General features: G+C 35.2%; 1 protein-coding gene across 3 annotated transcripts; it reads left to right on the top strand.

Annotated features, from left to right (window-relative positions):
• The first annotated feature begins 46,623 nt into the window (after positions 1 to 46,623).
• Hapln1 (hyaluronan and proteoglycan link protein 1) lies at positions 46,624 to 124,454 on the top strand. Of its 3 annotated transcripts, none has more exons than XM_047556078.1 (5): positions 46,624 to 46,721; positions 94,506 to 94,631; positions 112,806 to 113,174; positions 118,671 to 118,973; positions 120,925 to 124,454. In XM_047556078.1, the coding sequence occupies exons 2-5, from the start codon at positions 94,532 to 94,534 to the stop codon at positions 121,212 to 121,214; spliced, it is 1,062 nt and encodes a 353-aa protein (XP_047412034.1). In that variant the 5' UTR covers positions 46,624 to 46,721; positions 94,506 to 94,531; the 3' UTR covers positions 121,215 to 124,454. The 3 variants fall into 3 exon arrangements, with proteins under 3 accessions (XP_047412034.1, XP_047412032.1, XP_047412033.1); XM_047556076.1 differs by having other exon boundaries at positions 112,803 to 113,174; XM_047556077.1 differs by lacking the exon at positions 46,624 to 46,721 and having other exon boundaries at positions 94,472 to 94,631; positions 112,803 to 113,174.
• Positions 124,455 to 144,179: the final 19,725 nt, after the last annotated feature.

The raw sequence follows: 144,179 nt of genomic DNA, 5'->3' as shown, positions 1-144,179 counted from the left end.
AACAAATCTGAATATGGTTATTCATATGAATCATTTCTTAGGAAGGTGAGTACCCTCAAATTAGTTGATATTTATGAGTCAATATTTCTATTTATAATCTAAAACATACATGGATTTTCTAAAAGCTCTCTTGTCATACTTCATTGCTCAGTTACAGAATGTGCATTGACAATGCCTGAATCAATGAGTTGTGCTGGACAATTTTATTGCCACATTAAACTGATAAACAGTACATTTCACCAATTGCCTTGTTTCCTTATAATCATATCCCTTTCTCTATTAAACAGAGTCTGGTTAAATCTAATTATTACAAAATGATTCATCTTATATTTTCACTGGAATTTCTACACAAATTAAGAATAATTAGACACTTTATGGCATGCATCTGAAGATTACTGTGCTTGGATAAAGTTTATTAGTAAAAAGAATAAATAGTTCATTAAGTTATTATTTTGACTACTATATCTAAATATGACAAAATGGAAAATGATTTTTAAATGTTTATGAAATATTAATTAAACCTAACAAGACAACTAATTAATTGATAATTGAGTTGCATTGTTCCTGGAGATAAGTATTAGTTTCTTTACCAAATTTCTGGATATCATTTCCTTCTATTCCAACAATTTTACCCCACACTATTTTCTAGTTTGTTACTCATTTTCTTTCCCAAAGCAGTAACAAACACAGGTGTAGAAAACATTTGTGGGAGACATGCCAAGCATCTTCACTTTGCTACAGAAACAGCTAGCTCCTCTCTTTCCTATACATGAGTAACCTAAGAAAAGACACTGTGTTCAATCAAACCTTTATGGGGCCTTGACCACAGAGGTGGGTTCCTGATCCCAGGTGGTTTTGAACTTGGATCCAAAAGAATAATCAGGCAGTCTCTCTCTAAGAAATTGAACTTATAAGAGGTAAAGTTAGTAAGGTATCTGTAGCAACAGAAAGAGTCTAAAGGCAAAAACACAGGATGTTACTTGTGGCAAAAGTCAGAAGGTAAGGAAGAGAAGAGGCAGCATTTTTAGGCAGATGTGTCAGGATGACTTGTTGAAGAAAGGGACATGGGAGCAGTGAGTGCATGCCAGAGGGTACTCTGCTGTAACTTATTTTAATATTTTATTGGTACATTCTAATTATACATGATAGTGAAATTCATTGTGACACATTCGTACATTCACATAACATAACTTGATCAGTTTCATTCCCCAGTACCTCCTCTTTCCCTTCCCTCCCTCATCCTGATCCCCTTCTTCTACTCTTCTGTTCTCCTATTTCCATGAGATTCCCCCTCCTCCACCTTTTTTCTCTCTAGCTTCCACATAGGAAAGAAAACATACAACTCTTGACATTCTGGGTCTGGTTTATTTTGCTTAACAATGATACTCTCCAGGTCCATCCATTTTCCTACAAATGAGGTAATTCCGTGCTTCTTTAGGGCTGAATAAAACTCCACTGTGTAAATATGCCACACTTTCTTTATCCATTCTTCCTTCAATGGACACCTACACTGGTTCCATACTTAGCTGTTGTGAATTGAGATACTACTAAAATGGGTATGCATGTATCACTGTAGTGTGTTTACTTTAATTATTTTGGATAAATGCCAAGGAGTGTTATAGCTAGGTTATATGGCAGTTCTACTCCTAGGGTTCTCCATGCCGACTTCCATAGTAGTTGTACTAATTTATAATCCCACTAACAGTGCATGAGTGTTCCTTTCTGCCAACCATCAGCAGTACTTACTATTATTTGCATTCTTCATGATAGTCATTCTAACTGGAATTTCTTCTCTTGAAAAATTTGTGCAATTCATTTGCCTGTTTATTGATTGCATTGTTTTTCAGTGTTTTTGTTTTTAGTTCTTGATATATTTGCACATTAATATGCTATTTATAGACTAACTGGGAAAGATTTATCCCATTCTATATGTTCTCTCTTTACCCTCTTAACTGATTCCTTTGCTATACAGAAACTTCATGATTTGATGCCATTCCATTTGTTAATTCTTGTTAATATTTTCTGAGCTTAAGGTGTTCTACTGAGTAAGCAGTTTCCTATGCCTGTATAGTGGAGTGTTGCCCCTATGTGTTCTTACAGAAGTTGTCTCTGGTCTTATTCCAAGGTCTTTGATCCATTTTTAGTTGACTTTTGTGCAGGAGTATAAATAGGGATCTACTATAATTCTTCTACATATGGATATCTGGTTTCCCCAACATCATTTGTAAAGAAGCTATCTTTTCTTCAATATATGTTTTTGTTACCTTTGTCAGGGATCAGATGACTGTATCTATGTGGATTCAGATGACTGTATCTATGTGGATTCATCACTGGGTCTTCTGTTTCATTCTGTTTGTCTGTGTCTACTTTTATGCCAGTCTCTATTGTTTTTGTTACTGGAGGTTCACAGTATAGTTTGAAATCTGGTATAGTGATGCCTCTGACATTGTTTTCCTCAGCTGAGATTGCTTTGGCTATTCTGAGTCTTTTAATCTTCCATATTAATTTAAGGACAGTTTTTTCTAATTTTATGAAGAATGTTCTTGGTAATTTGATAGTAATTGCATTGAATCTTTGGGTTGCTTTTTGGAATATGGCCATTTTAACTATATTAATTCTGCCAACCCATGCATATGGGAGGTCTTCCAACCTTCTAGTGTTTTCTATTTCTTTTTTAAGTGTTCTATAATTTTCATTGTAGAGGACTTTCACATCTTTAGTTAAGTTTATTCTTATGTATTTTTGAGGCTATTATGAATTTAATTGTTTTTCAAATTTCTTTTTCAGGGGATTTTTAATTGTTGTGTATAAAAGATGTTGACTTTAATGTGCTAATTTTATATCCTGCTCCATTGCCGAATTAGTTTATCAGCTTTAGACAAGTTTGGTGTAGGTTTTTGGATCTTTTAAATATGAAATCATGTCATCTGAAAACAGCCATAACTTGACTTTTTCCTTTCATGTTTGCATCCCTTTTGTATTTTTCTCTTTCCTAATTCCTCTAGCCAAATTTCAAGTCCTATATTGAATAAAGGTGATCAGAGTGCATGTCTTGTTCCTGATTTTGCAGGAAACACTTTCAGTTTTTCCCCATTCAGTATGATGTTGACTTTGGATCATGTATAGCCTTTATGATATTGAGGCAAGTTCTTTGTATCCCATGTTTCTTCAGTGTTTTTATCTGAATGGGTACTGAATTTTGTCAATGTTTTTTCTGCAATCATTGAGATGATCTATTTATGTGGTGAATTACATTTATTTATGGGCATATGTTGAACTAATTTTGCATCCCTGGGATTAAACCAACTTCATTATGAGGTTCAATCTTCTTAATTGTTGAATATGATCTGTTAATATTTTACTAAGGATTTTAATATCTATGATCAATAAGGATATTGTTCTATACTTTTCTTCATGTGCCCTTATCTGCTTTTGATATTTAAGTGATACTGACTTTGAACAATTAATTTGCTTTCTATTTCATGGAATAATTTAATAAGAATTGGCATTAGTTATTCATAAAGGCATGGTAGGCTTCAGCTGAGAATACATCTGGTCCTGATTTTTAACTTGTTGGAAGGCTTATTATTGCTGCTTCAATCTCATGGTTTATTGTTTGTCTGTTTAAGCTTTCTGTGGACTCCTGTTTCAATTGTGATAGTCTGAATATGTCTTGAAATTTGTACTTTTTTCCTGAATTTTCCTTTATTGGAATATAAGTTTTCAAAGTAGTCAATAATGATTCTTTGAGTTTCAGTGATATCTGTGATGTTATCACTTTTTGATCTTTTATTTTATTAATTTGGATCGTCTCTCTTTTTATTTTGGTTGGTTTGACTAAGGGTTTATCAATCTTGTTTATCTTTTTGAAGAACCAACTCTTTGATACATTGATCCTTTGTGTTTATGCTTTTATTCTCAATTTCAATTTTCACTGTAATCTTAATTGTTTTCTTAATTCTACTGGTTTGTTCTTCTTTTTCTGTGAACTTGAGATGCATTATTATGTTGTTCATTTCAGGCTTTTCTGATTTTTTGATGTCGGCACTATAAGTTTTCCTCTTGAATTGCTTTCATAATGTCTTAGAGATTCTGATATGTTATAATTCCATTCCTGTTTGATTCTAAGAATTTTTAAATCTCCCATTATTTCTTCTTGACCCTTTCATTGTTCAAAAGTATATTATTCAATCTCCATGTGTTTATATAACTTTCATAGTTTTTCTTGCTATTGATTTCCAATTTCCTAATATGTTCTGATAAGGTACAAGAAATTATATTAACCTTTTGTATTTGCTAAGACTCACATCATGACAGAAAATAAGTTTCATTTTGGAGAAAGTTCTATAAGCAACTGAGCAGAGAGTGTACTGTATAGTGATCTGTAAGGTCCATCTGATTTATAGTATTCTTTAGGTATACTAGTTTTATGTCTGGATGAGCTATGTATTGGTAAAAGAGATATTTTGGAATTGCCCAGTATTATTGTACTATGAGCTGACTGAGACTTTATGTCAAGTAGTGTTTGTTTTATATAATTGGGTATACTGAAGTTTGGGGGATAAACATTTGCCATCATTATATCTTGTTGAATTGTTCCTTTTACCAGTAATAATGTTCTTTGTATCTTCTGATTAATTTTGGCTTCAAGTATGCTTTGTGGGATATGAAAGTGCCTATTCCTGATTGCTTTGGGTCTCCATTTTCATGAAATATATTTTTAAATTTTTTCTTCGCTTTTGAGATGCATCTCTTGCAAACTACTTATAAGTGGTTGTTATTTTTTAATCTAATATACCATTTTATGCCTTTTAATAGAAAGTTGAGATCATTTACACTCAGTGTTATTATAGACAGGTGCTTTTATTTTCTGCCATTTGACTAATTTCTAATGTTTAATTCATTAAACATCATAAAAATATCTCCTAATTTTCACTTGCTTAACAATCCTTATAATGAGATTTACCCTGTCTTAACTATTTTGTTTTTTAATCTATTTTCTGTTTTATGCAAAGTATCTGGCTTAATAATTATGAATTCTTTCAGTATTTCCTGGTATTTTCTCCACTTTAATATCTATGGGATCTGTTATTAAAGTGTTTTAAATTTGGGGGGCATCTTATTACCTCATTACCTCATATTTCCTGTAGTTTTATGTTGAATTTTTGCATCTGCTGATATAATTGGTATAATTATAATTTTTACTGTTGTGCAAAAGACTTTTTAGTGAACTGCTTTCTCTTTACTATGAGTTCTAGGGTGAGCATATATCTCAGTGTCGAACCCACTTAATGTGAACACACTGCTATGCTCACTCTCTAGAACCACTTTGGGAGGAAATAATAATCACCAGTAACTGCAAACACTTCAGAGCAAAGCCATATATTATACTAATAAACCTTTAAAAAATCATATTGAAAATAGAAGGGAGATCAGTGGAGTGGAGAATGGAGAGTCAAAGGAATGGTGCAGGGATAGCAAAAGGGAGAAACTATGGAAGGAAATAATCAAATTTTGCTATATACAGACACGAATACACCACAGTGAATTTTACCTGTGTATATATATGTGTAAATATATAAACTGAGCATTCTACTGTGCTTGGTGGTGACTGGAATCTATCTATCTATCTATCTATCTATCTATATATATATATATATATATCTATATCTATATTGATATATAAATATATATATCACCAATTTGAAAAAAAAATATATAGAAGGAAGACCAATAGAGGATGAAGAACAGGAGGGAGGAGGGGAGGAAAAGTGGAAGTACTAAGAATTGAAATGGAGCAAAATATATTCCACACATGTATTATTATGTCAAAGTGAACTCTATTACAGATAACTATAATGCACTAAAAAACATTTTAAAATGTACTGGAAATGCACTCCACATTTCCACTAATCCAAAAGTGGAAAAGTAGAGTAATGCTCTAGAATAGACTGAAAATTAAGTATTAAATAAAGTAAAATTACTATTAAACTATATCGGGCATGAAAAGGAAATAGAAAAAAAAAGAAAAAATGGGGACTGGAGACAGGAGCAGATAATGCAAGGATAAAAAGACAAAAGAAGAGAGTATAAACAAGAGCAAAGAGGAAAAAAATAGGGTATTAGCAGTTTAAAACATTAAAAGAAATACACAAAATTGAGTTAAGCAATGCAATGTCAAATAATAGGGGAAATATATCAAATCAATACTAAAGATAGTGTCTGTAAAAATCAAAAACTGGCATTAAAGAACCTTAAGTTATTCCACACCATGCTGTTTGAGATGGAGAGATTTCCTATTGGGTCTTCCTGATTTGGATTGCATCAGATAATGGGAGGCTTATTAAATACCCCCACCTCAAAAGTGGTGTCAGTGGGCCCACATCTGGGCATGCTGGGTGGCTGCCATTATCTCTGTGAAGTGCATTTGTGGGCTGCCTCATTGGCACATGCGGCAATGCTGTTGCACAGGTGGACCCTGCACGCTACTGTGCTCGGTGGTGACTGGTATCTGTATTGTCTGCAGCCCTGCTGGGACCTAGGAAGCTTCTGCCATCTGCTGTGGCTCACACAGCTGTGGTCAGCAGCTGGGACACTTGCTGCTCCCCAGAATCTGCACTCTCTTAGAGTGACTTGCTCTTTGTTCTGCTCTACCTCACTTTGCTTGTCAGCAGTGGCAGGGGAAAGGGATTCTTTGACCTTCAGCTAGCAGTGATCCCATTATACAGATTATTTGGACAGCTTGTTTCAAATGTGTTCCCTGTGAGAGTATTTGCTGCTCTTTGTAGGTACAATGAAGTTATAGGTATTTAAATTCTAAAGATGCAGATTTCGGCATGGTCTCCCCCAAATGGCTGCCCATCAGTTTTCCACCAACAATTTAAGATTAGCTGTGCACTTCTCAGTGAATGACTTTGCAGCTCCTGCACTTGCTTAGGTCAGTCTGACATCTGTTTCTATCATTATTTCCGAAGTAAGATTTCAGCTTTGCTTCTCTCTCTTTTTTTTTTTTTAATAAGTTTTGATTTGTTCTAATTTGTTGTACACGACAGTAGAATGCATTTATCCATTTCGATAGATCCTTTTTCTTCCTTTCCTACCCCTCCTTCTTCCCTGCCTAGTAGGGATTGGGAGGGGTTAATGAATCCTTTCCTGTTTTCTATTCCAACAGCCGGAATACCCCTCCAAATCTCAGACTGTCTAATATTGTCTCTTGGTGCATTCCCTCCAACACCACCCTCCCTCATCAGCTGTCCTCACACTGCTTTGGCTCCTGAGGACATCGGAGGAGAGATTTGTTGTTACCTAGTACCACTCCAACATCTTGCCTCTCCTTCCTTCAAAACATGTTGAATCATGCGTTACCTTCATTTTCATTTTTAATTTGGTTACTTTCATGAAAGTTATAAATGAACAGTTTAGAGTAAATAGCTCTTATTTTCTAAAAAAAAAGCAGCATGTCTCTGACCTCCCATATGTTGCAACTTCCTGGTATGCAGCAGCCGCCACTCTCCAATTCTTTAATCATTTTTCTACTAATGTCTATTAATCTGAGTAATCTATGCAAGTCACCTCCTCTTGACCTTTCAGTTTTAGACACTATTGATTTTCTGCTGTGAAGAGGAGGCTCTTTTCACATCCATTCACATCATTCATCTCCCATTTCTCCAGTATAAACAAATCATAATTTTTATTAGATAAATGTTCATTTTTCAGCTGTAATTTACTGCAAGGTATATTATGATTTTTTCACTATTGTACAATTTGTTTTTCCCCTCTTGTTAGTAAACCTCTTTTTTCTATGTGCTTTTTCCATAATAATTTTTTAATTTAAAATCAATTTTCCCACACATTTCTTAAATCTCCTCTAAATTGATCCAAACATGCTAGATATTCAAACACACTTTCCAGAAAGAATTTCTCCAAGAGTTTTCTAATGTACCTCAAGAAAGACTAAATATCCCTTTGAGCTTTTCCTAGGGATTCCTTTTGCTTCTCTCTTATGTTAGATGTCTTTCTTGGACCCTGTGTTTGAGATTTCTATTTCAAAAAATATCCTCCATCTATTCTCAAGCTTGAGTGACAGTTTGGCTGGACATGGATTTCTATGTTAGAAGCCATGCTCTCCCACAGACTTTTCTGAAGGTAGTTTTAGCTTATTTTCCTTTTTCACTAATGTGAAATTTCAAAAAAGTGCCTCTAGGTCTGAGGTTTCTTTTTTCCAGTCTTTGTGTCAGACACATTATAGGCATTTTTAAATACAGAAATGTAATTTTCAGTGCTAACAATTTCACTAAATAATCTCTTCCAATTTTTGTTGTTGTTTCTTCAAATCTTTGATGCTAAACTTCCTATATTGGTCTTCTAATGTTATCTTTTCATTCTTTTTCTTTTTCTTTTTGCATTAAATGCATTTTCTGGAAGTTTCAACCTTTCCAACTCTTCTACTAAATATCTTGAGTCTGTTCTTGTGTTTTTATTTATTTATTTTTTTAATTTCCAAGAACTCTTCTATATTCTATGAATGCATGTGGTTTATTTTACTTACAATCTCTTTTTATTTTACAGGCACATACATTTTCTCATTTCTGAGTATATTAGCAATACTTAGTTGCTCGAATTTTTGACTGAGCCATAAAGCGTGTCTAGAAAATATTTTTGTGCTAGATAGAGGCAGACAATTGTATCAAGTGTGTTCCTTTTACTGTCTACCTGAATGCATCTTTAGAGGAACAGAATATTTACTCGGGAAACTAGTCAGATCCCCACGGGTGGTACCTTCAATCTCCTGCTTGAAGAGATTCAAACCAACAGCCAGGTTTGGAAGTCAACATAGAGTATGTAAATCTTCACTTTCTTTTGCTGGTAACAGTAAGCATTCTGTTCTTGAAAACAGAGACCATCCACAGTGAACAACAGGCCAGCAGGGAGCCAGAGAAGCACCTGGGTAGAGGGGAGAACTGGAGGACTGACTTTGTCAGAGACTTTAAGGAAAAGGTGTTTTCAGTTCACCTTCATTCCCACTTAACAGCAGTATCTAGCACTTCTTGAGCCTTTCAGAGGTTCCAAGGTGTAAATCAGCTCGCTTCCTTGGTGTCTTCCCTTGGCTTTTTAGAATTTGCTAAGTCACTACTCTTCCATCTGTCAAGATTCTAACATTTCATCATTTCTTTACTGATGTCTCCTTCTCCAATATCCTTTTTCTTGTTTATTTATAACCTTAAAAAAAATACCTTTATTGTCATTTTATTGCAGTTTCAGGAGGGAGAAGATGCTAATGCATATTCAAATTACCATGTTTAACTTTCCAATTTGCATTTTACTATGTTCCATTGTTTTTAAAAGCCTTTAAAATTGTACTAAACTTGTGATATCTGTGTATTCATTGTAATCCCCAAACACTAGAGTTTGTAATAACAGAGAAGAGATATATTTATTTTTAAAAAACTAAATAAAATAGGAATGGAGGCAATACAAAGCTACTTAAAATAATCTTGATAAAATATTTAACTCATCCTCTGGCCTGAAATTTGGGAAGCTGAGTTTAAAAATGACTGTCCTAATAAATACTGAGAACTTGAATTCTAACTTTGTTAATTGGTATACTAAAGGTTTTCTTTCTGCTTTGAAGTGAATAAAACAAACAAACAAAAAACTCCAAAAAATAAAACAATACCTTGAACATCTATGAGACTCAAACATCTACTGTACAAAACTTCTCAGTGTGTTCACTAAATCATTTCTCATTGTGTCCATGTAAATTATTAAACACTGCACACTATACCGATTAATTATTAAGAGACTTAAATTTCAGGAAAACAATGAAGATGATTCTCTTTACCTCTAGAACCATACATTGTATCTCAACACTAAATTCTTTTATTAATCTGAAGAAATTTTAGCACAAGTTTTGGGATATCCGTAATTGAAAAGGATTCCTATAATTGCTCTGGTCTTGATCAAAGGTGACATACCTAGTGGTCCATGAATATTTACCAAACTATAGGATTTCATTAAATGCCTCAGACATCAAAGAAGCAGCATTCCCCTGGTTCCATTATCTGCGCCTTCCAAGCAGAGACCTCTTCCTAGCTGGGTCATCAAAACACAGTGGGAGGAGGGGATGGCTAGAGCGGAAAAACAGCCCCAGCCTGGTCTGTGAAACTGCAACGTGAAGAGAGTCTGTCTTAGGAGAGGATGGCGACCAAAATCCAGGGATTTTCCCAACTGTTCCCATCAACTGGTATTAGATGATATTGACTATTTGTGCTGCAGTACATCAGGATTTATAACCAGTGCAAGCCAATATTGATAGAAGTAAAAGAGCGAAACATTTTCGCTTACCAAGATTAAAATAAGCAAGCATTCTTTAAGACTGTCTTAACAAAAACAAATGATATGTGCTAAATCTGTTGGGCTGTAACCACCTTTATCATTTTGTAGATGTACAAAAACCTCTTGGGGGAAAAAATGGTTTGTACCAAGAAGTAGGAGAGGCTGATGTGGGTTTGACTAACTGTGTTTTACTTTCCAATTTGCATTTTATAATATACTTGGTATCAGGGATTGAACCCAAAAGCACTTTACCACTGAGCCACATTCCCATCCCTTTTTATTTTTTATTTTGAGCAAGGGTCTCACTAAGTTGCTTAGGGCCTCTCTAAGTTGCTGAGGCTGGCTTCAACTTGTGATCCTCCTGCCTCAGCCTCCCAATTACAGCCGTGCCCTACTGCACCCAGCTTATAATTTACTATTTTTTAAAAGCTAGTGGATGTTTGTTTATTTCTTGTAATCCCAAAACAACTATCTTTGAGCAACTTTTCCCAAGATTCGCCAAGATATTCTCAGTGACTTTGTGACCATACTCTTGGATCACAGACCTTTGTCCCAATCCTGAGACTGCTGCCTGCTTGGTGTATATATTTGGAAAAGCCTGGTAACCACCATTCAAAGTGGCAAAGGAATATTAACTATAATTCTTTTGATTAAAAATCTCATAACCTTGCCAAAAGTGGCTTAAGGGAAAAAAAGAAATATATGGACTGACATCATTTACTGGTTCTGTGATTGCTTCCAGGTGGTTTCATTTGCAGGAGGAGCCTTCCCATGGAGAAACCAAGAGGCAGCCCTGCATTGCTTATATACAGATCTTCAGTAGTAGGAACTCCAGATGAAACAGCAGGTTGTCTCTACTAAGAGTCCTACAAATCTCCAAACTGGACTCTGAATGGCTTTTCTTGAGTTTTGTTCCTATCCTTGGGGAAAATAACTTTGGCTAGAAACATCTTATAGAGGATTTGATCTATGTCACACAGAGGTGAAGACACAATTGTAGAATACCACTAGACTTACTTGGAGGGGTAATTTCAGAAAGCAAAAGATGAAGGTTGTTAAAAAAAAATAACAGATGTTCACATCACATCTGTTTATCCTTATTTCATAGAGTAACCGTGAAAAATAGGTAATAAAATTTCATAAAGTGTCTGACACAGTGATTCTTGGTAATTGTGTTTTGGGGAATCTTCCTTACATAGGTAAGCCATGCACATCTATACATTTCACATATTTACTTGAAAGTGAGATTTTTGCCTTTTGTTCAGCAATACAGTAAGCCTCTAATCAGATGCTGTTTCTTTCATTTCTAACCGCATTATAAACATGATCAGTTAAAGTCAGAGTAATAATCAAAAGTTTTTTAGAAACAGAGTCTGAAAATCTTAGCAATCAAAATAGAGATGGCAGGCAATGCAGTAAAGTGCTTAAAAAGTCGCACACTGCCAAAGAACAGAAAATTGCCCTACTTCAGAAGGGGGAGCTACACAGAAGCATCAACTTTAACCTCCACTTGAACTGGCTGAGACATTAGCCATTGAAATGATTTCAGATTTGGTGTGTAATAAAGTGCCTTATGGAATCCTGAATGAAGTCTTAGAGGATAAAATCTCATTTTCAGAAAATATCTTAAGATTCAAAAATTAGAGAAATAATATTGTTTCTTAGATCATGATTGGAATTACAAGGGCAATTTAAATACCCACTATTTTAACCCAGATACATCTACTTTAAAGGGCCCTCCTTTGCTAATTGTAGCTGATGCTTATCAAGTAGCCAGAATTGACTAAGTGCTGGGAGACTGAGATATAATTCACAGGTGGACTTCAACCTACATTTGTCTGCCACAGAGAGGGGTGTGACTAGTCTGTCTTAATCGATTTATGATTGGAATCCCTATATATTGCAGTTATCTGAAGAGGAGATGGAAAAACAAGGGAAGCAGAGATTCCTGGGTGGGGAATTATACCAAGTGAATGCATAGTAGTTCAGTTTAGCTGAAGAAAAGGAAAAAAAAAAAAAAAAAAAAAAAAGAACAAAGAGGAAATGGGATATGTGCATGGAATATTTTCACAGATAACTGATGGAAGCAGTTTATAGAAAATTATATTCTAATATTTCTGCTTATAGATGAATCAATAAAAATTACTTTGAAGAGAAGATTCTGTATGTCTTTATAGCTCCAGGGTGGCTGTGACTCAATGCTACTTTCAATGTATAAAGTGAAAATTACTTCACATTTGAGGACACAGAGTTTTCTCTGTCAGCAACTACCCCATTTCCTGGTCATTCTCTCCTGTTCTACTTTGCAAAAGGAGTGTCAAAGTACCCAAACTATGCAAACTGTTTCTAAGAACACGAATGTTACGTATTTTTAAAAACTATGATTTTGTGCTAAAATTTAAGCAATTGACTTCTTATTAAATGGTGGCTTTCACATTGATGGATTTTTTTTCTTTTTTTATTCATACATGATAGTTATGCATAATATTGGAGTCCATTTTGACATAATTATAAAAGCATGGAATAGAATTTGCTCCAATTACTGCAGAGTACTTCCCCTTTCCCTCTTCTCCCTCCCTATACTGGTTTCCCTAAGGCCACTTCCAACCCTTGCTTTCAAAGATGCAAAGGAATCTGCAGTTGGCTTAGTTGTCAACACACATCACTTAGTATGGAGAGATGGGGACTGGGAGAGAGCCCAACATTTCGAAGGCCAGGGATGACCCCTTACCTTTCTGAGTAGTCTTTTCCTTCTTTTTGTTGCATCCTGACTTGGCCCTATGTTACTTTTAATCTTGGAAACTTCTTTAAAACTTTATGGTTTGTAACAGAATAATCTTATGCAGCAAACTTGGTCCTCAGACATAGTTTAGATTCAGACCATTTTACATGTGGTTATACGATGAAGAAATTTGTTTTGCTGATTTTGTGAAACTTTTTTGGAGATGATGGTATTGTTTACCAAAGATAGAGCCCTAGAACTCCAAATACTCGCAAGTCCCTCAAGAGTGGAATAAAATTAATAATAAACTGAAATCCACATTGTCATTTCAAGAAAAAGGCAAAGTACATGTATCATTACGAAAAATTCAGCTCCTATTATTTAAATAGCTATTTTGAAAAATAACTTTCAGATTCACTCATCACTCATGGGGAAAATAGACACCAATCTCCAGATAGCAATCAGTAAACTGATACGGTAAGCCCTCCTATTAAATGTAGAAAATATAAATAAGCCTCTCACACTCAAGTAGTTTATAATCTAACTAGAAACAAAGCATATTAAATACAGAAAGCAACAAAGGATTATGAAATTGATTACTAACAAAGTTATAAAAATTCATGGTTGAGAGTAAAAGGCAGTAAGAGTGTGTGTGTTTGTGTGTGTTTATCTTCAGGTTAAGAAAAACTTATGAAAAGGGCTGAAATTTAATTTGGGCCTTTAGGAAGGGATAGGATTTTGATAAAGAAATGTGCTGGAGATCCCCTGAGAGGGAAAACTGAGCAAGCAAAGACATGGGGGAAAAACACATTAAAGGAAGTGTGATTAGTTAAGGGGCTGAAATGGAACGTTTGAGTAAGAAAAGTAGATTAGCTCAAAAGATATATTAAAGGTAAATTGCATGAGCCCCCTAATGCAGTGTAAAGGGATTTAATCCCAAAAGCAAGGGAGATTAACCTTAAAGAAGATTGATAGATGCAGGTGAACTGGAAGAGCGGGAGGCTGAAAGCATGGTAAGTACAAACCAACCTTTGAGTGTTTCTTTCACATTCGGTGCAAGTGAGAGACCCTACCATGGGTGGAGCCAATGTGACATCAGTGGGATCGGACAGAAAAGGACACATGGAGTCGATGTGACAAAGCAACGTATGATTAAAGGACAGGATATCACGCTTTCTGCATCTGGGTGATAGAGTAGTAAAGATATGGATATCAAAAGGAGGATTTATAGAAGGGGAGGAGAGTGAGTTTAGTTTTCAGAATAAATTTTAACACTGATGTCCAGTCAAAAGGCAGGACTGGAGAAATAATACACTTGGTGTCTGCCTTCATAGAGTTAATAGGTAAACCACAGGGTGAGACCCTTTGGATAGTGGATATGGGGGGGACTGAACCTCAGGGATACCCCACATCTGGGGATAATAAGCCAGAAGAAGAGGAGGAAACATTGAACACGAAGCTAGATGGACGGAGAAGCAGAGGCAGAAGCCAAGGACTTAGAGTGTTTTCACAAGGGCAGAACTCTCCCTGGAGCCCATGTCCTTGGTTGGACAGAGAAGTGTTTTCTACCTTCACTGTAGTAAATTCATCAGGAACAGTCTGGTCAGTCTGTCCTGCAGATTCATCCATGCCACTGTCTCAGTGGATAAATTTGTTCTGGGGAGGATGTTAGACCCATTTGCTCAAAGAAAGCCACAGTCTTCCACTGTCCTTTTCTTTATTAGTACCAACATTTTGATCTCCGTAACTGAAAAGGGCAACAGGAAAAATGAGGGAGGAAAATAGCATTAAATAATTTAAAGTGCAGTAGAAAGGATAACTAGCATGAAGATTGTTATAAAAGAAAGAACCAAGTCTGAGGAGGCTAAAAGGGCACCTGAGGAAGAAGGGAAACACTGCACATTTTAGAAGAGCTGGTAACAGAAAGCTGACCAACGCCACTGCAATAACTCAGAAGAGTCTGAGAATTTGTTGCAGACCAACACACTGAATTCAACCTTGCAGAGTTTATTAACCGATCTTTAATTTGTATCACAAAATGTGCATCCAAAATAGACTAGCAAAATGTGGTGCACAGTCTTTGTAGCACCAATTTTGTTTAAGTGGAAACTAAGGGAGCATTAATCAGTATTTAAGAGAAAGTTTCTCTCTTTATTAATTTAGAATTAATTTAGAAGTACTAAAATAATTTGAGTGGCCAAATTTTTGCCCAATGAAAACAAACAGAAACAGCTTCCTAATTGAGTAGACACACTGTTGTATTTTAAAATATTCACTAAAAAGTTCTTGGGCTTGAAATTGAACTGTTCAGTGTCTCTTTCCCCCATATGTCCTATAATAATTAAAACTTCAATTCCTCTTTGAGGAACATTTAACACCATCTTTCTCGCTTTCTTCAAATAATAAATGTGGCTGCTAAATCAACCATAGGCTCATAAAGCTAAAAGAAATCTCAGGATCATCAAGTCTTAAAATCAGAATAAAGGATATTACCTAAGCCAGTTTAATCAGATACACACATTTCAATCCTTTAAAAAATAACTTCAGGCTTTCAATATCTACTGGCTTTGCAATGAGCTACCAAGTCATTTATCACCATGTATGCTCATTCTTACTGTTTCTCTAACAAACTATTTCTATACTTACAAGAAAGGCACTAAGCCAGGAGTGATGGCACACTCCTGAGGCCCAGCAACTTGGGAGACCAGGGTAGGAGGATAGCAAGTTTGAGGCCAAACTGGGCATTTTAGCAAGACCCTAATTAGCGAGGACCTGTCTCAAAATAAAAAAATAATAATAATAAAAAGGGTTGATGATGTAGCTCAATGCTAAAGTACCCCTGGGTTAAATCCCCAGTACCAAAAAAGTAAGAGGAACTAAAAAATTTCTTAAAACACATCTTTAATATCAAATAACTACATTCATACATAAATAAAAACCCACTGTAACTATGCCAGGTAAAACTAGGTGTGGCAACAGATTTTCAAAACAATAGTGCCTTCCAAGCATTTTATTTTTCTCTCACAGAATTCTAATGACATAGTAGAGATGATTAGGCAGCTCTGAACCCACACTTCCTCCATCCTTTGTTTCTCTTTTATGGGATCACCACTTCCAAAGCCTCCTGCTGTTCCAAGATAACTGTCTCAGATTGCAATTGCTCAAATGAATGGGGTTTCCAGTATTCCACATTATAAATAACTCTATAATGAATTCATTTACATGTACACCTTAGTTTATATCTCCCATTTTTTCTGAGAGTAAATTCCTAGTGCCAACATGTCATTTGGAAAGGATGTAACAAATCATATATTTATGAGCAGCACTCATAGTACCCTTTTGCCCAACAAATGTCCTTGACAAAATCGACTATACTGTTTTATTAATTATTTGATAGGTGAAAATGTTTCTTGGTAATTTTAATTCATAATTATTTGATCATAAATGACCTTGAATAACTTTTGTGAATACTATGTGTAAAGTGTCCTGATAATCTGCTAATTTGTTTAAAGGTAGAATGAGAAAATTATGTGAAAGCATTTTGCATATTATAAGATCATCTGTAAATACTAGATGTGGTTAGTGTCTTATTAACTGTGAAAGATTTTCTCTTTCTATTCTTAGGATTAATGTTCTGATCAAGTAAAATATTACATGATGGTGCTTTGAAACTTAATATACTTCATATATTTATATATATTTATATGTACAGTGTTATTATTCTTAGAGATGTTTTTAAATTGCCTAATTTCACTTGCTTAATTGACAGAGATGGAAGACAGAAGAGAGTGGGGGATGTGTGAAATCAGCTTTTCCTATGGTTATCACCTCACTCATGTCACTTCTCCACATTGACATGGGTCTGCACATGTGAAAAATGTTTCTACTAAGGTCCAAACAAAAAAGAAAGCATCATTAGAAGGATGGCAAAACAGGGTTCTTTTTTAAGTTATAAATGGATATAATAACCTTATTTTATTATTTATTTTCACGTGGTGCTGAGGATTGAACCCAGTGCCTCTTGTGTGCTAGGCAGGTACTTTACTACTGAACCACAACCCCAGCCCCTATAGCAGGTTTTTAAAAAGCAATGGGATTACTTTTAAACACATTTCAATTTGCTTCTTTCTTCATAGGACCAGAGGTTTTCTTTGTACATTCTCCATGCAAATAACTTATTTACCAAGGCTGCAAATAATTCATATGCTTTTGTCTCTGAAATGGGTACCACAAGCTGAATGTCTATATGGATTGTAGGACCCACATTTATTTCAGCAAAAACGAAATTAATCAATATTTTTCTGTAATTCAGTGTCCCTTAAGCCAACCCATCAGATACTAAGAGTTTGTCAAAAACAGAGCACTTTTTTTTTATGTGTCAATCAATATTTCAAATGCACAGATTCACGTTAACAGGATATGTAGATTTGGGACCCAAAAACAAGAGGCAATGGCAATATTATATTACTGTACCTTATTTACAAATTTTAATATATTCTGAGTATGCTGGTTATTTTGAAGTAGTATGCTTGTTTAAATTATATGTGATCTTAGCAGAGTTGGAATTAATCTATCAGACTTATGTAATTATTATTTTTATGCATGGTTTATTTTTTGTATTACTTGATTTGTCATGGTTGCTGGTTATCTTGTGGGCTTGGTGATTTATTAAAGCAAAAGAAATTAGAGGGGAAAAAGACATTTACTAAACAATCCTAAAACTTTATATGCTTTGCAGGAAATTAAATGGACAAATGTTTCCAAAAATGACTATTTTTAAATAAGTCATAATTATTTTTTGTTTTTGTTTTTTTCTGGAGAAGAGTCCAACTTAATTTAGCCCTTGGTGCTGAAAGTTATATATTTCTATCCAGGAGCTATGAAGTGTTTTCTAAATGGCTTTGTAACTATAGAAGGCACAATAAAATATTTGTAGTGAAGGACTGCTCTTTACAAAGCTGAGAAAAATAAGCATAATGATTCAAGTGCCATCTATAGGAAATGTTAAAGTATGGTAAGGAAATTTGTAGCATTGACTGATACATAACCTTTAGGTTATATATTTTTCCGCAAAATAATTTAAGTCTTTGGGCTTTAATTCTGAAATGATTAAAAGCTTCTCATGCAAAGTAAGCTATGAACTTTAATGCTGATCTCTAATACTATGAGTCCAGGCTTTGTCTGTAGAGAATCTAGTCTCTGTTAAGTCCAACACAGTGACTGAGAGAGGCTGAATATCTGATGCATTAGTTACAATCTTTTCATGCTGCGGATTTGTTATGAGTGCTGCCATTAACAGCTGTGATTGTTGTTTGTAATTATCTCTACTTTCCTCATAGGTGGTATCTTTGCTGCTACAGTTTCTAAGCAATCATCTGTAATGTTGACTTCTCTTAAAGCTGTGATACTCAGGACTGAACATCCTCCCACTTGATTCATTGACATTAGGAAAAACTCCCACAAATGCTTAATGACTACAAATGTCAAATGTGTATTCCCTAAGGCTGCTGTCATACAATACATGACATGGAGAAAGTTGATCATTGCCTAGATGCTTAAATAAAATAAATGTTTGATATTAAACTAAGTCAGGTCTAGGTCTAGGATGACAAGTTATATCTTGACTGCATATTCTGATTGGTAGTGGTTGTCTTTGTGCTAAGGATTGTTAATCTATATTTAATCCCAGCAGATGTTGGGGTTCAAGACATACCATCCCAAAATATGGCACATTGACATATTGCATAGTTTAAACTGAAGGAATTTGAAAAGCAGCAGGTGCAGGAAGGACTTTCTGACTCTCCCTGAAGCAGGTCACAAGATCATCATGTCAGAAGTGCCCTCCTTTTACCTAGAGGTAAAAAGAATATCCTATCCCTGAAGATGGAAGAATGCTGAAAGGAATCTGAATGGACAGGACTTACTGAGCTTCCCCAGTTTTTGGTACTTAGTTCAAATCCCCTTGTCCCATCACATTTCTCCATGACTCTCCACTTTTTGTTAAACAGCAGAAAACACTCAGGTCCAGTCACTTGGCACTTCATTTCCTTATGAAGTTACCTTTGTCACATAAAAGTAAAGTTAAATAAATTTGTATGTTTTTCTCTTATCTTTCTTTTTTTCCCAAAACCTAGTTAAGAGCTTAGAAGAGTAGAAACAAAATGTATTCTTCCTCCCTTATAAAGAGAAGCAGTTAATTATTCATTAACAGTGTCTACCAATGTTTGAGTGGTGATTCAAACATATTCATTTGGGGTAAGAGATTATAGACAAATCTGATTGTGATTGGGAGTATTATATTAATTGTGTAATAAACTGCTTTTAAAATTCAATAGGAGGCAATGTAGTACAAACAAATGTAGTTTGACTTTAATCCTCATGGCAGAGACATTTAGTAGCGCTTGAAATAGATTAAAAAGGAATCCATGCATAACTAAAAAGAACAACAACAAAAAAAGGAATACATAGTAAGGAAGTACTTACATTTACACACTTATATTTTGTCAAAGTCTTTACAAGAGATTTTTTTAAACTAATTACACAATAAATCTTAGCAATAATTTTTTTTTACTGAAATGAATGGTTTCTGAGACATATGGTTGGTTAGAAAGGTGATGTGAATGTAAGTGAAGAGGCATAAAAATTGAATAAACCCGTTAGGATTCACTTGCAATTCAGGGTTCCAATGGCTTTGGGCCACCACTCCACTTTAAGGATGGTTCTGTCCTTTGACACAACAGTGTTGGCTGTTCCTGCTAACAGAAAACTGTTGCATCCACCTCAGGGGGAATTTTCCTTGTGATAGAGCTTGTCAGAGAGACAGCGAACAGAGACGGACATTCCAGAGGTAAGATTATATGACTGTAACTGTCCCTGTGCACTATTAAATGTACATTCAGCAGAATGTGAGTTTGGGCAAAGACTTTCTTTCATCATAAAATAACAACTAATAATATGAAAGTGCCAAGGCAACTCACATTCCTCTCCTATCTCTGTCCACTGGAGCTGACTAATATCATCAGCTGGCATTACTGGCTTAGATTAGTTCACAAAAGAGGGTACGGTCCCATCTTGCTACTTTTCTCTTATTTTCAAATACATTTTATGTGTAGTCTTTTGTTCAAAACAGTCTTCTCCTTTGCCTCCCTTGTCCTCACTTGCTTTTTCCTACTTTTTCTCTATAATATTTGATAGGTATTTTTAATGGGATATATATTCGAAATGGAGTAATGGCAAATTTTGTTATTGGTTTAAACTCATAAAGTTTTCAGCTATTGAAGTTCTCACAAGCGTCCCAAATATGCTGAAGTCATACCCATTATTTTTTGTGGACAAAAAGACTAGTACTCTGCTATTTATCAGCATGTGGCCCACTTGGGAAAGAACAAAACACATCTGTTCTAGGGCACAGGTTTAAAGAACCAGCTTTGTACCTTTGCCAACTCCAGAATTCTGATATTCACAACATTGAGAGGCAGCCTCTCTTTTGGTGCCAACATAGTCTTATTGTATACCAAGAGCTCTACTGGTAGGAAATATAATTTGGACCATTTTACTTTATTGGGATGACACATGACAAGTTTGAATTCTTCATTAAATTGTCCAACTCTGCCTGCAAAAGAAGATACCATTTGTTGTTGGGTATTTATTTGTGTCATCTTGATGTTTCCAGCCTTTGCCTTTTAATCATAGGTCAGGCTGAAAAATCAAGAGCCTCTGCTTGAAGAATTTAATGAGAGGACAAAGCAGCTGGTGTGAGACTAACCTATCCACTGAAAACAACTAAAAACTTAGGACAAATTAGAAAAAACAACTATTTAAAATCAATGGGAGGGAACCAAAGCAGACAGAAAAAGAGGATTGCTCTGGGTGAAATCCACATTTATAATGGCTTTTCTCCCCAAGAAAAAGCTCAGCAACAGAGTGACAGTCATCTAAATCCCAAGCAGAAAGCTGCAGTCCATTGGAATGGGTGTTAGAGGACAGAATTCAATTAAAGTTACACTGTCATATGTAACTAGGAAGAAAATAGGAAGTATTCTTGTGTTTGTTACACTAATTGGAATTAATTTCTTTAAACATGGCTTTCCTTTTGGACAAATGGCAACACTTAAGAATACTGACTACATTAAATTTGTGAACTGGGCTAAATATATTTGAAGGTGTTTGTTAATAAGCTAAATTTGAAATGCTACTAAATATTCTTCCAAAAATACAGAGAAATGACTGCCAAAAGCTGGTGGATCAAAAACTAAAACAGTAGGATTTTTAAGCCTAAAACAAGAACTTACTTTTAAAGAAGAGATAAGTTTTTGAACTTGTAACTTTAATAAATTGAATTTTAATTATTGAAATTAAAAATTAACTACTCGATAGTTTTTTCTTTGCCAGAGAAAGAGAGAGAGAGAGAGAGACAAGACAGAGACAGGAAAAAAAAAAAAAAAGGAAGAAAAATGTCATCAAGATTTTATATTGCAGGGCACAACAATATGGATACAAAATTAAGGGACAAGACAGGAAGTTTATAGTTAAAGCAAATGGGCTGGTCAGAGGTCAGAGGAGCTGAGGAACTAGAGGGAAGAAAGTAGGAAGAAGCCAAATATAGCAAACACAGGAAGGACCTTAGAGACCACTGAAGTTGCCTTTGTTTTACTCAGGAAACTCAGAGACAACCTACAGAATGAGAGAAAACATCTGCAAGCTTCGCATCTAACCCGAGTTAATGTCCAGGGGAAAAAAAATCTGACTTAAAATTGGGTAATCAACCTAAGTGAAGATTTCTAAAAAGAAGATGCACAAATGGCCAATCGATATATGAAAGAAAGTACAACATCAGAAATCAGTGGGGAAATGCAAATCCAAACCACAATGAAATCATGTCACTCCAGTTAGAATAACTATTACCAAAAAGACAAAAGAGAGCAATTGTTGGCGATGATGTAGAGAAAAGGGAACAGTTAGACAGTGGGAATGTAAATTAGAAGAGATGCTATGTAAAGCTATGAACAGTACAGAGTCTCTCAAAAAATTAAAAATAGAACCACCATATAATCTGGCAATCCCAATACTGGGTATAAATCCAAAGAAAAATAAATCGGTATGTCAAAGAGACATCTATGCTCCCATGTTCACTGTAGCACTATTCACAAAAGCTAAGACAAGAAAACAACCTAAATGTCCATCAGCTGTCAAACAGATGAAGAAAATGTAGTACATATACTCAATGGAATGCATATTCAGTCATAGAAAGAATGAACTATGGTCCATTAGCAACAACATGGATGGACCTAAAGATCATTATGTTAAGTGATAAAACCAGGCACAGGAAGACAAGTCCAGCATATTCTCATTCAAATGTGGAATCTACAAAAGTTGATTTCATGAAGTTGAAAGTAAAATAATGGTTACCAGAAGAGGACTAGAAAGGGGGCAAGAAGGGATGGGGAAATGTCTGTCAACAAGGTACAAAGTTATAGTTGGGTAAGAGAAATAAGTTCTGGTGTTCTTTTTCACCATTTACTACAGACAACAGGGATGTATTGTGTACTTGAAAGGGCTAGAAGAAAGTATTTTGAATGTTTACACAGAATGAAATGATAAAGTTTGGAGAGATAGACACACTTACCCTGATTTGAACATTATACAATGTATTTCATATAGAAACTTCTCACACTGCCCTAAAATATGTATAACTTTTATGTGCCAACTAATAAGTTTAAAATTTTAATAGACACAAAATTTATATGCAAGGAGGAGGAAGTGCTTCTGAATGCAGGAGGAAGGAGAGAGACATCATTGGTGTGTCTTTCTTTTCTTATAAGGTCACTTCAACACTCCTATCAGATTAGGGTTCAGCTCTTTGGACCACATCAACTTTAGTTACCCCCTCTAAGGCTCCATCTCCAAATACAGTCACATATTTTAACATAAAAATTTTGGGTGAACACAATTCAGTTTCTACTAATATATAACCTAGATGTTTGGCATTTTTAATCAATGTCACCACAATACCCTTCCCTATCAATTAACCCACACAAGTTTAGCTGAATTACTTACTAGCCCAACAATTTAAAGACTTTTTGGAAAACTACATACCTAATTCCTAACTTCCTCTAAAAATAGCTTTTAAAGGTAGAACCAAAGTAATCATAACTCTAATTCATTATTTTGCTTATATCCTAACAAAAGTGCTTCTTAAGGGAGGGAAAGATAGACAGAAACGGAGGCAAAAGTAGAAAGAGCAGGTCAGAGATGGATCACAGTAATTAAAGCGGAATTCTCCTCGGCAGTTTTCTCAAAATAGCCGTGACTTCCTCACACTACGCACTCCAACTCTAGAAATTTGCTTTTAGGTATCTTTCGGTACTATTTAAAATTCTCCTAGATTTCTTCCATGTCTTTCCCCTATTTTCAGAAAAGTATACACTTCTCAATCTGCTACCTGCTGACAATCCAGAGGGAGATGATCAGGATCCTTCAAAGCTTCAAGAAGAGGAAATAAAGGGCTGACAGATGCTTAGATGACATGTGAATTAAAATGATGTGAAGGAAAGTCCTCACCCTCTGTACTCTGACCAATAGTACAAAACTAGAAGTGCAGCACCTTTTATAAATGCAGAAAATCTCCCCTTGGAGTAAACAAATACAGAGGACACCAATTCTCAGAAAAGAAATTGCAAAAATGTGCCTCATCTAGACAGATAAATTACAGAAAAGGTACAAAAGTACAAATCAGAGCTATATTGGCTGGTCTTCAGCACAACCTGTATGACCATGCTCAGCAGACCAGCTACAGTAGGACTAGAACCAGGTTGAAAATGTTCATGCGTTTGTAACTGCCTCGACTGTCATCCGTGTAACTTTTGTCCATGAAGACAGTCCGAACATTACTTAACTTACCAGACTAGGTCAGTACTACATTTCCCAAAAAAATCTTCAATGCTTCTGGTATAATACTAATGTAAATCTATTATCTTAAAATGACCTTTTGGGACTGGGACTGGGGCTCAGTGCAGAGCACTTGCCTAGCACATGTGTGGCACTGGGTTCGATCCTTAGCACCGGTACAAGAATAAGCAAATAAAATCAAGACGTGCTATCTACAACTCCAAAATTTCTTTTTAAATGATCTTTTGTCCTTTCTCCATCTAAACTAATTTCATCAAAGACAGAAATCACATCACATTGATCTCAGGGTCCTAAAACCTGGCATGAATGGTGCCTACTATACAGTAGGACCTTAATAAATGCTTGTTTAGCTGTCTATCCTCTGTAAAGCCATGGCATGTTTACAAAAGCATTTGCTTCTCTCTTAAACATTTCTAAAGAGAAGAGGAAAGCTAATGGTGCAGAGACTTTAGTAGCACACAGACACTCTACTACACTTGACAGAATCAGTGAAGAGCCCTTTTTTAATTAGGCAAGTATAAATGCAGCATTTTGAATTATTAATGTATACTATCTCTTCTTTAACCTAAGCACATATTGAGGTAGATTCCTAAAACTAAACTCCAACTTTAATCCATTTTATGAAGTCATATATTTTGGTATATTATTTAGAAATATTATGAAAGGTACTAGCTAACTAGCTTACAGTGAGTATTTTTAACACCTATATTTACAATATACATGCCTAGTCTCTAACAATTGTTTTCTTAAATACACAAAATGCCATCATTACAATTGGTGCAATGGTACTGCAATTATGGTAACAACAGTCTTTGGATTAAATTTTTAGGTTTATAATTTAGGAGACAATGGTCAATAAATGAAATGTTTGAATAAGTTATTATCATTCATTATTCCATAAGATCTGTGCTAAGAATTCTTAATGATAGCATACTCTGAAACCTTAAGATCTGCTAGAGTCTATAAAGCCAGGGATGTGTAGAACCTAGGACTGTTCTGACATTTTCATAGTGTTTTCAGTTTTTGTAAGTAGTCACTTGCGTCAAAAGGTAATAAAGCATAAAAGCTGTGCTAGGGTAGCAGTGGTTTCATAAAACTGCCTCAACAATGAAATTAGTAATATACTGAACTGTTTGATAGCATGCCTTTTTCAGATATTATCTAAATGCAACTTCCAAAACCCTGGAAGTTGCATTTTAATTTTAATTTTAATTTTACGGGTGAACTACAGTAGGTTCAGTATATTTAATTGAAATTCCTGTGTGCTTGGTCAACGTGATAGGCAACAATTACCTAAACTTAATTTTTTTAAACTTTGTTTATTTTCTTCATAAATGGAGGGAAGAAACAATAGAAAAGTAAGTATGGAAACAAAAACTTAACTAAAAGAATGAACATTAGAGTACAGCTCATATAGAAAAAATATCATACATAGGTTATGTAAATTATGGTATAGCTGTACAATGGAATATTCTATGCACTCATAGAACAAATGTTGCAAACTATTTTTATCATCTTAAAGGGATGTAGAGATTTTATTGCTTGTTTAAAAGGCCAGTTTAAAGATGAATATATTATAATTCTCAGGAATGTAAAAATATAGTAATATGTCTAACAGAAACAGGGAAAATTGAGTTGATAGGAAGTGGGAAAATATGTGCATTGACTTTCTAATCTTTTTCAGCAAATTTAGTAGATAATTACCTGATGTTTAAGTTTTCTCAATGACATTGTTTAAAAAATATTTCACTTCATTTTAGAAGTTGTGGGCAAAATCATGCAGAAACAAATTGCATAAAAACTTGTTTTATTAATCCCGCTCTGCAATACTATTTACTTTTATACACAAATCTTTTAAAATTGTGTTTGCTTCTGATGTTAGTAATTCAACCCAAGAAGGTAACATTGTACCAAGAAGCTCATATGTAAGCCCTGCTAAAGCACTGGTCATAAAGTAAAGAGATGAAAAGATAAAATAAATTGTCTGCAATCACATGTAGAAGTAGAGCTTCAAACTAGGTGTGAATAAAGAAGTTAATAAGGAAGTGGGACTTGAGGTCCTGAAAGGTGTACAGTCTGAAGACAGAGGAATTTGAAGGCTATTTAATTAAGAGGTGGGGGACCCATAAATAGCTCTGCTATTTCAAGGGCCAAATGTTTCTGCCTTTCACTAAAGTAAGAAATGCCATGATTCATTGATTCTGCTCTGGTTTGAGCTAGAAAAAAAAAAAAATAGTCTTTAGAAAACCAGTGTGAGAAAGAGAGAGAGAGAGAGAGAGAGAGAGAGAGAGAAGAAAACATAGGGAAGGCAAATTCAGGAAATAAACACATAAATACATGGAAACAAAACCCTACATAGTTTTCAATTCAAGGACAAATGAATAAAACAGCTTGGCTGAAACTAAGCATTACTGCCAATTCGTAGGGATGACTATAAATGGAAAGGTAAATTGGGGTTAGATTACTGAAGGCACTGAAAGCTAAGAAGAGTAGCAGAATTTAACAAGTATGAATAATCACTGCTGATTTTTAAGCTTGACTTTGTAGAAGTTTAAATGGAGTAAAATGAAGTAGAAATACAAAAGAAGGAATGGAAAACAGCCTTAACTCTTAATAGCCTACCACATTCTAGGCACAGTGGTCCTTAATTTCACACTTGATATTTACAGCAATCCAATAAGGTCTGTATTATAATTTTCTTTTTACAGATGAGGAAATTAGTACTTAGGTATTTTAAGTAAAGTGGTTGCTCAAGGTAAGGGAGAATGGAGACCATTAAGAGAGTGTTCAGGAAGCAGGCATCTGCAATGGTGCACTAAAGGCTTCCCAAAGTCCATCCCTCCGTAAAAATAATGGAAACAGTAAAAAGTTGTCAAAATCAACTTTTCCAGTATGTGGAAATTAATTTAAGTCTTGCAAGAATTTAAGAAGTGTTTTTAAAGAAAATGCCTAAATATTGGTAAGGATAGCAAATTCTTGTGGTGTTCTATCTTACCCTATTCCCATTCCTCCTCCCCCAACTCTACAGTAGCCAAGAAAACTAGCAGCCTTGCAACCATGGCAACTATGGAAACCAGTAGCCTGGAAGTAACTGAAAGAAGACATGATTGGGAATTCCTTAAAAAGTTCCATCCCTAGAGAACTGTTACTATTTTTCATGTCTGCTAGTTATCTGGAAAATCTCCATTCACAAGGCATGTGACTTGACTGAAAACTCCTTGAGTACGAAATCTCTATCCATACAATTTTGGTGAAAATAATTGGCCACAATCGCTCATAGGTCAATTGTCTGAAGTGGCAGGACCCATAGTAAAAAAAGAGGAGATGGTCAAAAACTTAAAAGAAGTATCTTAGGGAATTTATACCCATCAGGAGTTTTGAAGACCTCCAACATAGTCCTAGGGATCTAAGAAGTTTATGTGCACATGCAAAGAATCGCACATGCCCCCTCCAAAACACGGGAGGGTCATTATCTCTTGCCTTTGAGTAACCTTAAGAATTTGAACAACAAGGAAGACTAGGGCAGAGCTGTAAACTTTCAAAGTACTGAAGGTGGACCCCAGCACACATAAAGCTCTTTCACGAAGAATAGAAACTTACAACTTACTAATTAAAAATAATAAAGAAGGTTTCGATCCCCAGCACCCCTCAAAAAATAATAATAATAATAATAAAGAGGCTGAGTGTGGTGGCACATATCTCTAAGTCCTGTGGCTTGGGAGGCTGAGGCAAAAAGATCACAAGTTTAAAGTCAGCCTCAGCAACTTAGTGAGACCCTAAGTAACTTAGCAAGACCTGTCTCAAAATAAAAAAAGGACTGGAGATGTGGTTCAGTAGTAAAGCACCCCTGGGTTCAATTCCTGGTACCAAAAAAAAAAAAAAAAAAAATGCAATTAAGAAAATGTTTGTATAGTCATGTTGATTTTTAAACCATCTTGGCAGTGATATCAGTTGCTGTACATAACAGAGAATACAGGATAAGTCCAAAAGAGTCATTAAACTAACAATTTAAAACAACAAAAACAGTAACCACAATCCTTGGAAGATGCATATGGATTTCATTTTAATGATGCTAAATTATATTATTGAAAATATTCACTTTCCAAAAAAAATAAAGGCTATTCAAAGAAATAAGAAACAGTAAGGCCAAAATAGAAAGAAGAAACTAGTCAACGGAAACTGTCCATTAAATTACAGATGCTAGTCTTACTAGACAAAGGGCTTAAATCAGCTATTTCAAATATAAATACAAAGGAAATTGTATATAAAGAATTGCAAGAAGGATTGAGAACACTGTGTCACCAAATAGAGAATATCAATAATGAGGGAGTAACTAAAGGGAAAAGATAAATACTTAAGTTGAAAAATACAATCGCTGAAATAAAAATTGACTAGTAGGGCTAAACATAAGATTTGAGTTGGAAAAAAGAAAAAAAATCAGTGAACTCAAAGATAAGTCAATTTATAGCATCAAATCTGAGGAACAGAAAGTAAAAATAATTGAAGAACAAACGGGACTTCTTAGATCTGTGAGACATCTAGCATAACAACAATCTCATAATGGGAGTCCAAGAAGAAAAGGAGAAGGAGGCAGAAAAAATATCTGAATAAATAATGGCATATATGTTAGATTGTAAAACAAATCTGATGAAAAGCATTAATAAAAACACCCAAGAAGCTCAACAAACTATTAAAATAAATTTTTAAAAATTCATGCATAATAGTGTACTGTCAAGAACCAAAGAGAATCTTGGAAGCAGCAAGAGAGAAATTACTCTTCATCTACTAAAGATCTAAAATGAGTTTAACAACTAACTTATCAGAAACTTAGTGATGAAACAGAAGTGCTAAAAGACATAAAAATGTCAGCCAAGAAACAGAGAAATTAAGTGACAGAGAAATTAAGTATTCCTACATAATCAAAAGCTGTGAAAACTGTTACTAATACACTCACCCTATAAGAAAAAATAAAGGGAGAAACGATAAGGGGACTCCATCAGGTTTCAAGGAAGAATATTATCCACAAAGAAACAAAGTCATTGGTAAAGTTAACTACATAGATAAAGGTAAATGTAGAATAATGTATTTTTGTTTTTAACTTCCTCCTAACATGATACTTAGATGACAATGGCATAAACTAATAATTATAAACTATAGAAATAGACTTTCATATATAAATCAGCAATACATATAAAAAGAAGAGCAAAAATATTGAAGAAGAAATGGTACTATATTGGAGCAAAGTTTTATATACTTGAATTAAGTTCATGTCAATCTATACTAGATTGTTTTAAAATGTTCATTTGCAACTATCTTGCTAATCATTAAGAAAATAACCAAATGTCGTAGTTAAAAATCTATAAGGAAAGGACAATAGTATTCTAGAAAATATGTATTTAACACAAAGGAAAATCAATGAAATTATAAAGAATTATAGGACATATAGAAAGCAAATAAAATAACCAATATAAACTGCTTCATCAGTAATTATTTTCCACATAAGTAAATTAAAACCCTCAATCAAAGGCAGAGTTTGGGACTGGAGTTGTGGGTCACTGGTAGGACACTTGCCTAGCATGTGTGAGGCCCCAGTTTCGATCCTCAGTCCCATATTAAAAATAAATAATAATATAAAAGTATTGTATCCATCTACAACAACGAAAAGGAAAAAAACAAAACATACAGGTCTGGAATGTAACTCAGTGGTGAGTCCAAATCCCATTTAAAAAAAAAAAGTCAGAGTTTGGGGCTAGGGTTGAGGCTCAGTGAGAGAGTTTGCCTAACATGTGTGAGGCACTGGGTTTAGTTCTCAGTACCGCATATAAATAAGTGAAAAAATAAAAGTCCATTAACAACTAAAAAAAATATTTAAAAAGAAGGCAGAGTTTGCAAAAAATGGATAAATGTCCCACCTATTTGAAACATCTATAGAAACACACTTCTTATTTTAGATACAAATAGGTTGAAATGAAATGATGGGAAAATGTATACCAGGAAAACAGTAACAAAGGGAGCTGGGATGACTAAACCACAAATGAAAAAGAAAAAGATTCTAGGACAAAAAAATTTGTTAGAGACAAAGGACATTTTACAACTTTGAATGGTTAATCTACTAGGAACATTTAAAAACACTGACCTGGGCTGGGTTGTGACTCAGTAGTAGAGTTGAGGAGCTCAGTGGGCCTGCTCTCCAGAGAAACTGAGGAAAATTATAAATAAAACCAATTATTTTATTCTCTGAAAATGGTCCTGAGTATAAGGACCTCATGCTTGTCTAGCATGTTTGAGGCACTGGGTTCAATTCTCAGCACCACATGTAAATAAAAGAATAAAATAAAGGTCCATCAACAACTAAAAAAGAAAAAGTTGAAAAAAAAAATCCTGACTCAAGTAGATGAAGTGAAACTGATAAAATTAAAGGAAGAAACACACAATTCGATAATAAATCAGGAGATTTCAATACACTGTTTTCAATGTATACAACAGCTAGCGGATGATCACCAAGCAAATAAAAAACTTAACCACAAGCTAACTAGACACAACAGACACCTACATAACACTCTATCAAACAACATATTCTTCTCAAGTACACATGGAACATTCTCCAGGAGAGACCACATGCTGACCCAGGAACAAACTTCCCTCGGTTTGCTAGGACTGAAATTTCAAAAATTATATTCTTTAGCCACAGTAGAATTAAATTAGAAATTAATAATGATGGCTTTTAGGAAATGTGCAAATATGTGTAAATTAAACCGCACAGTACTAAATGACTGATGGATCAAAATAAAATAAAAATAAAATTTCATTACAAATGAATAAAAACAAAAACATAACACACTTATGTAATGTGGTCAAAGCAGTGTTTTAGGGAAAATATAATGCTATAAACACCAAGATTTAAAAATTTTTCTCAAATCTATAGCTTAACCTTTAACCTAAAGAAATTACAAAAATCGGTGTAAACTAAACCCAAACCACACAATGGAAAAGAACAATAAAGAGAATATAAATAATGAGGTAGAGAATAGAAAACATTAAAGAAAGTCAACAGACACAAAAGCCAGAAAAGTCAGTAGAACTGGTAAGCTTTTTGTTAGAATGACCAATAAAAAAGAAAGATTCTAATTACTAAAATCTGGATGAGAAACTATCACTATCAATCTACAGAAATTAAAAGAATTATAAGGGAATATTGAATTATATGCCAACAAATTAGATAACTTAGCTTGAATAGAAAGAGTCCTTTTAAGACAAAAACTATTAGAACTGACTCAAAAAAAAAAAAAAAGATTTGCATTGACCTATATTAAGTGAAGTATTAAATGACTAATTAAAACTTTCCACGAAGAAAATGCTATACCTGGAGGTCTCAATGATAAATTCCACTAAATACTCAAAAAAGAATTAATAAAAACCTTTCAAAACTTTTCCAAAAAAGAAGGAAACACTTCTCAATCCCTTCTATGAGGCCAGTATTATCATTATACCAAAACCAAAGGTATCACAAAAAGAAACTTCGTTAGTATAGAATTAGTTAGTATTCGTTTGTGAGTATAGAAATAAAAATCCTCTACATAATCTAAAGTTCATCCATTCTTCTCTCACTCACACCCCCTACCGCAATATATATCATCCGTCCACTTATCAGGGAAAACATTTGGCCTTTGTTTTTTTATGTAGAAGAAAATGAGAGGGGGAGGGGTATGAAAAATGGTGGAATGAGACAGACATCATTACCCCATGTATATGTCTGATTACACGAATGGTGTGAATCTACATCGTGCACAACCACAGAAACAAAATGAGGTACCCCATTTGTGTACAATGAATCAAAATGCAGTTTGTAAAAAATAAATAAAAAAAATTTGTTTTCTATAAATTTAAGTTAAGGAGTGACAGAAAAGTTTATGTTGAAAAGTATACATTCACACAATGTACACAGATGAAATAGAAAACTAAAGTTCTGGTGGATTAAAGTAAAATTATTAAATTGCATTATTGCCTTTTGGTACATGAAAATTCAAGTGGATGATATTTATCGATCTCTTTGGAGGCCTATTACAATATTATAACAAAATGTAAATGAAACAAAAATATATTGGTTGACTACATTTATCTAGAACTTACAGAATAAAGTAATTTTTAAAGAGGAAAAAAAAATACTCAATGTTTAGTAGAAGGAATCCAGGAACACATAAAATGGATTATATAACACAATCAAGCAGAATTTACCTCAGGAATGAAAGGATAGTAACCTTAACATCTGCCACAAAATCAACTAATACGTACATCATAGTCATAGACTAAATGATAAAACCACAGGGTCACTTCAATCAATTCAGAATATCACTTGACTAAGTCCAAAATCTTCTCAGGATAAAAGCATACAACAAACTGGAACTAGAAGGGGACTCACCCAACTCATAAAGGGCATTGGTGGAATAACCCAACACTAACTTAATGGTGAAAAGAGTAAAGAATTTCCTATTAAGATAGAAATAAGTCTTTTGAACTCAACATTGTATTGGAGGTTCTCGTCAGGGAAATTAGGCAAGAAAAATAAATGAAATTCATTCAGATTAGAAAGGAAAAAGTAAAACAATCTCTACTTTCCGATGACATCACTCATGTTTAAAACAGTTCCCAGGTCATTCTTCTTTGCAGCACAATGCAAGGTGTTGCAGGTATAGGAAGTGGTTCCTGATTCCCGGCTGACTTTCACTGAGGAGTTTGTTTCCCCTCCTACCGGTCCCCTCCTTCCTTGCCACAGAGTCCTTTATGTCTTCACGCTAGCCACAGCAGGTCAGAACCTTCTCATGCTTAGAATCTCATGACTTTCTCTTCTGTAATGAGCTGGGGAAAACGCAACAACAAAACTAAATAAACAAACAAAACTATTCTGCTTTTAAAAGGACTCATGTTGGAGAGGATGTTGGGGGAAAATGTACACTCATACGTTGCTGGTGGGACTGCAAATTGGTGGAACCATTAAGGAAAGCAGTATGGCGATTCCTCAGAAAACTTGGAATGGAACCACCATTTGGCCCAGCTATCCCATTCCTTGGTTATACCCAAGGACCCTAAATCTGCATGCTACAGTGATACAGTGACATCAATTTTTATAGCAGCTCAATTAACAATAGCTAAACTATGGGATCAACCTAGATGCCCTTCAACAGATGAATGGAAAAAGAAATGTGGTACATATACACAATTGAATATTACTCAGTCTAAAAGAAGAATGAAATGATGGTCTTTGCCAGTAAATGGATGGAACTGGAGAATGTCGCCTTATGTGAAGTAAGTCAATCCCAAAAAACCAAAGGCCGAATGTTTTCTCTGATATGCGAATACTAACTCACAATTAATAGGGCAGCAAGGGAAGAATAGAGGTACTTTGGACTAGGCAGAGGGGAGAGAAGGGAGGGGAAGGGGTGTAGAGGTAGGAAGGATAGTAGAATGAATCTGACATTATTACCCTATATGCATATATGACTGCACAATTGGTGGGATTCTACATTATGTACAACCAGAAGAATGGGAAGTTATACTCCATTATGCATGACGAGTCAAAATTCTTTCTACTACCATGTAAACTAATTAGAACAAAAAAAGTATTTTTTTTTTTTTTAAAAAGGGACACATGTAATTATATCAGCCCAATAAGATAATTTCCCTGTTTATGTGTCAACTTATTTGAAACAATGTTTGGAAAATCCCTTCATAGTGGTACCTAGATTGGTGGTTTTCTGAAAACTGGGAAAAGGTATATGTACAGCAAGGGCCAGTAAACTGGGGAAAGGGAAATCTTGAAATTCTTCCTGGATTATTAGCTTTCAACAAACTGGCTAAACTGTCAGAGCCACATGTATAAGAACTTTTTCTGTACAAGAGCAGGGACAATGAATGCCAAACTACATGGCATTGTAGATTCTCTTTGTATTTTTACATGCAAAGATAAAAGATTGATCCTTGCTACAGGAGCGTGTGTGTTGCTAGAATATAAATAGCATAGAAGGTGGCTATGAATGTGAGTAAAAGGTGGCTAGAACACAATGTGAAGTGGAAGGTAGCAAGTGAAGCTGCACAGACAGGCAGAGTCCAGTGCTTTTTGTTTTATTAAAGAGATTAAGCTTTATTCCACAGATAGCAGGAAGCAAGAACATTTCCCTTGTACCCAGATTGCTCTAATAAGTGTAAGGAAAATGGACTCTGGAACCCAACTGCCTGGGTTTATATCTTGCTCTGTTCACTACTAGCTCTGTAAACTTGAATAAGTTATTTAATCTCCCTGTGCTTCAATTATCCCATCTGTAAAATTCAAATAATACAGCTACTCACTTTATGGGGTCATCTTGGGGAATAAAAGAGTTAATACATGGAAAGCACTAGGACAGAGACTGATAGGTAATAAGTACTACTTAAGGATTTGCCAATATGGTCATTGTTGAAACTGAGGACATCTTTAAAGAGCTATTTAAATAATGAAACAGGATGAAGGCAATGGCAGCAACAACTTGGACACTTAGAACAAATTGAGAAATATTAGAAAGTAAATTTGACTGAACTTTGATATGGGAATGATGCAAAAGCAAATGAGAATGACTCCTGGTATTTCTGGTTTAAGTGAATGGGTAGATGATGTCTCCATGAGCCAAGGTAAGAAAGAAAAGAACCGTATTTGTGGTGGGCTGGTTGAGTATAGATGGTCCCTTTGGGCATACAGTCGATATATGTCTGAAATAAGAGTCTAAATCTAAAGATGCTGTTGTAGTCAGTTTTTTTGCTGCTGTGACTAAATGATCTGACCAGCACAATTATAGAGGAGGTAAGGTTTATTTGAGGGCTCAAGGTTTCAGAGTCCTTAGTCCATAGAAGGCTAACTCCATTCTCGGGGCTTGAGGTGAGGTAGAACATCATGGTGGAGGAGTGTGGCAGAGAAGCAGCTCACCTCATCAGGAAAGCAGAGAGAGTCTCCACTCACCAGATACAAATATATACCCCACAGCCATACCCCAATTCCAATATTGTCCTGCCACAACCTACTGCTTCAATTAGTCCATCAGGGATTAATTCACTGATTGGGTTAAGACTCTCACAACTCAATTATTTCTTCTCTGAACTTTCCTGCATTGTCTTACATGTGAGCTCTTGGGGGACGCTTCACATCCAAACCATAACAGATGCAGATTCAGGAGTGATTTCCATTTAGATGACAGATAAATGAAATTATCTAGGAAGAACATGTAAAGAGGAAAAGAGTAACATCAATTACTGAAACCTGTCAAGTATTAAAGTCATGGCAGAAGAGGAAAGACATTCAAAATAGGCAAGCAGTAGTCAGAGATTTAGAAGAACATGCAGAGAATATCACAAAACCTAACAAAATAAATAATTTTATAAACAAGAAATGTGAACAATATAATCAAAAGTTGAAAATATGAACTGAATAGTGTCAATTGGTTTTAAAGTTAACATTACTCTGTCATAAGTATCCCCAATGATAATAGGAACATGGATGAGGCAGCAGCCAGGCTACTGTGATGGGCAGAGTTCAGGAAAAAAAAAATGTCTTCGTATGCTAGAAGGAAGTTCAAAAGGTAAGCAATTTGTCTGCCCAGCATAGCTTGTCTGTAAGTAAATTATCTAGCATGTAGTACTTAAAATTCTCCACAATTATAGTTCAAGCATTTCTTTAACAACATAGTTAGCATTTACTTCATGTGAAACATAAACCACCTATGATTCAAAGCTCCAAATGCATCTCAAGAATTTCTGGATCATCTTTAACTCCAAGATAATTCCAAGTTTGGAGGGCTGTTTTCCCTGAGCAATAATGGCTGACATTTGTTGAACAGTTTATCAACTTGGTAAGAGTTATGCTATCCTCATGCAATAGTTCAGTTAACCCTCACATAACTCAGCAATCAAGAGCCATTATTACCTTTACTTTATAGTAGATGAACTTTCAGTTTGGAGAGGGTAAAGAACCTGCCTGAGCATAAAATTGGGGAGTGGGTGTGCCCATATTTGAATCTAGTCATTGTCTGTACACTATGGTGTGTTCACTATGGATTCTCTTCCACATGCTTACAGTTTATTCTCTCTGAATGAAAAAGTTTGGTTAAGAAAACAAACAGATGGAGATGGTCAAAGGGGATGAGGTTTCAGTTATGCAGATAAGTAATTTCTGGAGATCTTCTCTAGCGCATAGTGACTATAGCCAACAACATGTCTCATATACTTAAAATTGACTGGAGGGTATAACCTAATAAAAACATTAGAAATTAACTCAATAATGACTCAGGAACTGGACTACTTATCAGGGGAATAACTCAAGTCTATGACTATGACTTTCCCTTTTCTCTTTCAGAATTTGCCTGTAAGCCATGGCAAAGCATATATCACCACCTAAACTAATGAGAAATCAGAAAATAGAAAATGTGAACTTAAATAAGAAAGTCAGCCTTAAGTAAAACTAACAATCAGTGAACTCTGGGCTCTGAACCCTCTCTCCCTTTCTCCTTCACTTCCAAGCTTACATGAATGGGCACACAACATCCCTCATTCCCTCTGTTCCACTCTTCCAGCACAAACCCTGGATTAGGTTAACCATTCTACTCATTCCACAATCAAAATACATAAAGAATACATCAAATGTCTATGTTTCATGGGTTCTTACACATTCCAGGAATGTTTCATTCTGCCTTTCCTTTTTCTTAAACTTTGCATATATATTGAATAACTGATATTATTTAATATCTTTCCCTCTGGCCCTATTTGGGTAGCCTCTTCTGTCTCTTACCTAAATCTAAGAGGTCTTGGTAGATGTTTACAATTTTTTCTTTCTTATATTTTCTGGTTAAATATCTATGCCTATTCAATAAAATGATAGCACATTTTATTTCATTTACTGATCAAAGGTTCATCTTTCATGTAATAACCCCTAATTACAAGTACTGCCACATAAAGAGCGAGTATGTCACTTTGTTTATACTATTGCCAGAATAAGCAAATTTAAAATGGTGTCTGCCAGAGATACTTTTAAGAAAAACAACAACAACAAAACCCCAATCGTGGGGACTCCAAATACTGTGGCTGCCTGGTGGGAGCTAATTTTGAACAGACATACCTCTTGCCGTCCCTCAAATTATACCATTGATGCTGCCTCCCACTCTGTTTGTAGGTAGGATCATCCCAGCTCAAACTAATTCAATGCCATTTCTTATTAATAGATCTGGGAGATTTCTAAGGAGGAATGTGTAAACTAGTGTAGGGAAACACTTTTCTCTCAAGCTTCAATACCATTCAAAGATTCAATTAAGGACACCCTGGCCACGAACCCAATCTCAGTTAAGGAGTTTTTCTCTTTAATATCTTTATTTATTTTTTCCTTTTCAAATAGAACTGTATTTTTTTAAATGGAAAATTTTGGCCAAGGGTACATTACTGAAGACAAAGCAATGAATAAAATGAATTTAGTTCCTACCCTAGGGTAACTTATTTCTACCAAAAGAGATAAATAAAAACATGCTGTAAAGATATTCAGGATGCTTCAGGAGCAAATGACAGGGAAACTGAAACTGTATTTCTTACAGGGAAAAATTAGATGCCATGTATTTCCAAATCTACTATAGTTTCCAAAGTTTATCATTCCTCATTGAAAAATACCTAAGAAAATAAATGGAAGTGAAAATGGCCTTAATTGAGGACCTTTGTTGGTTCTGGTTATCTGTAACTGCTCTTTTAATTACTAAAATTGTTTGGAATTTGGTAGATAGCAATCTTATGTATCTTAAGTATAATAGTTTAATCCAGTTTAAAATATAATTTTATAGAGATTAAAATTCACAAAAAGCAAATGCAAGGTTTTCAGTGTTTTGACATATCAAGTGGGTAGACTATTCCCAAAGGGTAGTCCTTAAGTACAAATAGAAACAAAAGCAATTCTCTTTTTGTCTATGTACTTGTAACTTCTTAGTATGAGAGAATCAAAGGATATCTCTGAGATAAACCAACACAAATTTATCTGGCAAGGTAATGAGCATTCTAAACTGACTACCTCATTTTACGTTTCCAAGCATCAAAGATTCACAGGTATAAACCTTTCCCTGAAAAGACATGTGTTTTATTGAACAGTAGGATGCAATGACCTCTGTAGACACTACTTACCAATATATGAAATAACACACACATACACATATTTATTTCAGCCAAGCATAATATCTGCAACATATAGCAAATTGAATAAAGCAAATAACTCCATAGTTGTTCATGCATATTCTGATACAGGAACACAATGACTTATAGCATTTTAAGGAGAGACTATTTTATCAGTCAATTGCTCCTGCTCAATCTATGGTTTAGAGTAAAATCTACCTTTATTTTGAAATTAAAAACAACAATATCTTAACCACTCATCCCATTAAAGTAACAAATATGGACTATTATCAAATACTTTCTTCTTAGAGGTGAAGTGAAAAAACATAAAACAAAGAAAGAAAAATATAGCCATGCATCTATTGTAATTCTTATTCTTTCATAATATCATTATACATAAAGATTTTAGGCCTTAAAATTAGTATTTTATTATTTAAGAACCTTCTTTTTAAATCTAAACCCTAAGGAAAAAAGATCTTTGACAGCCAGAACTTTGAAGAATCAGTGTGACAAAATATGCTTCAAGCTCAATTACTAAAAAAGAAAAAGAAAAAAAATTGTGGTAGAATAAGTCCATTTTCATAGTTCAGTTTTTAAAGAAGGGTGATCATAATATGACATACATATTTTACATAGAAATGAAAATAACACTGTGAGTCTTAAAATCACTTTAAATAATTCATGATCTTAATAGCAAAATTTCAAAATAGAAATATCACCACCATGAATAAAGATTAAAAGAAGATTAATTATTGAAAATCAGTAGCAATGAAGCTGCCTGCCTGACAGTCCACTGAGCACAAAGTTTTACTTTACCAAAGAGCCACAACTTACTCCTAATCCACTGAAATATTTTACTTCAAAACCTTATATATCACCTTTCTCTGGAACTATATGGAAACTAAGAAATATATTACAACATATTTTGAATGATATATCATATGTTAAAAGCTCCCAAATTTGTGCTTGTTTATATTACCTAAGTGGTTGGTAGGACTGTGAATGTTCATTTGGCATGGATCTCATGGGACTCCCTGCTACCTTTTTAAATAACCTGGGAGCATTAAAAATGAAAACTAATAAAGTGGTGTACACATTTCAAGTTTTTAAAAAGATACTCCAGTTGAGGGGGGTGGTGTGTCTGAACTCTGTTCACTACTACTCTGATAACAGCACTCAAATAATAAGAAATACTCAAATAACACTAAGTCGAGTATTCACAAAAAGTTCACAAAGTGATCAAACAATAATACAAAAGTTTCAAGTATATTTTTTGCTCTACAAATATTTGTCTATTATTATGAGTCTAGATATTACAAGAATGGAGCACAGTGACTATGAAATGGGAGTACAAAATTCCGTTTAGCAAGACCTATTTATTTAAGAAAGTTTCATGCATAGTAATGATGTAGTCAAAAATATGTCTTAAGAGACTAGTGAACAACCGTATTCAATTAGCTTCATCCTAAAATAGTGTTCTACTCTTTCCAGACAATTTTATTAATTCAAAGAATGAAGAATGTTACTCTGTGACCAAGTATAGTAAAGCCATGTAGATTTTGACATATAGGTCACAAAATTAAATACACAGCTCAGATTTTTTGGGCTCAACTCTCTAGGAAGCCTTGTTAAAAAAAGTTTTGATGAAGAAATTGTTATATCCGGAGCTATGGTAGAATGGAATAACATTACAGGTGTGTGGAAGCACACCCCTGACAAGAGGAAGAAAGTTCTGGAAGGCAACCAGGACGCTATTTCAAAGAGAAGGATTCAAATAAGAATAAAAATATCCTAATTTAAAAGGAGACATTTATGAGAAACAATAAATGAACCAAATTGAGTCCAGGTCAAAGAATATTACTATTTTTTAATTGAACATAAGCCCAAAGAGTCTAACTCAAAATCACTTACCAGTTTTTTTTTTTTCTGCTTACCTATTCACTCTGGATTTCACCATGATTCAACTCAATCAACTTTGCTCCTACATGTATAAAACACTGTGCTTTAGGTGGGGTGGGAGGCAGCACTGAAAGTTGTAAGAATGAATTAGCAATGTATTTGTAATATAAAGCATTTAGTTAGATCATTTTAGTTTATTTTTAATTCTAAAAATTTATACATGTATTTAGTGTTGTTAGAAGGGAGGATGAGGAGAACTTAGAGGTCCTTAAGAGGGAAAACTTCTGGGAGATTCCTAGACTCTGAAGTTACTATCGATTGTTTCAATGCATGAGCTAAGAGGTAGTCACTCCAAATTTGCATAATTTCAGTATTTTCATGTTCCTAAATTACTTGCCTTGCAGCTTAAAAAGATACAACAGTATTCATTTGCACTAGTAAGCTCTATCTAGCTCACTTAAGTCAGTATTACTGAAGATATTGTGTCTTTCACAGTGGGGCTAACAGTAATTAGGACAAATGGAAAAACATTTCTTCTTTTTCTTTTCTTCTTTGGTAGATAGTCTTTATTCCAGTTTATGCTTTAGTGCCTTAATTTAACCATATATTAAAACTACTAGATTGTGGTTAGGGATTTCCTGTTTCCAGTATAATCAATTGGTTGGGCTAGTCTGTGAAAGCAAGTATTAAAGATAAATGCACGTAAGACTATTTCCACATGAACTGTTCAAAGGCTCTTCCCAAAATCCTTTGACTTCATCAGTGCTTAAAATAAGTGAGCTTTTTGATGACCTAAATTAAAAGGGAAAGAAAGGGACATAACTATATATCCATATCTATATTTCTATATATAGATTTTATATACATCCATATCTATATTTATATATAGATTTTATATATAGAGATATCTACATATTTATATTTATATGCAGATACCTACATCTAGCTACAATTATATTAAATATAGAGGATCTTAACTTTTCTTTAAAAAACCAACAAGTCCCTGCCTAAAATTTAGATGTAAGAGATTAATTGTGTATTTGTGGAAATAATAGGAAAATTAGATTGTAACTACCAAGTTGAGCATACATATATATACATTTCAAAAACATTCAGATGTTTATAAAATACTTAATGAAATTTTAGCAAGAGGCATGTTGTCTAAGTATGTATATTAAAATTCTGTTTGGTAGACTATCCCTAAACTTGTTACTTACTAATCTCTTCCTTTTGAAATGTGTCTTCTCGAACTTCTGATACAGTATATTCCAGTCTTTCACTCTATCTCCATGACAATTCTAGACTATTTTCCTTCACTTACAAATAATCAAAGCCATATACTTCAGGCTTTCCTGAGTAGTGTTGCCCTGTGCCAACCTTGATGCATTAGCTAATTCACCCATTTCACCCTAAGAAAGACTAGATATAAATCACTCCGGCCCAATTAGACTTAACAACCTTTCTCTGAAGGTTATAAGAAAAAAAAGAGCAGGAAGCAAATATAGTGAGGAGTACATTTACTTATAGGAATAACTGGTTTGAATTTAAAAGAACTATATAAATGTAAGTGAAAAAATCAATATTCAAGTGGCTGATATTGTAATTCTAAGATAATAACACTATTTGTCACTAACCACAATCTAGTTTCCTATGAGAGCCAAATATTTTATCTTAGCTGATTTGATTTATGTAATCACTCATCAGGCAAGCTTAGAAGAAAAATATGTATTATGTTTCTTTTAATTATATGAGATCAATAACAATGATAAAATGATTAATCAACCTTTGATGATCTATTATTTATGCCATTGGATATTAGATGCAAAACTCTCTCTGAAGTAGCTCATTCAATGACTACATTTTCTCATTTATTTTTGTTTTTTTTCAACTACAAAGAATTTCATCATTTCAACAATAGTAATAAACATTTTTTGATCAGCTTCTAACATCAAAGCTGTGTGCTAGACATTGAAGGTATAAAAATATAATATCTGCCCTCAGAGAGCTTATGGTGCACCTGCTGAAAAAACTAACCACATGAAAACACAAATGTAAGTCCAAAACAGTGTAAAAGCAGCAAATCGGTGCTTTCATCATAATATAGACTATTAAGACAATCAAAGGAAATAGCATTGAATCTGGGCATATTACAAAATGAAGAAAATTCAATTAATTGTGAAATCAACAATTTGTTTGAAAAGTAATAAAGGAAGAGTTTGGGCATTATGGGAAGAAGAAATATATTAAGAAAATAATAAATTAAGGAAAGGGTAATGGATAGCTCTGTGAAACCAAAAACAATCTAACAAACATGAGAACATACAGGCACTTCCTTCTTAGGAGTCAAGGATATTCATCACTCTGTATGATATTCTTTTGGCCTCACCAGCTTCTGGAACAGCTCTGCTTTTAACATTTGAACAATTTATTGCCTAATTATTAGTTTGCCCTTTGAAGAGTCTGTCTGCAGGACTTTCTGAGAGTGAGCACAGAAAGTGGGCCCTTGGAAAATTATCTCCCCCATTGCATTTAAAGCAAAATAACCTTTTATCAAATGCTTTGTAACCATTTAGAATATTGGATTTGTATTTTAATCATTGAGTTCAACAGGATATAGCCAGTGGAAGGACTTAATTACAAAGGATGTCTTTCTCATGGTTATGTCCCCCATCCCAAGAGGTGCTTTAATGAGTTCTGAGCCCTCAGACAGGAAAGGTCAAATGGCTTTCTTTCCCCTGGTACCTCAAAGTGCACATAGCTGCACCTTTATCTTAGCAGATGGTCAACCAGGTATAATATTAGCCTGAGGCAAAAATTCCAGGAAACAAGGGTTCACAGGGAAGCAATTCTCTGGAATTCAGTGGATAATAGAGCAGTCTGTTTCAGAGATTGAAGAGGGGATAAATTTAGATAATTTCCCACTTGAATACAAATGTATATTTCACTAGGAATGTAACATGCCAGGAGGAATATACCATTTTGCTTGAGAATTACATAGGAAAGATTCATGATATTGTTCATTGATATTTGTTAAATGTTGAAAATGTTATTGCTATGTTCATACTGTGCACATATCAAATTTATATAAGGTGAAAAATAGCTGAAATTTCCTTTTTGACACTTGAAAGGTTTAGTATTTCTTTTTTATGAATAAGTCTAATTGTACAAATTATCTTAATTATAGCAAAGACTATGAAGTTACATTTTATAATGCCCATTTGACTTTTCTTATTATTAAAAATACTTTCCTATTATGCTAAACGAAGATCTTCCCTAAGTGTTTATTGCTCTCTTTATGAAAGGGGGGGGGATGCATGTGTGTGTGTGTGTGGTGTGTGGTGTGCGCGCGCCCGCGCTCGCACGCACATAAACCTTTAGCCCTAAATTTATGTTACTTTTATAGAACTGGCTTTGGTTTTCAACTTTGATTTTTAGGATTTTGTATTTCTAGCACTAGTCCACTAGTCAGGTAATTAAGTAGAATTTGACAAAAATTCTAAGCGCTATATAAATCATTGTAAAAATCAATGTAGCAATTTTTATTCTTTCTCAAAATGTAAAAAGGTGGCCTCCTCACCCTTCACTAAATTGAAAACAAAACAAAATTTAATGTACAATGAAACATATGACTTTCACACAAATTACTAATGTTCATAATTAGGTTGAATCTGTAAACACAAAATATTTTTTTCAATATGCATTTCCTGGAAAAGATATTTGGAGCTTTTTAAAAATAATTTACACCTTTCTAAAATATTAAAAGCCATGAAAATAGATATGCATTTATTTGCTTACTTGTTTGTAATTGTTTTACTATAGCTTCTTATAGTACCTGTGGCCTGATGCAAATTCTAATGGTTAATCAAAGTAGAGTACACTTCTAAGAAGTTATATGGCTAAACATTAACTGAACACAAAAAATCTTTTTAAAAGATACTTAAGGCTAATTTCAAGGTAATTTTAAATAATTAGCAAAAGTGAATGGAAATGTACATAATGCCAATTAAACTAAGCTTCAATAACACTTAAAGGACTCACTATAGGCAAGAAAATATTGTGATTAAACACTGGAGATCTGTTAGCAGAGACTAGTAACTAGGCAACTGGAAATAGGAAGTTGGAAGGAGAGGTGGGAAAGAATTGACAGCATGACTTGTCAGGAGTAGCAGAGGTAAGCTGTCATTATTTCTGGAAGCCTAACTCAATTGGTGGGGTTACGCCTGAAAGTGGAAAAAAAATATTCTAGTGAAATTCACTATAGTGTGACTAATTTGCAAAACATCGTCTTGGGTGGCTAATAGAGAATTTCTGAGGAGAATGCACTGAATTCTTTTAATGCTGTACTGGAATAAGGGAATATAGCAAGCACAAGATAAAGGAATGTATGCCCTCCATGAAAGAGCTGATCTCATTTAACTCATTTCAGGCAACTGCCAGAAATTAGGTTTTTAAACTAAGGAAAGAAGATCAGTATTTATAAACTACCTCCATGTCATTTCAGAGTCATGCACTACCAGTCTCACCACCTTATGGTGCTTTAATATAAAAATTGCAGTATATTTAAATCTAATTTCTCTATGTTCTTTAAAATATTCACCATCCTGGACATTTTCAAGAAATAATATAAAAACACTTCACAGTTGAGAAGTAGAGATGTATCTGATTTTTATGTCAGTTACTGTGGAGACCTCAATAGTCACCAAGTTAACAAAATTGCAAAACCGTTAGCCTGTTTCCTCTGTGATGAAACAGGAAGGGGAAAAAATGAAAGAACCATGACCAGTTTTGGAATTTCCAGAAAGGTGTTGAATCTCCTGTTGGAGGACTCATTTTTAATTATTTATTTAGAGTGTAACTATCTTCATTTAATAAAAAAGAAAAAAGAAAAGAAAGAAAAAGAAAAAGAAAGAAAGAAATATAAAGAAGCACGTGCTAATTTATCAACGATCCAATGACCTGGAGCCAAGAACCGCTCGGATGCTTCAGAGAAAGGCGGGAAGAAGCCATTTTACTGTATCTTTCTTTTCCCGCCTCTCCCCAGAGACCAGGAGGAAGCGGCGGGTCGCCGCAGCTTAGGCTTTATCTCTAAGACAATAGCGCGCTCTCCGCCACCGGGACGGCTCAGATGGAGAGCCCATGCCCACCACAAGCTCATCTACCCACGAGTCACCTGCCCACCGGTGTCCCTGACCGTGGTCCCTCCAACCCCGCCTTCCTAGCTCTTCTACCCACTAGTCCCCTGCCCCGTAAGACCCTTTGTCCCTTGGGTCCCCCACCCCACTGTGGCCTCCGCCTGAGTCGCCGTGGTCCAGAGGCGCCCGCAGTCCCACCCGCGCCTCCCCTAGCCAGTGGGGCAGATCCGTGGACTAGGCGGAGCACCCCTGGACGCCTCCCAGCGCCCCGCGCCCGTGGCGCGCTGCACCCCAGACTCTCAGGCGGGCGCTAGCGTATCGCCTCCTCCCTGGCTCGGGCCCCTCGGGCTTGTTTGCTTGTCCTCAATCCCCCGGCCAGACCGCTCCCTCCTCCCGGCTGCTCAACAGCCGTTTGCTTCCTGCCGTGTGTTTCTTTTTTTCCCTTTCCTAGTCTCCATCAAAGGTTGCTCTGTTATTGAAAATATGAAGCCATTTCCTCTCCAAACCCTTGGTACTCAAGGCGGGAATCAATGGACCTATATACTCTCTCTCAAGTTATAATAAATGTCTATTTGTCCAGGAGCGTTTCTCTCGTGTCCCCGCATCTTCCTCAGTTTATTTTAGGTGCGTGCGTGCGTGCGTGGTGTGCGCGCGCGTGTGTGTTGTGGTGTGTTTAAGCGCGCGCTTGCGCGCCCTGTCTCCATCTGGTTCTAATCCTGAGTATGGATCCATAACCAAAACCCACCCATCCCGTCTCCCCTTGCATTCCTCACTCTATAAATAAATCCAGGTTCTTTGGGCACTGTCATCCAGGGATACAATAGCAGTTGTTTGTTAAAGGAAATTTAAAACCAATACTGATACTGAGTCCTTATGCTACAGGCGATTTGGGCAAAAGTTTATTAAGTTAAGCAAGTTTTATATGTACCGTTATCGTAGTTGTCTGTTTGTTAAGGAAGGACATCTTCTACCATGGATCTTCTTTTAAACAGGGACTATAAAACAAGGCGAAAATTGTGTGGGGAGTCTGTCTCACCCAGCTGCCTCACAGATTATTCCACAGACCCTTGCCCCATCCCCTCTGGACAGATCAAGGAAAGAAGTGTGGTGTGGGTGGGGCTTGTGGTTGAGATTGCCGCTTTTCCTTAACCCCAGAGAGGGATGGTCCGGGATCTGAGCAGAGGGGAAAGTCATCTAAGAGGCTGCTGTTTTACAAGGTCTGGCACAGAAGTGCCCCTCCCTTCCTCCCTGAAGTTTGCATGAAGTGCACGTTAGGCTGTAATTAGGGGATCTGGGAGGAGAACTTTCCTGGTGACGCTTTGCTTTTCTTCTGCTCTTGGTGAGAAAAAGTGCCTCCTTCTTCCCAGGATCAGGACCTCTGCCATCCAGCGCCACAAAGAGACATTCTACACACACACGCGGGCGCGCGCGCATAGCCACCCACACACACTCGCCCAGAGACAAACTTAAGGTGAGGAGAAAGAGCACTAGCCTCACTTGATCTCCAGCTTCCAACTTAAGTGGGACTTGAGGGCATCTGAACCTCTGGATTTCGGGACAAGGTAAACTTCCATAATATATATATATATATATATATATTTTTTTTTTTTTCCTTTTTCAGACATACTTTGGTGCCTTTAAGATTTCAGAGACAAATGCATATATAATATATACATATATCCAACGAATTTTATTCTTTTCTTCAGTTTTCATTTTAATTTAATGACACCCCAACTTTTTTAAGGTTCATAGTATCAGATAAGATCCTGTTGCAACAAGTAGGATCAGTCTGGAAGTGGGGAAAATTAACTCTACTTTTTCTAGTTTTTGATAGTGCTACTATAAATCTGGTAGGCTCATGGTATCCAAGTGGTGGCTTTTCCATCTGTATTTCAGCAAGCATTTTTATAGCACCTGAGATGAGAAAAGGATAACATAGGCTGAAGGAAGAGCTGAGGCATAGGACTGTCCATTCCAGAGTTTTGTCTTAGAGAATATGTAGATTTATGAGAAAGGAAAGCTATTTTAGTGTTAGGCAATACCTGTTAGATTATAATCTTTAAAATTTTATAGTCTTTGGTCTAGTCTTCTCCAGTTAATTATAAAATGAAGACCAGAGAGTCATGATGCATTTTATACATAGAATGATGTTGGTAGATAATTTCGCCATGCCAAACATTTTAAAATTATAATTAAGATTACTTTTAAATTTACTTAGAGAAGTTATTATGTTGAGACTATTCACCATTGAAAGCAAACCTGAATGTTTTGGGGATTAACTGAAGTTGTTTTCTTCCACTGAATATGATTTGTGTTAAAAATAAGATCATTTATTATTTTGAAAATAAGTTGTTTTATTTTCATTTATCACTGGAAAAATACACAAAGTGGCCAGTACATTTGGGAATTTTTAGGGTGGAAAGTGTTCCTGTACATGTTCCAGTGTGATGTCATAAAATCAAACATACTGGCTGGCTTCTTGGACGCTAGAGGTTCTTAAGAAATAAAGTATGTGCGTTAATTTCTAAGTGAATGTAATAGCTATTCATTGTGAATGTAGTTTCTGGTAAGCATTTCAATTTGATTATTTCAGTGTCCTAAATTGCAGTAATTTTACACACATTACAGTGACTTCGATATTTTAATGGAATCATAAAATGGGAATATTGTCTACCAAAAAATATCATTGTAGTTCTCTCTGGATAAGTTCTAAGGAGATATTTCTTAATCCTTACATCAGTTCTTTACTTCAGTTTCATTTATTGTATGAATGAAAGAAATTTTCCCTTCCATTCAATGAAATAGAATATATGCCAAAGGTATACTTGACCATTTAAACTTTATTGTTTAGTCACAGTTTGATATCTAGTATTAAAATTGTGTTTCAGCTGGGTGAATGAGTTATATATATGTTTTTTCTTTGTGGTGACCTCTCCATTAAATTGGAACTAGCTTACAAATAGAAAAACTAGATAAGAAGTCATTTCACTTAGAGCCAGTTAAATGATCAGCAGAAAACCAACACCTCAGGAGACCACTGGTCCACAGAAGGAATGTACCCAAGAGACCAGTATTAAAAACAGGAGTGCCTAGTAGGCCCTGGCTTTCAAAAAGAAACAAGACAGGGGGAAACATCATGTTCTTATAAGTGAGCCATTTATTTTCAACAAGGCTGGTCTCTCAGAGGAATGACTGACACTATAATTTAGAAGTACTGAAGTAACTTTCACAGAGAAGAATCAATTTGTTATATCCCTAGTGGTTTCACTCATTTTCCTTCCTGTGGGAGCAAGTAACACATCCAGGATAAATACATTTAGAGTAAGTAGAAAGATACTTTATGAGTAGGCGGTCTACTAAACAATCCTGCCTTTCAACATCTGAAGTGTGGAATAGTGGCCATTTTTGAGCAGATCAAGGTAGCACTGCACTTCATCTTTGTAAAGATGAACAAGAATCATATTCAGAAAGCGACTTCCTTCTTCAGAAAATACTGGTTTTCATTTCCTTTTGCCATACACATTTTATTTTCTAGACTACCTTTTTAAGATGAATGGTATCCCACCAATTAAAATTCCAACAAAAATGTAAGGCAGATTTGAAAATAACTTTCATACTATAGTCTTCTGTGGCTTCTAATTAATTTTCCAACATCCTGCAGTAATTATTAGTAATCGTAGTGCCTAGTCTATGTCATTTAAATGTACTCAGCCTGTCATTTAAAGCTAACAAAATGTTGTTGGGCCGAGTAGGGAGCAGTGGAGACCTGAATATACTTGGGATTTTAATCAATAGTGTTTAAGGAGGATTAAAGGAAACAGCTGGTTAAACAATATTAGGTGTAGAGAGGATGGGAAGGTATAAATTAATAATGCAGCTCTTTATTTACACTGTGAATGGGAGGGTTTGTCGTGGTTAATGTGAAGCACAGTCCCTGTTCGCCACCTAGTGGATGAGTCAAAGAAGTCTCTCTCACCAGCCAAAAATTCTGAAACTCATTTGGTTGACATTTTTGAACACTAACTCAATGCCAGATATGGGGTACGTGCTGAGAGTATAACATAAGGCAAGTGAGTATATATAATTTTAAAAATCAAGGCCTCACTTAGCAGTGTATTAAATTTCCTGTGACTGCATTCAAATCACTTTACTGTTCATTGGGTAATTTTAGTATCAACTCTCTGGCTCCCAGGAAATATAGTTTAATCACCACAACTCATTTTCTAATATAGGATTTGTGTTTTACAGAGATGTTATGAGGCAGTCAAAGAAGGTGGAGAGAGCTTGACTATCTTGAATTATTATTTCTCAAATGGAATTATTTTCTGTAAAATTTATTGTAGCTGAATTTAATTGGGTAAATAACTGCTAGCATAAGGTTAGCTTACAGATATTAATGCATTTTGTTGCATATTATTATATTATATTTATATTTATATTTTCATCAAATGGAAAAGTACAGTAGTAAAAATTGTTTTTAGATAATGAAGGATATTTTATAAATATTGTTCTTGAATATTAATAATTAGCACATAGAATAACTTCATCTGTATTTACTTCTAAACATTTTTAAAGCAAGAAACCTGTTTTCATTAAGTTGACATAACATAAAAAATCCTGGACAAGAACAACCATATGGAAAACCAGTGTTTGAAACATTAGGATATCACACAAGATTAATTCATCTGAGTATCGCACTGTTTTGAAAAACTTTTCTCTAGGAAATATATGAATTATTACTTCAATTGGGTTCTTGCAAGATGTATGACTTAATGGCAACAGTGTTCAGCATATCAGCATTAATCAAGACAAGTTGTGAAATTCAGATCAGAAGGTAAAATGCCTCAGAAGGGAAAAAAAAAAAAGATGAATTTGCTACCTGCTAAGCTTTTGAGATGCAATACACAAATTGAGTTAGGCCAGCTGTTGCGGATTAGAAGATTCCTGTTTAGGGCATTTGTCGTTTTCTGCAAGGCAGTGAGACCTACACAGTGTACAAAGGAAAGCTGCTCAATAAGTCCTCTTTCATTAATGCCACAAAATATGATCATATTGATCAGAGGTGATGACTGGAATCAACAGTGTCCCTCCTGTAAAACAAGGCACAGCATCTTAACCCAACAGGTCATTATACACCAGAAAAAAAATTGCTGTGAGTAATTCATCATTTTTAGAGTGAATCAGATACGTATTCCAGGAGAAAGCTAGTGAGAGATTGCCTGAAAGACAGAGGCCTTGGAAGTTGAAGTTTAGTCATGGATTGGAAAACTGCATTACAAGAACGTTTAATGGTTTCAGATACCTTAAGGTACTAGACAAGGATGAACTCTACAGGAAAGAATAGCCACACTTGCTGAAATGGTCAGAAGCAACCAGAGTCTGTTATACTGTGATTCTCTATGATTGGCTTTACCCACTAATGGAGACACAGAAGATGGCTGGAATTCAGATTCTTAGCTGTGTTTCTCAAAGAAAGTCAGGATATGTTTTAAATACCAAATGTTGCTGGATCATTTCGAGCATCTAGTCATTGCTTTATAGCTTAAGAGAGGTGGTACTTGGATGGAGGTATTGCTAGAAGACCAGGAAGTTATTTACAAACAAAAACAGAAACCATCAGAGTAAAACTAACTTAGAACAAGGGTTGATTATCAATCTTTTCAGTATAACAGAAATTTCCCTTCTCTCAAACCAAAATATCCAAAGAGAACTCAATTTACTTGGTTGGTTCCAATCAATTCTAATTTCTCTAAGATAAAATTGAAATTAAATAATATTTTAATTTTCACTAAGTTGTATGGACATATTGGTTCAATCCATATAATGTGACTTTTTCTCATTTTGACTCTGAAATTTGGGAGATCTTCTCAGTCAATCATTCATTTGTTCATTTATTTCATTCAACAGAATAGTATCGAGCACTGGCTCTTTGCCAGGTACTTGCTAGCAATATGTGATGGGCTATTAATATTAAGATAATTCTAAGCTTGTATCTTTAAGAATCATTTTTCCTTGTTTGTCATCTCCTAGCAGAATAAGTATTTTTACTTATTTACTTTGTTTCTTGGTTGTTGGGCCAGATAAGCCTAGGAAGTCACTCTGATGCTCCAGACCCCCAAGAAGTCTGGAGATCCAGCTTAGACAGGAAAAGTAACAATGCATTTGTATACAATTGTTCTTCATCCACTTGCAACCAAAATTGAGTCTGATCAAGAATGATTTACTGCTTAGCATTTGTACCACGGGAGGCACCACACTAGGTATTGCATAGTCATTTGTTCAAGGAGTTCACAAGCTAGTGGAGGAGACAGATGGGCACACATCATGAATTGCTAGTAAAATTTGTCAAGTAGGTGAAACTTGACTTTCTATTCTCCGGGGTCTCCTTCCTTAGCACTTATCCAAACTTTCCAACCCTTCCTACCTCATAAACCAAGAGAGACTCCTGCTCTCCACCCCTACAACACCAAGGATCTGATACTTCTCTGTTTATTGATTTTTTGATTACACTTAAGTGTGAATGAGTTCTACTCATACATTTACATTTCAAGCCTTTTATGTCTTGAAATAAACATTCTATTTTCTGTAAAAGAATTTAAAACATCTAGGGGCCTTCCCACTCTTACTTTGAAAGGTGTAATTAAGCCTAGTTTTGTCCTCCAGGGTCTTCAGTCTCTCAGTTATCCACACTCCTTATGCGAGACACAGGATTCCCTCAAGGCTTATTTTCAGGACCTCAGAGACCATGTGTCCTATTAACCACTGGCTCCTTTGATCAGAACCTGATCAACCTGCCCTTCTACCTCCCCCCTGTGACTTAACCAAACAAATCCCCCTGCTTTCACCCTCAGGATATTCAAACCGTTTCCTGTTTGAACATTCCTGGTTATTTCACCATAACCAATGCTAGAGATCTTCTCGGCCTTCATTTTGGGCTTCATTTGTGGCTCCAGGACAGGTAGAGCATCCATGGCTCCTTGAATGCCATCATTTGGGGTTCCCATGCACCCCAAATATCCAGGCCTAGTAGGAGGGAGCAGGAAGAATGCACATATTTGGTGGAAGAACTCCTCAAAGTCAGGAAGCTGGAAGAATACAGGGATATACATAGGAGAAGCACAGGAATGATTTTTCCTGTTGAAAATTTGAGTCAAGCCAACATCTTTTAAAATGTACATGCTTGGTTACCTAAGTACAATTGGTTTTAGAGAGCTTTCAGCATTGACGCTGATTATAAACCTTGGAAAACTAAATTTTCAGGGAAAAAATCCTAAAATCTCTTTGACTTTATAACAGTAATACTAATCATAATCATTCCTTCTCATTTTTTGTGTAATTAATGTGGCATAATTATCATTTTGTTTTATTAGGTATTTTAAATTAATCTACGTAAGTTTTTTTTAAAATTACATGCCATTGGATTATGCTACTTTAATTTGGTGGTCCTATAAGATGTTCTTCTGGCCCTATAATTTTAAATATGTGTTTACCACTCCTCAAATTGCTAGGACTAGTGACCTTGATTTGGAGATATGTTTTTCTTCTGTGTCTTTCCTTTAGCCTAGAGGAGAGGGATCATTAGCCTGCCTAATTCACTTAGCTGACACTTGCAGATACCTTATATTCAGTAGATGCTCTATAAATGCTTACTGTTGTTTCTGTCAGTGTCCAGTACCATGCAGAACATGGAACTTCAGGGGTTCTTGGACTTCTGTACCCAGGGTATACTTTAAATGTCTGAACACCTCTTAACCTCAGGCCATTCCCTGGCTCCCGTTCTGTTTCCTTAGCGGTCTTCTTTCTACCCATCAAGGCTGTTATTCATAAGGTGTTCTCATACTTAAAAAATGATTATAGTATTAACTTAAAAATGTAAGTAAGATTAACTGATAATTTCAAAATGTAAGAAAAGCAAGCCTAGAGGAAAGAAACCTGTTCAGAGGCATTTGCAACTGCGTGGGTATGATCTACCAAGGTTGCAGTAATTAGATGTGGAAGAGAAGAATAGGATGATGTAAATGTTTCAAGGGTGGATGATCACATGAATAGGGATGCAATTGACTAAGATTGGGAATAGAAGAACAAAAGTTTCAGGGAGGATATGATGAGTCTAGTTAATGAAGTACCCCTGGGACAGCTAAGAACCCATATGAGTTCCGTGTATATGTCTTAAATATGTGGGAGGAGTAAAGGCTAGAAATAGAGATCTGGAATCCCTTGTATTAAAACAGTAGTTAGAAATCATCTAGAAGAGAGGAATAGATCATACCAGAACAACAAAGGTAGAAACAGTTGACCAAAACCTGAAATCCAGGGAAAAATTAGTAAGACTGAGTTTTGCCATTATTTTTGTATCTTTGTTAACTCTGTTTTTGTCAATTCCAAATGTCCATTGAGTTGGGTAATAGAAATGTTGTACACATCTTTCTGTTTCACAATTCTGGTCAGTCCTCTGCATATAGAAAATGTCAGACATGTTTGTTGAATTAAATAAAATTAAAATGGCATTTCTGAGCCTTGATACTCTAATGACAGATTTTCATAATGATAACCCAGAGAAAGACCCTGGGTAGTTATTTATTCAATTTTGTCCAATACTGAGCTAACTTTAAATATATGTTACAGCATGTTGTTGTTTAAAAATCCATAATCAATGTGTGGCATAGATGGTAATTCACCAGAGTATTTGAATAACCATAACCCATGTTGTTTCGTTTAACATGTAAAGAAGCTGACCCCAGAATGAATACTAGTTCAAATCCACTTATAATTCTTTCCTTGATCTTTAAGACTTCTAAATCTTAGGTCAGATTTAGAGTCCGTAATCTTGGATTCTTTGGTCTTCTCAGCAACTTGCATTTTTTCTTTCTACTTCTCTTACTCCCCAATAGTACTATCAGATAAAATGCAATAAAATAATTTTCAATGTAAAGGTGTCTCCATATTGCATGAGACATACTTTTACTAAACAAAAATTTCTTGTTTTTCTAATGTTCAGATTTAACAAGGTGTTCTATATTTTTTTATTGGCTAAATCTGGCACACTACCTCTTGTTGAAGTTATTATAACTGGAGAATGAAGACTAAGAATTTCTCCATGAGACTTCAGAACACCTTCCTTATAAAGGCCAATGAGTGAAGTTATTAAATTTATTAATTTTTAAAATTTTTTAGTGGTGCTGGGGGTCAAATGTAGGGCCTTGTGCATGCTAAGCTGGTGGCTCATCAAAGAGCTACAACCCCTGTGCTACTAAATTTATTTTATTTGTAAGATAAATATGTTAAAATTATCTTAATACAATTATATAACTAAAATATAGTAATCAAGATGCAAATTAATAGAACATTTATAACTATGGCATTATACACATAATTATTCTGAAAATACCATAAATTTAGATTAGTGACAATGTTTTCCATTTTTTAAGTTGATGCTAGTTATAGGGCAAAATAATTATTTTTAATTGAAAGATCATAATTCAGAAAAATATATAGAGTACAAGAAGTATAAACTCTCAAATATTCTATCTGCAGAACATCTGAAAGGACCCTTTTGTTAATTATGTTAAATTGTAACTTTGCTGCCACCTTGTGATACTTTGAAGTATTACCCAATATAATAAATCCATTTTGAACATCCAGATTATCACTTGATATATGTTTTTCATATGATTAATATTTTTAATTTTATCCCCAAATGCTGTCTACTTTAATACCCAGAAGCACCATCAAGTGTGTAATGCAAACATTTTTTGAGTGAATTTGTTTACAAATTAGTAGTTTTTTCAGATAATCATTAAAATATGTTATTTACTACCATTTGTCTCAAATGGATGAATTTTGTTGTATCTGCATATCTACTTGAACTTTCAACCTGAATTTGCCATAAGCTTCATGAATGCAACATTTTGAAATTGAACTCTTCTGTGGACCAAGCCTGTTTGTGCCATCTCTCTCTATCAAGACAAGGGCAACTTTGAAGGTGAAAAGGGATACCTTATTAACTGTACCAGCAAAACAGATATAAGCAAAAACTGCCCCAAGTAAACTGTTCACTTATATATATGTTAAGAATCATCATATTCTCAATCACTAAAACTTCTCAACCAGTAGGTGGACAAACTGACTTGAAACCTAGGACTCAGACTTCCTACATTCTTCCTCGTTATTCCTTCCCTGTCATCTTCACTTCTTTCTCCCTTGTTCATCATGGTCACTGACATTCTAAATGTCCTTGTTCTTGTCTTCTGCAATGGAATCTACCAGACAAAATTCTTTTGCATGGTGAATCTGTCCATTTCCTCCACCTTCTTTCAGCCTAACATGAACTGCTAGGATAACCTCACAACACCCTGAAGAGTGGGACATCTTCATGATATCTGATGGTAACTACCCAATTTGGCATCAGCTGAATATTTAATGCTATGTGGCAGTTCTATCATATTCCTGAAAAAAATCATTGCATTTAAGACTCCCAGGAGCAAATGTCCAAATCTTCCTAATTCATACTGAAAACAGAAGTCATCTGTAAGGAACTGTTTCACTGCCATGACACCAGAACTGACTCCTGGACTGTACTCCCATATAGTCATTCTCTTTTTATTTTTGTTATAGTAATTTTTAAAAATCTCTTTAGAGTCTCAGGCAGATGTTGATTTCTAAGCTTTGGATGCCATTTATTCTAGTCTTCTCAGAGAATTTTCTATAAATTTATTTTTTGTCCTCTTGTATCTTCAATTTCTCTTACTTTTGTTATTTCTTTGTAATGGTGTTTCATCATGGTTAAATCTTTTCTTTGTTTTAAAAATATGAAACTTCCCCTAATCTCATGTGCATTTTGTCTACCAATCTTTCTTCCTTCCCACCAGAGGCAAATGTATTAATCCATTTTCTGATGCTCTAACAAAATACCTGAGTCTGGGAACCTTATAAGCAAAGAGGTTTATTTGATTCTTAGTTCTGGAGGTTCTGGTGTTGGCTTCTGTCAGTTCTGGTGAAGGCCTCATGGTGGATGGCATGGTGTGGGGGAGTGCACACAGAAAAATCCTATAGTGAGACAGGAAGCCAGAGAAGAATTCAGGGTCAAGGGTTGCTCTTTTTAACAACTTAGTCTCATGGAGAACCAGATCTGTAAGACTAGCATCAATCTCTCTCAAGGGTGATGCCTCCATGAGTTAATCATTTCCCACTAGGTCCACTCTTAAAGGTTCTACCACTTCTCAACATCCCACACTGTGGAGCAAGCTTCTGCAGATGAACACTTGGGGCCACACGGAAACCATACCACCACACTTCACTTCCTACCCATTTACTCCCATGCTGTTCTCAACTCACTTAATGCAGTTTCATCCTTGGACACTCTGTTGAAATGCTCCTCACCACTGTCACCAATGATTGTTTTCAATGTTTTCTTAGTGGCATTTAGTACTGATGACTGTGTACCTTTCACAGTAATCTCTACCCTTGGCTTTTTGACATCACATTGAGTAACCAGACTTCTTTGGTTACTCCATTTCAGACTCTTTCCTGGCTTCTAAAGAGAGATCTGCCTGTTTCTTGGCTGTCTTCTTTCTGATGACTTTTGCCCAAGATGCCTCACTTTCTACACTTTCTCCCCATGCATTAGACCAATTCCACTTATGTGTCAATGCTGTCCTAGTCTTTGTATGTGTACAGACTTATCTCCTGAGCATCCTAAATACCTCCTCTATTAGATCTCATATACATCTCCAACTCCATAATTTGCCCATGAACTCTCTCCTTTCTCGATTTTATCTTCTTTAGTAAATGGCACCATTTTGTCTCCATTCAGTTTCCAAAAGCAGAAACATGAAAGTCATCCAGTGGGTTCTATCTCATAAATAGCTCTTCAATATGACCATCCGTTTTCATCTCCATTAGAATAAATCCTGCTCCTTATCAGTATCCTCTTTCAGTTGAAATTCTGCAAACCTTACCCATTGGGTGATCTCCAGTCTTGTTCTTTTTTAGTGTATTTTATCACATCAAAATTGGAACAGTCCCAGTTCACAATAGCTAGATTGTGGAACCAACCTAGATGACCTTCAACAGATGAATGGATAAAGAAACTGTGGTATATATACACAAAGGAATATTATTCAGCCATAAAGAATAATAATATTATGGCATTTGCAAATAAATGGATGGAATTGGAGAATATCATGCTAAGTGAAATAAGCCAGTCCCCAAAAAACCAAAGGCTGAATGTTTTCCCTGATAAGTGGAGAATGGTATATAATGGGAGTGTGGGGTGGGGAGTGAGAGAAGAATGGGGGAACTTTAGATTATGCAGAAGGAAATGAGAGGGAAGGGGGTATGAAAAATGGTGGACTGAGACAGACATCCTTACCCTATGTACATGTATGATTACACGAATGGTATGAATCTACATCGTGTACAACCATAGAAACGAAATGATGTGCCCCATTTGTGTACAATGAATCAAAATGCAGTCTGTAAAAAATTAAAAGATAAATTTTTTAAAAAAGACAAAAAATTGGAGCAGTCCTTCTAAAGGGGAAAATGGACATATTTCCCCACTTTAAGCTCCTTGATGCCTTTCCATTGCTGTGGAAGTTACATTCCAAATTATTTAATGTAGTTTGCAAGGTTCTCAGTGACCTGGTTCAAGGTTGCCTTTCCAGCCTTGTCTAAAATCACATACCAGCTAATAGAATAAATGACCACAAAAGTCAAGACGATATAACAACAAAAAAGAAATAGATTCATAAGAGATCCACATATTGCCATTGGATAAAAAAGGCTTAAATGATTAATGTGTTTTAAAAATTAGATGCTTTTGGTTTTTTGTGGATGCCAATTCACAATGGTGGGCAGCTAGGGAAGAATAGAATTACTTTATATTAGGTAGAGGGAATTGAAGGGAGGGAAGGGATATAAAAGTGCTTTCTACTGTCATGTATAACTAACTTAAACAAATACATTTTTTTAAATTAGATGCTAAGCATTTTAGTCAGCTTTTTCCCTGCTGTGATTGAAAGACCCAAACAGCATAATTGTAGAGGAGGAAAATTTTATTTGAGGGCTCACATTTTCAGAGGTCTCAGTCCACAGACAGCCAGTTCCACTTCTTGGGGCTTGAGGCGAGGCAGAACATCATGGCAGAAAAGTGTGGCAGAGGGAAGCAGCTCACAGAGAGACTTCACTCTCCTAATACAAAATATAAACCCCAAAGCCACACCCCCATTGCCCCACCTCCTCCAGTTACCACTCAGTTAATCCCCATTAGGGGACTATTTCACTGATTGGGTTAAGCCTCTCACAATCATTTTTTTCTCTGAATTTTCTTGCATTGTCTCACACGTGAGCTTTTGGGGGACCAAAAGCTTGAAGAACATTAGAATGCTCAAACTGGGTAAATACCAAGCAATAAAAAACTCACACCCTGGCATGGCATAGGAAAACTGTTGACAACATCAAAGAGACAATATGAAAATCCTCCAGAAACAAAACACTCTAGACAAACCAGCAGGTAGTAAAATTAACTAGATAGAAATTTGCGGGGCTGGGGAGATAGCTCAGTCGGTAGAGTGCTTGCCTTGTAAGCACAAGGCCCTGGGTTTGATCCCCAGCACCCAAAAAAAAAAAAAAAAAAGAAAGAAAGAAATTTGCTTTACTTCCCACTTTAGAAAATGCCAAAAGTCTGTGGGTTGGAACTGGATGTGGGTGCATGCCTGTAATGTCAGCAAGTCAGGAGGCTGAGGTAGGAGAAACACAAGTTAGAGGCCAGCATTGGAAACCTAAACTCTGTCTCAAATAAAAATTAAAAAGAAAAGGCTGGACATATAGCGTGTAGCTCAGTGGTAGAGTGTCCCTGTCTTGATTACATTCTAGGTAGCTCTTAGCTGCTTGGTCTGTTTTTGTAGAGAAAGCAAAGTATTCACAGGAAAGTCTTCAAGCCTAGAGGGACATCAGTGTTCCTGCAGGCATATCCCTGAGAGTGTTGGACTGAGATGAGTTTTAGTGGTGATCCAGTGACTCAGTTTTTGCATCTGTTTGGAGAGGCCATGTAGTTCTATGGCTACCTAGATAAAATTCCTGAAGCAGCTTGGGATGTTCAGATCCATCTTTATCAATAAATCCCAAAAGAGGAAGAAAAAATAATGATCAAGAAGTGTGTGATTTCTGCAGGATATTTGATGATGTTATGCCTGTTTAAGTCACTGCCTTTCAGTAACTGAAACTTGACTTAAACCACAAAGATTCCAAGATTAAACTTTCTTGTAATACTAATCCTCTCCTTCCAAATATTCATGCAGCCCTACTTCTTTAATTCTGTTCTCATTCACTTCCCTCCAACAGGAGACCTTGCCAGTTTGTCCCTTTTGCCTGAAACAGGGCTATGCCAGGATCATTAATATAGCACTTCCCCCAGACAACCTTGCTTCTGCTTGCTGGAATTAGTTTCTCTGTTCTCTCAATATTTTTTTTGTACTACCATCACTTATCACACTTTTCTGTGTGTTGTTTTTTAATTAATTGTTGAAATTCCTTTCTTTACTAATTTATAGTGTCCTTGTTAGTAAGTTGTTTTATCCATCTTTATGTCCTTTGAAGTTCTAAGCTAAATGGTTAGATTTGGAATCAGAGTCCAAAGGGCCTAATCCATTCCAACATTCCACCCACTACAATAATCCCCTGCAATTGACAGATGTTTGTTGATCTTCTTCAACACCTATGGTAGCAGAAAGCACTAAGTATTCATAAAGCAATTAGTTTCACTTTTAGATGACTTATCAGGAAGTTCTTTCTGACACTGTGCAAAATTGGTGGCCTTAATTTCATCTAGTTGTTTTAGTTCTGCCCTGTGAAACTATATATAATAAGTCTAATATACTCTCCATGATCAGGCAGTTTATTTTTCTAAATGCAAAATATCATTTTTGCTGTAAAAATTTGTTATTTGGGATACATTGCTCCATGCTCTACAGATCATTTTATAATTTTAATATTCATAAGCAGGATTTGAGCACTGAAACTGTAAAACTAAAAGGAAAATTCTCATTTTTATTAACATGACTTGAAAGCAAACTTCTTGACTGATAGTGCTAACAGAATTATAGAAATGAATAAGATAATGTCCTTGTCACTGGAAAGGTCTCCTTTAATTCAACAAATAGCTGTTGTATCAAAGAAATGGAAAATAAATATAAATGATAAGTTGAAAACCTTTACTTTGAAAACAGAAGGCATTGATCATCTCCATTTGTTTATTGTGCCTTTATTTCATTACATAATGTTACTATTTCAAATTAATCATTCAGAGCAGAATGCAAAGAACATTGCACTATCATTCAGTATCTGCATCCTTAAACTGATAAGTCACGGAAAAATTGAAACATAGCTTAATCTAATAGTTATTACTTTGGTTAATTGCTCCAAAGTAAATCAAAATGGTTTGAAGAATTTCAGATCTACACATTAAGGGAAAAATACCAATTTGCTATAATTAGTAGAAATCAAAATATAATCTTAATTTACATTGCTATACATTATTTTCACAAATATGCTTTTCCTCTCTCTCCATCCTCTCTTGCCTCCACCAGGATGACAATATTCTTGCTAAGAATGAGAGGTGAACAGTAGGTTATCCTTGCATAATAATATTTGAATTCCGGGTAGCAGTGAATGCTGCTATATATTAGGAGCTACCACCTCAAAGTGATGAATGGGACAAGGATCCTTCAGGGATGAGACATCACAATATTTGGTATATCTTGCCTTTTACTTTTTAAAAATCTTGATGTCAATGTAGTATAGTAGTATGTAGATGTAGTTTTAAATGAAATAATTCATTTCAATCTACCAAAATGAGGCATTATCTTAAAGTAGAAACATAATTTAACTTAGGTAGGTTCCTACAATTATCAACATTTTAATTTGTAAATTAAGCCTGTTACTGCATATTAAAAACTATGCAGTAAGATTGATTTAATATTAAGTATATTAGAGATCAATTCTCTTCTTGTTTATTCATTTCAGTTATGTAGCAGAATATTTCCATGAATCACAAATCTGTATTTCAGAGTATAAATGAACAGAACAAGAAATTTTGAGTGGACAGTAAAAATATATTTCATCGTCTGTGCCCTGATACAGTTGAAAATACAGTTGAAAAGTGCCTAAGTTTATGTAAAAAGCCTCACAGAATGTTGACTGTGAAGTTTAGGTATTGACATAATTTGCATTATGTTCTGTGTGATGCTTATGAAACTTTGATTAAAGAAGATTGTTCAGAAACAGAACAACCCTCTACCCAGCCCACAGAAATTCTGATAGAAGTAAAACCTAGGCATCCTGGACCTAGATCATTTACAATCAGAGCTCTGAATTTGCCCAGGGACTCCAGAGAATTGTTGAACTTGCCATTAATCTCATTCAGTAAATTTTTCATCTCATGCATTATAATTTTCATCTCTAAATATTTTATGTGGGTCTTTTGTCAATGTCTTTTCCATGCTTCTATTTAACATATTCAGTAAATCTTCTAGGTTCTTGAACATTAGTAATGTAGAAATAATAGCATTTTAATGGTCTTATCTACTATTTCTATCATCTGTACAACCTCTGGATTAGTCTATTCATTCATTAATTTTTCTTCTCATATTTTTTGAAATTTTTTCTTGATGTTTTGCATGCCTAGTAGCTTTCTGGTTGCCATAAATTTGGAACTTTACCATATTTAATGTTGGATACTTTTTATTTCTACAAATATCACCGTGCATAGGTCAAAGGTATGGTTAAGATACTTAGGAAAAGTTTGCTTCTTTCAGGTCATTGTCTTAAAGCTATATGAGGAGGTAAGAGAGCCGCAATTGGTTTAGTATTTTTTGCCCTACCCCTAAATAAAGATTCTTCTTAAAACTACTAAACCAAAGCCCCAAGAATTATGAATTTTCCCTGGTACATGTTGGAAGCAGGTACTGTTGCCATTGTTTATGGAAAGGTTAATCCTTGAGGATGATTCTTTTCCAGACTTGGGGAGGTTTCTCACTCATGCTGATATTAATCCCCAGTTGAGTATTGCAGACCAACCTCTGCATATATCCCAAGTTCTCCCATCGTGCCATTTTCTTCTCCTTTAATCCCCATTATTCTGTGATCTCAAGCAGCCTTTGATTTCCAGACTTCCTGTCCCCATGGGCTCAACTCAAGGTGTCTGCCAGGAAGGTTGATTCACCTTCTTGCAGTTTGTGGAAACTTTCTTTAGGCAACAATCTTACAGCTTATCTCATTCATTTCATGTTAGCCAGTAAATGGATGGAGCTGGAGAATATCGTGCTGAGCAAAATAAGCAATCCCCAAAACACAAAAGCCAAATGTTTTCTCTGATATGTGGATGCTAATTCACAATGTGGTAGGGAACTAGGGAAGAATAGAGTTACTATAGATTAGGTAGAGGGGATTGAAGGGAGGGCAGTGGGTATGGGAATAGGAAGGACAGTAGAATGAATTAGACATTATTACCCTGTGTCCATGTATAACTATACAACTGGCAAGATTCTACACCATGTATAACCAGAAGAATGAGAAATTATACTCCATTATACATGATGTGTCAAAGTGCATTCTACTATCATATATAGCTAATTTAAACAAATAAAACTTTTTTAAAAAGAATTTTCTGTTTTTCTTTGCCTGATGTACAGTATCTTCAGTGCTTTTTTTCTGTATTTTGTGGCTTTTCTTTTTAGTTATTTTAGACAGTATAGTGAATCCTGCCACTCTTATTCCATCTTGATCAAAAACAGAAGTCCTGGATGATTTTGCTTCTATAGTTTTACTTTTCTTCATTTTTCTAGTTTCTCTAAAGTAGTACACACATACATATAAAACTTGTGATAATAAAATTATGTGACATCTTAATAAAATGGGCTAGATATTATTAAGGAACTATATCAGTTAATAATCATATTAACATCTGAAGATCTAATACACAGTTATACAAATACTTTTCAACTCTATTATCAACATCTATCTGTGTGCATCTGAAAAGAAATAAGAGTCATACAAGGTCATAATTTAGGAGATAAAAACAGAAAGGCCTTTTTTGAAAGGATGGAAATGTGACTTTTTAAATATATAAAACCCATATTAACATATCCTAAAATGTTACAATGTAACCTATGAAAATATCATTAACATGTCTCTAAATGTAATATCAACTCAAATGTTGCTAACTCTAGATTTTGATGTGTTCCTCAAAGCTCTTTTCATAAAGTATTTCATTCCCCATTTACAAATATTTTTCCATGACCCAACAGCTGATGAGAATTCCAGGACTTAAATGGTCCACTTTGAATAACATCTTCCACTTTCCCCCAGATCAGAAATTCATCACACTACTAAAAACCTGTTTCTACATCTGTAATTTGGGGTTTTATGATCTCCTTGGGTGGTTCTGGAGTTTCCAAAGCTTCAATTAAAAAAATAATCTATCTGAAATATATATCAGATGTTCACTTTTTTTTCACTTTGGTTGTTAAAGGGACAGAAAGAGAAGACCATGGTATTTTTAGATTGTATGATTTTCACTTCTATTATATCCAGCACAAAGAAATAGGACAGAGTATAGATGCCAGGAGTGTGTCCCATGCAGTCTTTCTATGTAAGTAAACTGGAAGGTTGCTTCCTAAATTAATTAAAACTTCTGGGTGGTCTTTAAAAAAAAATAGCTCTTTGAAGAAAACAGGGAACCAATACTACTGTAAGTGTAAAATTGGTTCTTTAGCCTTAAAGCTAAGAAATAATGAATAACAACTCAGTGATTTTTGTTCATCAGAATGCTTATCTCTGACTTTTAAGAGGGAAACTATTGATCTGAATAGAAATAATATCTGAAAAGAAATAAGAGTCATACAAGGTCATAATTTAGGAGATAAAAATAGAAAGGCCTTCTTTGAAAGGATGGAAATGTGAAATTTTATTGGTCCATCCTAACTATACAAAATAGTGGGCTTCATTGTGGCACATTTATACATGCATATGACACAATTTGATCAGTTTTACTCCCTAATAGATCTTCTTACCCTACATTCTACCCTTCCTCTCTACCCTAGTGGTATCCCCTAGGGCATTCTCTTTATTTCTTTTTATTCCCCCTAGCTTACCCCTTTGAGAAAACATGTGATACTTGTCTTTCGAGTCAATATTATTTTTCTTAACATGATGCTCTCTAATTTCATTCATTTTCCTGGATACAACATAATTTCATTTCTTCTCATGGACAAATAAAACTCCACTGTGCAATATACCATATTTATTTATCCATTCATCTTTTGACAGACAAGTAGACTGATTCAATAATGTGACTATTGTGATAACAAGGGTATGACTGTACCTAAAATGCATGTTGAATTTCATTCTTTAGACAAGTGCCAAGGAATAGAAGAACTGGATCATATGGTAGTTTAAGTTTTTTATTTTTTTGTGGAAACTTCATACTGATATCCATTGTTGCAATACCAATTTATAATTCTACTAACTTTTTATAAGAGTTCCTTTTCATTTATATCCTTACCAGCATTTACTGCTATTTGTATTCTTGATGACTACCATTCTGACTGGGGTGAGATGGAATCTCAGTGTAGTTTTAATTTTCATTTCTCTGATGACTAAATGTATTGAACATTTTTTCACACAATTGTTGGCCAGTTGTACTTCATCTTTTGAAAAGTGTTCATTTCATCTACCCATTTATTGAATGGGTTGTTTTGTTTTGTTTTGCTATGGGAGTTGAGTTTTTTAGTTCTTTTTAGCTTATGGATATTAATGTTCTTTCCAACAAGTAGATGGCACAGATTTTCTCCCATTATTCCTTTGTTGTTGTTTCCTTTGCTACATAGAAGGTTTTTGCCTTGATGCTATTCAACTTTTTTTTTAATCTTGATGCCATTCAGTTTTCTATTCTTACTATTATTTCCTGCAATGTGAGGGTCTTATTCAGGAAGTCATTGTGCCCATAAGTTGCAGTGTTTCCCTTAGGTTTTCTTGTCACAGTTGCAATCTGCCCTCGTATCTAGGTCTTTGGTTCATTTTGAATTGAATTTTGCACAGGGTAAAAGACAAGAATTTAATTATATTCTATTACATATAGATATCCAGTTTTCTAGCGCCATTTGGTTAAAAAAACTCTTTTTTCTCCAATGAATGTTTTTGACATCTTGGACAAGGATCAGTTGACTCTTGTATGGGTTTGCCTCTGTCGTCTATTCCATTGGTCAAGTCTGTTCTATGCCAGTACCATGCTATTTTTGTTCCTATAGCTCTATAGTATAATTTGAAATCAGGTATTATGATGCCCCTGGCATTGTTCTATTAACTCAGAATGGGTCAGACTATTCTGGGTCTTTTGTTTTACCATATGGATTGTAGGATTATTATTTCATGTTAAGTGAAGAATATCATTGGTAACTTAATGGGAATTGCATTGAATCTGTACATTGCTTTTAGCAGTATGGCCATTTTAACAGTATTGATTCTTTCAATCCGTGATAGGGATATCTTTTAATTTTCTAGTGTCTTTCTTCTTCTATTTCCCCCCTGCAACCACCTTTTGATTTTGTTTTTGTTTTGTTTTGTTTGGCACTAGAGATGAAACTTAGAGGTGCTTTGTCACTGAGCCACATACAAGTCCTTTTTATTTTTTATTTTGAGACAGGATCTCGCTAAATCACTGAGGGCCTTATTAAGTTGCTGAGGCTGACCTTGAACTTGCAATCTTCCTGCATCAGCCTCCTGAGTCACTGGGATTACAGGTATGCACCACCACACCTGGCTCCTTTGTCAACATTTTGTAATTTTCCTTTTGGAGGTCTTTCACCTCCTTGTATAGATTTATTCCTAAGGTTTTTTTTTTTTTTTTCTTTCTTTCTTTTTTTGAAATCGCTGTGAATGAGATTGTTTTCCTCATTTCTTTTTCAGCAGGTTCATTATTGGTCTTTGGAAAAGCTATTCATTTTTATGTTGATATTGTACCCTACTACTTTGCTGAATATTTATCAGTGATAGAAGTCATCATCTGGTTGAGCTTTTAGGGTCTTCAGTGCACAAGATTTTATGAGTGCAAGTCAGGATAATTTAATTTCTTTTTACACATTTGTTATCTCTTTCTTTCTCTTGTTTAATTCTGGTGGCTAAAATTTCAAGGATTATGCTGAATACAAGTGGTAACAGTTGGCATTCTAATCTTGTTCCTAATTTTAAAGAAAGCACTTTTAACTTTTTCCCATTCAGTATGATGGTGGCTTTGGCTTTGCCATATACATCCTTAGATATGTTGAGGTGAGTTCTTCTATCTCTACTTTCTTTAGTGTTTTATCCATAAAGGGTGTTGAATTTTGTCAAAGACTATTTCTTCAGCTATTGAAAAGATCAAGTGACTTTCATAATTGATTCTATTTATGTGGTGTATTACATTTATTGATTTGCACATGTTGAACCATTCTTGCATCCCTAGAATAAAAACAATGTAATTTTATGTATTGTTGTTTATTGTAAATGTATTGGTGGATTTGGTTTGCAAGTATGTTATTAAGGATTTGTGTTCATCAAGGATATTGGTTTGTGATTTTCTTTCCTTGTATGTTCTTATCAGAATTTGGAATCTGGGTCATTCTGGTTTTGTAGAATGAGTTTGGAAGTATTTCTTAAATTTCTACTTAATGAAATAATTTGAGGAGCATTGATGTTAGTTCTTCTTTGATGGTCTGGTAGATTTTGGCCAAGAATCCATCTGGTCCTGGACTTTGATTTGTTGGGAGACATTTTATTACTGCTTCAGTCTTGTTGATTGCTATTAGGTTTCCTATATTCTTTTGGTTTGATTTTGATAGGTCATAAGAATATAGAAATATATCCATTTCTTTTAGAATTTCTATTTATTGGAATGTACGTTTTCAAAATAGTCCTTAATGATAATCTGGATTTCAGGAGTTTCTCTTATAATATCCCCTGTTTCATCACTAGTTTTATTAATTTGTTCCTTCTTTATCTTTCTTGTTTAGTTTGGCTAAAGGTTTAGAGGTCTTTCACCTCCTTGTATAGATTTATTCCTAAGGTTGATGTTTTGTGCTATTCTTTTATTCTATATTTTAGTGAATTTAGCTCTGATTTTATTCTTTCTTTCCATTTGTTTTGGAATTTGTTTGTTCTTATTTATCTAAGTCCCTGAGATGCATGATTAGGTTGTTTATTTGGAATCTCTGTTATTCTTTTAGTCCATACTCATAATTATAAACTTCCTTCTTAGTGTTGCCTTCCTTTTATCCTACAAATTATGATGTTTTTGATTCTATTCACATTTGATTCCTAAATTTAAAAAAATCTATAGTGAGATTTTCACATATGTTTGGATGGATAGCTATTCCACTATAATGTGAGAAACTTTTTAAAGAGTTACTCTCTAGTTACAGTGTGTCCTGGACTGGGACTATAATCTCAGCATCAAAGCACCCACTCAACATGTTCAAAGTGTTGAGTTCAATTCCCAGAATTTGTATGAGAGGAGAGAATACCCACCAGTGTTATGGTTTGGATGTGAAGTGTCCCCTAAATGTTCACATGTGAGATAATGCAAGAAGGTTGAGAGAAGAAATGATTGGGTTGTGAAAGTCTTAACCCAAGGGATTGACCGAGTGGTAACAGAACTGGTAGGATATGACTGGAGGAGGTAGGAATTGGGGCATGGCTTTAGGCATATATATTTGTATCTGGTGAGTGAAGTCTCTCTTTCTGCTTCCTGATCATCACATAAGCCACTCTCTACCACACTTTTCTGCCATGTTGCTCCTGTCTTACCTGGAGCCCTTAGGAATGGAGCTAGCTGTCTATGAATTGAAACCTCTGAAACCATGAGCCCTCAAATAAAGTCTTCCTCCTCTACAGTTGTGCTGGTCGGGTCTTTTAGTCACAGCAGCAAAAAAGCTGACTAAAACAACCAGTAACACTGAGGGCCTGAAAGCAATATATTGACATAACAACACTGTGAAAAAGTTCTCTACAACTTCACTAACCAGAGGGGAAAAACCCAGAAGTAATAGTAAAGAAGAAACTGAAAAATTAGTCAAGAAAGAACTATATAGAACATACAAAGAAAAAGGCAAAGAAGAAGAAAAGGGGGGAGAGAAGAAAGACAGAAGGAAGGAGTACAAATGAGGAGAAAGAAGACAAAATAGAAAAAGAAAGTATAATAATGAGAAAGAAGAAAAATTTTTAAAAGAGAGAAGGAAGAGAGAAACTGAGAAAAATAAGACAGACAAAATCAACTGGGAGAGTATATAAATGAAAGAGAAGAAAAGAGAAATAATAAATCAAATTAATGAATCACTTTAAAAAGAAAAATATATAAAGTTGCATAAAATATGCAATAACACACAAATGATGAGGAGAACTGAACCCAACACAATATACAATATAAGCAAAATCAAAAGTTAGCATTAAGAAATAATAAAACTCCTCCTTTATGATTTTTAAGGTAGAGGGACCTCTTTGGGGAGCTTCAAGGTTTGGAATAAGTCAGGTTTGAGGATGTGGACGATGTGCAAGCTTGATGGTGTCTTCTCTGTATGCCTTGGGTGTAGAGGCCATCATTGCTTCAGTGGGCACTGCACTTGGGCTGAGCTCTTCTGTAGCCCAGACTCCTGCTTGTGCAGTGGTGACAGTGCCAACAGTTCTTGGCCTGGTGGGCAGAATCTTCCCTAATGAGGATGATGTGTGTATGTGCGCACACACATATCTGGGAAGATCTCCATGCAAAGGGAAATTCCTTACCAGTATGCACCCTGCTCTCCTGCACTTCTGCCTCTAGTTGCAGTTAGATCTCTTGCAGCCACCTCACTGTGTACATTATTTAGATGACTTGCCATTTCTTTATGATAGTACCTACTACTCTTTCCAGAGGAGATGAAAATGAAGATGTAGAAATTTGTCTTTCCCAAATCTGAAAACTTAAGTCGACCTTCACAAAATGACTTCCTGCTACAGCTCTTTGAAGTGGTGGACTTCTTGCTTACCAGCCTACTATGCAGTTTCCATCAGCAGAGTTCGGTCTTATTTTCACTTCTACCACTGCCCACAAGGCAATTTTTCCAACCTTGCCTTTCTCCCTCCTCTTGTGTCATCCCTTCCCCCCTGTTATGCACCAGGAATACTTGGGCAGGTTTGGAACCAATGGATTTCCTCTCACTCTTTTCCAGTGATCCAATTCTCTGCTCTGAGACTCTCTAACTTTCTGTAAAACAGAACTTTAGTGTAGCCCTTTGTCAATCATCTCTTCATGTAGATATTCTGGTCTTTCCAATTCCAAACTGGGAAGCACTTGAAATTCAGAATTCGGAGCCTGCTTCTACCCTGATATATATATATAATAGATATAGATATAGATATATATATATCTTTGGTGGTTCTGGGGATTGAACCCAGGGTCTTGTGCATGCTAGGCAAGCACTCTACCAACTGAGCTATATCCCCAGTCCTACCCTGCCATCTTTATCTCCCTATTCAAAAACATTTTTCTAAAGGTGTACATATTTGAACTTGGATTAATCAAATTAGTTAGAAGTGAGTGTGTGTGTGTGTGTGTGTGTGTGTGTGTGTGCATTATTCAGTTTCATGTTATTACAACAAACACCTGAGGCAATTAACTTAAAAAGGGAGAAGTTTGGTTTAGTTCATGGATCTAGAGGTTCTAGTCCAAGATTCGACAGTCTCCATACTTTAGGCCTCCAGTGAGGGCATCAGCTAGCAATGGTGGGGTGCTCCTGTCAGATCAAACTATTCACATCATGATCCAAAAAGCTGAGGGAGAGAGAATGGACCAGTATCCCATAATTCTCTTCTAAGAGCCTCTCGCACACTAGTCTTCACCTTCTAAAGGTCCATAGCACCTTTTAATGCCACCATCCTGGGACCAAACCTTTAACACATGGACTTTTGGGGGACCACTATAAAAACATAGCAGTAAACTACTTTATTTGTTTACTTTTATGTGTAAATACCTGCGCACACATGCCATCTTCTATATTAAAAATCACTATAAGGCTGTCGGTATAGCTTGGTGGTGGAGTGCACGTCTAACATTCATAAGGCGTTGGGTTCAATCACCAGTGCCAAAGGGAGGGGGGTGAAAAAAAAAAAGAAAAGAAAGTCAGAATATAATAAATTAAAAATATCTGGGGATAGGTAGTAAATTTAAAACTCTCTCCATTCCTGAGAAAACTGACCATTACTTAGCCTAGTCTGCATGTTTAATTTCACTTTCAAGTCTAGAATCGCTCTTAGTTGTTCCCTTGATATTATCACCCCATTGTAGCTTGCCCTAAATAAAATGCTAAAGTTATCAAAGTTGATTTTGTGTGCATTTCATTCCCTTCTAGAGACGCTCTTTTTCATATTACTCTCCTCCTTTGGGTGATGGGAAAAAATGTATTTCAGTTGTGAAAGCTTTTGTTCCTCTGAAAAAAGTTATCCTTTTAGGCAGCTATTCACTCAAGGGAACTATAGGACAAAGTGTCAATATTAGTAATCTTTACTACTCATATAGTAAATGGTCATAACTAATTTCATGACTATACCAGCTATATGTATGTAACTATTTGATAATGAAAACAGTCACCATTTGTGTGTTCAGAACTGTTGTTGTTGCCTTATCTATTGGCCCTAACCTCCCGCACCCACACTTCCAAATAAGTGGGATAATCAAATTAATTTTTTCATGTAAAAAAGAACCTCCTACAAATACGAGTCTAATCACAGGAATCAGTTGAACAAATTTAAATTAGGTAGACTATACCCCTATTGTAGAATTTGCAAATCCTTCAGGCAAGCTCATTTTAAATGGTACTTTTGGGTGCAAACACAATGTCTATTCAAAAAATTGTACTTAAGCTTGAACAGAGAACACTAAATTTACGTTCTCTGTGGTACTTCTCAGCTTCATCAGATATGGGCCAAATGGCATCAGTTGGCAAATGAATATTGCATGAACTTCAGCTTAGTTTTCTTTATTTATTGTTTTATTAGAGGAACTATTTGTAGTTATCTCTCACTGTACATAAGCAGAAGATGATAGAAGTCTAATTCCTCTGTCCACCATTTCCCTGAATGCATTATTTTCTAGTGTTATAGTTTCCTCAGTCTATATTAATGTCTCTCATATAAATATGCTTTCCTCAATATCCATTCTCAAAAGAAATTTAAAAAAAGAGAGAGGGAGAGAGACTCAGAGCAGCATTTGGCAAATACCAACTCAGGAAATTATCCAAAACTGTGGGTGCCCACAAAAGAGGTCAACATCCATTTGCTATTCATGTGCATTTAATTATTGGAGGAAACTTGATTTGGCAATTATGCTAGTATTTTGAAACCCCTCCAATTTACAGTTGAGAATGAGGTCTTCTTAAAGTGGGGACTGTGCCAAAGAGCTCATGCCAGATCCATTGTGGGTATTGAAAAGTTAGCTTGTGAGGAGAACTAAGTAGAAGATGGTGGGGGCTGTGGTGCTCAGGAGGGAGGGGGAAGCCTGATGCCGAGAAGTTGGTGCTCAGGGTGGATGTGCGATGCTATGGTCACAGGACGACTCCTTGGACAGCATAGTTCTCCTGCTGCCTAAAATGTTAACTATGGAAGATAAACCTTTTACTCAAAGGCATTATTGGAGCAGCAAGAAATTATTAGACAACTAGAGACAAAGGAAGTATTAGTTCTGATGGAAGAAAGTCAGACAGGACCTAACACTTGGGCCAAGGTAGCAGCACTGAGGAAAGAGACTAGAAATGTACCTAGAATGAGTACGTACAATGTTCCAGACACCAGAGTGTTCTAAAGAGAGAAAGTCAAAGGAGCATGGAGAGAAGGAAAGGAATGGGTGGAACAAATTTGCTTCACCCAACTTGGCCCATTGGGAACAAAAAAATCTTATGGGTCCTATGTTTGTACCTTAAGAAAACCAAGGGAGTTAAAACATCCTTTTGATGTTGCAGTAGAAGAACGATAACTGGGAACTTTCCAATATGCATTTCCAAAATTTAAATATTCTAACTCTGAAGAGCCAAAAAATAAGAGCTAACCAATCCTCTTCATGGTTTCTCCCTCTTGTTTTTCTTTCTATTATATAAATTAAGGAATAGGACATGGGAGAGCATTAAAATTGATGGACGTAACTTGCAAAATAATTATGTGTATATTTTTCAGCTAATAAAACAATGTGGATATTGCTCTGAATCAAATTGATAAGAATCAAATAGTTACATGACAACTGGCAAAGCAGAGTATGAAATCATATTAACAGGACTCCAAGTGCAATCTATTGGGATTTAAAGCAGTCATTCCTGGTTTGGATTTCATAATTGTAAAAGATATGTGAGGATATGGACTGCATTTTATGTGTTTGCTTCAAACATATTGTTGAATGAATACTTTTTGTGGATATCAGCTAGTAGCTATTTATTCTGTTTATGCATACAGCTAAACAGATATAAATGCTTTGGATAAGAGGATTATTTTGAAATTACCTTCCTATACTAGCACCAGAAAATGCAAATCATGGTCAAGAGATTCTTAAATGGTGAGGAATGCTTGTAATCCCAGTGACTTTGGGAGGTTCAGAAAGATTGCAAGTTCAAGGCTAGCCTCAACAACTTAGCAAGACCCTGTCTAAAAATTAAAATTAAAAAAAACAAAAAGTACTGCAGAGATAGTTTAGTAGTAAAGAGCCCTGGGGTTCAATCCATATTCTCCATGAGAAGAATGGTAGATGCATTCTTGACCATTCACCATTGGAAAAGAGAATATTTGCCATTTTGTGCAGATTTAAAAAATTGATTTTGACTAGACCAGCATTGAAGTTAATGATTCAGGAGAGGTACTTTTCTTTTCTTCTTTTCCTGTGGGGTGTTTTTTCTTTGTAACCACCAGATGCTCTTTTGTGGTGTTGTTTTTGTACACATTTCATAATTTTAAGTTCACTTCCTATTGCTTTACATTCCAAAATACCTATCACCTTAACATTTGGTCAACTTGACCTGTTAACTCTTGTTGTGTTTCTTTTTAGCAATAGCATTTTTATGGAAGGAAATTCTTCCCTTGAAATTCAGGAATGAAAAAAACAACACACCCTTCCAGATGCAGAGGAAATGAACCTTATCCTGCTTTTGAACTCCCTGAAATTGAAATGACCTTCTTTTGTTTTCTGTCACTGTATCCCACCTGCTGTACTATCTACTCCCACCTCATGGCCCAGCAGCATAGATTCAGAGAACTTTCCTAAATTCACTTGCTGGGTATCTCCAAAATAGTGGTTGGGGACAGAGTGGGAGGCACCTGCCTGTGTGCACGTGTATTGAATTTGATTTGCTACAGTTTTCATCAGCGCTGGCATAAATGAAGAGGTGGTGTTATTTCCTCTAAATTAGCTCACTGCTAGAATTTACCATTTGAAGTCCAGTGACATTAAGCCTTTCTTATTTGACTGGTGCTACTACTAATATGAGCTAGGATAATAATTAAAGTGTGTATTTCACCATCTTCATCTCCAGTGAGCCAAGGGAGGTCTTCATGAGTCTAGCAGGAAAGGGCAAGAAGAGTTCAGAAAGCTCCACTGTAAGTGATCATATTTGTTGAGCTGGTCTTATTCTCTCTTCTACCTTTTCACCAGTAACAACAGCTGCTTCTTTGTGTCACCTGTCAAAGCTTTCCCTTTTTTGTGGCAGAGTTTAAATAATATGCAAGGAGTGAATTAAAGGGCACAATCCTCAAGCAAATTTTAAAATAGCACATAGAAGGAAATGAGGTTGGTAATTCACTCTTAGGTTTTGTCCTTTCCTCTTTTTGGTGACATTTTTCTATCCCAATTTTTATTTTGAGTCAGTCATTGGTGGTAGTTCAATTTAAAACAATCTCCAGTGTACCAAGGAAGAGAAATGAAATAAAGAATGCTGATGAAAAATCAATCCCACTCACACTAAAACTTTGATGGTCTGTACTGTATTTCTTTTCTATCAGGGTAAGAATATTCATGTCAACCTGATGGGCTAAGGATTGGCAGAGAAGGTGGAAAGGTGAACAAGCATGAGAGCCCATGTTAATGTGCCTTGTTTTCCTCCTACAAATGAACTTTAAGAAAACTTGTGTGGAAATACTTGCAGGAAAGTGTAGTCATATACTTTTGACCTAAAATGGTCTTTTGCTATCAAAGTAGGTCATGCTTTTCACAAAAGCAGCAAACCTCGGAAAATTTGCTCATGAAAGGATGAGACATCAACATGCCAGTCAACACACAAACAAAAATGGAATAACTAAGTTACTCCAGTAACTATTTTAATAATGCAATTGACGGTAGTTACCTCTCACATCTAGCTGTGTTTAGAACTATAAAAATGCCAATATTCCAAAATGCATCTGTAAAAATAGATAAATAAATAAGTAAATAAATAAATAAATAAATGCCAATATCCTTCATTCATTGATTTTGAAAACTCAGTAGATGGCAGGAGTACAATGATTAATAAAATAGGGTCCCTGTCTTGGAGAGTTCACACTTTAAAAAAAAAAGAAAAAAGCACTAACATTGAATCACTTTTAGTTGCTTTGTTAATAGTTTGAAAAATGATGTGATAGTTTTCTGTATTTCTCTGCAATGTGATCAATTGTTTAAAAAGTAAGTAGGTATGTACCTGTGTGTGTATGTGCATGGTATGTCTAACATCTACATGTCTATACCATGTGGATAGGTTGTGTGTTGTGCAACATTGGGGTGCACTTTTCTTCAAGCGGTATACAGTACAAAGCCAGCAGAGCCACCCATGGCACCCTGAGTGCCTCCTGTATGTCAGAGTGTACTGGACCCAGTTTCTATCTTCTGGAAGCTTGCATTTTGGCAGTTATATATACAGGCAATAGACTGTATCTGTCAGATCCCATAAAATATCCCTGGAACTTTAAAATGTGTGGCTTGACAGACTTTTGGTATAACCCAATATGAAAATGTATTAGATTTTTGATGTGTTTCATTATTATACTAATCATGAAATGTATAATAATACCTACATTAATCTGGCCTACTGATGAGTGAGTATCCAGTAACTAAATGTTAACATATTACATTTTGAAAGTGTGGTATATGTGCCTTTTTCTTTGTAAACAGAGCATACATGACATGGTTAAGAAAATTCCTCTTTCTATTGTGTTCAAATACAGTGATGTGTTCATAACCTGCAGTGGTGCTGGATCTTTATTTAGAATACCTGCTTACATCAGGAAAAATTGATATGAGCATGATATGGAAGTCCGTCTCCCTTCCTTGCCTGCCAGTCTAGCCTCATGATTAGTCCATCATGGTCATCCCACTGTCCAGTCACACTGAGCTACATGCAGTCATACCAGCAGCCAGGCTCTCTCAGGGCTCATTTTCTTGCATGTGGCATTCTCAGAGGCAGTGGTATCCATTCCCCACTTCTCCATCTCCTGGTCCTCCAGATTCACCTCCTTCACAAATCCATTCCTATTCCTTGCCAGGCTGGATTAGGTGCCCACCAAGCCCGCTGCTTTGCACAGCTCCAGGAGAGCATCATTCTTGTTGAATGCAGCAGTCTTCTTTTTCCAGTAGTATCCTACATGTATCTCTATGCATCCTGTTCTTTTAGCATCCTGTAGTTTTATTGCTTCACAATTGCTCTTGAGGGTGACTGCTTTGAGATCTGATGCTGAGCTTTATTCCTACTTGCCTGACATTAAAAAAAAATTGCTCAATTGATTATTATTTGAATTTGGCTTTGAAGGGCACAGAGCACAATTTAGGAGCTTGAGATACGTAAAGATGCAATTCATCTGCCTGGATCTACTCAAATTGTTTACATAGCCTGTGTAGCAAGTTTTCTCTATTGTGATGTCTATTGCTCAAGTCATTTCTCCCATTTCTGGTGGCCATGCTACTGGTCTTCTTGCTCAGGTATCTATTAATACCCCAAACACTGCTCTTTCTCCTCATTTTGGTTATTGCCTTTCCTCCTCATCCTCACCTTCTTTCTTCTCATTTTGCTCCTCCTCCTCCTTCTCTTCCTTGTTCTTTTGTTCTTCCTTGCTTGTGTCTGAAAAGTACAGGCTTTGCTTTTTTTAATAAATACCTATTAAGAGTATGCTTTTTTAGAAGTCAACCTCTGAATCAGCTTCTTACATTACATTTCCCATGACATTTACATCACTAGCAATTCACTCATTCATCTCAGTATGGTGTGCACCACAAAGAATTTTCAAGTATGCAGTTTTATCAGCCCCTGAGGGTGTTGACTGACAGCTGTGCACATGAGATTTCTATGAAATTTTTGGTTAGTAGTTCATTGTTGACAAGCAATGTCACCATTTCCTTTGGTGTCCCAGGTACTGTGTTCTCAGGATTATATTCATCATCTAGATATAAATGAATCTGTATACTTGCGAAAATTAACAAGGTATAAGAGATTATTCAAAGGTCATTACTATGCAAATAATCCTCAATTGTCATTTTCCCAGCATTGATGAGAATTTGGGTCTTTCATATAATGATCATGGAATAATCTTTTTTTGCTGCAAAAATTATAGAGGAAAAGCTTAGGTTTTTGTAACCGCTCCTTTCTTTTTACTTCCTTGGCATCTGCCCATGGAATCAGTCACATCTACACAATTCTCACTAGCATGGAAGTGAGACTTTCCATAGTATTTCACATAATCATGATACAGTTTGAAATGGAAAACAAATATTAGGGAACTTTGTAATGATTATTCTAATGGTGGGAATTTGGAGTCGAGTTGAAAGCGAGGGTCTCTGAGAGGGGTGGGGCTGATAATTTGTAATGTTTAGAATACTGAAAAACCTTGCAGACAGGTATGCCTAATTTTCCCACTTCTTGAGATAATGCTACCATTCTTTTTTTAAATTTATCTTTTAATTTTTTACAGACTGCATTTTGATTCGTTGTACACAAATGGGGTACAACATTGTTTCTATAGTCGTACATGATGTAGATTCATACCATTCATGTAATCATACCTGTACATAGGGTAATGATGTCTGTCTCATTCCACCATTTTTCATACCCCACCTCCCTCTCATTTACTTCTACATATTCTAAAGTTCCCGCATTCTTCTCTCACTCTCCACCCCGACAGTCCCATTATATATCATCATCCACTTCTCAGGGAAAACATTCGGCATTTGGATTTTTGAAATTGGCTTATTTCACTTAGCATGATATTCTCCAATTCCATCCATTTATTTGCAAATGCCATAATATTATTATTCTTTATGGCTGAATAATATTCCATTGTGTATATATACCACAGTTTCTTTATCCATTCATCTGTTGAAGGGCATCTAGGTTTGTTCCACAATCTAGCTATTGTGAACTGAGCTGCTATAAACATGATGTGGCTGTGTTACTGTAGTATGCTGATTTTAAGTCCTTTGGGTATAAACTGAGGAGTGGGATAACTGGGTCAAAAGGTGGGTTCATTCCAAGTTTTCTGAGGATTCTACACATTGCTTTCCAGAGTGACTGCACCAATTTGCAACTCCACAGCAATGTAAAAGTGTGCCTTTTTCCCCACATCCATGCCAACATCTATTATTGTTTGTGTTCTTGATAATGGCCATTCTAATTGGAGTAAGATGAAATCTTAGAGTTGTTTTAATTTGCATTTCTCTAATTACTAGAGATGTTCAACACTTTTTCATATATGTATTAATTGACTGTATGCCTTCTTCTATAAATTGTCTGTCCAGTTCCTTGGGCCATTTATTGATTGGGTTCTTTGTATTTTTGGTGTAAAGTTTTGTAAGATCTTTATAAACTTTGGAGATAAAGTGCTCTATCTGAAGTGCATGTGGAAAAGATTTTCTCCAACTCTGTAGGCTCTCTCTTCACATTCTTGATTGTATCCTTTGCTGAGAAAAATTATTTTAGTTTGAGTCCATCCCATTTATTGATTCTTGCTTTTATTTCTTGTGCTATGGGGGTCTTGTTAAGGAAGTCTGGTCCTAAGCCAACGTGATGGAGATTTGGGCCTACTTTTTCTTTCTATTTGGTGAAGTGTCTCAGATCTAATTCCTAGATACTTGATCCATTTTGAGTTGAGTTTTGTGCAAGGTGAGAGATAGAGATTTAATTTCATTTTACTGCATATGGATTTCCAGTTTTGCCAGCACCATTTCTTGAACAGGCTCTCTTTTCTCCATTGTATGTTTTTGGCTCCTTTGTCTAGTATGAGGTGAGTGTATTTATGTGGTTTCATCTCTGTGTCTTCTATTCTGTACCATTGGTCTGCCTGTCTACTTCGGTGCCAAAACCATGCCGTTTTTGTTACTATTGCTCTGTAGCATAGTTTAATATCTGGTATTGTGATACCTCCTGTTTCGCTTTTTCTACTCAGGATTGTTTTGGCTATTCGAGGTCTCTTGTTCTTCCAGATGAAGTTCATGATTGCTTTCTCTATTTCTATGAGGAATGTCATTGGGATTTTAATTGGAATTGCATTAAGTCTATATAGCGCCTTTGGTAGAATGGCCATTTCGACAATGTTAATCCTGCCTATCCAAGAACATGGGGGATCTTTCCATCTTTGAAGGTTTTCTTCAATTTCTTTCTTTAATGTTCTGTAGTTTTCATTGTAGAGGTCTTTCACCTCTTTTGTTAGATTAATTCCCAAATATTTTTTTTTGATGCTATTGTGAATGGAGTGGTTTTTCTAATATCTCTTTCATGAGGATTCATCACTTATGAATAGAAATGCATTAGATTTACGCGTATTGATTTTTATATCCTGCTACTAGTGGAGTTTTTTTTTGATCTTCTAAATATAAGATCATATCATCAGCAAATAGTGACAACTTGAGTTTTTATTTTCCTATTTTTATCCCTTTAATTTCTTTGGTCTGTCTAATTGCCCTGACAAGTGTTTCAAAGACGATGTTGAATAGAAGTGGTGAAAAGAGGGCATCCCTGTCTTGTTCCAGTTTTTAGAGGGAATGCTTTCAATTTTTCTCCATTTAGCATGATATTGGCCTTGGGCCCAGCATAGATAGCCTTTACAATGTTGAGGTATGTTCCTACTATTCCTATTTTTTCTAGTGTTTTAAGCATGAAGGGGTGCTGTATTTTATCATATGCTTTCTCAGCATCTATTGAAATAATCATGTGATTCTTAACTTTAAGCCTATTGATGTGATGATTTACATTTATTGATTTCTGGATGAACCAACCTTGTATCCCTGGGATAAACCCCACTTGATCATGGTGCACTATCTTTTTAATATATTTTTGGATGTGATTTGCTAGTATTTTGTTAAGGATTTTTGTATCTATGTTCATCACGGATATTGGTCTAAAGTTTTCTTTCCTTAATGTGTCTTTGTCTGGTTTTGGTATCAGAGTGATACTAGCCTCATAGAATGAATTTGGAAGGGTTCCCTCCTTTTCTATTTCCTGGAATACTTTGAGGAGTATTGGTATTAGTTCTTCTTTAATGGTCTTGTAGAATTCTGCTGAGAATCCATCTGGTCCTGAACTTTTCTTGGTTGGTAGGCTTTTGATGGCTTCTCCTATTTTGGTGCTTGAAATTGATCTATTTAGATTGTGTAAGTCTTCCTGATTTAGTTTGGGAGGATCATATGTCTCTAAAAATTTGTCAGTGTCTTCAATATTTTCTATTTTGTTGGAGTATAGATTTTCAAAGTAGCTTCTAATTATATTATGTATTTCAATGGTGTCTTTCGTGATCTTTCCTTTTTCATCACGAATTCTAGTAATTGTAGTTTTCTCTCTCCTCTTCGTTAGTGTGGCTAGGGGTTTATCATTTGGTTTACTTTTTCAAAGAACCAACTTTTTGTTTTGTCAATTTTTGAATTGTTTCCCTTGTTTCAATTTCATTGATTTCAGCTCTGATTTTAATTAATTCCTTTCTTCTACTATTTTTGGTGTTGATCTGTTCTTCTTTTTCTAGGGCTTTAAGGTGTAATGTTAGGTCATTTAGTTGTTGACTTTATTTTTTAAATATATGAGCTTAATGCAATGAACTTTCCTCTTAGTACTGCTTTCAGAGTGTCCCAGAGATTTTGATATGTTGTGTCATTTTTCTCATTTACCTCTAAGAATTTTTTTATTTCTTCCCTGATGTCTTCTGTTATCATTGCATCAATCAGTAGCATATTATTTAGTCTCCAGGTGTATGAGTAGTTTTTGTTTTTTATTTTATCATTCATTTCTAATTGCATTCCATTATGGTCTGATAGGATACAGGGTAGGATCTCTATTTTTCTGTATTTACTAATGGCTTTTTTGTGGCATAGCATATGGTCTATTTTGGAGAAGGATTCATGAGCTGCTGAGAAGAAAGTATATTCACTCAATGATGGATGAAAATCTCTGTAAATATCAATTAAGTCTATATCATTGATTGTATTATTTAGTTCTATAGTTTCTTTGTTCAGTTTTTATTTGGAGTGGTGAGAATTGTGTGTTAAAGTCACCCACTACCCGCTATTAATGTGTTTTGGTTTATTTGATTCTTAAAATTGAGAAGGATTTGTTTGATATACATAGATGCTCCATTGTTTGGAGCATAAATATTTAAAATTGGTATATCTTGCTGTTTTATGCTTCCCTTAAGCAGTATGAAATGTCCTTCTTTATCTCTTCTGACTAACTTAGGTTTGAAGTCCACTTTATCTGTTATGAGGATGGAGATCCCTGCTTTTTTACTGGGTCCATGTGCATGATATGTTTTTCCCCATCCTTTCACCTTTAGTTTGTGGATGTCTTTTTCTATGAGATGAGTCTCTTGAAGGCAACATATTGTTGGGTCTTTCTTTTTAATCCAATCTGCCAGTCAATGTCTTTTGATTATTGAGTTTAGGCCATCGACATTCAGGGTTATTATTGTGATATGATTTGTAGTCCTGGTCATTTTGGCTTATTTTGGTTTTTTACTTGACTTGGTTTCTCCTTTGATTGACTTTTCCTATGTTGATTTGTGTTGTTGCTTTTCACTTCCTCCTCACAAAATATTTTGCTGAGAATGTTCTGTAGGGCAGGCTTTCTATTTGTAAATTCTTTTAACTTTTGTTTATCGTGGAAAGATTTTATTTCATTATCAAATCTGAAGGTTAAGTTTTCTGTTTGGCATCCATGTTCTTTCAGAGCTTGAAATATATTGTTCCAGGCCCTTCTTGTTTTTAGGGTCTGGACTGAGAAATCTGCTGATATCTGTATTGGTTTCCCCTTCTAAGTAATCTGACGCTTTTCTCTCTCAGCCTTTAACATCCTATCTTTATCTTGTATGTGAGGTATTTACATTATAATGTGCCTTGGTGTGGATATGTCATAATTCTGTGCACCTGGTGTTCTGTAAGCTTCTTGTATTTGATTTTTCATTTCTTTTTTCAGTTTTGGGAAATTTTCTGATATTATTTCATTGAACAGGTTGTTCATGCTTTTGGTTTGCATCTCAGTGCCTTCCTCAATCCCAATAATTCTTAAATTCATTCTTTTCATAATATCCCATAATTCTTGGAGGTTCCGTTCATGACTTCTTAACATCTCAGTTCGTTCAACTTTATTTTCAAGATTAAATATTTTGTCTTCATTGTCTAAGATTCTGTCTGCCACGAGATCTATACTGTTGGTGATGCTTTCTATTGAGTTTTTAAATTGGTTTATGTTTCTTTCATTTCAAGTATTTCTGTTTGTTTGGTTTTTTCAGAATCTCTATCTCTTTATTGACGTGTTCCTTTGCTTCCTGCATTTGCGCTTTTAACTGTTTACTGGAATGGTCATGCTTTGCCTGCATTTGTTCTCTTACCTCATCTTTTGCTTCATGGATCATTTTAATTATGCAGATTCTAAACTCTTTTTCTGTCATTTCTAGTGCCATGCTGTCATTGGATTCTATCACAATAGCATCTTGGTTTGTTAGGGACAATTTCTTCCCCTGTTTTTTCATATTGTTTCTGTATATTCCTCTCTAGCAGTGAAGATCACAGATACTGAAGTTCCCCCCTTGCAGGCTTATTATGACCCTGCAGTTTTCCACTACCCTCTCCTTTGAAGGGGAGATCAATAGCAGTAGCACCCAATACAGAGAAAATGCAGCCCTAAACCAGATAGTCCCTATAAAGACTGTAACATTATTGTAATGAACAGGATGAGTTCGATTACTATTTATAGTATTTCTAGTTGTGAACAAGAAGATAGGGAAAGGGTGTAGGATGTAAATGAGTAAATAGAGGTTCCTGTCAAAGGGCCTCCAGTCTCCTGTAATGTCTCAGGAAGGGAGCCACCCTTCCAATGACGATGACCATGCACTCAGGAATAATTCCAAATGCCTGCACCAGCCTCCAAAGAAGTTGGGGAGCCCCAGCGAGGGTGTGCTGAGTCAGCATGGAGGAAAGCACAGTGTCTCTAAGCAGTAGGGGGGCTACCAGCCTCCATCCTCGATGTAGGGGCAGGTTGGGGGGCTCAGCGCCAGTCTGTCTGCAGTGGGGAGCAGGCTCAGCGAAGGCATCTGATCTTGGGGTTGGGGTGGGTGGGCTCCCCTTCTTTTTATGTATCATACTCATATGTGATTATTTAGCAGAGTTGATGGCAAGCACACACACACACAAACACACATGTTTTAAATTTCATTTTTGTTTATAAAAGTTACAAATTATGCAAATATTTTTATTCTAGTCCCTTCTGATGAACTTTCACTGACTATAAAGTTGATTGATTTTGTTTTCACACCAAAAAGTTTCTTAAATAATGTCGTTGTAAATGAGAATTTAGTTTTAAGAGCTTAAAAACACATTGAAGATTACTGTAATTTAAAAATCTATGAAGTTTTAAGTTGAATGATAAATTCTTGGACTATGTCTTACATTATAAAAATCTTAGCCTTTGCTATTGATCAAGTGAGTTGGAGAACGATGTACTTTCTGGGTTTTGTGCTGTGTGGACACAGCCTTTTGGGCTGCAACAGATTTTGTTTCTCATAAATCAATTAATTGAATTCTGAAGAGACCATGCTTTGTCATGAGATGTCAAACTAAACCTGCTTCAGTCCTTCTGAAGCTATCTTAAAAGTGACAACCCAAATGGTGGGAGATGTCCCAACAGGAGAGGAGAGAGAAGTTCCTGCTACTGCAGATCATTACTTTAATAGATTTTTGTTTTTATGATCATTTAGTATAATCAGAGAATCAATGATCACAAAACCCTTAGTTGTATGTACTAAAAAATCAGAACTGATATATTTTAAATCTTACTATACCTTCTCACAGTTTGGTTACTGTTCAGAATATGAGTTGCCTAATTTGTTGTGTGTGAATTAGTTCTAAGTCAGGTGTGGTATGTGGTGGTGAGCTTAGTGTTGGATTTTACACCATGTGGAAAACTGTGGCATCTGTGATGGCACCAAAGCTGTCTTGCAGATGACTCTCAGTTGCATTTATAGATCCAGTGTTAATGTAATGTTTAACTGACAGCTGTTGAAATGTTGAGCTCTTAAAGAGATGTTAAAATTTTAAATGAGTTGGAGTCTTAAAATATTATTTTCATAGCCCAGTTAGAAACACTTTCAAAAGTAATTTGGTTGAAAGTTAAGTTGTGATAAATTTTCTATTCATATAAACCCTGCTTCTAAATATTTTACTTTACAAAATTTATTTCAAATCATAAAACTGGTAACTAAGAGATTTATTTTCTTTTGGCTGTGTCCATATGTGCTAGCTTCTAAACTCATTTTTATGTAACCTACATTTGCAAACGAACCTAAAACTTCCAGTATTTGCACATTATAGTATGAAAGGCAGTTATTGTCCATGTTTTAAAAGTGATATAGGAAAATAACTAAAAATAGATGTTGCTTAATTTTATTGACTTTGTTCATTCTAGATTTGCTTTTGAGAGGTAACAATGAAATGGCAATCTAAGCTTTTAATAATTCCTAGAATATTTCTTTAAAGTGTTTCAGAAAACAAGTGTTTATTACACACATTGTTGGTTAAAAAGAGCCTTCTGATCTCTTTAAAATACCTCTGTTTAAATTCTATTTAAATTACAGATCACTGGGGAGAAGACATATCTGAGTAGCATTTTTACATTAATGAAAAGATCCTTGTCCGTATTCAATAGTAATCATTTACTATTACTAAAAATGAATTATTTATTTTTATACATTAAGAAAATACTGTACAGTATAATTTTATCTTCTTCAATAAAATGCATTTTTACTGCTACTATTGAGGTTTTTGATGATGGAATTAAGAATAAGGGAATCTATGGATCAATGACTTTCCTGTGTAGTCATGTCTTACAAGCATACCCTTTAAATATTATGCTTATTCATTCTTGAGATAATTTTTTTCAAAGAAATGTTAACATATGTACATACTTTTTTTGTTTTTTGAGAAAATTATTCTAGGCTAGAAACTAAGAAAATGTCATCAAAAATTTCATTTTACTCAAATTGCCTCTAGCATGTATACTTATTCCCATAATTTGATTATTATTATAATGCCAATGCACTGTGGTAGCAGCATGGTATTTAGCACATTAAACTAAATTACAAAGAAAGTCTGAGTTAGTCTGAGAAGTGGCAGCTGATTTAATCGCCTCTCAAGAGTTGTTCAGAAGGCAATTTGATTTTGATGGTTTTCTTTATATTTAAGGATAGAATATGAAGTTTTCTTCTGCATCCTGTAAAGGATTCATTTGTCATGTGATTACATGTAATATTCTTGTTGGTTATTGGTCAGTTTTGAATGTTCTATGGTAAAATTAGAATTCTTAGGGCAATGATAATAGAATAAGTTCCCAAAAATTGAACAGAGGGAGTGACAAGAAATTTATTTACTCTCTCACTATCATCATCAAATCGTATCTTAACATATTTTATTGACTCCCTCTACTAACAACCGTCTGATGGAGAAACAGACTATTAATTATGGAAGAAGACATGCCCTCTGAACACCTAGAAATTTCATATAATTGAAAATTTTCAAGTAGAGAATAAGAACATCTGCAGATAATATTTAAGACAATTTCACAGAAAAATGATGAAGCTACTAGAGCAATTTATTTTTATATACTAGGGCTTTGAGACCCTAAGTCTCCTGTTCATCTATTATACCACTCTTTTCTCCAACAGACTGTGAATTATTCACTTGACATTGCCTATAATATTGGAAAATGTAAAGAACAAATATAGAATTTCCTCTGCATGACCTGGGAGGCAAATCTTACTTATGTAAATGCATAGGAAAATGACATTTTAAATAGGAAATATTAGGATCAACTGGTGTTTCTCTGTTCACATGCCATCTCACCCCTGCAGTGTAATAAATAATGACATGCAAAAGTCACTAAGAACATACAGTGACGATAAAATTCATTTCTTTCCTTCTTGTCATATGTCTGGATATTGACAACTACCTATCCACTGGTGTTATCCCATTTGAAAAGATTCTTGGTTGAAGAAGACATACTATAACACTAAGGAAACATGTTACTCTCCCTACTCCTTTTGTGGTAAAGCAATGAGTCAAATAAGAGGTAATATAAATTTGTAATACTATGTTTTTATGTCTGTAAATCACATCTCCAACCTCAAGGTAAACTGGGTTAGAGAAAAATAAAATCTGTCTTAAGGTATTGCATACAAATTCAGTTTGAAATGGCATGTTCAGAACTTTTAGGAATCACTTAGAAAAAACTGAGGCTTAATATAGTTTATAACCTGGGTATCAAAATAATGCTCTATGTATTTCTTTCCTTTATTCATTCAGCAAAATTCAGAATTTCATTTTCTCAGAAACAAGAAAATTGGTCTCTGTGCTTATTTAAAAAAATTTTTTTTTAGTTGTAGATGGACACGATAACTTTATTTATTTATCTGGTGCTGAGGATTGAACCCAGCACCTCTTACGTGCTAGGTGAGCACTGTACCACTGAGCCACAACCCAGACCCCCATGCTTATTAATATGTGTATGTAGTGCTTTCTCCATATTCCTTAGATATTCGACAAAAAGCTGTAGATTTGAGCACTATAAACACCAAATGTAATTTGTGCTTTTATTAAGGAATGGTTTCCATATTTGTTTTAGAAAACCAATAAAAACAAATAAACCACTGCTGAACACATTTTAAAAAAAAACAAAAAACTGATTATTAAAACTCCTGAACTGTTTAACGCAAGTTCTGATGTGCCAATGAGAAGTTGGAGCAAATGCACTTTAAGTGAAGAATTGCTGAGTTTGCCTAAATTCTCAGTATTTTCTAAGAGAGCTAGCATAAAGCCAGCCAAAAACAATAAGTGAATTGAATTGCTTCTTAAACAAGCATTATTGATATTATTACTTTAAAACTCTAAACTTATTGCTGAGGAGGACAGTCCTCACATGCCCTATAAGGAGAATGAAGAGTCTGATATTGCCACTAAGAAAAAAATTAAGGATAGTAACATGGTTGTAAGGCTTTAACATCAACTCTATCAATTGACCACTAAAAACTTGACCCTGAAGCAGCTAAATGACTTCTTCCAGGTTCATACAACCAGAAACTTGCAGACCAAGGAATGAAACTAAAATTTGCCTTTTCTTCATTACACCTACACCATATCTCCCCACATCCCTGTGATAGCCCACTTTATGTGTTACTGTTTTCCCCATGTGGTTATAAAAGTTCTCCTCTTTACTCTGTGCGATGACTTGGATGATAAAAGAATACTATGACCTTGTTAACTATCAAACAATTTAATAAACATTCTAAATGTAGGGAAAAGAGAAGAGTTGAAATGAAGACTAGATTGGTAAGATGCAGAGGAGATAAATGGAGATACAGAAAAATAAAAGAAAAATAAGAGGATGGATAGAAAGTTGGAAACTTTAGCGGGTATTTTAGGACAATTTCAAAATACAAGGGAGGAAAAGAAAAATGATCCATAAATTTAAAACATGCAACTTTCTGACAGTCATGAGTATCCTAAATTCAATGTTAAATATTTTATTGAATGGTACAAATTGATGACTCACTAAGATTTCTGAAATTCTACATTAGAAAAAGAAACCACAAGTAAATTATGGAAATATCCCTGAATAAGTGATGCTCGTAAAATAGGCATTTTTAAAACGGTTTGCACTAAACCTTAAGCAGTTCCCACATAGGTGGGTAAGGTATACTTAGATCTTCTTTAGCAAAACTGCAGGCAGTGACATGACCAGTAAACAGTACATTGAAATGTGTGTCATTATATTGGTCAAGTACACTGGTATAGATTTCTCAAATAAAAAATTTAAAAATTGAATAATCTACAGATACCATGTCCTTTTTGTCCCTTTCTGTGCCTGCCCCTGAATCCTTTTCTTCCATATGCTGCCAGAACTTTGCAAGGAAAACTTGATGTTAAACTATATAGCAGATCTTGTTCTTAGAAATAACCACGTTCAGAAGCTAATTCTTGGATCTGGAAATTGTAGTTTAGTATTCATTTTCTGTTGCATTTTACTTCCTCAAACTTCACGTGACAAATACTCACCATTCATTATTCCTTTACCACTTCTTTATTACCCTTCCTCTTATTTTTGAATACTCTTCCTCTTTAATTCTCCTCTCTTAATAGCACTCCACACCTTTTTCCTGTTTTCCATTCCATTCCTTCCCACTATCAACCCCTTAACAATGAGCCTGTAAGAATGGTTCTGTTGGCTTCAGAGAGTACCAGTGAGCCCAGCATGATGCTTTGAAGGAAATCAGTCATCAGATGTGCTAAAACTGTCAAAACTCCTGAGCAAGTATGAGAAGTTTCTAAGATTGTTTCCATAAAATAACAGTTGTCTCAAATTTGCGGAAAATATATAAAGGCAGATAATCCTTTTTAATGCAAAAATTTAATTTTTAAATTGTTACTCATTTTTTTGGGAAGAAAATCTTTCTCAATGAATTACACAATTATACATTTTTACCTTCAATCACCTTAAACTTCTTTTTTTTTTTTTTTAATGGTACTGGGGATTGAAACCAGTGGCACTTAACCACTGAGCCACATCCACGACCTTTTTATATTTTATTTTGAGACAGGGTCTTGCTAAATTTATTAGGGCCTTGCTAAGTTGCTGAGGCTGGCTTTGAACTTGCTGTCCTCCTGCCTCAGCCTCCCAAGCCACTGGGATTACATGTATACACTACTGCACCCGGCTATTAAATTTTACTTAAATGAATATAGTAACACTAAGAATTTGTTAAGAAAAAAAAAGAAAGGAAAATACCCACTCATATGCCTGCTAATTTAAGAAAAATGAGTATATATTACTTTCTCCTGCATTTTAAGATAATATTTTTTTATGTTTTTAAAAAATTTTGCATTGTGGAAAAAAAAGAAAAGGAGAGAGGGGGAGAGAGAGAGAGAATGAATATAGGTGCAGCATTATTTCCAGAAACTGGGAACTCAGAAGTTCAACTCCACATGCAAGATGAATACCTGGTGATGTTCAAAGCATAGACCAATGACTCCTAAATTAAAATAAGAATGGGGTGGGGCTTGTTAATCACTGATGCTGGGACCCAACCCTGAGTTTCTGATTTAATATATCTAGGATGATGCCCAAGAATATACACTTCTGTCAAGTTCCCAGATGGTTTTGCTGCTGCTCTGGGTACTGCACTAATTTTATTTTACTCTTCAGCTCAGTTGAAATAGTGGACATTCACCTGCCCCTGAGATGGAGACAGCTGATGTTTCCATTTTTGTTAACATTTATCCACGTAAATAAATTGGTCATGGTTTGAGGTAGGCCAAACCAATTTGATGAAAACAGCTTAGCTGTGTAGTCTTTATACTTTTTCAAGAACACTTCTCAACCCAGGGAAATTTGTTATAATTCCTATTTTGTAGGTAGAGAAATTGAGAGCTGGAGTACAATTCAAATTTTTCCTTCCTGGGCTCTCACTTTTTCCAGTTTACCATGTTGACAAAGAGCATACCAAGGGCAAGGAAGCAAGAGACTGACCATGGCCAGACTGCAGGGCCTCCATGTCAAGGTCTGAGGCTGGGCAGCCAACTCAGGACAACAGGAAAGCTGATTTCACTACCGGGGCTTTCATGCAGCTGTACAACATGGCAGAGGAAATGCTGTATTCACCTTGAAGCTTAACACGCTCTCCTGGAGGGCATCTGTCATTGCATAATTGAGCAAAGCTTTTTGTTTGTTTGTTCATCTGTTTGGCTTCTCTCTTGAGTTTTGAGAATATTCCAAACAGTTCTGCATTCCCTGTCACTATATGCAGTATGTCCTGGAGCTTAGGTAAATCTTTTATTAACCTTATCAACATTAGTAATTGTCCCTCTTTACACTGAAGAATCCAAATACATCACTAGTCTGAGTCCATTAGCCAATGTTCTAACTTCTAGATTTCTCCCTACAAAGCCAAAAGAAAAAACAAAATCAACTGCCCCTAATAGAGCATATGGTTTCTCCTTTGCATAGCAGGGGAGGGCAGTGAGGATTAAAAACAAAACAAAACAAACAAACAAACAAACAAAAAACCTACAATCTCAAAAGTCTACTATATAGAATCCCATGCAACAAAGACCATTTTAACAACTAAAAAACAAAGCAGGTTATTTCAGAAAAAAAGAACAATGTTTTTGAATTGAGTTAATTTAACCCAATGAAAATGCTTTCACAGTCCCTATTTTATTTGATAATTTTGTTTCACTGCAATATTCACCATTATTTGAAAAGAACTGATCTTCCTTCTTCTCCCTCTAACTAGATAAGACTTAAATGATATAATGGAGAGAAAAAGAGTCAGTCTATTTTAAAATAATTCTATAGAACAAAATGCTATGGTTTCTTTTCTCATTCAACTTCCAGCAACTTTTGCATTGATTCTCATAGTTTTTTAACCAAATTTTGCATACTAAATTGATGAGGGGTTATTTTATTATATCTTGGGTGAAGAAAAAAGTAAACTTTCAATCCCCTTCATAGAACAGTATGTTCGTCTAACAGTATGAACAGTAACGTCTAAACAGTATGAACACCCCTCAGTTTGGGCTCCTGTATTATTTTTAACAATTTCTCCCAAGTGCAATTTGCTACTCAACCCTCTCCTGCACACAGACACAGTTCCAGGGGGTGGCACGTAGTGAGGGAAGCTTTCAGACTTTCCTTGGGGCACACAGTGCACCAATAACGGCGGTCAGTGTGCAATCCCTAGGATCAGACTGCATGGACTCCCAACTCCTCACGCTCATGCTGGGTACTTAACCACTCTTGAGATTCCATTTCCAGAACTATAAAATGTTTATAACAACATTCTTACCTCAATTGAGTTGTTCTAAGTAATAAAAATTAAGTAGGTGAAGCTTTAAGGACAGTGCCCAGCATGTGATTGTACCTCAGGAATCATATAGTGTTACTCTTGGCCACAGAAAATAGCATGCACTCCTTCCACTTCATTTTATTTCCTTGTAACCTAATGTAAGAATTTTAAATAGGTACCTAAGGCATAACAATTAACCACTTTAGTGTGAGACTCTTGGTATTGGTTTATCTGTATATCAAACTGTTAGACTTGTACTTTGGGGAGAGTATCTTGCTTCTAAAATAGTGGTTTGTTTATCACCAAAGTCAAACTGTAAAGGTACATTCTTATCATCTATCTTTGAGCATAGACATTTCAATTTGGACTCATTTTGAAGATGCGTGCATCTCTATAGCAGCAAAACATTGTAGACTATAAAAGGAGACCATCAATGTCTCCTTTTGTAGGTAAAGAACAGTGCTACTTAATTCAAGGACTGGTAATAATAACTGGTTGTTTAAAAGTAGCCCCAATTTTATAAATTTTACTCATATTGAGAAATGAAATTTTTGTTCAACATACCTAGGTTTTCAGAGGCTACATGATCACAAAAGGCAAATAAGCTGGACTCAGATGGATTCACTCATATGATCATCTGTGTTCAAGTTGTCTTCCACTGGAGACAAGCACAAAGATCACTGGCATAGTCCATGTCCTTAAGGGCCTCAGTCTGATGTGCAGCACCTTCTGAGGTACTTGCAGTTTGCTCATCCACCCCCAAGATTTTGTTCCTGAAGTTTGCTTTGCTAGTTTGCTGTCTTTTGGTGGGACAGTTGCTGTGCATGTCAGGGCAAAAGAGACAATGTCCACTTTCTTCTCCTTGGGTTACATTAATGTTAGTGAAGGGTACTCAAAAGTGTTCATTAGATATGCCTCCATATTAATCAGAAATCACTACCAATGTGCAATATCTTCAGCTTGTTCACAGGTGGGGTGTGTGTGTGTGTGTGTGTGTGTGTGTGTGTGTGTGTGCGTATCATACACGTGAGCCACCAGGGCAGTGTTCATGGCACCAGGCACTAGGGAATTATCATAAATGAGTCAGGGAACAACCATGACAAGAAAAGTGCTGACTTTTCATATGTAAGTCTTTTTTTTTTTTTTTTAAGTTTATATTCACATAAAACACCGGGTTTGAATCCCCAGCACCTCGGAAAACAACATGGTGGCTTCAAAAAATGTCTTAGTACTATATTCACATATAACAGAAATCAAAGTTTTAAGATCATAGTAGTTTTAAGATTAAAAGCCTGAACAAAAAAAGGCAACAACAACAAAATAACAAATTAAATGCCTATTGGAAAAATGAGCACCTCTCAAAGTAGGTGTATTTTTACATAAGGGCAAATCTAAACCTCTTACTAGTTATATGACCTTCAGTAAGATAACTATCAAGAAATGGAAATAGCCAGGTGCGATGGTACATGCCTGTAATTCCACAGCTCAGGAGGCTGAGGTAGAAGGATTTGCAAGTTCAAAGCCAGCCTCAGCAACAGTGAGGTGCTAAACAACTCAGCAAGACCTTGTCTCTAAATAAAATACAAAATAGGGCTGGGGATGTGGTTGAGTACCCCTGAGTTCAATCCCCAGTACCCATCCCCACAAAAAAGAAGGAAATAATTGCCTCATAATATTGTCATAATGGCATGAGCCATTGTATGCAAAATGCTTAATGTAAGACTTGACAAATAGTAGACATCCATTAAAAGGAAACAGCTGTTGTTATTATTATCCTCTAGGCCCCCTCCCCCAAACACACACATACTCGAATGATGTTTGTATTTCAGATTAGGGCTATTACACAGCCTGATACCTTAACTCAGTTGAATAAACTTTCATTGGCATAAGTTTGGGTACTGTGGTATGGAATTAAAGGAAACATGGATTTGAACGTAATTTATTTTAGGCAAAACTGAACGAGGGACTTGGAATGTAATTCAGTGGTCAGATGCACAATTCTATCGTATGTATACAACTCCTTACAAATTAAGCTGCAGTTGACCAGAGTAATGTGAAAATTAATCTAGCATTTTCTCTTCCTTTATTTACCTGGACTTCTTGCCTGGAATGTCTCCTTTTTTTCACCTGTTGAAACTATATGCTCCTTTTATACACTCTCACAACTCTCTCCTTCTCTGATTCCTGAGACAATTGAAGAACACATCTCATTTCTGGGGTTGTTTGCCCACTGTTTCCTGTTTGTGAATATAATTACCCAAATTATGTTACAAATTCCAAAAAGTCACTTTTGTTATACTTGTGCACCCAAAGCACAATTCTGGACTGCAAACAGAATTGTTAGTTATTATTATTATTATTTGTTAATAATAGTCCTAAGGACAAAATTCAGTGGCTACAAATATTATCATTTCATAAAAATATTCAGAGGAACAAGCAAGTGAACATCTGAAAATAAGATGAGTAAATAAGATAGAATTTTGAAGACAACACACTTGGTTTCCTGGACAGATAAGGTGCATAATTTGCTCATCCACCATCTTCTTTGTGTGACATAATAAAGAAAAAGAAACACAGCAATGTGAAAGACAGAGTCCACGAGCATCAGAGCAATGCAGATTTTTTGGCAGTGTGGGGGTGGGGGTTGCAGAGAGGCATATTTTCAGTCCCAGGAGGGACTCAGGAAAGTATTGTGAGTAAAGACATGAGGCTCTGGAGGACAGCTTGCTTGCAAGGACCTCCAGGAACAGACGCGGAGCTCTTTAATAAGTATTCCAGGGAGTCCAAGCTTTCCTGGAAAAAACAAATTAGAGTGAGAAGCCAGTACTGTGCAATTTCAGTTTTAAAAATAGCCAGTATTGTTAAGCCTGCTGTGTGCATGAGAGAAAAAGAAAGACCTTGTTAATATTTGCCTCAGCTTTCTACATTATAACAGAGAAGCTACACTGAAATTCTTGCTTGACAAATACTGCAAAGGTCATGAGATTTCTATTGCTTGGAATTATTTTTGAGCCTTACAATGACAAAGTTGTTGGGGAATAAGGAGTTTGTCTTTTTTTATCAAATCAGTCTTTGGATAAAGGACAGGCAAGTGATGGCTCTGTCTCTTTCACTTAGGACCAGAGTTGTCCCTCCCTGTCTATTTCGGCTCTTTATTTGCCTGATTGCCCTGCGAGCCTGGCAGAGATGTTCCCTGCAGCTGTGGCTCTGCTGACTGCAGAGACCCTACCTGGCACTCTAAGTTGGTGCGTCAGCATTTTAGGTTGGAATGAATGAAAAATCAATCAGGATGACTGCAGTGGTAGCATGCACAACTCTAATCTAGTTTGTCCATAATTTTCAACTATTCACCATAGACACAAGCAGTGTTTAAGATGGTAAGTGAATCTGTAACAAACGTGCTGCTTTCTGCTTAATCAGTTGTGCGTGGGTTTCCCCCACCCCCTTTGGTCCTCTTTTCTATTTAGAACAAGCAATATAACCTGCTTAGGAAGTCACATGTAAAATGAATGTCGATGTCAAGTTTCATGCAAATATTCTTTATTTGCTCTGTTTAAGATTGAGTTCCTAATTAGATGGGTGATAAATATTCATATATAGATGTATCAATTACTGTTTTATTAACTTATACTCTAAATTCAGAGGGTTAAATTACTTACGTCTATAATGTCCTTGTCACATCTTTTTGTAACTTACTCTAACTATGTCAAAACTCTAGTGTTTTAAATTTCTAGGTTTACAATTCTGCAAAGATAGAGTTAAACACTATTTGGACTCTGGCTGCCTAGGGGGAACTGGAATTTTTCAAAGCTGCCGTCTTCAGCTCTCAAAGACAGCTACAGTAACTTTCTGAACAGATTGGGTTAAATATTTTTACAGACCCATTCTATGATGATAAGGCGGTAATAAGTTGTGCAGTGCAACACTCCAAAGGGTTCCAAATCTCACCAGCCTCTTTGTATGTGATGCTCTCACAGAGAGGAAGATCTTTTGGGCTATAAAGATGAAGAGTCTACTTCTTCTGGTGCTGATTTCAATCTGCTGGGCTGATCACCATTCGGACAACTATACTCTGGATCATAGCAGAGTTATCCACATCCAAGGTAAGAAAACACAGGATCTCCTATGAAAGTCAAGTCAATTTCATGTTACTTACAGTTGAGAAGCTAGGTTAGTGCTTCTCAATCTTAGTTCTGCAGCACTGACTTTTCCTTTCCCTTTCTGTTAATTGGTGAACAATGTTGAGCTCTGCTTTTGAATGCTATTGCATTACAGAAGAGTTAAGACTTGGGGACAATTAAAGTTGAACTGCTTAAGCATGTCAAACTGCAGTGAGTTGATACAATCAACTTCAAGGCTTTTAGTGCAGTTGCTATCATCAAGTAGAATAGGGGGCATAAAGTTCATTTAAATGCAAGGTGGAGAGAAGAAATAGGAAGTGAAACTTGGGATGTAAGGTCATTCTGTTACAGTAACTGTTTAATCTTTAAGAGAATCAATGTAAATAATGTGAAAATCAAAGAAGCTCTGGGTTCAGTAAAAAGTAGCTTACCATATCATAGTCTCGTTCACTAAAGCTTTAGTTTGCATAGACCAGTATATTGGTCCTGCATGTTTCCGTTGAGCTCAGCTAAATCCTCAGCCTGAGAGCTGTAGTAAGATTTGAGGCTGCAGTACAATGCAGCTCTCTCCTCAGTCCCAGCTTCAGATGAGGGACTTCCTGCATTAAGAAAGCTCACAGACTTATGCAATAAGAAGACAGTTCAAGGAGCTGTAGCTGAATAATCAAAATAAGAATTACCAAATTTAATTGTTTGAACATAGGATGACACTAATTTTAGATAAACTCAGTTTGGGGACTAGAAACATTATAAGTTTGCTAAGAGACATAAAACACCAAATTATATCGTCAAGGTCAAAATTGTAGTCTCAGAAAATTGCACTTGCTGTTGAAAAGTATGACCTGGTGAAGGTCAAATGACAGTGTAAATCTGGCTAGAAGTATTTTCCTGTATGTTATGAGTACCAAAGTAGAATTTCAAATTTGTCTATGTATAGCTATTTTAGACCCATATCTTTCAGTTTTGTTTGCCTCTTATAATTTTGTTTTTCAGTATTGAGCCCTGAAAAGAAATTATATAATTATAAATTTTACTCTGCAAGCTGCTGACTCAGCTATTTCATATATATATATATATATATATATATATATATATATATACACACACACACACACATATCACATATATATGTGTATACATATACACACACATATATATATATAACATATACATATAAAGCCATTTCCCAGAGATTCTTGTACCTAGACATTACTGATGAGAAATAATATTATTTTAGCATCTAGTCACAGATTTCAATTCAGCTATAATAATACCTAATTATTAATAATAGTTTTAAATCCAATGTAAAATAAACTTTATATTTGCATAACTATGAATCAGAGTCATTAGTAGATACCAAAGTTATATTATAAACTTTGTACAAACCATTTAGTCTCCATTGTACCCAGTGTGTGAAGATTTCTATTTAAAAATGTACTAACATTTTAAAGATTACTCCTGTAAAACAGATTAAAATTCCATCAGCAGAGAAAAGTTCTGCTGGTCTTCTCATTCCCATCTACTTGAAATTTACTGCAAAGGGGTTTCTGACCCAAGGCCTCAAAATTATCCAGATGATTTGCATACACTGTCCAATTTTTTTTCCAAAACCTTGATAGTCCACTTCATTTTAATTGTAAATTCATATTCTTAGAAAGTGTAGGCTTGCCTTGGAGGTTTGCTCAGAGCTTTCAAGTGATAGAACTGCAAAGCCTATATTTGCTTGTGGAAATTAATTCTGAAATGTTGCTTGGGTCACAGGATTATGAGGTTATATCCATATGTCAGGATTCATTTTGAAATCACTCCAAATACTTGTTCTTATTACTTTTTCCCAGTAAAATTTTTCCCTTTATTGCAGTATTTAAATTGAAATTTCAAATTCCCTAGTCCTTCACAGAAACTATTTCTAAATAGTCTGCCATAATTTAATTTGTCTTTTACATTACAAAAGTAAACCATATAGCCCAGTAGAGAATCAATAAGCAAATAACCTTTATTAGGTTCCTGAAGTACTAAATTATTTTCTCATATTTAATTTATCAAACAAAGCCCAGAAGGAATTAAGGGAACTGAAGCTCCCACAGAGTTGTATAAGAATTTGCAATCCAATAATTAAATTAGTCATCTGAATCTCAAATTCCTGAATTGTACTGATAAGCAGTATGCTCTTTTCTTAAAGGGAGAAAATTATTCAAAATTCACATTACTGTAAAAACACCTTTTCTCTATCTCATTTTTTCATTATATTTCTATTTTGTGCTCTAACTTCCTTGGGCCTACCTAAATAATAATGTGAGAATAGTGCACACTCTTGACTGATTGATACAAATGCTCAACAGTTTAGTAATATATTCTTGAGTTTCATGCGTAATAATTACCTAATTACTTCTCCCAAGGCTTTCTCACAGTCATGTTTTAGGATATTCTATAGAGATGGAAGCACACAAATGTTTAATCTGGATTTAGGGAAAAAAAGAAAGAAAAAAAGTAAAAAATGGCAGATAGTTAGAGAAGCACATGGCAAGAGTAGACCCTTGGGCAGTGTTTCTAATGAAAAACACTTTTCTGAAAGGAATAAAACAAAATCTTCTAGTTTCTCTGGAGAAGGTGTACTTTAGACAAAATTTTGTATGTGCTAATTTATTCTCTTTGGTGTTTTTTATTGAATTCATTTGATTAAACAAGAAAACAAACAACTTGTCCACAGAGTGTGCTAACAAAAATCTGCTTATATCTTGGTAGCTTACAGACTGGGAGTGTAGCTCAGTGGTAAAGCACTTACCTACCATGCATGAGGCCCTGGGTACCTTCCACAGTACAAAAAAAAAAAAAAAAAAATCTATTAGTTTTTGTCTCATATATGTCCTCCATGTAGAGCGTAGTAATGTTCTCATATTCTTCTACAGGAACCCATTTTCCTGTAATACTGTCCCTATAATATTCTCAAATGGATTATATTCCTCATATTATGATAGGCCTAGTCAATCTTTAAGTCAACTGAAACTTAAGATCATTAGGAACATAGAGTACCTATCAGAAGAACAGTATTTTAAATGTTTGGATCAGGTCCAACAATTCTTTGGATAAGAATTTTGAGTGCTAATAGAATTTCAGAGATGATGAATATATTTTCTAAAATACAACTTTTAAGAAGATATCTACAGACAGTAAAGATATTTTATGACCTTTGCCACAGGCAAAGTAATTATGGTTATACCGAACACATACATACACTTGACCTTACCAAGGTCATAATGTCCATGCTTCCCACATCTAGTGTTTAAGCACAGGTCTTTATGGTAACTTCAAGAGTCTTTCCTTACTGCTACTTTCCTTACTGCTTTTCAACTTCAGAAAATTTACTTAACCTCTTCAAGTCTCAGTCACCTCACCTGTACAATGATATAATCACGGTTTATACCACACAGTTTTGTGAAAATTAAATGAGATAATATATGCAAAAGTGTTTGGCACAGGTCTGGCAGAGAGTAAGCTCCCAGAAGAAGATAGCTATTATCATTATGTTTATTTCTTCCTCATTGTCATGGAAAACAGATTTTTTAAATAGATAAAGGATCATGAATATTCATGGAAAACATTTTTATGCCTTTCAAAATACATTTGTTGGCAGAACCATATCATCACTTCAGTTCTGATAAACACTATATAAGTTGCCTTCTTTCTCTAATTTCACAATTTAAATTTTCCCCCAACTTTATGTGATCAATTTTACTTTCCCTGTAGAAACTGAAGCTTTCCAAACATGTGTAATATTTTCCCTTAATGTAGTTACTATGTGAACACAGAGAAACTAAATTTTTACAGAAGAAAATCTCAAAACTGAAAATCATTTCCTTATATTTAATATTATTATCACCTTTCTCAAAACAATTATTTAAATCAAAAGAATTGTCAAAAGTTCACCTGTATAGGTAGAAAACAACAGTGTGTATCTAGAAGCCAGGCAGAAGTGGACACTTCCTCTGTGTGTCCCAGACCCACTCCTGCCCCAGCTTCCTTCACATGTGTTACTTTTTGCAAACTTGCCTCCCTCCTTCACCATCCTGGTGGTCTGCTTTGTAACTCTCTGGATATGTAGTAGTGCAAGGCATGCAGTGGGTGCTTAAAATATGCTTGTTGGCTGAACAAAGGAATGAATGGATGTTATGAGACACTCCCAAATCACAGCTGTCATAAGGATTTCTTCAATGCCTTGACAAATATTAGCAGCACATGACACACCTAGTAGGCTTAATGAATATCAACTAGATGACTGCTTTTATTCTGTATTGCTGGAGTAAACTAAATCATAATTCACAGGAGTTAAGTACTTCATGGGACTTGAGAATGTCTAGATCAGTTTCGCAGTGGATAAATGAGGAAATTAAGACCCAGAACTTTGACACTGACTTGTCTTAGTTTACATGGCAGGTGAAGAGCAGTATCTCTTGGCTACTCCCCTCATTTTCTTTAAATTTGTGCTCTTTTCTTACTTTTTTAATGAAGTTGCACTGACTAGTACAGTCTGTTTCCTCTTGGATCCCCAATCTCTCTCATCTTTTTTTTTTCCCTTTTTCTCTGTAGTATTGGTTACATACTATTTTTATGTAAGTGGTATCTGTCAAAGATATGTACTAATTCCACCAGGGCAGGGATTCTTTTCTGATGCATCCAGTCACTGAAACCAGTACCTGCCACATACTAAATGATCAATATGCATGTTGAATAAATCCCATTATTTTATCATAATCAAGTTCTAAATTAGTCATTCAAAATCTCAGGGCAACCTTTTCAATTTGTGTAATGAGATGCAGCTAATAAGCATGAGGATTATGAGTTTGAGTAGCAAATCTTGCTTGGTCATTTATGTGACTCCCACACTGCATGCAGCATCTTCCAGTTCTTGACAGTCCACCAAGTCATGATGCAGTAGCCTTCCTAGTGTGTATACAGAGCTTTGAAGAGTATTGGATTTCCATTTGGTCACGGCAATGCTATACTGTTTCTTATGTAATATCTGCAGAGATGGGATCTGGTGGTGCAGAATGGATCAACAATGTGAGTTTAATAATGTATGTTCTTGAACTGCCTCCAGAGCCAAAGTTTAATGGGAGAACTGGATAAGTGTTATTTGAGTTTAATTTTTTTTTCTCTCCCTCCTAAACTCACTTTAAATCTCTAAGTCTATTACATAATATTAAACGAATTCACTTTTATCTTTTTAAGTTAGAGTATGTTATTTTCAGCCATAAAGACAAAATCTACAAAGAAAATGTTCACAAATATTTTCTAAATCACATTTAGATAAATAGGTACACTGTTAATAATTTTATCTAAAAAGTAGTAGCTATAAAATATCACAGAATTTCATTTTGAATTATAAATATTAGCAACATCATCCATATAAGATGATGAGTAATTCTAAAATTTGTTTTCAATTTACAATTTAAGTCAAAAATGATAAGAACTTATTACATTAAGCACAGGCTTGCCATTTGGTCACACTAAGAACATCACTATATTAATATGGTAAATGAGCCCAAAAGAAAAAAATGTTTACATAAATATACATATGCATATAGAAAAATGCCCACATAATATGCAAACACATATATACTCAAAACAACTCATTTATTTAAAAATGGATTAAGCATCTACTATGAAGAGACATTGGAATTTAACGATGGGCAAAATTCATGGCCTCTGGCTTGTTCAAACTTATAGTGTTGTGAGATAGATAGACATTATTATGATTATAGAACTATTGGCTATGAGACATAGACAATAGTCCAACATTGCTATGAATACAGAACTGCTAACTATAACAAATACATGTTTTCCTACAAACTATGCTACTGTCAATGTATATTTGCTAGCCCATATCTATTTGTCTTTGTCTTTGTGCATACTTTTGAAAAGATCTACTTGCTGAGGCACCTGTTCAATATTGGCCTCATTTATGCAAAAACACTGGGCTGAGCTTTGTGGAAAGACAAACCTCTTCAGCAAGTTTACTGATAACACTATCTGGGCAACAGATGTGACAAGAAATAATAAAGTAAGGGCAAAATAAAGGTAGAAATAAACAGAAAAGAGTAGTTACAAACAAAAAGATCTTACTATTTAGAACCTTGAACCCATACTTATGAAGTTTTCATATTTAGAATGTCTTAACAATATTTCTGAGTTTGATATTAGATAATGTTGAATTCTATATTATTCTGTGAACTATATAATTTTATGTTTCCAGGCATAGAAGCCTATATTTAATATTCTTTTCAAGTAGCATCAAATTCATGCTCAAGAGCTATTGCTTTTTCTGTTTCATCCTGAGTGAAGAAATTGGCAAACCATGCAAGAAGTCAATGATTATTTGGAAACACCTCCAAATAACCTGAAAAAAACAAACAAACAAAAAACAAAACAACAACAACAACAAAAAAAAAACTCAACAGTGAAGCCTTTCCCTTTGGTTGCAGCTCTACAAGATCTGTTGTTAACAAATAGCTTCGTGACTTTATGTTAAAATAGTTTCAACATGCTATTTCTCTTTTTTTACCAGACAACAGAGAAAATGATTTCTATATTGGTTCAGCTTTTTATTTGATAAGTATATTGGGAAATTACCATCTTATTAGAGTCATTAAAAACACAAGAATCTACCAAAACACTTGGAAAGTAAAATATTCAATCAATACTACTAGTATTTTGATTATCAAACTAGTAGTATCTAAGGAAATCTTTGTTATAAGAGCATTTTTATTTTAGAATGAAGACACAGAAACATAAGAAATCTAATAGTGCTACAAAATTATCTTGATATTACTTTGCACATTTTTTATTACCACCATACAGTAGCAGAACATACGTGACCTCTAGAATGGTTATCAAGTAGTCAGTACAATGGTGGTCATTTTGTCCCTGGCTTAATTAAACATGTATGTTACTTGTCTTTGTTTAGTCAGTGACTTTGTTTAGTCAGTGACTCATCACTGAATGCATAAGCTCTGCTATTATGCCCTTGAGGATTGTGCTGTGAAGTGTGTTGAACGAAGTAAATTAAAAAGAATTCACACTACCTTTCCCAAACATGGTCACTCAAAAGCCACACAGACATTATAGATAAAGAGAACACACATGGAGAAAGGCCATGATCCATATTGTAAAATATGGAAACCTTAGGACAGGAAGCATTCTACTGCTGTCCAGTGTGCAAATTAGATGAAGAGGATGGAAAAAATGGAGAGATTGACTTTCATTTGAAGAATGATTGAAAGATTAAATGCACTGTTGAAAACATGTCCTAGAAGTGAGCCAATTTTTGCTTCTAGAGATTCTGTTTGTAATGGTGCTTGCTTTACCTCCTTGCTTGGTTTATACCTGGAAAAAGCAGTGGAAAGTATGTTTCTCTATTCACCTCTGAGTTAATGAATGGTAGAAAAATAGCAAGTGAAAGGATAGATGTATAAAGATATGTATATTTCCTTGTAAAATACAATATAGTACATAAACCTCTTTTCTTGTTATGTGATTATATTTGTCTTTGGTTTCATGATTATGACTAGTAACATTGCTAACAAAAAAAAAATGAATGCTTTCACAAGTCTTTTTTCCTTTATTTTCTTTTTTGCATGTTTTCAGCATAGATAAATTTTAAAGTTTTCTCCCCCAGTATTATATGCATTATAAGCAATTACTTTTTACTTTCTTTTGAACACTGTTATAAATTATGCTGACAGGTTTTTAATCTCCAAGAACGTGCATAATATTATTTTTGTGTCTCTGCTTATTTTGTCTCTTATTATGCAGTCATTAACAAAGGGTCTTAATTAGTTTAAAGTACTGCAAAGCTAATTAGATGGTTAATGCTTTATATAAATATTTCCATGTAAATAGAATATTTTGTTTTAAAAGATGCATAAAGTAAGTTTTTTATAGGGTACCCACAATATAGTCAAATCAAAATGTGCTCAAAAACCAAGCTCTTTTAACTCTTTTCTTATGACAAATTATTTGCCACAATTAGTAAAACTGAATGAATAAATGAAAACAAGCATCAATGTACCAAAGTGGTTTAAAGGAAAATGTGGTTTTGAGACAAAGTACCCAGGAGCATTGGGGTGAGCTCCATTAGGGAAGAGTCAGGGAAGGACTCACTAAGAGTAAAGATCAAGCTGCGACCTGACTATTGAGCCAGAAATGCTCACATCAAAAACCAGAGGCAAAGCATTCCAAGTAGAAAGAGTGAAAAACATGAATTCTCTGGAATGGTGTTTCAACTATTTCAGGTGTTTCAACCTGGAATGAAGCCTGGCAGTTAGAAGCTTGGCTTAAGATGAGATTGGAAGAGTAGGCAGGAGCCAGACGATTGCATTTTATATGTGGTACAGAGTGCAAAGATCAGATATTAGTATAAATGTTTGGAAAATGATTGGTAAGTTTGAGCAAGGGAGTGACGTAATATGATTTTAAATTATAAAAGACTATGCAAGTAACAGATTACAGTGTGTAAAGGCAAGATGACTCTAGGAGGGTATCAATATACTTCACAGGATAAATCATGGTTGCATGAATTGGGATGGTAACAGTGAAGATGGAGATGACGAGATTTTTTTAAAAAATGGAGGTGGTGATGTCAGTACTTACTGATAGATTGGATGCAGAGGTAAAGGGAATCAGATATGTCTTGAATACAGTGTCTAGATGTTTGGATTGAGCAAATGGATAGATAACAGAAACATAAACTAAATTAAAGGAAGACTAGGAGAAGTACAGGTTTGGGCAAGGAAGAAGGGACTTAACTATTTGACCTCCAATAACTTACCAGAAGCTAGATGGTTATTGCTTTTTTTTTTAACTAAGGAAAAAGTACAATGCTAGAGCATTTTGAAATTATCAACACATGAATGATGTCTGTAGGTTAGATGCTACAGGTCTTCACTGATGCTGGGCAGTTTTTATATTAGAACTTACATTTTTAGCCTTTGTAGAAAATCCAAAGACCTCTATTCCCCTCAGCACAGAATCAGTGGGGACTGGTTGTCTGCTGTCCCTATGGTATGGTGCATGTGCTCAGCAATGGATACAACCCTCTTCACCCTACTGTTAGGATCCATGGGGTCCCTTCATTCCCCCAACCCTTGCCCAGACTGAGCATTTGCATTTGACTTGTCTCTTGTTTTGTTAGCACTCAACTTATTTAATAGCTGATCCATTATGGGATATAGATTGATGATTGCTTACTAAATAAAACAGCAAATTTCCTCTTTATTCCTTTTGACTCAAATATTGACTCATTATTGATATTACCTTGATATCTTTCATATTAAGCCTTATCAGTACATAAAACAACTGTGCCCTCTGTGAATTCCTACTTGATCTTACATTTCACCACAGAGTGAGTGGAAGCAAGTGGGGTTGAGCTCCACTCCTTTACCACATGATGGGATATTTTCAATAATTAGTGTGTATGTGAATAACTGTGATAAAGAATGACTCATGCTTAGATTTTAGTTTCTTTATAATCTTTGAGAGAGACTTTATTACAGTCAGAATTCTGGAAAGCATGATTATCTGAAGGATATTTTATTCAACATGTTAGTGAAATATTCAAATTTTATTTTCTTTTGTGTTCTATAATCTTCCTATGATAACCTGATTTAGTATTTTCCCCTCTATGTAAGGTAATAATAATTAAACACTGGTTATTTATGAATCTTTGGGAATATGGATAAATGTAAATTCTAAAAATTATTAACCAGAGAACACAACTCTAAGTTAACAAACATACTAAAGTCATCTCTTGTACTTGGGTCAGTTATAGCAGTATTCATGGAAAAACAGTAATACACTGATATTGACAGTTAGAGTCACTTACCATGTGTGATGCACTAAGGAAAGTGTGTTGCCTGGTACATCTCATCTAGTCCTCACCACAACACTGCATAAATCTGGTTCTCTTCACTGAAGTTGAGAAAGGCTAAGTAGGTTGTTGGGAAGTAAAGCTGATATTCACGTGTAGCAGTCTAGTTCTTATGCTCCAAACCCATACATAAACCAGACAGCCTCCACTTTAACCTTCACTCCCTTTTTTGGTACATTTTGAGTAAATCAATGGGTAAAAATGACTTAAATTTTATCCTGTTCAATTTATTTAACTATGTTACTGTAGAAACAAATCACTATGAAAAGAAAATTTGATCTTGGGCCTTATTAGAAACTTGTTCCATACACTTCTGTGGTGATTTTCAATAGGAGTAAAGGTGAGGTGGTGGCTATAAATACATACATTCCACTCAAAGAAAGACTGAAAACACCTCCCTCCAGGAAATTGAGGAGGAGAAATAAATTGAATTAAAGAAACAGAGGGAGACATAGCCCTAGAGATGAGACAGAGAAATAGAGACTTTTTTAAAAAGACTTCTAATGTGTTTATTCTAAAATGTACTATGTCTACCCTGTTAAAAACCACTGCAGTAGGAAAATCTTCAAGAGCTGACAAGATGTAAATTTCTAGGAACAAATACTTTCTAGGAACTGTCCTCTGAAGGGCACAGTAATAAAGGAAATGTAAAAGATAGGAGCTGTTTCATTTACTGGACCCACTTTGGACATTCAGTAGATATTTTTTAGTAAGGATGAAAATTGTTTGGCACTCACTGCTGGCCAGGTACTCGGGTATATTCTCAGTGTATATTTCCTCACTGAACCCTCAGGAGAACCCTGGAGAGAAGATCCATTTATTCCATTTTAGTGATGAGGAAACTGAGGCATAGAAGGGCTAAGTGACAACATAAGAGGCATAGTCCATATATTTAACTAATATCCTATAACTGCTGACATAAGCAGTAGAATAACAATCAGTGTGGAAGAACTCTGTCAGCAAAATACAGCTAAACTCCCTCTGCACACTTTACTTCTTCCTGGTATAAAAAGATGTGCTAAAGGGAATTAAGAAGAGATAGGATATTTTTCAGGCATTAACAGAGTTTTAGGTGGATGTATCAGACCTACAATTTTTACACTGTGCTCAGTTGAACCCCTAGAGCTCATTGGAGTCTCTTGATTCCCATTTGAAGTGGAGAGGCCCGATTTTATCAGCCTTATATGACAAAGTTTTGCCTAAGATGCCCTTTGAAGGGAAAAAAAATTCCACTCTTCCTTAAATATTTTTTTCTTTATATATTGCTGTAAATAAGCCTTGGGGCTCCAAATAGTGAAGGCATGTGTCTTTATTTTTATTATTGACAATGACAAAACATAATACAGTATATGATCATCATCACCCAAAACAATTCTGCGTTTTGATGGTGGGCAGTTTCCCATCACAGAATCAATTTATCCAGAAGGCAAAGGAGGAAGATGAATTTGAGTGATACTTACAAGAATGCTCCATAGTACATTACATCAGATAACACAGGTCTCCACAGGAAGAGCACATCCCACTTGAGGAGATTGTAAAAATACGATTCTAGGCAATTTGTTTTAGCTGAAGATTGACAGGAAAGAGTAGGGAACAAAGAGGTTACAGTGTTAAGAGAGATTAGAGGGGCTGTACAGAGGTGCCCCTGGAAAGAGGAGGGGTGAAATGACTGGAAGGAGTATTATCAAGGAGCCTGGAGTCTGGGGTGAGATCAAAAGGCAGTGTCACAGATGGTGAAAAATAGCAGCAATGACTGTACATGACTGAGAAATCTTCATTTATTCTGTTTCAGCATTGGGTTTTTTCTTTATGTCTCAAAGCTTGATCACAGTCTGCTTCCTTTGCAATATACTTTAAGGAATAGGGAAAGTGTTTAAAGATATCATTTTTATTAATAGAGTGATAAACCTGCAAAAACACAGTCCTTTCATTAAAACAATACACTGTAGTCATGGCTATTAGCTTCCTGTGTATCTCTCTAGAGATAATCTAAAAAGGGCTTTTGGTTTAGTTATTCAAATTTTGTAAATTTAATAAACTTCTTCAATTTTTAAAATTTATTTAGTCTGTGCATACACAATACGTTCACATGGTCCAAGATTATAAAAATATGGAAATATACACAGTAAAAATTTCCCATACATTCCTCTATCCATACTTCCACCTCGCCTTCCCACAGGTTACCAAGACTGATAGTTTCTGATGAATACTTTCAAGTGTAATTTATGCAAGACCACATATAATCTTTTGGATTTACACAAATGGTAAGAAACATACATATACTTGTGTGTCTACAGACCAAATTTGAACTCCAGATGAAAGCAAAAGTAGGCCAGAGACAAATTCAAGATTTCAATCTTTTATCAAGTAGATGAGGGCACAGGACAAGAATGAGATCAGATCATTTCTCTACTGCCCTCTTCTAGAAAAGAGGCTCAAAATTCTTTGCATTCAAGAATTAGCTGAGGAAGGAAGCTAATGCTTTGACTCTCACAAATTACAAGCACTCTGAAAGGACAGCAAAGGCTGGATGGAGGTGAGGAGTGGCAACAGGGAGGAGAGACAGGGCACATATAAAGGTTTCTGATGTCAGCCAGCACAGATGGATACTTCTGACTCCAGAAGAGCAGTCTCAGGAGCAATTAGATTCATTCTAGTCTAAAGGAAACAAAAATAATTATAAAAAGTTAAAGGTTAATGAGTAAGGCACTCTTTAATTTTTCCTAAATTATGAATCCTATGCAAATATAATATCTAAATTGTAGTGAGAGATAAAATGTTTAGTATTCTATTTAAGTATTAACATGCTTAACTATTCTTATGAACTCTATTCATTGTAGAGCTAAAATGTGGTCCAAAGCAAGCTCAGAAATCCATGTCTGCCATTATAACTCAATACGCACTCTATATCATTCACAGACTGCATGGCAGGCACTGTAGTGAAGATGGAAAATTTAAACTGGATAGGTAGATCATTTTCAATAGATTATGGTAAGTGCAGTGATAAGGATTCAAGGCTGTTCTTGTTGTTCATTCTATAGCCAACTTTGGCTACCCTAAGGAAGATAACAGCTTCCAAAGGTTGGTCTCACATGCCCAAACTTAAGGAAGTGATAACAAATGTCACAAAAATAAGGAATTATTTTTAAAACCTTGTGCAATTTTTTTCAAATGACTCATGACAGAGCTTACAATTGAATTAATGCCTATGAGTTTGTAATGTCAAGAGAGAAATTAGCACAGATTGGGGGTAAGAAAAAGGTTTAGAAAGAAATAGTGATGATGATCATACCACATGGTTAAAGTAATTAATGGCACTGAATTGTATACCAACTATGGTTAAAGCGGTGCACATTTATGTGTGTGTGTGTACACATACATACACATACACAAAACAAAAAAATGTTAAATGATGCAGTCAAGGTTTTTTTCGGGTTTTTTTTTGTTTGTTTGTTTTGGGAGGGATATATTTTAATGTCTGGTATTTAGCATTTTATTTAGCCAGTTTCAATAAGTCCCCAGGTTTTTTCTTTTTAAACTGGCCTAAGAAATCCAAAAGTCTGAAGTCTACTTCATTTATACACCAGTGATCAAAGTAACCAACATCAAGACTCATTATCTTGCACAATCCATAATTCATTTCAAAAAGACAAACTTTGATCCTCAGCACATTCTCCTTTTCTGTCACCCTAATTTCTTTGTGTATGAACTGCCAATAAAAATTTTACTTTTAATAGAACCAAGAACTACAGGTAATGGCTTAATAGCATTTTGTTAATATTATTTTCTGCAATTGCTTTTGTCCTATTGTTTAAAGGGCTTCATTTCAATTATAAAGTACAATGATCAGTAGTTTGGTCACACCATTGCTTTCATTATTTGGTGAAACTGAATGATATCTTCCAGATTTCACAGCAGAATTCGTAAAATAATAAGAAGGCCCCAGTTCAGTGAGTCCCCATCAGTGTTCTCACCATGCCCTGCTGTTTCCCCTGGAGACAACTCTGGGCTTTGAAGGGCATCAAATCTTTCAAGTCACTGTCATTGACCCTCACTAATAAAAGCAGGGAATTTTATACTTAGGAGTTGCATTAAAAAATCCAGTACCCATTGGACATCTTTAATTTCCCCAATTAGCCTTATATTTTGAATATATAGCCTTGCTCAAAGGCACAATCACCAAAGTCTTTAGCCCTATGCTTAAGTGTGTTTTAGCACTGAAAGACAAAGGGAAAACAGCTGTGCCACTTAGTTTTATTTATTCTTTCCTTTAAAAAAAAAAAAAAAAGAAAGAAAAAGAAAAACAAGAAATACGCATCCTAATGATCAGGGTTTATTTTTATATTTTGCATTTTAATTGCTATCGACTGCCCTGTTGACCAAACAGTTTTGATTTAAGCATGAATTTCAAACTGATCCGGGTTTTTAAATCCATCAGATCCAACACCTGCTCCAGGTAATACTGTGCAGTTTGTTGTCAACATTCTTGGTTCCCTTTTTTGCTGACTTCGTAGTTTCCCTCTCTCCTTCCCTGCTCTGTTTGTTTCCCTGCAAATTCCTGTGATCACAGCCTGCGACATATAATCTGATAACAGTAGTAAGTTCTCAGGATGTGGACTTCTCAGAGCTGAGCCGTAGTAGAATCCGTGATAGAATCCAGAGAGCTCTTGACTTAGTGGCCAGTGCTCATTCTTCCACAAATTCCTGTTCTGAAACAGGCCACTCCTTCTAGCCCTTCTCAGGGCTGTATAATCTGTAGCCAGATCTTTTGAAAACAAGGAGATCAAAAACATTACTCTCAAGGTCATGTTGGGGATTTAGGTTAATATGCATCAATGGCTCATTTGTCACTAACTGTGTTACAGAACATTCTTAGGGTTCTTTGAATCTCAGGCAGGAACTTCTGGCATGTATTACCTCAATTCTTCCCTGAAGAAATAAGAATTCTAGGATTGTATATATTTTGGCATACTTTCTAGAAAAATGATTTTGTGTAAGGTCACAGTGGATTTTGGTGTCTGACCAATGTTCACTAGTACACCACATAAGCCATCCTCCACTCACAGTGCTGGAGTAGAAAAACAGTCTGGAGTGTACTCTACTAAAATACTATGAAAAAATTCACAGCTAACCACAGAGGAAAAGCACTATAAGTCTCAGCCCTTGTACAAGAGTTTTGATCTTTACTCTAGCTCTTTAATTTGTAAAACATTCAGAACCTTGTATTCATTCTGGAATAGTTTATGATTATGCTAAACCACACAAATTTCCAAGTCTCCTATAAAACACAGGTGGCATTTTGTGTATTTATTTTTCATTCCATATGGTTTAAAACTTTATACATAGGTAAATGGAAGGCTTATATATGCAAAATTATGCTCAGTGATGAGTGGTATTTTATTGCAGACATACAGAGTAAAAGCTGTGCAATAGGAACAGTTAGCAGATAGTATACACTTACTTTTGGTGAGGCATTGTTCTTAGTGCTTTTTGTGGATTAGGTCCACTACATATGATAGGTATTACCAAATATAACTCACGAGGAAATTAGAGCTGAGCTTGCACACCTTGCTAAAGACTGTAGCAAATTGAGGAAGTAAGGCTAACCTTACCTAAGGTCTATATCACACAAAAGCCATTGCTATTAACTACTACTCTATCGTATATCTCAGTGCATTTGGGGATTGGTTTGGGGCTTGTGTGTGTGTGTGTCTCACTAAGTTGCTTAGGGCCTTGCTAAGTTACTGAGACTGGCTTTGAATTTGCAATTCTCCTGCCTCGGCCTCCCAAACCACTGGGTGGTTTCAACTTTAAATTAAACAACTTGAAATAATCATGAAACTGAGACCTCTGAAAGCTGCATGTGCCCTATTTGAATTCATCCCAGGATGGGTAGGCCTACTTTCCCAGTGTCTCCTTGAGACACTGTAGGAAACCTATGACCATCAGGCATTACTGAGCAAACCAAGTCAACAGCACTTTTTTCTCTTCCCAGATAGAAGACTAAAGATATTTATATAGAAATTGTATGCAGTCATTGGGGATATTTTGTGTGTGTGTTGGGAGGTGGGGACTCTAGGAAAGATAGAATGAAAACAGGTTTATATTTCATCTTTTGAGGTTCTCTTGCCCTGAATAAGGAGTTGTAGAATAAAATATAAAGGAAATGCCTAATCAGCTGGATTTATGATTCATTTTGACTAAATACTAAGTAAAGTCATTATTTTCTTGTTTCATTATTTATTGAAACTGAGAGCATTGATGGCTTGTAAAACTTTTTAGTTTTTGACGATAGGGGATCATTTGTAAATGAAATGGTACGCTCATTTTAAAATATAAATTCTGAGAGCAATATGATAAAAATAGCAAAGGAACATCTATTACTGGAGACATTTTATCTTAAATTCAGCATCCTATGTATAAATGCCACTAAATAACTGAAGTATTGAGATCTGTCTCAAGGCTAATGGTTATTTTTCCTGATGATTTGTACATCTTAAATGACTCAGGGCAAAGATTATTCAATACCTATCAATATTCAATACCTACTGCTGCAAGGGCTTCAAAGCTGCATTGCAGTTCTGAAAACTGTGTATGGACAAAATGTATGAGTCCAGGAGCTGTTATGTTGCTTTCTCATTTTGGAATCTTGCACATCCTCAAGAGACCTTGTCAAGGTGAAAAGCACATTGTGCTAACCAGGGGAAACCCCAGAGAAAGCCAAGATCTGAAAATAGCAGCTGACTTTCTTAAAAAAAAAAATGGCAGCCCTGCAGACTTGGCAGACTTGGAATATTGTGGTGCTTTTTGAAAGGCAATGAAATCCTTGGAGGAGGGAGGAGGAAGACAAAGGGGCAAGGAAAGGAAGAAGTGATAAGAAAACTATAAAATAAGACATAGTAGAAAGGGAAAAGAAGTAGTAGAAGAACATTTAAAGAGAGTAAAGCAGCAGATAATTTTTTGGCTAATCAGAAAAACAAGTATAACTGTGGGTACACTTTTAACGTTCAAATTTTGAAGACTATATTTCAAAATCTGTAGTTTGTTAACAGTATTCATTAAAAGTACCTTCGTGAAGTCTATCTTTTGAGTGGAAATGAAATATAAACACATTATCTGAAATGCTCCAGAATAGCAATCACAGGTACATGTTTAAATAGAAGCCATAAGTTTGAGGATATTTGAATTCTTTGACCAGAGCCATACAATAAAAGTGAATCATACTGCTTTATATTTTTCCTATAAATGTAATACAGACTTACTCTAGTAGAATGCACAGGTGGGATTACCTGACCTTCTGACCTTGGAATTTTGGGGTTTATATTAATGAAATAATCTTGGAATTCTGTCACTTCTCTTGAACCTGTTTCTTTATTTCTGAAATTTAAATGAAGAAAAATGGAACCAGAAATATAAATAGATTTTATTATGAAATCATCAAACTTCAAATGACAATGGAGTCTTGAATTCAATTTTTTTAAATAATTATAATGTACATCTTCCCCTTTTTCAGTGATTTAAAAGAAATGACTACCTTATAGATACTTTCTAAATTTTACAGGTACCTTTCTATAATGGTTCAAAAGAGATTACATTCATTTGCTGGTAAATGGATAGAACTGGAGAACATCATGCTAAGTGAAATGAACCAGACTCAAAAATTCAGAGGTCAAATATTTTCTTTCCTAATGTGTAACCCAGAGAAAAACAAGGACCAAAAGGGGTTGGGAGACTTCATGAAAATAGAGGGGAGAAGGGTGGAGTAGAAGAGATTGAGGGGGAGAGAGGAAGAATGGGAAAGGGAAACAACTGCAGAATGAAATTGACTTAATTATGCTATGTGCATGTATAAATACATCAAAATGAGGTCCACTTTTATGTATAACCATTTTGTACCAAATTAAAAAACAATAAATAGAAGGAAAACCGCAAGAGTGCAAGAAGGGGACCAGAGAGGAGGGGATGAAAAGGGAAATGGAGAAAATTATGTTGTATGCTTTTATGAATAAGTCAGAATGAACTGTACTTTTATGTATAACTATAATGTACTAATAAAAACCTTTAAAAGATTATATAGAGAAGATCATCATCAAAGCTATTTTTGTCAGATATCCTGTGTATGTAACATATTTCATTATACAAAACAAGTGAGAAAACACATGTAATGATTATTTTCTTTCTTTCTTTCTTTCTTCCTTTTCTTTTCTTTCTTCTTTTTTTAACTATAGCAGAAAATGGCCCCCGTCTACTTGTGGAAGCAGAACAAGCCAAGGTGTTCTCACACAGAGGTGGCAACGTTACACTGCCATGTAAATTTTATCGAGACCCTACAGCATTTGGCTCAGGAATCCACAAAATCCGAATTAAGTGGACCAAGCTAACTTCAGATTACCTCAAGGAAGTGGATGTTTTTGTTTCCATGGGATATCACAAGAAAACCTATGGAGGCTACCAGGGTAGAGTGTTTCTGAAAGGAGGCAGTGACAATGATGCTTCTCTGGTAATCACACACCTCACCCTGGAGGATTATGGGAGGTACAAGTGTGAGGTGATTGAAGGGTTAGAAGACGATACTGCTGTGGTAGCCCTAGACTTACAAGGTAGGTATCCACAAAGCATGTTGAACTTAGAAATAGTAATTAATCACTACTCTGTTTTCATTAGGAGTAATGTGTACTGGTTACCATAGTAATAATGTGAGAAACCAAAAGTGCGCACCCAGCATGTTTTTCTATTCTTCTCTATTTTGCAGTCCACCTACGATTTCAGCTTTCATATTTGAAATGCACACACAATGCTTATGTACACAATTGAAGCTATTTGCATCTAGGAGAAACACAGTGGAAACTGAATTAATAATTTTTGGAAATTGCCTTATGTTATTCAAAATTTAAATCTCATTATATGGTTATTGAGAAACTCAAATTGGATTCTTTTTTTATTATGTTTCTAAAATTATCTCACTTTCAAAATAATGGCAATTTTTATAAAGGACATCCACACTAAAATGCGTGTACTTATATTCTCTACAATGACTCCAAAAACTTAATTTAACATAAAAGTAACCTCTGAGTCATATAAATATTCTTGTAAAGAAGTAATCTTTTTTAATGGCTCTGAGTTAATACCCACTGATTAAGCCATTTTGGAGAGAAATTCTGTTTCCTGAACATGTAATACATTTGGTAGGTTCAAAAGCTAACATGCTTGCTGAGCTATATAGATGAAAATTGTCTTTCCCCTCCTTGCCTCCTTTCTGTACAATATTCATCCTCTAGGGAAAATTCATTCATTTGTTTTTTATGTTATCTCAAGCCATCTTCTTTTTCTTGAATTTCAGCAGTATTTTACATTAAGGGATAAATTTTGGCTGCTTTGATAGAATAATTTCCTTCTGTAAAATTATAAATAATGTGTTTGTTAGAATCTCCTTTCAGCTCCTACAACAAATCTGTGGCTTTTGAAATACTACCTATATGGTCTACAAGCATATCACTGAAGATTTGTCCTTCTGAATCCCATAAGTCCTCAGAATTCCGCAAAATTCCATCATGTGTTAGGAGACTTATTAACTTTATATGTCTAGTAATTGCATGATGCTGTAAAGAGCAATTCTGTGAATTTCCCTGGTCTGTCTTTGTTTGGGTTCTTGGTTCCTGATTACATGTGACCTTGTACTTCCAGGTTTTGTTTTGGTGCCAGGGATGGAAACCACAGGTACTTAACCATGGAGCCAAATCCCCAAACCTTTTGAAAATTATTATTATTATTATTATTATTATTATTATTATTATTATTATTTTGGGACAGAGTCATGCTGAGTTGCTAAGGGCCTTGTTAAGTTGCTAAGGTTGACTTTGAACTTGGGATCCTCTGCCTCAGACTCCTAAACCACTGGGATTACAGGCATGTGCCCTGTGCCCAGCTGTACTTCCAGTTTTTATTGGTTTACACTAATATCCATGAGCATTGACATTATTCAGGAGAGAAGAAGTAGTTGTCTTAGAAAAGACAGTTACTTAATATTTAGACCTGATTTTCTTTATCAGAGGGACCTTAACAGGTTAATAAATGATAACCACAATGTTTGTCTTTTTTTGCTTTCAACCTCTTATACATATAATTTGTTGCACCTTGATTATCTGTCCCATACTATGTGGAGACTGTCCTCATATTATTGATCAAAATTCTACAAATTTTATTCTTATAGATTTTGTCTTATTCTTGTGGCTATCATTATACTTTGTTTTCAGTTGTAGATGGACACAATACCTTTTTTAAATTTTATTTTTATGTGGTGCTGTGGATCGAACCCAGTGTCTCAGACATGTTAGGCAAGCACTCTACCACTGAGCTACAACCCTAGCCCTCATTGTATTTTTTGTGATTTCATTTGAAGTTCAAATCCTTATAGAATACAGAATTTTGATAGGATAGTCTTCTGATCACTACCAGTTAACCACATTGCTACGAACAGCATGCCACAAAGAATAAGCTTTATACAGATATTATAAGAGGAGTCACTAGGGATCCAGTAGTAATAGGGGCTACAGAATTTATTTCAGCAGTCAACAAATACAGTGAACAGCTGAACAGCGTTAAAAACAAGAAGTTGCCCTTCTAATCTTCCATTGCATAAATATTATTTTTTATCTATTTGTTCTTTCTAGATATACATGACAGTAGAGTGTACTTTGACATGTTATACATAGAATAAGTATAACTTGTTCCAATTAGTATCTCATTATTGTGGTTGTATATGATGTAGAGATACACTGACTATGTATTCCTATATAAGCATAGGAAAGATACGTCCGATTCATTCTACTGTCTTTTCTATTCCCATCCCCCTTCCATAGGGAAAGATTAGAAGTCCACTGTATTAATATTCTATTAGTGAAAATGTGACCAGACATATAAACATATAGTCTGAGAACATTCAAAAACAGAAAAATAATTTCAGATATGTGCATAGCACTTGTGGGCACTATAAGAGGCACTAAGCGGTGTAAAATTATTTATACTACATGATCTCTGCCCTTTTATTACCAGAAGTATTTTCTTTATGGTGTTATTGAAAATAACTTCTATGTATATCAAGACAAGAAAACCCTTCATATGCCTAACAAATTTTTATTTACCAACAAATAGGATGAATCGAGCTGTGTGATTATGAATCTTAAAGACTGTATCCTCAGAATGTACTTCAACTGACTAAGTTCTTCATATCATTTACTATAATTGTTTTCCATGTGGTGTGTCATCCTCTTAATCGCCTTTGCAGTGATACATACCAGCCTTTCACATAAAAGGAAAGAGCTTTGATTATATTCTGACATAAGAACAAAGGATAAATGAGCCAGATATGGTTTGGAAAAAAGTTCTAAATCCTTATTTCCTACCTGTGAAAGTTTAACATTTCTTATTTTTATAACACTTCAGGAAAGCAACCATGAACTCCATAATTCAACTGCAGGAATTACACATTTTTCCAGATACAAGAAGAATTCTGAATTAAGATGGTTGAAATCTTAACCACTTGAAATTAAAATTAAGTAAATATGCAGAATATACATTTAAAAACTTAGGCTGCTTACGGCACAGAAACTGACTGTGATTTACTTGAAACATGTTTTTTTCCAGCATCATCAAACATTAATTAAAATTTGTTAAGCAAAGTTTTATGTGGATACAATAGTAAGTTTACACTTTATGCTATTGTTGAAAAACACCAAAATTTAACATGAGGCTTCACTTTTACTTTAGGAAACGATTTATGAAACCATGTGAAATTTGAAAGCTACTCATATAAAAATATATTAACACAGGATTTGGAAATTAATCCTATTTCAGAAATATAAAATAGGAGAAATTACTAAAGAAAAATGTCCCATAATTTCTATAAGTATCCACCAGAGTACACTACAGCAAATTTAAACCTGAAGAGTTTTCCAGTTCTTTAATATTACTATAAATTAAAATGTCCCATTTTCCCACTGCTTCCATCTTTAGCCATTTGGGAAAAGGAAGGCAACTCAAATTATTTATTTCTTAGGGGTGAGATACTTGGAGATTTTTGTCATTTGAACTCTAGCTTCCAAAGGCACCACTACTGGATAAATGGAATAGTCTCCTTTTCCTGGGCATTCCTAGTGTTGCCGAGGAAAGAAGACAGTAGTCACAAGGGACAGAAGCAGAGTAGTTCTTTCCAGGTGTTCACTGAGTTCCTAGCTTGGAGCCTGGGCACAGCCCTTCTTAGACAGAGCCTTCTCCAGGTTCTGTCTCCCTCTTGCCACAGCAGGAGTCAGTGGCAACCAAGGGAATCTTTTCCTTCTTCCTCTGGCTCCCATTCAGCTTATAGATCCCTCAGCCAAGAACCTGAGAAAGCAGAATGAGATCAGGAAGCTTTCTTGGATCTCTGCCTCCAGTGGTCAGTGCCAGCTGGACTGTTCTAGTGGGACAAACGTGTCCTACAGAGTCCTTCAGGATTTAGACTTGATTCAAGGCTACTGAAATTTCTTTTTGTAATCTTCCAAGACAATTTATAAAAGTAATATTTCCTGTGTACTGTAACCATGCTCTCCATGAATTGTACATCATTTTCAATAGGGTCCACAGTTGTAAAGTAGTATACGTGATATAACCCACCGATTTACTAAGTCAGTGGGATAAGCTTGTGCTTTTCATATGCTAAAATACAAATCACTTATAATCATATTTAGAAATATAATCATTCTGAATTATTTCATTAACTATGGGGGAGATACTCTGACACATGATCTTTCTTAAAGTCCAGTAAAAGATACAGTTTTGTTTTCTTAATCTGGTAATCCTTGACCTTTAAGAAACTGTTTACAATGTTGAAGGATAGCTCAATCAACTCCCATAATTAGTTTACCAACAGAAATGCTTTTGAAAGCCATTCATCTTCCCAGGCAAAGTGAATGTGAAGTCATACTGTGTACATTTCATAAGGAATTTTATTCTTTAATATTTAATCTCTTCAATAGTAACCTGTTAACAGATGCCTATGCTGTGCTTATATCATACAGGGCAAGTTTAGAGAAATTTTTAAAAAATATCTACTTGTAATAAAATTATTTTTCAAACCTTATTTTCAGTTTGCATTATGTAAATATGGAAGCTGAAAAATAGTAATGGAAAAATTTTTGAATGAAAACTCTTATTTTAGTTGTACTTTTCAAGCACAGAAAAACAATAATATTAAAGGCTACATTAACAGATAAGAGAGTCACAGAGCTTAATAGGGGAATGTTTCCCTGTACAAACTAATCTTATTAATATGAAATAAGACTATTAATTGGGTTTTTGTTGGATATGCAAATTCCCTTTAGAGTTTCTCCAAACAAGAAGCCCACAAAGTGGTCTGCAAGGTTTTAGGAACACAGGTAAAAGGAAACATATATGTGTATGAGTGTATATGTGTGTGTGTGTATATATATATATATATATATAAAATACGTATAGTCATGAGGGAACAGGAGCATTATTATATGATAATATGTAATACATAGGCACACATACACATATATATAATAAACATACATGTTTGAATTTTTTAGCATGTTTATACATTTCAAAGACTAGATAAAACTAATCACTAATTCCAAGAATAATTACTAACAAAAACATTGTAAATTTTAATAAATACCCTCTCTCCATGCACTGTATTTCTCACTACTCTTACTGTTCAGTACTGGCTTTTCCTAGATGGAAAGAACTCCTGTTACAAGGGTAGTAACCAATAACAGTAGATAAGTTCCCAGGGAGGACTATTGGGAAACTATAATCTGAAAACAAATCATTTTCAAACAGAAGCATTTGAAGTCTTGAATCAAACTCTTAGCAAAGGCAGCCAATCCCTGCATTATCAATCAAGTAGTTTCTCATGAGATCCTTAGGGCTGAGAGGTTGTTTGAAGGGGAAAGGAACTATGGACAGTTGTTGCAATTGACCAAAATTACCTCTTCTGATGGAGAGTCTATTTTTTTTTTTTTTTTTATCAGTGAAGTAGGTTTGCTCAGGTCTTTCCTTTTTTGTGCTACTAATCACCCCCTGCATTCTCCTCTGGACAGGTGTGGTATTCCCTTACTTTCCACGACTGGGGCGCTACAATCTCAATTTCCATGAGGCACAACAGGCTTGTTTGGACCAGGATGCTGTGATTGCCTCCTTCGACCAGCTCTACGATGCCTGGCGGGGCGGTCTGGACTGGTGCAATGCAGGCTGGCTCAGTGATGGGTCTGTGCAATACCCTATCACAAAGCCTAGAGAGCCCTGTGGGGGCCAGAACACGGTGCCTGGCGTCAGGAACTACGGGTTCTGGGACAAAGATAAAAGCAGATACGATGTTTTCTGTTTTACATCCAACTTCAATGGTAAGATATGAACTTCACTGCCTTCTTTCCTACCCCAGAGACCAAGCTGCACTCAACACTGCATTTGGCTACTAAAGTATTATCTCCTTAAAAAAAATAAAAACTTTGAAATATTGGTCTAGTTTGAAAAGATATTAAAAGTTCTTGAAAATATACGTATAATTCAAGCAAAAATTGCATACTTCCAATGATCCCAGGTTTGGGGGTTCAGTATTTATTATGAAATATCTGAAACTATCACATGGTACGGGGTTTTGTTTCTTATAGCCAGGGGAGATGCTGCCACTGTGCACCCTCCATGTGCTGTGGCTCTCCCCATTGAAAAAAGAGTGCTTCTTTATCATACAAGCTCTCCCCCTCTCAATTACAATGCGATAATCAGCAAAGCTCAGGATGAAGGGGAGTAAGCAAGAGAAATAAAATAGAACTAACATTGGAAGCAAAAGCCAAAAAAAAGTTTACATCCATTTTGATGACTCGTCTCTTATAGTCACCCAATCCCAGCCTTTTCTTGCCCCATCCAAAACTGGATACACAGTTTGTAAGGCCCAGTGCAAAATGAAAATGTGGGCCCTTTGTTAAAAAATGACTAAGAACTTTAAGAGGGTGGGTGACTACAGAGCACTAAACCAAGCATGGGGCCCAAGGTACTGCACAGGTAATGTTCCCACAGAGGAAACCCTGGCCTGGTCATTTTATATTTCAGGTTTCTGTTGATACTTTGAAGAAAACAGAAAGGAGTCAGGATCAACAGACTTTGTGGACAGTCAAATAGTACATAATTTTAGCCTTGGTGACCATTTGCTCTCTGTTGCAACTATTCAACGTAGCTTTGTATATTGTAGCACAGAGCAGTCACACACAATACTGAGTAGATGGGCAAGGCTACGTTCCAGCAAACTTCACTTACCAAAACGCATAAGACGACAAGTTTCACTTGTGTGCTGTGGTTTGCTGACTCCTGGTATAGATTATAGAACTAATTCTCTAGTTAAAGCTCCAGTGATGTCTATTTTTTTTTCAACTACATCCTCTCAACCTAGAAAAAATTAGTAGGTATTAATTTATACTTCAATAACCTGTATTTAGTGAAGGTCAGTGGGACATCACATCATCATATGTAATCAAATAAAAGGATGTGATTGCTTTCAACCTGAAACTGAGATAACAGAGAAGTTTTTCCTGTGTGTTTTTATGTGTATTTAACACATATCAACAGTATCTCAGTAATTAATTCTATGCAAGAAGTGGTTAAGACTAACTTGTCTTTCTTATGAAATCAAGAAACGACAGTGTCAGGGCTCAAAAGAAGGAAGTGAAAAAAATCAGTGAATTCATCGTCTTTACTAGTCAGGGAACACAGACTGCGTTTACATTCTGAGTACGTATTATTTGTGGCAAGTGACTTCCTGTATTTTATGCATTTTCATACTGTAGTCTTTGAATGAGAATAATGTCTTATTGATACCTGTAATGAAAAGAACTTGAGGGCTTTTGATTTTTTCAAATGGACTTTTTATGTCAGGAATGTTTTTTGATCCTTTCACATTCAAATTTTGCCTCTCCAGAAACTTGTACTGGGGTTCAGTCTTGCTACAGCTAGAATTTAAATAGCCCTTGCTTTTAACATGGGATTCTGTCTTCTCTAATGCCACAGAAGGGCTCTTTTAGTCACTAATTAGCTAAGAGAAACTGCATCTGTCATCGCCTTTTTCTTTTTAAAGCTATAAAAAGTATGTCTGAACACATATTAAGGGATGAGGAAAAAGATGAATTTAATGGAGACCCAGGGGTATTACATTTAATTGACAATCCTACGTTCCAGAAACTTCACAAACATTGCTTTGCAACTCCCTTCATTGAGACGCACTTCTGTTTTTGTCTCCTTCCATTTCTGTGTGGCTAGATGGCAGACAAGCCCATTGATTTGTCTCTCTCTCCTCCTCCACAGGCCGTTTTTACTATCTGATCCACCCCACCAAGCTGACCTATGATGAAGCGGTGCAAGCTTGTCTCAATGATGGTGCTCAGATTGCCAAAGTGGGCCAGATATTTGCTGCCTGGAAACTTCTCGGCTATGACCGCTGCGATGCTGGCTGGTTGGCGGATGGTAGCGTCCGCTATCCTATCTCTAGACCAAGAAGGCGCTGCAGTCCCACTGAGGCGGCAGTGCGCTTTGTGGGCTTCCCAGATAAAAAGCATAAGCTGTATGGTGTCTACTGCTTCAGAGCTTACAACTGAGAGTGCGCCTAGAGCGCATCTGTCTTAAAGTCGTTAAGAACATGTGAAAGGTTTTTTTTTTTTTTTTCAGTATGAACTCATGCAAGTTACCAAAACTGTGACAACCCTTTTTTACTTACTGTAAAGAGTCATTTTCATAAAAACCAATTCATTAATTTGTTTTTGTAAAGCTATCATCCAATATATATTATAAATTAATATAATTTTGAGGGAAGCTCTACATAAGGAGGCTTTCGAGCCAAAATGTTTAAGCTACATCATCCCAACAAAGTATTCTTTCATGAACGGGGCATGCAATAGCTTGAAAATTGCTAGAATTAAAGAAAGTAAAGCTACTCAGAACAGCAGCTTCCACAAGCACAAGTTTTACACATTTCTACAATTTTGAAATGCACTATGATGAAAAAAATTAGAGCAACAGATTTGAAATACAGACTTCTTTACATAAATTGAGATTCTGTGAGGTTGCACAAAACTCAGTTTCACAAGGGAACAATCTACACTTTTCTAAAAGTTAATATTTCAAGTCTCCAGTATTTTACTCTTTAAAATTTTGCCTTTTTGACCAAAAAGAATTCATATGGATTCAAATGCATAGTAATAAGCACAGTTAAAACTCCTTAATAATCCCATTTATATGTAGTATGAGACTTAAATAAGCAAATAATATTTAACCATTGAGAGACTCCTACTTTCTTCTAATTAAATTACATATGTCGAGAATTGTTTTATCTTTTGAGTAGCTTTACTGAGTTATATTTAAATTCTAAGGGCCCTTTGCTAAGCAGCATTTAGCATCCACTCAGGGCAGTTACATAGATAAACTGCTGGACAGAAAAATTATAAAATTAGCAGCTTGATTTTGTGTTAGCCTATGAAACATTATTATCATATAATAATAACTTTATTTAATATTTCTTTCTTATTTACATTACATTAAAAAGTTAAATCATTAAAGGAATGAATAACTATACACTTGCCTAATCAAGAAAAAAGGACCCAACTTTCAAAATTCTTATTATATCTATTGAATATACACTGCAAATCCCAAATGGTGCCTATGTTTGGGGAAGAAAGTCAAACAATGTAGTTATAAACTCCATCCAAATAGAAAACAAAATAAGTATCACTTTCTCGCTGGTCATTATTGGGCATAAATGAAATGCTAAAGCTGTCATCAAACAGTTTACACTAAAATCTTCAGGTCTTTAAATGAAAAGTTAAGTCAAGCTTCCAAAAACCAACTTTCCATATTAGCAGCTCCAATCTTCAATATAGCTCTCTTTTCCTATATTTCTATGACATGTTGAGACCCCACAGGGACCAATATTTGTATTCAAATTACATTTCATGGTTTCCCATTGTTTTGCAATGAGTTCTAATAAATGGGATTTAGTATAATAATCCAAGTATGACATAGCTGGAATGCTTTCATGAATGTTTTTATGTAGATTTTTTTCCCGTGAACGTGAGTAAATAAATCTGTTTCCTGAATTGATTGTGGTTGCATTTAAAGCTCTGTAATAATTCTAATAAATTTACTCTATAAATATAGAGTTATGTGTGTGGAAGGTATAAAACAATTGGAAGTCCATGAAACCATAACTATATTCATATATTATCTAGACAAAATATTGTAAATAAAAGTAGATCCTTTCTTTCATCAAAAGCATATTTGAAAATTTTCAGATGCTTTAATAATAAAGGATGACAATGTATGCATGCATGCACATATTTAAGTTAGTCTGGATATGCAAATTATGCAAAACTATAAATCAAAAGAGATTTTGAGGTTTAACTCAAACACTGGTGGTATAAATAGAACTCACACTTCTGAAGTTTAGATACCTGAGTGGTCTGGAATAAGATAAATATATTATTTAAAGAGGGGACTATTTCCAAAGGAGCAACTCCAACACCTCAAGCCTGAGGGTTAACTCACTGGAGAAAGCTCATACTTGAACCATTATTACCTATATTACAAGAATCTTATAGAAATGTAAATGGGAAAACTTTCTATTGAAGCAAGTATATAGTCCTCAGTTATTGTTGCAGAACTTTACCTTTATAATGTTAAGCATAGCAGCATTTCTTAACTTTTGAATACTTATAAGTATAGGAATTGGTGCTGATCAAAATCTCTGTAGTGACCATTAACTGATTAAAACCTCTACCAATTGCCCACCATTTTCCCATGCTTGGAAAACAAAACAAAACAAAAAAACTTAACAGAGTAAGCTCTGCTGAGCAGAATTTTAAACTTCTGATTTTACTCAAAATAAATCTTCATGCTCTTTGGACTCCTAATTGAAGAAGGGGTCTTTTTAATGTTCTCATTTTGTTGTTGTTTTTTTTCATCAGATATCTACTTTCCTACTTCATTGTCCAAGATGTTTCACTGAGAATGTTTGAGAAAGAAAAGTTATCCTAGTACAATCCCTACCAGAGAGTTGGTAAAACAAGAACTAGTTCAGAAATTGCTTTTCAAGCCTACAATTCCAAGTGTATCAGACAAATGAGATGGAAGGCTGGGTTACAAAATCTTGTTTCCATCATTTTATCTATAATTAACTCATGATCTGTATAAAGAACAAAATATATTCACAAATTTCACTGAGACACAAATTACATTTGAAATTCAAATCAAAAGAAGTAATTCATAAAACACAGTATAGGAATGAAAACAAGTTGTTACATTAACACTGGAAGCCATCTCTGAATGACTGCTGCCATATTTTATCACAGTAATTTTTAGCCAACTATGGCATTTGTAAACTTAAACTTTCTCTCATAGAAAGGGGGCTGGTACCTGTTAAAGTTTTGTTTTATGCAATAATATAGTTGCTTATTATTTTGGCAATTAGAAGTAGACTCAAAGGAGATTCCAGTTTGGTTGCTGGCAGCCATACTGGCTTTCTTGATTTCAGTACTCCAAAGAACATGGTGGTCTCATGGAGTAGCTGACCACTAAAGAGAGGAGGATTAAAAGGGAATCAGTTATCAGTTTGTAGCATAGAATGCACCAAGAAAGATCAATGGAAAACTGACATAGTTGTGTTGAAAAATTAACTGTATCACAGCTCTCTACTGCCAGAACAGCAATGGTGTACAACAAAAGAAATGAAAAATACAATCAAGCCACAGAGAAAATCAGTATTTAAAGGCATTTAATACCTACTAGTGCAAATTTGAAAAGAAGAAACAATATGTATTTAAAAAATGTTTTCATTTTCTGTAAGATACAATGAACTGGTAAACATTAAAAGTCAATTTTGTGTTACTGCAGTATCTTTTGATTCTTCTGAGTTGTAGAACTAGCCATTTTACTTTGTGTCAAACTCTGTAAACGCATGATCACAAAAAAAAAATCCTTGTTATGATATTTTTTGAGTTTGGATTGTAAACACATAGCTATTTGTATTTCCGAGTATTTTTGTAAGGTTAAAAAAGAAATATATATATATGGTATTTGGATATATGTAGATATAGATATGCACACACAAATAATCAGTAGTACTCTCTCTTTTACATAAATTTCTCTTTTATACAATTCAAAGCATAATTTATTTTGCTTACTAGGTGAGCAATCTCAGATATTTATGGTGTGTTGATTAAATTAATATATCTGAGATACCTTATGACACCATTTCATGAGTACTCAATTAAAAGAAAAGTTTTCGTTGAAGTCCTTTTCTCTAGTATAGAATAGCAAGGAATATGTTTTCTAGTATTTTAATCCCTACCTTGAATTTTCAACATGAAAAAATAGTTTCTGGATTTTCCTGGTATGTAGAAATAGATTCTGGGGTACAAGATTCTTGCCGGTGCAATGATTTGCACGAAAACACTCCTTAATGAGTTTGAGTCATTGACATTCAAACAAACAAAAAAAGTGTACTTCAAAAGTTTCCCCATACCTATTAGGAACATATTATACCGGCTTGGAGAAGAACATATCCCAAGAGTAATGTGAATTAAAACTTATTTTAGCATTTATGTTCTCGCACGGGTGAAGATCGTGCTCACTTTGCAGTCACTTTCATGTAACCCGGTCATGCAGACCTACTTGGTAGTTATGTTGAAGGGTCTTATGAAGTTTCATAATGCTTAAATAAAAACAAGCTAAATTGTTCAGACATGACACCTTTAGTCCCCTACCAAGTGACAAGGTTTAATACTAAGACTATTCTTAAGTAGAGTGAACCCTGTCCTTGATGGCCCTATGTATAAAGAAAGTAATAAAAGGAAAATATTGTTGGGGAGTATGAGAAAGAACATGAACTATGAAGAAACTGACATATTGTCTTTCATATCTTGGCTCCTTGAGTCTTCCATGTAGGGTTATTTAAAGATTCTACAGTCTTGGCTTCTTGGCTGGTAGAATATTCAGGGCCCTAAAAGCAGGTTACATGCCGAATCTTAGGCATGAAAATACACTGCACATACTTTTTATTTTATTGCTTTAAAAAGCAAACCAAGTTTATTCATTTGTGTGTGTGTGTGTGTGTGTGTGTGTGTGTGTGTTTCTTTCAGGCCAGTAAACTTCTGTCACATCCATAGCCACTCGTCATCTGAAACATTTTAACTTTGCAGCCCAGGGTGCAATTCCATATCTTTTAGGAATCAAGCAATTTTCCTTCTCAGTTTAACTGTGTTACTCTCATGTTCACTGAGATGGTCCAGTGTCTGGTTCCTCTACTGGTAAAAGTTAACTCTTTGCTTTAGTTGCAGTCTGAACTGTTGTCTATTTGGGAAAGTATCCCCAAGATAGACAGTTCAGATTCTCTACTACCTAATAATGAAACTATTCACTCTAATAACAAATACAAGATTCCTGGATGGTAATAGAGTTCTAAGAATATTATATTCCAATACTTTTATTTCTAAGGATCTTCATCCTGCTTGCAATATTTGTGTTTTGGGGAATTTTTTTTCAGGGGTACCAGTGATTGAACTCAGGAGCACTGGAACACTGAACCACATCCTTTGCCCTATTTCGTATTTTATTTAGAGATAGGTTCTCACCGAGTTGCTTAGTGCCTCGCTTTTGCTGAGGCTGGCTTTGAACTCCAGACCTCCTGTCTCAGTCTCCCAAGTCACTGAGATTACAGGCTTGTGCCACCACTCCTGACCCTGTGTTTTTTGTTTTTTGGTTTTTTTTATTATTTTTTTTTTTAATTTTTGACTTTAAAAAAATTATCCCTTTGACTTTGATCAATGCAAATTCTACCTACCAAAAGTCATATATATGTAGGGAGGAGAGAAAGATAAAAAGCAAGTGAGTTTGAGGTTGAGGTTGAGGTTTTAGAGATTATGAAAAGCTTTTCTTTGAAGATGATGAGAATCTTGCATGTGAATCTAAAAAGAGAGCTGCAGAACCACTCATTTATTAGTCTGATAAATAAACATATTTGCCTGGAAAGATTGGTAAAGCCCAGTGAAAGATAAATAATGTCCTTTGCAATTCTTCCTGTGCTCAAGTTCTGCAAACTTGACTTACTCCATAGGGAGATGCTTGCTCCTGTGATGAGAGGCAAATATAAAGAGGCTGAGAAGTGAATTTGGCTCTTCTATTAAAAAGAATGCTGTTAAAAACCATTCTTTCAATTCAATGTGCATGAAAGTCCAGTAATCTCTTCAAGTGATCATATTCAGGATAGTGGAGTTGCCTGGGTAGCCTTAGAAAAACACCAAGGCCTAAATCCCTTCCCAAGATTATAGTCAGGGAAGTGCCTGGACATCAGGGTTTTTTAACCACCTCACTCCCATGCTTACTTGTATGCCCACTGATGTTAAATGAGCATTCAGGGTTATTGGGGTTAATAGGGTCTTAGCAAATTTAGGCAGTGGAAACCAAAGTCATTCCATGGATATATGATTAGGCTGATATTTGTAGCTCACTATGTAACATTCTTTTTAAAATCATTCAAGTAGTCTAGACTTGATTCAACTTTGAATATTCTTAAGCATAAGTATAATTCCTTTGATATTTCTCTTCCTCTTCAAAAGAGATTGTTGCTGTTATATTAGCAAATATGCATCTAGTAAGCCATTTATATGTTATCATCAATCGCTCTTTCTGTAAAAACTATTTTAAACCACCTACATATCATCTTGACATCAAACCATCCTGGGTAAAGTACACTCATTTAAAGAACAAAACAATAATTGTATAAAATATTTTGAGCATAAAATTTGGACTCCACATTGAAGTCAAAGGCTTCTGATACTTCAATTGTATCTCAGAAAAAAAGATCTGTGTTCCTATTAACTGTGAACACAGCATTGCAAACATAGGATTTTGGACAAAATGAGTCAATACAACATTGGCAAAGTAAATGAGAGGAGAGAATTAAGGCAGGAAAACAAATCAAAACTAAATTAAACTAAATAACCTAAGAAAAGAGATCAGAGGGAAGAATTCTATCCTTGTCCTCAGTAAGGATATATGGTTTGATAAATTGGCTTACCAAGTACTAGACACACTGTCTGTTTTAAAAACTCCAGCAGCACATGTTAAAATAGATAAAGACTATCATTTTCCCAAAAGCATATTTATTTTATTGCTTCATGCACATTGAAAAAATGTGTTCCTCATAACTTGTGAAAAATACTGAAATGTTTATGATCTGCAGACATGGTGCTACAGAGCTGCTCAGAGCATAGGGACTAGAACCATTGTGCCATAGTTCACATCTAATTCTAGCAGATATTCTTCCTGAACAAATCATGTAACAGTTCTTGGCCTTGGTTTCTCCATCTATAAGTAGAAATATTAATATTAATGATATCATTACTGCCAGCCTCATAGGATAATAAAATTTGAAAGAGTTAATATATTTTGGTAACAGCTAACACAATATACTATAATACACTACACAATATACTATACTACATAACACAATATGCTACATTTGGTAACAGCTAATACAATATACTACATTATTGTGTTAAGTATTTTACATATCAATTTAAGTGGATTAAATAAATTGCATATGTAAAATACTTAATACAGTGTGATATATACCTTCCTTTTTAAATTGAGGAAATGAAAGCCCAGAAAAGCTAAATGACTTGAGGAAGGTCAAGTTATTGTTAGCAAGTAAAGATCTAAATCAAGGGTAAGTTTCAAGGAATTGCCCTCTACACCACTGCATCATAATTAACTCATGTAAAACCAAAATTCAAAAATCAGGCCTCAGTTTTTTCATCCAAACAGAGGAGATCATAAAGCTAACATTATATATCTTATTTTCTAATATTCAATTGAGATTACTTGAAAATACCAAGTTTGTTGCTATTCATCATTACCTTGAAATGTGCTTATTGCTTACTTTGTTTCTATTTAAATCTTGAATATATAATTATTTAAATTTTCATTTGCAAATATATTTGGTTGATAAAGTTTCCAAAAGCATAAACTAATATTATTTGATATTATTTATATATTGCTTACATATTATTTCATATTTATATGTGATAAAAATAATAGACATAAATAATATATGAATAAGTATTCAAATATAAACATAATAAATATATTTATTAAGTATAAATATATTTATATACTATTTCTTATAGTATTGGATATTATTTTAATAATCCTCCACCCTCACCCCAAAGGCTAGAATAGCCCTATATAGCTTGAAGTTTAAAAATGTTTTCTTAAAAATTTTAAACATATTGATAGTAAACATACCCAAAAATTTAGTTAAGCACCAAACAAATGAAAATCAGTCATAATCCACATATCCAACAAAATAAGACCCTGTTAAATTTTGTTTTATGATGTGTAATGTTAAAAGTGTTATGTATGTATGCAGCTACTAAATTTGGCAGGTCAGATCCAACAGACAATAAATATATTCTCTTATACAAGATAGCATTTTAGTAATAATATGGAAAGAAGAACAAAAGAAAAATGATAGTTGAAAGAGAAAGAGAAGAAAATACATAACTAGACTTGGGGAAACACCAACATCTGAAGTCATGTAACTTGTGGAGTCCTGGGGAAGCTTTTCAGGGTTCCGCTGGGAAGTCCTGGGCAGAGCATCCGCTCTATGGGTGAGACTCTAAAGTCTTATTCCCAGCAGGACTCCTTAAATACAAGTTAGAACAAAGAAATCTCTGCTCTAATAACCTGCACGACTTAGTGATCCCTCATGGACACTTCATTCCCCAAGGACTGGCCAGGTCCCTGAAGGGAGGGAATGATATAGCCTTGAGATGAGTGAATGACTGAGTTCTTGCGAGTGAGCCAAACCCACTGAGAAGTCAGCATTCTTTAGATGTTCCATCAAGGGTATACAAAGGTCATAGCAGGCACACAGACAGGGAAGATCTTTACTATTTTCCTTAGCTCTTTACAATGTCATATTAACTGTTATGTATACGAATACATCACAGTTTTTAATAAAAGGTAGCCCATTAGAGATTTTAAACACTTGCTAAATTATTCAATCAACTCTACAAAATATAACTTGTGTAAACAATGATGATGTTCCTCATTTACCTGTGTATAAGGTAGAACTGTTTGAGTCCACTAAAACTCATCCTGATACAGGTGGAAGATGTGAACGATATGATGCATTGACACACTAGATTGAAATATTGGACTAACCCACTAGAAGGCGGAGCCTAAGCACTCCCTTAGTGTCCTTCTAGGTTCCTTAATTCTGTGGCTCTTCTAGAGAGCACAGAGCATGGAGCACAAGGGTCTGGCATTTGCATTTGCACAGGGGACAAGGGCCTGCCTCTTTCTAACCCAGCTTTGAACTACACCAAGAGATATGAGTGGCTAAAGACCATAGGAATTTCCTACCAGGATACTTTCTGAGCAAAAGAGTAATGTCCTAGATTGAATCTTTTCTCTATGGCAGAATAATTCTGAATTCTAAAGAAAGAATGATATGATGATCAATTATATGATCAGATTGCAAAGATAAATATTAATTAGAAAGGTGCACTATTACTACGAGAGTAATTATCAAAAAAAAAAAAATACAGAGAACGGCTGAAATATGACCAATTTGTTGATAACAGTTTCCACTTAAAGGGTCAGGGAAGAAGTTCAGGCATCAGGGTTTTGCAAATGAGGACATACTTAGGAAACTTGGAAATACTTGAGCTAGTATGCACATAACAGAACCAAAAGACTTCTACTTTATGCTCTACAACGTTCTTGGAGGAGAAAATCTCTATGATCCTTGTCTACAGAAATGCCCTATCTTACTGGTTAAAGCATTACTTCACAAGTCAGTTCTGATATGTAATATAAATAACTCCTCAACTTGTCTTAGAATAATGCAAGTATAAGCAATACACTGAAATATAACTAAAGATTGCTCCTTTAGAGAAATATTTAATGTTTATTTTTACATATATAATCTTAAGAAATCCCAAAATGTAACAGGAACAGGTATACAGTACTGATCTGAGCATCTGTACTATTCCCTCTTCATGTGAATAATAAAAAATGGCAACTAAAAATATGTGTTGCCTTTATGATCTGAACTATGTGCAATAAATTAAGCAATATTTTTGGAAGGAAATATATCAATATATTAATGGGGTTATCCTTTTTTCTTCTACTTCTTAAATTCCCACAAAAAAGATGTGCTATTTAATTTAACAAGAGGACCACAATATTGATACATTCTCATTAGAACCTGGAAATTTCCAAAACAAATTGGGAAAATTGTGCTGTTACAAACATTGATGTGGCTGCATTACTGTAGTATGCTAATTTTAAATCCTTTGGGTATAAACCGAAGAGTGGGATAACTGAGTCAAAAAGTGGGTCCATTCCAAGTTTTCTGACAATTCTCCACACTGCTTTCCAGAGTGGCTGCACCAATTTGCAACTCCACCAGCAATGTAAAAGTGTGCCTTTTTCCCCACATCCATGCTAACATCTATTATTTGTTGTGTTCTTGCTAATAGCCATTCTAATTGGAGTAAGATGAAATCTTAGAGTTGTTTGAATTTGCATTTCTCTAATTACTAGAGATGTTGAACACTTTTTCATATGCCCTTCCACAGAGGAATGAATAAAGAAACTGTGGTACATATACACAATGGAATATTATTCCACCATAAAGAAGAATAATATTATGGCATTTACAGGTAAATGGATGGAGTTGGAGAATATCATGCTAAGTGAAATAAGCCAATCCCAAAAAAACCAAAGGCCGAATGTTTTCCCTGATAAGTGGATGATGATATATAATGGGGGTTGTGGGGTGGGGAGTGAAAGAAGAATGGAGGAGCTTTAGATTATGTAGGAGGAAATGAGAGGGAGGGGGTGTGAAAAATCATGGAATGAGACAGACATCATTACCTTATGTATGTGTATGATTACATGAATAGTATGTATCCACATTGTGTACAACCATAGAAATGAAATGATGTACCTCATTCATGTACAATCAAAATGCAGTCTTTAAAAAATAAAAAAGAAAGAAATTTTAAAAAAGAAATAAATTATATTGTTTAAAAAAATGACTTTTATTGTTTATAGTGCCTATGTATTATTCCATATGAAATTACTCTAGACTTTTTGGAGCCTAGACATACCACTTGTGCTAAGAAGCTGATGCTAATTAAACTGCATTTATTAAAACAAATTTTTGGGAAAATGTTCCAGATTTAATTCTATAAACCTTTCTCCACTACATCATTCTCTATTCCAGTTCTGCCAGCTACTCTAAAGCCACCCTGAGTCTTAGGGAGGACCTGAATACTCTTCAGTTTATCTTAAGAAATGTCATGAGCAGTTTGGATAAAATGATTCTCTAGTATAATGGACTGTCTCAGCTTTTTCAGGATACTTAACATCCTCACTCCTTCAGGTGCTCTTTGACCACGTTACTCCTTCCCAATTATTTTTTACAACTTAAAACACATCTCACATATTTCCCTACATTCTCAAGAGAGCACTTTTTTTAGAACAGTCTGAGCTTACAAGATGATTTGATAAAAGGGAATTAAAGAAGCTATTATGCTCCCCCCATAGATCTTTGTTGCTATGCCTTGGTTACCCCAGGTTCCTGTCTTAATGTGCCCCACAGTTGGTTGTGTATGCTTCTTCCTAAATCAGTCACCCCTAAGGGGCTCAGTCAGCGTCACTCTTCTTCAGGAAATGTCCAGATATTTTAGCCAGCTCTAGTCTCTGACTTAGCTCCAGTCCCTTTATAAGTGCCAAAGATTAGGAGGAAAACTAGCTCTCTCAGCACTTACTCTGTTGGTTAAGGTTAGTTGCTGATTAAATGAATTGATGTGTAAGTGCTTCCTAGAATACCTCGCACACAGTAAAAGTTCAATCAATGTTATATTTATCATCAGTCAGCAATCATCATTATCATCACCATCACCTTCATATTTGTTATTTCATTTATAATCATGATATCAGCAAGCAATATTTTTATACAGCCCAAGCCTTAAACATATAATGGTTACTTTTTGCCATATTATCTACCAGGCTGCACACAAAGCAAGTTACTCGCCCTTCAGCGTGATGATGTTCAACTTAACACCTTAACATTTCCTGCCAAACAGTCAAAATTTGAGCCATCATGATATTTGTGTTTCTACTAGGCATAATGATTCTGTCCCTGGCAAAGTATTTTTCAAAAAAGATTACCAAATTCTTCATCACAAATATACAGTTTATAAACATGGGTGTGGTTGCAAAATCGAGTGCAATGTGTTTATGTCATTCCTTTGGAAATTTTCCACGTTGGCTAGACAATTTGGAGTGTCTTAAAATAGAAGACCAATGACAGTTGAATCAAAAATATTTTCTTCCTGGCTTAGCATTTCTGTAGCAAATGAAACTTTTTTCCATTGATTTAAGATCCTCTGTCTAGGATTCAAAATTAGTGTCAATATCTCAAATTCACTCACTGTCATTTACATGCTTGAGAAGTTTCAGATATCTTTAAATGACAATTCAAGAACAGCATGAGGCCTATGTTGGTCTAGGCTGCAAGCCCTTGGGGAAAGTAGATGCAGTTCTGGTAGTTAAGAAGATAGGAGATGTTCTTATTAATTATAAATTATAATAAAATAATATGATCTAAATTTGGTGTTTGCTAAGCTATTGTAGGTTGAAGGTTAACAATAGGACCGTTCACTTATCTTCTGATACATGACGACATAGGAACACTACTAGTTTCTTCAGACGGAACAATGTACACTGTTCCCTACTTTCTGACAGATTCAGCAACATGTGCTCTCATACATGGGCCACTGAAGAACCTCAGTGGACTTGCAACTTGATAGCTGTAGAAATGCTTCTGATGGGGGAATCAAAATCACTGTACCAATGAAAAATTAGCTGTTACTTTAGAATCTCTCAACTTATCCAAACAACACCTTGAGTTTCCTTTACTGATCCTATTTCCCAGAAAACTAACAAATGAGAAACAACACACACATTGAATTTTTTGTTTTGTCCTAGCTAACAGCAGAGCAGACTTTTGGGATTAACTTAAAATACATCTTACAGATATAGTTTAATTTTTGGGAAAAGAGTTTTCAATCAATCATCAATGAGAGTTTATATCCCTTTAGTTTCGTCTAAGGAAATGAAAATATCATGGAACATAAGGCTCAGAATAGAACTATTCATTAGTCCTTGCTAAATATCTGTGCATAGTCTGGGTTACCACATTTTATGTCCCAATTTAAAAGTCATTCAAGTTCAAAATCTTTTCAGTCGCAAATATGTTCAGGATCCCTGGGGAGTTTGTGACTGAACCAGATGGTTGGTAAATAAGGGAGTTCTACCTAATCTAACTTTCTATCTTAAAATAATTGAGTTTCTCCTCTTCAAGTAGCCTTCAATGGAAAACAAATCTGTAAGAAGAAAATGTTATTGATGCTCATTCATGGTTTATTGCATGATTTAGTATGAGTCAATCTTGGTAAATATGGGAAGAAATTGGGACCATAAGATAAAGTTCCAATCTACCAGTGATCCCTACCATGCTAAATAAATGTTATTGAATGGAAGTGCATGTAACCTGTCCCAGTGGAATTTGTGAAAGCCAATGAGTTTTTAAAGTAGACCAATTTTCAAATTTGACTGAACTGTTTTCTGATTGGTGTAGTCAGATTATGTGAGATATTTCAGCAGTTTACAAACTATTTTGTGACACTTCCCATACAACAAACAATATATAGAAGTTCATGATGTGGTACAATATCAGTTTGTGCCTTTCCTCCCAAATATGGAATCTGTGCACTCACACCCTGAGGATTTTCTCTCCCCCTGGTGCTCCAGGAAAAACACAAGTCACCCATGCAGAGCCTGAAGAATCAAGCTAAGATAACACAACTCTTCAAGAGCCCCATAGTCTAACATGAAGTTGAGAGCTTCAAATGTATGCTTGCAGAGGGGTTTACCATTCCCCAGAAGTAGAAAAATGATGCAGCGTGTGAGAGATAAGAAAACAAGGGACTTGCCATATGAACAGGAGAGTGACTGAGAGACTCAGAAAGACTCTACTGTTGGTCCCCATCTGTGCCAGATAGAGGTTTGAGCACTAAATCTTATAGAGTTGATGCCCTGAAAGGCTAACCAATTACCAGCACTCATCCTACTGCTTTTCCATCACCTACCAATTGTTTATACCCCAAGGCTCTGCCCAGTTCCTCACCCGATCTATCTAGAATGGTGGAGACACATTTACCTCACAGGAGGGAAAGCCTTTCTCTGAACAACTAGGGACTATACAGAGTTGAAACAGTGAGGGAGCACATGCCTTTGTTTTACTCTTTCTCATTGTATGTATGTGGTTAAAAACAAACAACAGTCCCATACTAACCACATACCACAAAAATTAGAATATGATGAATATGCTATTCCCTGCAAATGATACCTGCCAGGGTGGGGTCTAGCCCTAGCAGTGGTCGGGGGTCCTAGGTGGATGGGAGGCATCGGCGTGGTGGAGAAACAGCACACAGAGACACCAAGCATTCTGAGGCTGAATCTGGATCTTTATTGTTCATAGAATCTTTTTGTATGTTTTTTTCTTTGGTATTGATTACATCATTTCATGGTTAATACAAGGAAATGTTAAGTAAAAGTCATCAAGAGTATAATTAATGATCTTATTCAAGAAACATATTCTTACTGTATGATAGTTTAAATTAAAAAAAAAAAAAAACTTCTGGACACTAAGATGGAGGACTAGAGGGTGACTGCATCTCATTTCATTCTAGAACTCAGGATTCAAGAAGAGGAAGTATTGAGAGACTCATGATCAACTCAGAGCTGCTGGGTGAGTCTCTCCCTCTGGGCAAGTCTCAGCCCAGGCGACAGGCCCGGACCGCAGGCAGATTCTCTGAGCAGGGCCGCCCAGTGAGAGGCTTCGGTGCACAGCCAGACTCCCCCGGGTCCCTGAAGCAGGCCCAGACTGCAGGAAGCTTCTCAGAGCAGAGCTGGCCAGTGAGAGGCTTCGGTGCACAGCTAGGCTCCCGGGGGCCAGGTGGTAGGCCGGACACAGGCCCAGACCAGCCATGCCCCAGTCCACAGTCGAGTTTCCCTTTGACTGACAATTGTTCAACAAGTGGAGGTGTCTCTGCCCACTAGCAGGGAATATACCCCACCTGAAGGCCACCACCCCTGGAGGGGCAGCTTCCTTGTGGAGCACTGCATTATCAAGTTCCTCCAAGAATCCAGGCTACTGAAGGCTAAGAGGTGAGTTATTGCAAGTCTACAGGGACACTGTAAGCCAATAGAGAAAATCTGCAATATCTCAGCGTTCCACTGATACCTGACCAATATGAGAAAACAAGGGAAGAAAATGTCCCAAACAAACCTAGATGCTATATCAATAAAATCCAATGACAGCATGGCAGAAGAAATGTCAGAAAAGGAGTTCAGAATGTACATAATTAAAATGATCAGGGAAGCAAACAATGAGATGAAAGAGCAAATGCAGGCATTGAATGATCATGCCAATCAACAGTTAAAAGAGCAAATACAGGAAGCAAAAGATCATTTCAATTAAGAGTTAGAGATACTGAAAAAAAAAAAAAAAGAGAAATCCTTAAAATGAAGGAAACAATAAACCAAATTAAAAACTCTATGGAAAGCATAACCAATAGGATAGAACACCTGGAAGACAGAACCTCAGACATTGAAGAAAAAATATTTAATCTTGAAAACAAAGTTGACCAAACAAAGAAGATGGTAAGGAATCATGAACAGAATCTACAAGAATTATGGCATATCATGAAAAGGTCAAATTTAAGAATTATTGGAATTGAGGAAGGCACAGAGAAACAAACCAAAGGAATGAACAATCAATTCAATGAAATAATATCAGAAAATTTCCCAAATCTGAAGAATGAAATGAGAAACAAATATAAGATGCTTATAGGACTCCAAATATGCAAAATTACAACAGACCCACACCAAGGCACATTATAATGAAAATACCTAGCATACAAAATAAAGACCAGAATTTTAAAGGCTGCGAGAGAGAAGAAACAAATTACATTCAGGGGGAAACCAATACAGATATCAGCAGATTTTTCAATCCAGACCCTAAAAGCTAGAAGGGCCTGGAACAACATTTCTCAAGCCCTGAAAGAAAATGGATGCCAACCAAGAATCTTATACCCAGCAAAACTTACCTTCAGAAATGACAATGAAATAAAATCCTTCCATGATAAACAAAAACTAAAAGAATTTACAAAAAGAAAGCCAGCATTACAGAACATTCTCAACAAAATATTCCATGAGGAACAGATGAAAAACAATGATGCAAATCAGCAAAGGGAGGAACTATCCTAAAGAAATAGCCAAATAAAGGAGAAACAAAGTTGTCTCAAAAAACAAAAATGAGCCAAATGAGTGGGAATACAAATCATATCTCAATAATAACCCTGAATGTTAATGACCTGAACTCATCCATCAAAAGACATAGACTGGCAGATTGGATTAAAAAGAAAGATCCAACAATATGCTGCCTGCAAGAGACTCATCTCATAGAAAGAGATACCCACAGACTAAAGGTGAAAGTATGGGAAAATACATACCATGCACAAGGACACAGCAAAAAAGCTGGAGTATCCATCCTCATATCAGATAATGTGGACTTCAAGTCAAGTTAGTCAGAAGAGATAAACAAGGACATTTCATACTGCTTAAGGGAAGCAAGCGTAAATCAGCAAGACATAACAATCATAAATATCTATGCCCCAAACATTGACTCATCCATGTACATCAAACAAATTCTTTTCAATTCCAGAAATCAAATAGACCACATCACAATAATACTAGGTGATTTTAACACACCTCTCTCACCACTGGATAGAACTTCCAAACAAAAATTTAACAAAGAAACCATAGATCTCAATAACACAATCAATAATTTAGACTTAACAGACATTTATAGAATATACCATCCAACAAAGAACAAATACACTTTCTTCTCAGCAGCACATGGATCCTTCTTTAAAATAGACCATATTTTATGCCATAAAGCTAACATTAGCAAATACAAGAAAGAAGAGATACTACCTAGTATTCTATCAGATAATAATGGATTGAAATAGAGATAAATGACAGAATAAAAAACAAAAACTATTCCAACACCTGGAGATTAAACAATAACTATTGTATGATGAATGGATAACAGAAGACATCATGATGGAAATAAAAAAAATCTTAGAGGTAAACGAGAACAAAGATACATCATATCAAATTCTCTGGGACACTATGAAAGCAGTACTAAGAGGAAAATTTATTTCATGGAGTGCATTCAATAAAAGAAAAAAAAATCAAAAAATGAATGACCTAACACTAAAGCTCAAAGCCCTAGAAAATGAAGAACAGAGCAACAAGAAAAGAAGTAGAAGACAGGAAAAGGTTAAAATCAGAGCTGAAATCAATGAAATTGAAACAAAAGAAACAATAGAAAAAATTGACAAAATAAATAGTTGGTTCTTTGAAAAAATAAACAAAATTGATAAACCCTTAGTCACACTAACAAAGAGAAATAGAGAGAAAACTCAAATTACGAAAATTCGGAATGAACAAGGAAATATCACAACAGACACGAGTGAAATATAAAACATAATTAGAAGGTATTTTGAAAATATATACTTAGAAAAAATAGAAAATATCGAAGACATCAACAGCTTTCTAGAGACATATGAATTACCTAAACTGAACCAGGAGGACATACACAATTTAAATAGAACAATTTCAAGTAATAAAATAGAAGAAGTCATCAAAAGCCTACCAACAAAGAAAAGTCCAGGACCAGATGGGTTCTCAACTGAGTTCTACAAAACCTTTAAAGAAGAGCTCATTCCAATACTTCTCAAAGTATTCCATAAAATAGAAGAGGAGGGAACCCTTCCAAACTCATTCTATGAAGCCAATATCACCCTGATACCTAAACCAGACAGAGACACATCAAGGAAAAAAAATTTCAGAACAATATCCTTAACGAAATCAATGCAAAAATTCTCAACAAAATTTTAGCAAATCACATACAAAATATATTAAAAAGATAGTGCACCAGGATCAAGTGGGTTTCATCCCAGGGATGCAAGGTTGGTTCAACATCAGGATATCAATAAATGTAATTCATCATATCAACAGACTTAACGTCAAGAATCACATAATTATTTCAATAGATGCAGAAAAAACATTTGATAAAATACAGCATCCCTTCATGCTCAAAACACTAGAAAAAATAGGGATAGTGGGAACATTCCTTAACATTGTAAAGTATATCTATGCTAAGCCCATAGCCAATATCATTCTAAATGGTGAAAAACTGAAAGTATTCCCCCTAAAAACTGGAACAAGACAGGGATGCCCTCTTTCACCACTTCTACTCAACATTGTCCTTGAAACTCTACCCAGAGCAATTAGAAAGACCAAAGAAATTAAAGGGATTCGAATAGGAAAAGAAGAATTCAAACTATCCCTATTTGTTGATGACATGATTATATATTTAGAGGAACCAGGAAATTCTACCAGAAAGCTTTTAGAACTCATAAGTGAATTCAGTAAAGTAGCAGGGTATAAGATCAATGCTCGTAAATCTAATGCATTTTTATTCGTAAGTGATGAATCTTAAGAAAGAGAAGTTAGGAAAACTACCCCATTCACAATAGCTTCGAAAAAAATAAAATACTTGGGAATCAATCTAACAAAAGAGGTGAAAGTCCTCTACAATGAGAACTACAGAACACTAAAGAAAGAAATGAAAGAAAACCTTAGAAGATGGAAAGATCTCCCATGTTCTTGGGTAGGAAGAATTAATATTGTCAAAATGGCCATACAACCAAAAGTGCTATAGATATTCAATGCAATTCCAATTAAAATCCCAATGATGTACCTTACAGAAATACAGCAAGCAATCATGAAATTCATCTGGAAGAATAAGAAACCCAGAATAGCTAAAGCAATCCTTAGCAGGAAGAGTGAAGCAGCGGGTATCACAATACCAGAACTTCAACTATACTACGAAGTGATAGTAACAAAAACGGCATGGTATTGATACCAAAATGGACAGGTAGATCAATGGTACAGAATAGAGGACACAGACACAAACCCAAATAAAAACATTTTCACATACTTGACATAGGTGGCAAAAATATGCAATGGAGAAAAGATAGCCTCTTCAACAAATGGTGCTGGGAAAACTGGAAATTCATATGCAGCAGAATGAAACTAAAACCCCTATCTCTCACCCTGTATAAGACTCAACTCAAAATGGATTAAGGATCTCGGAATCAGACCAGAGACCTTGCATCTTATAGAAGAAAAAGTAGGTCAAATCTTCATCATGTCGGCTTAGGATCAGACTTCCTTAACAGGACTCCCATAGCACAAGAAGTAAAAACAAGAATCAATAACTGGGATAGATTCAAACTAAGAGCTTTCTCTCAGCAAGGAAACTAACATCAATGTGAAGAGAGATCCTACAGAGTGGGAGAAAATCTTTGCCACTCATACTTCAGATAGAGCACTAATTTCCAGAATATATAAAAAACTCAAAAAACACTACACCTAATATACAAATAATCTAATCAACAAATGGCTAAGGATATGAACAGACACTTCACAGAAGAAAATCTACAAGCATCAACAGATATATGAAAAAATGTTCACATCTCTAGTAATAAGAGAAATGCAAATCAAAACTACCCTAAGATTCCATCTCACCCCAATTAGAATGGCAATTATCAAGATACAAGCAACAACAGGTGTTGGCGAGGATGTGGGGAGAAAGGTACACTCTTACATTGCTGGTGGGGCTGCAAATTAGTGCAGCCACTCTGGAAAGCAGTGTGGAGATTCCTTAGAAAACTTGGAATGGAACCACCATTTGACCCAGCTATCCCACTCCTTGGCCTATACCCAAAGGACTTCAAATCAGCATACTACAGTGATGCAGCCACATCAATGTTCATAGCTGCTCAATTCAAAATAGCCAGATTGTGGAACCAACCTAGATGTCCTTCAATTGATGAATGGATAAAGAAACTGTGGTATATATATACAATGGAATATTACTCAGTCATAAAAGAGAATAAAATTATGGCATTTGCAGGCAAATGGATGAAATTGAAGAATATGCTAAGTGAGATAAGCCAGTCTCAAAAAACCAAAGGACAAATGATCTCGCTGATAAGTGGATTATGACACATAATGGGGGTGAGAGTGGAACAAGAATGGAGGAAGGAGGGACTGTATTGAGAGAAAAGAGGGGTGGGGGGTGGCGGGAAGGAAAAAATAACAGAATGAATCAAATACCATTACCCTATGTAAATGTATGATTACACAAATGGTATGCCTTTACTTCATGTACAAACAGAGAAACAACATGTATCCCATTTGTTTACAATAAAAATAAATTTTAAAAAACCCCAGTTCCCAGAAAGGTAGAGGGAGGGCACCATGCTCCATTTAATTTTAATTTCCCTGAAAGAATACATCATTAAATTTCTATGGAAGTTACCCTTTTCAAGAACTCTAATGTTAGTTATTAACAGTGGAAAGTTTTTGTTATTACTAACAGAGAATAGAGGAATCAGCTTATAGTTAATATTTATTCTATTTCATGTACTCAATGGTAGACCTACTCTATTTGATCTTTAAAGAACTAGACATGGAAAGAATACAAATTGTACTTATGATTAACCTATTCATCTTTTATTAAGTGGGAAAAATATCCTTAAACTTAATCATAAACACTCTGAAAGCAATGAAGACCAAACACCACATCAAAGCTCAGAGAAATACATTCTCATATACCTATATATAACTTTTAGAAAATTTGTATACTAAAGAAATCATAGGCTCCTTACAAATTTGAGCAAATCATAATTGCTTATTTATGATTTCATCTAAATATTAATATTAACTTCATTGTATGTTATTTTGTGTCCCAGCACCATGAAATCTCCCCAGTATTCTCTATAATCTGAATATAAGGATATATTGATTATTAGTATTAAAAGCAACTGCACATGGAGACATGCCACGCCTATGGCCCCCAAGAGGGAGGATGATCTCTTAACAGAACCATGTTGTGTCAGATCCTCTACTCCAACAGAACTGTGTCAAGTGTTGTAGTGGCAGGAAATAGATGTGGCAGATACCATCCTGAAATTTATGGAATACAACACAACTTTGGTTTTGTTTTCCTTTATGAATCAGTCAAATGAAATTTAATTTCATAAAAATGTATTGATTTCCTACTATACATTAAATGCTAAGGACCTAGTTGTAACCAAGGTGCAGAACAGAAAACCAGTCAAATTGCAGCTATCACTCAGTATTCACTAGTGCCTAGAAACTTAACACTGCTTCAAAAAATGCAATGCCTCCAATGGTTATTGCTACCAGAAAGAGTCAAAGAATCATAAAAATGGCTTCCACCATACTTTCACCTCTTGAATTTCTTAGTGAAACCTGAAATTGTATACTAAAAATCCATGGAGAGGAAATCTTAGAAATGAACTTTTAGAAAAGCTCTCTAATTACTAGAGATGTTGAACATTTTTCCATATGTTTATTGATTGCTTGTAGGTCTTCTTCTGTGAAGTGTCTGTTCATTTCCTTAGAACCATTTGTCGATTGGGTTATTTGTAGTCTTGGTGTAGAGTTTTTTGAGTTCTTTATAGATTCTGGAAATTAGTGCTCTATCTGAAGTATGAGTGGCAAAGATTTTCTCCCACTCTGTAGGCTCTCTCTTCACATTGCTGATAGTTTCCTTTGCTGAGAGAAAGCTTTTTAGTTTGAATCTATCCCAGTTGTTGATTCTTGCTTTTATTTCTTGTGCTATGGGAGTCCTGTTGAGGAAGTCTGGTCCTAAGCCGACATGTTGAAGATCTGGACCTACTTTTTCTTCTATAAGATGCAGGGTCTCTGGTCTGATTCCGAGGTCCTTAATCCATTTGGAGTTTAGTTTCGTGCACGGTGAGAGATATGGGTTTAGTTTCATTCTGTTGCATATGGCTTTCCAATTTTCCCAGCACCATTTGTTGAAGAGGCTATCTTTTCTCCATTGCATATTTTTGGCACCTTTGTCTAGTATGAGAAAATTATATTTATTTGGGTTTGTGTCTGTGTCCTCTATTCTGTACCATTGATCTACCTGTCTATTTTGGTACCAATACCATGCCGTTTTTGTTACTATTGCTTTGTAGTATAGTTGAAGTTCTGGTATTGCAATATCCCCTGCTTCATTTTTCCTGTGAAGGATTGCTTTAGCTATTCTGGGTTTCTTATTCTTCCAGATGAATTTCATGATTGCTTGTTCTATTTCTGTAAGGTACGTTGTTGGGATTTTAATTGGAACTGCATTGAATCTGTATAGCACTTTTGGTAGTATGGCCATTTTGAAAATATTAATTCTGCCTATCCAGGAATAAGAGAAATGCAAATCAAAACCACCCTAAGATTCCATCTCACCCCAATTAGAATGGAGATTATCAAGAATACAAGCAACAACAAGTGTTGGCAAGGATGTGGGGAAAAAGGTACACTCATACATTGCTGGTGGGGCTGAAAATTAGTGAAACCACTCTGGAAAGCAGTATGGAGATTCCTTAGAAAACTTGGAATGGAACTACCATTTGACCCAGCTATCCCACTCCTTGGCCTATACCCAAAGGACTTACAATCAGCATACTACAGAGATACAGCCACATCAATGTTCATTGCTGCTCAATTCACCATAGCCAGATTGTGGAACCAACCTAGATGCCCTTCAGTTGATGAATGGATAAAGAAACTGTGGCATATATATACAATGGAATATTACTCAGCCATAAAGAATGATAAAATTATGGCATTTGCAGGCAAATGGATGAAATTGGAGAATATCATGCTAAGTGAGATAAGCCAATCTCAAAAAAACCAAAGGAAGAATGATCTCGCTGATAAGTGGATGATGATACATAATGGGGCGTGGAGGGGTTAGTGTTAGGGTTAGAGTTAGGGTTAGGGAGGGGGGGCAAGAATGGGGGAAGGAAGGACTGTATAGAGGGAAAAGAGGGATGGGAGGGGTGAGGGGAAGGGCAAAAATAACAGAATGAATCAACCAACATTACCCTATGTAAATTTATGATTACACAAATGGTATGCCTTTACTCTATGTACAAACAGAGAACAACATGTATCCCATTTGTTTACAATCAAAAAAAAAAAGAAAAAAAAAAAAAAAAAGAAAATCTCTCTAGGTTCTGCCATAGAAGAAGGGACTCAGATGAAGATTAAAATTAATATTGGTTTGGCAGTCCATCATAGACAAAGCAGGCTTTCCTTTTGACTATTAGAATACATGTATATTTTTCTACCTCTATATTAACTTCTGAACAATTAGCATCAAGACCATGCTCCTGCCAACATCATGCAAAAATTTGCACTGATTACCATGGGGCTTCCCTCCATTCCCCTCTCTTTCATTGGCCAAAATGAATGTA

This window comes from Sciurus carolinensis, chromosome 6 (genome assembly GCF_902686445.1).
Source record: "Sciurus carolinensis chromosome 6, mSciCar1.2, whole genome shotgun sequence".
Lineage (NCBI taxonomy): Eukaryota > Metazoa > Chordata > Mammalia > Rodentia > Sciuridae > Sciurus > Sciurus carolinensis.
Note: the sequence above shows the minus strand (reverse complement) of the source record. Positions and strands in the feature narration are given on the sequence as shown.

Excerpts from the sequence above, each read along its gene's own strand:
- Hapln1 (XM_047556076.1), top strand. The coding sequence starts at position 94,532 with ATGAAGAGTCTACTTCTTCTGGTGCTGATTTCAATCTGCTGGGCTGAT. Across the intron at positions 94,632-112,802 it reads CAGAGTTATCCACATCCAAG|CAGAAAATGGCCCCCGTCTA; the intron begins GTAAGAAAACAC and ends TTTTAACTATAG. Across the intron at positions 113,175-118,670 it reads GGTAGCCCTAGACTTACAAG|GTGTGGTATTCCCTTACTTT; the intron begins GTAGGTATCCAC and ends TCCTCTGGACAG.